Source organism: Rutidosis leptorrhynchoides, chromosome 5, assembly GCF_046630445.1.
Source record: "Rutidosis leptorrhynchoides isolate AG116_Rl617_1_P2 chromosome 5, CSIRO_AGI_Rlap_v1, whole genome shotgun sequence".
Lineage (NCBI taxonomy): Eukaryota > Viridiplantae > Streptophyta > Magnoliopsida > Asterales > Asteraceae > Rutidosis > Rutidosis leptorrhynchoides.
The window spans coordinates 366,213,309-366,357,487 of NC_092337.1; the positions used below are offsets into that span (position 1 = coordinate 366,213,309).

The 144,179-nt window shown below is 34.3% G+C and overlaps 1 protein-coding gene across 1 annotated transcript; it reads right to left on the reverse strand.

The window, feature by feature from the left end:
• Positions 1–39,058: 39,058 nt before the first annotated feature.
• Positions 39,059–41,918, reverse strand: LOC139849717 (uncharacterized). The gene is made up of 5 exons (XM_071839347.1): positions 41,306–41,918; positions 41,089–41,161; positions 40,373–40,978; positions 40,053–40,275; positions 39,059–39,706 (listed from the first exon to the last, which is right to left on the reverse strand). Exons 1-5 carry the CDS (start codon positions 41,916–41,918, stop codon positions 39,059–39,061), a joined length of 2,163 nt encoding a protein of 720 aa, XP_071695448.1.
• Between the last annotated feature and the right edge of the window lie 102,261 nt (positions 41,919–144,179).

The window sequence follows — 144,179 nt, forward strand, 5'->3', positions numbered from 1 at the left end:
TTCATTGATCATAAACATGGGTGAAGCCCTTTGACAAAGAATTTAGGATAAGGTCCGTGGCTAATTCATTAGACACGTTGCAGTTTAGATGGTTTGCTCAATCAATTAGGCTTTTCATCTTAAGGACATAAGATGAAATGGATTTGGATTCGTCCATCCGACATGCATGAAGCGCTCGCACCGTTTCAAAGCACTCGACACGATCTTGTTGAAGGAACATCTCCTTCAACTGTGTGATCATGTCATATGCACCATGATGCTCAAAATCCTTTTGGAGTTCGGGTATCATAGTCCCAAGCATGAGGCAAGAAACTTGCAACGAATCGGTGCAATATTTCTCCCAATAAGCCATGCCTTCCGTATCATCCTCGTCCGGTTGATCGGGAATGGGGTCTTCCAACACATACGCCCTGTCCTCTAGTTTGAGGACAATTCTTAGATTGCGGAACCAATCCATGAAGTTCGTATGGTTGAGTTTTTCCTTTTCGAGGATTGACCTCAACGATAGGTTGTTAAAGTTTATTGGTGCGTTTGGAATGTTGTTGTTATTGGCGGCCATCTACAAAATTTAACAAAGTTGTTTAAGTATTAATTTTAATTTAACAATCAATACCCTTTAAATCTAATTGATATTTATTAAATTATAGAATCCAACGGTAAATCAAATTTCGGTTAGGTGACCTTTATCCCGTTATTTGATTTAGCTAGGTAGTCATTATATGACAATTGCAATCCTTTTGCAACTTCTAAGTTATGGGATCATGCAATCCTTTTGCATGGCATATTTATCCCATCAACGCCTATTTGTTCCTCATGCTTCGGTGACCCTAAGTTCATGATTCCCAAATCAAGTCGTCCTACTTGTGTAAACGTGTAAATTTAACATACGAGTGGTTAGGTGACCTTTATCCCACAAGTGTGCGAAATTCACCTTAATCATATTAGTTTGCTCATAACGGTTAGGTGACCTTTATCCCATTATGAGTTTCCTAATATTTTTAAGTTTCACACAAAAGGATGGCATTTAACTTGTTTGCCTTGTTAATAAGGGATTTTAAGTTTTCATTATTTCTAGTTTATGAAAACTATTATACCATACACCAACATGCATTTAGTGTATGGTTCATTTGAAATTCATTTTCAAGTCTTGTAATTTTAGCCAATTACTTGATATAAACCATTTTATATATATGATCCTTATCATGTTCTTAATAACAGTTTATTAATGTCCTTTAGCCATTTTTAATTTAACTATTTAAATTGACGTTTTGCATGTCGTTAATAACGTTTAATTTAACTAATTAAATTACCATTTCGCTTGTTGTTAACTTGTGTGATTAACTTGTAGCATACAAACATAGAATCTACAATCATACAATAAACAACCATGCATGCAAAACAAATATGTTCACAATCAAGCCAATTTGATGGACATTTGTTTAGTTGAAAACAAATGTCACCGGTGAAGGGGTTATAACACAAAGTAGGAGATTTTAAATCTCCCACTTAATCTTGCATCCAAATGCTTCTTCTTGTGTTCTTCAAGTCTTCATTATCTTCATCATTTTACAAAATATATCCTAATACATTTTGTCTAAAAAAAATAAAATTACAACCTAATCTATTTTACATACCAAATATAAAATAAATTACATAACCAAAATAATATTATTACAAACCAATTGAATAAATATTATTACAAACCAATTGAATAAATATTATTACAAACCAAATGAATAATAAATAATCATCAAACATGCAACCAAACAAACACAAGGTCTAGGCATTGACTGTGAACATTAACATACAACAAAATATGAAAAAATGGAAGCACTCAAAACCCATTTTGGGTCTCCAAATTTTCGGCCAAAAATACATACCCACCCAAACCCGATAATTTTTGTATTCCATTTTCATGTATGTGCTTGGAATGCAAATATAGTGGGTTTTAAAGACAATATATAAGAAGCATATTTCATAGACTTCGGCTCTAGATACCATTGATGGAATTTAACAACCTTATAAACAACATGTTCTTAAGATTTACAAGTTCATAAAACCATTTTTATGATTTAAAGAAAGCGGAAGCATGAATATAAGTTCATGTTTGTTTGTTTAACCATTAAGTTAAATTCCATGTAAATATCAAGTCATGAATATATGCTTACAAATAAGAACAAGTAGAGAAGATTCATACCTCCTCAAGCTTGTTGAGGGTAGTTTACAAAAGTGCAAGATGATGATGAAGATGATGGCAAGAAAACCTCTAATTTGAAGCCTCAAGTGTGTAATACCCACAAGCAATAACCCCAACACCTTTGCCTTTAGTTAGGATTTGATTGACACTAGATGAGAGCTTGTAAAAACAAAAAAAAGAACTCCCTTTTGAGCAAAATGACCCACGGCCAGCAGCTCAGCAGAAAGTAATTTTGTGCAGTTTTTTTTAAGCCTTTTACCTCTATTTTCACTTAAGAGAAATGGTCAAGCATTGGTTCAAGTACATGGCATGCACCTCTCAAGTTGTGTGTATGTTGGAAGTAACAAAATGAGCATGGGTTGTCTCCTAGGAGTCCCAAAAAAACTGCCCACTCACATTATATTTTATAACAAGATTTAATTTTATAAAACATGTAATAATTTTATAAAACTTGTATAAAATAAACATGTATTTGTTACTTGCAATAATTTTATAAACCATTTTATAAAATATAACACAACATAATTGTTTGAACCTTTAAACAATTATATATATAAAGTATCCAAATAATTTATCTCAAGTGATAATATTTTAGAAAATCGAATCTCTAAATTTCAAGTGTCGCGTATTTATTTAACGATCCAACCGTTAAGATTAAATACTTGTAAAGTGTCGGTAAGCTTGTTATTGGGTATGACCCAACTTGGATCATAACATGTTGGCCACATTAATTTAATATGACTCTCGGGCATATGAAATACCTTCAATAACGACGATAATAATAATCATTTTTAATAATAATACAAAAATTCAATTGACTATAACTTCAAATCCGTTCATCGAAACCATTCGATATCTAAATGAAAAGTTCTTAATTTTTCGCTAGCTTTCCAACGACATGCATATCTTATACCTTATCTCAACCGCATACGTAATTAATTCATGATTCAACATATCCTATCTAATGGGAATATCAAAAGTACAAGCATGCATAATCCTATATTCTTGAGCACTAGTCAGGGATACACTATTAATATATAAAAATTAAATTATGAGTACTCACGTATCAATATTGAGATTCAATATTGCAGTAAAAGTATGTAGACGCAACGGAGATGATAAACACTAGTTTGACTTACGAGCATTACTCCCGAACCATACCCATAACCTCCATAGCTATAATCCATAATTTCCTTAGCTCTATCCCGCTCGAAAAACAATTTCGAAATCACTCGGACAGCACTCCGTCGTAATATTTTATGTATACTAATAATATTTTGAAATAATACGGAGTAAATATATATATGTAAATCGATTGAGAGAGTTTAGAGAAAATATTTTCAAGTTTCTATGAAATAATGAAACCTATTGAATTCTATTTATAATAGATTTTTGAATTATTAAAGTGAATTATTAAAGTATGAATTATTAAAGTGAATTATTAAAATATGAATTATTAAAGTGAATTATTAAAGTTAAAGTAAAGTAAAAATAAAGTAAAGGTAAAGTTTAAGTATAGTAAAAGTATAAAACTATGTACGTATAATACGCGTATAAATATATATAATGTTAATTTAAATCGTTATATATACTTAATAAAATAAAATATAAATATCGTTATCTTTATCATACTGATTAAGAAATGAGTTGTCAAAAGTGGTTCTAGATATTTATAAAAGTTATATACGTTTTAATAATAAAGTTCTTTTTAAACTGAAAACGTTTTTGTACGTTTGAAACTAAATCAAATAAATATGATAATTTTTTTTTCCAAACTAAATATATTTAAGAATTATTTTGTTTAAAGGTTAAAATAATGGAAATCGTTATATCATAAAACGTTTTAGAAAAGTAGAATCATATATATTCATAATAGGTTTTAAGTTTTTAAATTACAGTCTGTTGGTGAAGCATGGGATAAAGTCCAAAGGTTAAATAAACGTATGAAATCATCTTAATGAAAAATGTCGAGTTACTTAACTCGTTGATATCCAACATCTAAGTTATATACACTCCACGTTCTTACTTATAAATCACTTTACCATTTTTTGAATGTTGTCAAAAAGAATAGATTTCTTAAATCACAGTAGACCTCATAACATAGACATGTAATCATATCACAATGTATCTGATAAATCAGCCATTTGATATTATCTTCTAATTCCGTTGATAACTATTAGAATATATTTTGAAACAAATACGTTTATATAAAGTATTATACGCCTAATACTTTGTTAATGTTGAAATGTCCCGTTCTTATTGATTAAAAACATTCCATATTAATTGATTTCGTTGCGAGGTTTTGACCTCTATATGAGACGTTTTTCAAAGACTGCATTCATTTTAAAACAAACCATAACCTTTATTTCATCAATAAAGGTTTAAAAAGCTTTACGTAGATTATCAAATAATGATAATCTAAAATATCCTGTTTACACACGACCATTACATAATGGTTTACAATACAAATATGTTACAACAAAATAAGTTTCTTGAATGCCGTTTTTACACAATATCATACAAGCATGGACTCCAAATCTCGTCCTTATTTAAGTATGCGACAGCGGAAGCTCTTAATAATCACCTGAGAATAAACATGCTTAAAACGTCAACAAAAATGTTGGTGAGTTATAGGCTTAACCTATATATATCAAATCATAATAATAGACCACAAGATTTCATATTTCAATACACATCCCATACATAGAGATAAAAATCATTCATATGGTGAACACCTGGTAACCGACATTAACAAGATGCATATATAAGAATATCCCCATCATTCCGGGACACCCTTCGGATATGATATAAATTTCGAAGTACTAAAGCATCCGGTACTTTGGATGGGGTTTGTTAGGCCCAATAGATCTATCTTTAGGATTCGCGTCAATTAGGGTGTCTGTTCCCTAATTCTTAGATTACCAGACTTAATAAAAAGGGGCATATTCGATTTCGATAATTCAACCATAGAATGTAGTTTCACGTACTTGTGTCTATTTTGTAAATCATTTAAAAAACCTGCATGTATTCTCATCCCAAAAATATTAGATTTTAAAAGTGGGACTATAACTCACTTTCACAGATTTTTACTTTGTCGGGAAGTAAGACTTGGCCACTGGTTGATTCACGAACCTATAACAATATATACATATATATCAAAGTATGTTCAAAATATATTTACAACACTTTTAATATATTTTGATGTTTTAAGTTTATTAAGTCAGCTGTCCTCGTTAGTAACCTACAACTAGTTGTCCACAGTTAGATGTACAGAAATAAATCGATAAATATTATCTTGAATCAATCCACGACCCAGTGTATACGTATCTCAGTATTGATTACAACTCAAACTATATATATTTTGGAATCAACCTCAACCCTGTATAGCTAACTCCAACATTCACATATAGAGTGTCTATGGTTGTTCCGAAATATATATAGATGTGTCAACATGATAGGTCGAAACATTGTATACGTGTCTATGGTATCTCAAGATTACATAATATACAATACAAGTTGATTAAGTTATGGTTGGAATAGATTTGTTACCAATTTTCACGTAGCTAAAATGAGAAAAATTATCCAATCTTGTTTTACCCATAACTTCTTCATTTTAAATCCGTTTTGAGTGAATCAAATTGCTGTGGTTTCATATTGAACTCTATTTTATGAATATAAACAGAAAAAGTATAGGTTTATAGTCGGAAAAATAAGTTACAAGTCGTTTTTGTAAAGGTAGTCATTTCAGTCGAAAGAACGACGTCTAGATGACCATTTTAGAAAACATACTTCCACTTTGAGTTTAACCATAAATTTTGGTTATAGTTTCATGTTCATAATAAAAATCATTTTCTCAAATAACAACTTTTAAATCAAAGTTTATCATAGTTTTTAATTAACTAACCCAAAACAGCCCGCGGTGTTACTACGACGGCGAAAATCCGGTTTTACGGTGTTTTTCGTGTTTCCAGGTTTTAAATCATTAAGTTAGTATATCATATAGATATAGAACATGTGTTTAGTTGATTTTAAAAGTCAAGTTAGAAGGATTAACTTTTGTTTGCAAACAAGTTTAGAATTAACTAAACTATGTTCTAGTGATTACAAGTTTAAACCTTCGAATAAGATAGCTTTATATGTATGAATCGAATGATGTTATGAACATCATTACTACCTTAAGTTCCTTGGATAAACCTACTGGAAAAGAGAAAAATGGATCTAGCTTCAACGGATCCTTGGATGGCTCGAAGTTCTTGAAGCAGAATCATGACACGAAAACAAGTTCAAGTAAGATCATCACTTGAAATAAGATTGTTATAGTTATAGAAATTGAACCAAAGTTTGAATATGATTATTACCTTGTATTAGAATGATAACCTACTGTAAGAAACAAATATTTCTTGAGGTTGGATGATCACCTTACAAGATTGGAAGTGAGCTAGCAAACTTGAAAGTATTCTTGATTTTATGTAACTAGAACTTGTAGAATATATGAAGAACACTTAGAACTTGAAGATAGAACTTGAGAGAGATCAATTATATGAAGAAAATTGAAGAATGAAAGTGTTTGTAGGTGTTTTTGGTCGTTGGTGTATGAATTAGATATAAAGGATATGTAATTTTGTTTTCATGTAAATAAGTCATGAATGATTACTCATATTTTTGTAATTTTATGAGATATTTCATGCTAGTTGCCAAATGATGGTTTCCACATGTGTTAGGTGACTCACATGGGCTGCTAATAGCTGATCATTGGAGTGTATATACCAATAGTACATACATCTAAAAGCTGTGTATTGTACGAGTACGAATACGGGTGCATACGAGTAGAATTGTTGATGAAACTGAACGAGGATGTAATTGTAAGCATTTTTGTTAAGTAAAAGTATTTTGATAAGTGTATTGAAGTCTTTAAAAAGTGTATAAATACATATTAAAACACTACATGTATATACATTTTAACTGAGTCGTTAAGTCATCGTTAGTCGTTACATGTAAGTGTTGTTTTGAAACCTCTAGGTTAACGATCTTGTTAAATGTTGTTAACCCAATGTTTATAATATCAAATGAGATTTTAAATTATTATATTATCATGATATTCATGTATGAATATCTCTTAATATGATATATATACATTAAATGTCTTTACAACGATAATCGTTACATATATGTCTCGTTTAAAAATCATTAAGTTAGTAGTCTTGTTTTTACATATGTAGTTCATTGTTAATATACTTAATGATATGTTTACTTATCATAGTATCATGTTAACTATATATATATCCATATATATGTCATCATATAGTTTTTACAAGTTTTAACGTTCGTGAATCACCGGTCAACTTGGGTGGTCAATTGTCTATATGAAACATATTTCAATTAATCAAGTCTTAACAAGTTTGATTGCTTAACATGTTGGAAACATTTAATCATGTAAATATCAATCTCAATTAATATATATAAACATGGAAAAGTTCGGGTCACTACAGTACCTACCCGTTAAATAAATTTCGTCCCGAAATTTTAAGCTGTTGAAGGTGTTGACGAATCTTCTGGAAATAGATGCGGGTATTTCTTCTTCATCTGATCTTCATGCTCCCAGGTGAACTCGGGTCCTCTACGAGCATTCCATCGAACCTTAACAATTGGTATCTTGTTTTGCTTAAGTCTTTTAACCTCACGATCCATTATTTCGACGGGTTCTTCGATTAATTGAAGTTTTTCGTTGATTTGGATTTCATCTAACGGGATAGTGAGATCTTCTTTAGCAAAACATTTCTTCAAATTCGAGACGTGGAAAGTGTTATGTACAGCCGCGAGTTGTTGAGGTAACTCAAATCGGTAAGCTACTTGTCCGACACGATCAATAATCTTGAATGGTCCAATATACCTTGGATTTAATTTCCCTCGTTTACCAAATCGAACAACGCCTTTCCAAGGTGCAACTTTAAGCATGACCATCTCTCCAATTTCAAATTCTATATCTTTTCTTTTAATGTCAGCGTAGCTCTTTTGTCGACTTTGGGCGGTTTTCAACCGTTGTTGAATTTGGATGATCTTCTCCATAGTTTCTTGTATAATCTCCGGACCCGTAATCTGTCTATCCCCCACTTCACTCCAACAAATTGGAGACCTGCACTTTCTACCATAAAGTGCTTCAAACTGTGCCATCTCAATGCTTGAATGGTAGCTGTTGTTGTAGGAAAATTCTGCTAACGGTAGATGTCGATACCAACTGTTTCTGAAATCAATAACACATGCTCGTAGCATGTCTTTAAGCGTTTGTATCGTCCTTTCACTCTGCCCATCAGTTTGTGGATGATAGGCATTACTCATGTCTAGAGGAGTTCCTAATGCTTGCTGTAATGTCTGCCAGAATCTTGAAATAAATCTGCCATCCCTATCAAAGATAATAGAGATTGGTATTCCATGTCTGGAGACGACTTCCTTCAAATACAGTCGTGCTAACTTCTCCATCTTGTCATCTTCTCTTATTGGCAGGAAGTGTGCTGATTTGGTGAGACGATCAACTATTACCCAAATAGTATCAAAACCACTTGCAGTCCTTGGCAATTTAGTGATGAAATCCATGGTAATGTTTTCCCATTTCCATTCCGGGATTTCGGTTGTTGAAGTAGACCTGATGGTTTCTGATGCTCAGCTTTGACCTTAGAACACATCAAACATTCTCCTACGTATTTAGCAATATTGGCTTTCATACCCGACCACCAAAAATGTTTCTTGAGATCCTTGTACATCTTCCCCGTTCCAGGATGTATTGAGTATCTGGTTTTATGAGCTTCTCTAAGTACCATTTCTCTCATATCTCCAAATTTTGGTACCCAAATACTTTCAGCCCTATACCGGGTTCCGTCTTCCCGAATATTAAGATGCTTCTCCGATCCTTTGGGTATTTCATCCTTTAAATTTCCCTCTTTTAAAACTCCTTGTTGCGCCTCCTTTATTTGAGTAGTAAGGTTATTATGAATCATTATATTCATAGATTTTACTCTAATGGGTTCTCTGTCCTTCCTGCTCAAGGCATCGGCTACCACATTTGCCTTCCCCGGGTGGTAACGAATCTCAAAGTCGTAATCATTCAATAATTCAATCCACCTACGCTGCCTCATATTCAGTTGTTTCTGATTAAATATGTGTTGAAGACTTTTGTGGTCGGTATATATAATACTTTTGACCCCATATAAGTAGTGCCTCTAAGTCTTTAATGCAAAAATAACTGCGCCTAACTCCAATTCATGCGTCGTATAATTTTGTTCGTGAATCTTCAATTGTCTAGACGCATAAGCAATCACCTTCGTTCGTTGCATTAATACACAACCGAGACCTTGCTTTGATGCGTCACAATAAATCACAAAATCATCATTCCCTTCAGGCAATGACAATATAGGTGCCGTAGTTAGCTTTTTCTTCAATAACTGAAACGCTTTCTCTTGTTCATCATTCCATTCAAATTTCTTCCCTTTATGCGTTAATGCAGTCAAGGGTTTTTCTATTCTGGAAAAGTCTTGGATGAACCTTCTGTAGTAACCAGCTAGTCCTAAAAACTGGCGTATGTGTTTCGGAGTTTTCGGGGTCTCCCACTTTTCAACAGTTTCTATCTTTGCCGGATCCACCTTAATACCTTCTTTGTTCACTACGTGACCGAGGAATTGAACTTCTTCCAACCAAAATGCACACTTTGAAAACTTAGCGTACAATTCTTCCTTCCTCAATACTTCTAACACCTTTCTCAAATGTTCACCGTCTTCTTGGTCATTCTTTGAGTAAATAAGTATGTCATCAATGAAAACAATGACAAACTTGTCAAGGTATGGTCCACACACTCGGTTCATAAGGTTCATGAACACAGCTGGTGCATTAGTTAAACCAAACGGCATGACCATAAACTCGTAATGACCGTAACGTGTTCTGAAAGCAGTCTTTGGAATATCATCTTCTTTCACCCGCATTTGATGATACCCGGAACGTAAGTCAATCTTTGAATACACAGACGAGCCTTGTAGTTGATCAAATAAGTCGTCGATTCTCGGTAGTGGGTAGCGGTTCTTGATGGTAAGTTTTTTCAACTCTCGGTAGTCGATACACAACCTGAATGTACCATCTTTCTTCTTGACAAACAAAACAGGAGCTCCCCACGGTGATGTGCTTGGTCGAATGAAACCACGCTCTAAAATTTCTTGTAATTGGCTTTGCAGTTCTTTCATCTCGCTGGGTGCGAGTCTGTAAGGAGCACGAGCTATTGGTGCAGCTCCTGGTACAAGATCTATTTGAAATTCAACGGATCGATGTGGGGGTAATGCCGGTAATTCTTTCGGAAATACATCGGGAAATTCTTTTGCAATGGGAACATCATTGATGCTCTTTTCTTCAGTTTGTACTTTCTCGACGTGTGCTAGAACAGCATAGCAACCTTTTCTTATTAGTTTTTGTGCCTTCAAATTACTAATAAGATGTAGCTTCGTGTTGCCCTTTTCTCCGTACACCATTAAGGGTTTTCCTTTTTCTCGTATAATGCGAATTGCATTTTTGTAACAAACGATCTCTGCTTTCACTTCTTTCAACCAGTCCATACCGATTATCACATCAAAACTCCCTAACTCTACTGGTATCAAATCAATCTTAAATGTTTCGCTAACCAGTTTAATTTCTCGATTCTGACATATATTATCTGCTGAAATTAATTTACCATTTGCTAATTCGAGTAAAAATTTACTATCCAAAGGCGTCAATGGACAACTTAATTTAGCACAAAAATCTCTACTCATATAGCTTCTATCTGCACCCGAATCAAATAAAACGTAAGCAGATTTATTGTCAATAAGAAACGTACCTATAACAAGCTCCGGGTCTTCCTGTGCCTCTGCCGCATTAATATTGAAAACTCTTCCGTGGCCTTGTCCATTCGTGTTCTCCTGGTTCGGGCAATTTCTAATAATGTGGCCCGGTTTTCCACATTTATAACAAACTACATTGGCATAACTTGCTCCGACACTACTTGCTCCGCCATTACTCGTTCCGACACCATTTGTTCCTTTCATTCATTTAACCCCTGGTCCGTAGACCTCACACTTCGCCGCGCTATGACCATTTCTTTTACACTTGTTGCAAAATTTGGTGCAGAACCCCGAGTGATACTTTTCACACCTTTGGCATAGCTGCTTCTGATTGTTGTTGTTGCGGTTATTATTGTTGTTGGGATGATTGTTGTAGTTGCTATTGTTGTTGTTGTTGTTGTTGGGCCGTTTGTTGTAGTTGCGATTGATGTTGCGATTGTTGGGATAATTATTGCGATTATTGTTGTAATTGCTGTTGTTGTTGTATTGGTGATTCTTATCACCGTTTTCCTCCCACTTTCTTTTGACTTGCTTCACATTGGCCTCTTCAGCAGTCTGTTCTTTAATTCTTTCTTCAATCTGGTTCACTAGTTTGTGAGCCATTCTACATGCCTGTTGTATGGAGGCGGGCTCGTGTGAACTTATATCTTCTTGGATTCTTTTCGGTAATCCTTTCACAAACGCGTCGATCTTCTCTTCCTCATCTTCGAATGCTCCCGGACACAATAGGCACAATTCTGTGAATCGTCTTTCGTACGTGGTAATATCAAATCCTTGGGTTCGTAACCCTCTAAGTTCTTTCTTGAGCTTATTGACCTTGGTTCTGGGACGGTACTTCTCGTTCATCAAGTGCTTGAATGCTGACCACGGTAGTGCGTACGCATCGTCTTGTCCCACTTGCTCTAGATAGGTATTCCACCATGTTAACGCAGAACCTGTGAAGGTATGCGTAGTGAAATGTCCCGTTCTTGTTGATTAAAAACGTTCCATATTAATTGATTTCGTTGCGAGGTTTTGACCTCTATATGAGACGTTTTTCAAAGACTGCATTCATTTTTAAAACAAACCATAACCTTTATTTCATAGATAAAGGTTTTAAAAAGCTTTACGTAGATTATCAAATAATGATAATCTAAAATATCCTGTTTACACACGACCATTACATAATGGTTTACAATACAATTATGTTACATCGAAATCAGTTTCTTGAATGCAGTTTTTACACAATATCATACAAACATGGACTCCAAATCTTGTCCTTATTTTAGTATGCAACAGCGGAAGCTCTTAGTATTCACCTGAGAATAAACATGCTTTAAACGTCAATAAAAATGTTGGTGAGTTATAGGTTTAACCTATATATATCAAATCGTAACAATAGACCACAAGATTTCATATTTCAATACACATCCCATACATAGAGATAAAAATCATTCATATGGTGAACACCTGGTAACCGACATTAACAAGATGCATATATAAGAATATCCCCATCATTCCGGGACACCCTTCGGATATGATATAAATTTCAAAGTACTAAAGCATCCGGTACTTTGGATGGGGTTTGTTAGGCCCAATAGATCTATCTTTACGATTCGCGTCAATTAGGGTGTCTGTTCCCTAATTCTTAGGTTACCAGACTTAATAAAAAGGGGCATATTCGATTTTGATAATTCAACCATAGAATGTAGTTTCATGTACTTGTGTCTATTTTGTAAATCATTTATAAAACCTGCATGTATTCTCATCCCAAAAATATTAGATTTTAAAAGTGGGACTATAACTCACTTTCACAGATTTTTACTTCATCGGGAAGTAAGACTTGGTCACTGGTTGATTCACGAACCTATAACAATATATACATATATATCAAAGTATGTTCAAAATATATTTACAACACTTTTAATATATTTTGATGTTTTAAGTTTATTAAGTCAGCTGTCCTCGTTAGTAACCTACAACTAGTTGTCCACAGTTAGATGTACAGAAATAAATCGATAAATATTATCTTGAATCAATCCACGACCCAGTGTATACGTATCTCAGTATTGATCACAACTCAAACTATATATATTTTGGAATCAACCTCAACCCTGTATAGCTAACTCCAACATTCACATATAGAGTGTCTATGGTTGTTCCGAAATATATATAGATGTGTCGACATGATAGGTCGAAACATTGTATACGTGTCTATGGTATCTCAAGATTACATAATATACAATACAAGTTGATTAAGTTATGGTTGGAATAGATTTGTTACCAATTTTCACGTAGCTAAAATGAGAAAAATTATCCAATCTTGTTTTACCCATAACTTCTTCATTTTAAATCCGTTTTGAGTGAATCAAATTGCTATGGTTTCATATTGAACTCTATTTTATGAATATAAATAGAAAAAGTATAGGTTTATAGTCGGAAAAATAAGTTACAAGTCGTTTTTGTAAAGGTAGTCATTTCAGTCGAAAGAACGACGTCTAGATGACCATTTTAGAAAACATACTTCCACTTTGAGTTTAACCATAATTTTTGGATATAGTTTCATGTTCATAATAAAAATCATTTTCCCAGAATAAAAACTTTTAAATCAAAGTTTATCAGAGTTTTTAATTAACTAACCCAAAACAGCCCTCGGTGTTACTACGACGGCGTAAATCCGATTTTACGGTGTTTTTCGTGTTTCCAGGTTTTAAATCATTAAGTTAGGATATCATATAGATATAGAACATGTTTTTAGTTGATTTTAAAAGTCAAGTTAGAAGGATTAACTTTTATTTGCGAACAAGTTTAGAATTAACTAAACTATGTTCTAGGGATTACAAGTTTAAACCTTCGAATAAGATAGCTTTATATGTATGAATCGAATGATGTTATGAACATCATTACTACCTCAAGTTCCTTGGATAAACCTACTGGAAATGAGAAAAATAGATCTAGCTTCAAAGGATCCTTGGATGGCTTGAAAGTTCTTGAAGCAGAATCATGACACGAAAATAATTTCAAGTAAGATTTCCACTCGAAATAAGATTGTTATAGTTATAGAAATTGAATTAAAGTTTGAATATGATTATTACCTTGTATTAGAAAGATAACCTACTATAAGTAACAAAGGTTTCTTGATCTTGGATGATTACTTGGAATGGATTTAGAAAACTTGGAAGTAAACTTGCAATCTTGGAAGTATTCTTGATTTTATGAAACTATAACTTTTGGAATTTATGAAGAACACTTAGAACTTGAAGATAGAACTTGAGAGAGATCAATTAGATAAAGAAAATTGAAGAATGAAAGTGTTTGTAGGTGTTTTTGGTCGTTGGTGTATGGATTAGATATAAAGGATATGTAATTTTGTTTTCATGTAAATAAGTCATGAATGATTACTCATATTTTTGTAATTTTATGAGATATTTCATGCTAGTTTCCAAATGATGGTTCCCACATGTGTTAGGTGACTCACATGGGCTGCTAAGAGCTGATCATTGGAGTGTATATACCAATAGTACATACATCAAAAAGCTGTGTATTGTACGAGTACGAATACGGGTGCATACGAGTAGAATTGTTGATGAAACTGAACGAGGATGTAATTGTAAGCATTTTTGTTAGGTAGAAGTATTTTGATAAGTGTATTGAAGTCTTTCAAAAGTGTATAAATACATATTAAAACACTACATGTATATACATTTTAACTGAGTCGTTAAGTCATCGTTAGTCGTTACATGTAAGTGTTGTTTTGAAACCTTTAGGTTAACGATCTTGTTAAATGTTGTTAACCCAATGTTTATAATATCAAATGAGATTTTAAATTATTATATTATCATGATATTATCATGTATGAATATCTCTTAATATGATATATATACATTAAATGTCTTTACAACGATAATCGTTACATATATGTCTCGTTTAAAAATCATTAAGTTAGTAGTCTTGTTTTTACATATGTAGTTCATTGTTAATATACTTAATGATATGTTTACTTATCATAGTATCATGTTAACTATATATATATCCATATATATGTCCTCATATAGTTTTTACAAGTTTTAACGTTCGTGAATCACCGGTCAACTTGGGTGGTCAATTGTCTATATGAAACATATTTCAATTAATCAAGTCTTAACAAGTTTGATTGCTTAACATGTTGGAAACATTTAATCATGTAAATATCAATCTCAATTAATATATATAAACATGGAAAAGTTCGGGTCACTACAGTACCTACCCGTTAAATAAATTTCGTCCCGAAATTTTAAGCTGTTGAAGGTGTTGACGAATCTTCTGGAAATAGATGCGGGTATTTCTTCTTCATCTGATCTTCACGCTCCCAGGAGAACTCGGGTCCTCTACGAGCATTCCATCGAACCTTAACAATTGGTATCTTGTTTTGCTTAAGTCTTTTAACCTCACGATCCATTATTTCGACGGGTTCTTCGATGAATTGAAGTTTATCGTTGATTTGGATTTCATCTAACGGAATAGTGAGATCTTCTTTAGCAAAACATTTCTTCAAATTCGAGACGTGGAAAGTGTTATGTACAGCCGCGAGTTGTTGAGGTAACTCAAGTCGGTAAGCTACTGGTCCGACACGATCAATAATCTTGAATGGTCCAATATACCTTGGATTTAATTTCCCTCATTTACCAAATCGAACAACGCCTTTCCAAGGTGCAACTTTAAGCATGACCATCTCTCCAGTTTCAAATTCTATATCTTTTCTTTTAATGTCAGCGTAGCTCTTTTGTTGACTTTGGGCGGTTTTCAACCGTTGTTGAATTTGGATGATCTTCTCGGTAGTTTCTTGTATAATCCCCGGACCCGTAATCTGTCTATCCCCCACTTCACTCCAACAAATCGGAGACCTGCACTTTCTACCATAAAGTGCTTCAAACGGCGCCATCTCAATGCTTGAATGGTAGCTGTTGTTGTAGGAAAATTCTGCTAACGGTAGATGTCGATCCCAACTGTTTCCGAAATCAATAACACATGCTCGTAGCATGTCTTCAAGCATTTGTATCGTCCTTTCGCTCTGCCCATCAGTTTGTGAATGATAGGCAGTACTCATGTCTAGACGAGTTCCTAATGCTTGCTGTAATGTCTGCCAGAATATTGAAATAAATCTGCCATCCCTATCAGAGATAATAGAGATTGGTATTCCATGTCTGGAGATGACTTCCTTCAAATACAGTCGTGCTAACTTCTCCATCTTGTCATCTTCTCTTATTGGCAGGAAGTGTGTTGACTTGGTGAGACGATCAACTATTACCCAAATAGTATCATAACCACTTGCAGTCCTTGGCAATTTAGTAATGAAATCCATGGTAATGTTTTCCCTTTTCCATTCCGAAATTTCAGGTTGTTGTAGTAGACCTGATGGTTTCTGATGTTCAGCTTTGACCTTAGAACACGTCAAACATTCTCCTACATATTTAGCAATATCGGCTTTCATACCTGGCCACCAAAAATGTTTCTTAAGATCCTTGTACATCTTCCCCGTTCCAGGATGTATTGAGTATCTGGTTTTATGAGCTTTTCTAAGTACCATTTCTCTCATATCTCCAAATTTTGGTACCCAAATTCTTTCAGCCCTATACCGGGTTCCGTCTTCCCGAATATTAAGATGCTTCTCCGATCCTTTGGGTATTTCATCCTTTAAATTTCCCTCTTTTAAAACTCCTTGTTGCGCCTCCTTTATTTGAGTAGTAAGGTTAGTGTGAATCGTTATATTCTTAGATTTTACTCGAATGGCTTCTCTGTCCTTTCTGCTCAAGGCGTCGGCTACCACATTTGCCTTCCCCGGGTGGTAACGAATCTCAAAGTCGTAATCATTCAACAATTCAATCCACCTACGCTGCCTCATATTCAGTTGTTTCTGATTAAATATGTGTTGAAGACTTTTGTGGTCGGTATATATAATACTTTTGACCCCATATAAGTAGTGCCTCCAAGTCTTTAATGCGAAAACAACCGCGCCTAATTCCAAATCATGCGTCATATAATTTTGCTCGTGAATCTTCAATTGTCTAGACGCATACGCAATCACCTTCGTCCGTTGCATTAATACACAACCGAGACCTTGCTTTGATGTGTCACAATAAATCACAAAATCATCATTCCCTTCAGGCAATGACAATATAGGTGCCGTAGTTAGCTTTTTCTTCAATAATTGAAACGCCTTCTCTTGTTCATCCTTCCATTCAAATTTCTTCCCTTTATGCGTTAATGCAGTCAAGGGTTTTGCTATTTTGGAGAAATCTTGGATGAATCTTCTGTAGTAACCAGCCAATCCTAAAAATTGACGTATATGTTTCGGAGTTTTTGGGGTTTCCCACTTTTCAACGGTTTCGATCTTTGCCGGGTCCACCTGGATACCTTCTTTGTTCACTATGTGACCGAGGAATTGAACTTCTTCCAACCAAAATGCACACTTTGAAAACTTAGCGTACAGTTTTTCTTTCCTCAATACTTCTAGCACTTTTCTCAAATGTTCTTCGTGCTCTTGATCATTCTTTGAGTAAATAAGTATGTCATCGATGAAAACAATGACAAACTTGTCAAGGTATGGTCCACACACTCGGTTCATAAGGTCCATGAACACAGCTGGTGCATTAGTTAAACCAAACGGCATGACCATAAACTCGTAATGACCGTAACGTGTTCTGAAAGCAGTCTTTGGAATATCATCTTCTTTCACCCGCATTTGATGATACCCGGAACGTAAGTCAATCTTTGAATAAACAGACGAGCCTTGTAGTTGATCAAAAAAGTCGTCGATTCTCGGTAGTGGGTAGCGGTTCTTGATGGTAAGTTTGTTCAACTCTCGGTAGTCGATACACAACCTGAATGTACCATCTTTCTTCTTGACAAACAAAACAGGAGCTCCCCACGGTGATGTGCTTGGTCGAATGAAACCACGCTCTAAAAGTTCTTGTAATTGGCTTTGCAGTTCTTTCATCTCGCTGGGTGCGAGTCTGTAAGGAGCACGAGCTATTGGTGCAGCTCCTGGTACAAGATCTATTTGAAATTCAACAGATCGATGTGGAGGTAGTCCCGGTAATTCTTTTGGAAATACATCGAAAATTCTTTTGCGACGGGAACATCATTGATGCTCTTTTCTTCGGTTTGTACTTTCTCGACATGTGCTAGAACAGCATAGAAACCTTTTCTTATTAGTTTTTGTGCCTTCAAATTACTAATAAGATGTAGCTTCATGTTGCCCTTTTCTCCGTACACCATTAAGGGTTCTCCTTCTTCTCGTACAATGCGAATTGCATTTTTATAACATACGATCTCTGCTTTCACCTTCTTCAGCCAGTCCATGCCAACTATTACATCAAAACTCCCTAACTCTACTGGTATCAAATCAATCTTAAATATTTCGCTACCCAGTTTAATTTCTCGATTCCGGCATATATTATCTGCTGAAATTAATTTACCGTTTGCTAATTCGAGTAAAAATTTACTATCCAACGGCGTCAATGGATAACTTAATTTAGCACAAAAATCTCTACTCATATAGCTTCTATCCGCACCCGAATCAAATAAAACGTAACCAGATTTATTGTCAATAAGAAACGTACCCGTAACAAGCTCCGGGTCTTCCTGTGCCTCTGCCGCATTAATATTGAAAACTCTTCCGCGGCCTTGTCCATTCGTGTTCTCCTGGTTCGGGCAATTTCTAATAATGTGGCCCGGTTTTCCACATTTATAACAAACTACATTGGCATAACTTGCTCCGACACTACTTGCTCCGCCATTACTCGTTCCGACACCATTTGTTCCTTTCGTTATATTAACCCCTGGTCCGTAGACCTCACACTTCGCCGCGCTATGGCCATTTCTTTTACACTTGTTGCAAAATTTGGTACAGAACCCGAGTGATACTTTTCACACCTTTGGCATAGCTGCTTCTGATTGTTGTTGTTGTTGCGGTTATTATTGTTGTTGGGATGATTGTTGTAGTTGCTGTTGTTGTTGTTGTTGTTGTGGTTGTTGGGCCGTTTGTTGTAGTTGCGATTGATGTTGCGATTGTTGGGATAATTATTGCGATTATTGTTGTAATTACTGTTGTTGTTGTATTGGTGATTCTTATCACCGTTTTCCTCCCACTTTCTTTTGACTTGCTTCACATTGGCCTCTTCAGCAGTCTGTTCTTTAATTCTTTCTTCAATCTGGTTCACTAGTTTGTGAGCCATTCTACATGCCTGTTGTATGGAGGCGGGCTCGTGTGAACTTATATCTTCTTGGATTCTTTCCGGTAATCCTTTCACAAACGCGTCGATCTTCTCTTCCTTATCTTCGAATGCTCCCAGACACAATAGGCACAATTTTGTGAATCGTCTTTCGTACGTGGTAATATCAAATCCTTGGGTTCGTAACCCTCTAAGTTCTGTCTTGAGCTTATTGACCTCGGTTCTGGGACGGTACTTCTCGTTCATCAAGTGCTTGAATGCTGACCACGGTAGTGCATACGCATCGTCTTGTCCCACTTGCTCTAGATAGGTATTCCACCATGTTAACGCAGAACCTGTGAAGGTATGCGTAGCGTACTTCACTTTGTCCTCTTCAGTACACTTACTTATGGCAAACACTTATTCGACCTTCTCGGTCCACCGTTTCAATCCGATCGGTCCTTCGGTTCCATCAAATTCCAAAGGTTTGCAGGCAGTGAATTCTTTGTAGGTGCATCCTACACGATTTCCTGTACTGCTAGATCTAAGGTTATTGTTGGTATGTAGCGCAGCCTATACTGCGGCTATGTTTGAAGCTAGAAAAGTACGGAATTCCTCTTCATTCATATTCACGGTGTGTCGAGTAGTCGGTGCCATTTCCTTCAAAATAGTCAAATGGAACAAGTTAATCATACAGAATATTAAGAGTAGTTAATAGTATTTCGTAGCATAATATGAACTCATTTATAAAAGCTTTTTCTTCATATTAGCGTTTTATAAGTTTAAATTCGGGTAGTACCTACCCGTTAAGTTCATACTTAGTAGCTAATATACAATTCAACTACTACAATTCTATATGAAAAACTGATTATAATAATATTTCGCGTTCAAACTTTTATACAATATTTTACAAACTTACAATATCGCTTATTTTACATAAAGCATGAAATATAGCACACAATAACTTTGATACAAGATAGTTGTGAAGATAATTCTAGCTAGTACACAAGTCGTTCAACAAAGGCAATAAAAACACGTAATTCATACGTCCAGAAACAAGTCATGCATTCTGGTTTTACTAGGATTACTTCCCATCCTTGGTGTTGTGGAACATAACCATTATGGCCGTTGATAGGACAGCGTGTTGTAACGTCGTCAAAGGGACGAGGGTTACGTATTGACCAACAGTCTCGTAATAACCTAAAACCTCATTTCTTACCCCAATTACTGACTCCGTCACTTGTGGGAACATTTTGTTTAATAGTTGTAGCCCGATGTTCTTTTTCTCACTTTGGTGAGAAGCGAACATTACTAACCCGTAAGCATAGCATGCTTCTTTATGTTGCATGTTAGCTGCTTTTTCTAAATCATGAAGTCCTATATTCGGATACATTGAGTCAAAATAATTTCTTAACCCGTTGCGTAAAATAGCATTTGGGTTCCCCGCAATATATGCGTCAAAGTAAACACATCGTAACTTATGGGTTTCCCAATGTGATATCCCCCATCTTTCAAACGAAAGTCTCTTATAAACCAAGACATTCTTGGAACGTTCTTCGAATGTCTTACAAACTGATTTCGCCGTAAATAGTTGTGCCGAAGAATTCTGACCGACTCTAGACAAGATTTCATCAATCATGTCTCCGGGTAGGTCTCTTAAAATATTGGGTTGTCTATCCATTTTGTGTTTTTATACTGTAAAATAGACAATAGTTAGATTCAATAAAAAAAATACTTATTAATACAAGCAATTTTTACATATATCATAAAGCATAAGCACACTATATTACATATATTACACCACACGAATACAACTATCTTATTCCGACTCGCTCGTTTCTTCTTCTCGGTTTTGGTTCGTTTTGCCAAGTTTCTACGGATATATGATGTTCCCCTAATACGAGCTGTCGTTTTCCACAACGGTTTAGAAAAACCTGGTGGTTTAGAGGTTCCCGGGTCATTGTTACAACTTAAGGACTTCGGGGGTTGACGATACATATAAAGTTCATCGGGGTTGGAATTAGATTTCTCTATTTTTATGCCCTTTCCCTTATTATTTTCTTTTGCCTTTTTAAATTCAGTTGGGGTAATTTCTATAACATCATCGGAATTCTCGTCGGAATCCGATTCATCGGAGAATTGGTAATCCTCCCAATATTTTGCTTCCTTGGCGGAAACACCATTGACCATAATTAACCTTGGTCGGTTGGTTGAGGATTTTCTTTTACTTAACTGTTTTATTATTTCCCCCACCGGTTCTATTTCTTCAACCGGTTCCGATTCTTCTTCCGGTTCCGATTCTTCTTCCGGTTCCGAATCTTCTTCCGGTTCCTCTTCGGGAACTTGTGAATTAGTCCACGAATCATTCCAATTTACATTTGACTCTTCATTATTATTAGGTGAGTCAATGGGACTTGTTCTAGAGGTAGACATCTATCACATAATATCAAACGCGTTAAGAGATTAATATATCACATAATATTCACATGTTAAAAATATATAGTTTTCAACAAAATTTGTTAAGCAATCATTTTTCAAGTAAACACGGTCGAAGTCCAGACTCATTAATGCATCCTAACAAACTCGATAAGACACACTAATGCAAAATTTTGGTTCTCTAAGACCAACGCTCGGATACCAACTGAAATGTCCCGTTCTTGTTGATTAAAAACGTTCCATATTAATTGATTTCGTTGCGAGGTTTTGACCTCTATATGAGACATTTTTCAAAGACTGCATTCATTTTTAAAACAAACCATAACCTTTATTTCATAGATAAAAGTTTTAAAAAGCTTTACGTAGATTATCAAATAATGATAATCTAAAATATCCTGTTTACACACGACCATTACATAATGGTTTACAATACAATTATGTTACATCGAAATCAGTTTCTTGAATGCAGTTTTTACACAATATCATAGAAACATGGACTCCAAATCTTGTCCTTATTTTAGTATGCAACAGCGGAAGCTCTTAGTATTCACTTGAGAATAAACATGCTTTAAACGTTAACAAAAATGTTGGTGAGTTATAGGTTTAACCTATATATATCAAATCGTAACAATAGACCACAAGATTTCATATTTCAATATACATCCCATACATAGAGATAAAAATCATTCATATGGTGAACACCTGGTAACCGACATTAACAAGATGCATATATAAGAATATCCCCATCATTCCGGGACACCCTTCGGATATGATATAAATTTCGAAGTACTAAAGCATCCGGTACTTTGGATGGGGTTTGTTAGGCCCAATAGATCTATCTTTAGGATTCGTGTCAATTAGGGTGTCTGTTCCCTAATTCTTAGGTTACCAGACTTAATAAAAAGGGGCATATTCGATTTCGATAATTCCACCATAGAATGTAGTTTCATGTACTTGTGTCTATTTTGTAAATCATTTATAAAACCTGCATGTATTCTCATCCCAAAAATATTAGATTTTAAAAGTGGGACTATAACTCACTTTCACAGATTTTTACTTCGTCGGGAAGTAAGACTTGGTCACTGGTTGATTCACGAACCTATAACAATATATACATATATATCAAAGTATGTTCAAAATATATTTACAACACTTTTAATATATTTTGATGTTTTAAGTTTATTAAGTCAGCTGTCCTCGTTAGTAACCTACAACTAGTTGTACACAGTTAGATGTACAGAAATAAATCGATAAATATTATCTTGAATCAATCCACGACCCAGTGTATACGTATCTCAGTATTGATCACAACTCAAACTATATATATTTTGGAATCAACCTCAACCCTGTATAGCTAACTCCAACATTCACATATAGAGTGTCTATGGTTGTTCCGAAATATATATAGATATGTCGACATGATAGGTTGAAACATTGTATACGTGTCTATGGTATCTCAAGATTACATAATATACAATACAAGTTGATTAAGTTATGGTTGGAATAGATTTGTTACCAATTTTCACATAGCTAAAATGAGAAAAATTATCCAATCTTGTTTTACCCATAACTTCTTCATTTTAAATCCGTTTTGAGTTAATCAAATTGCTATGGTTTCATATTGAACTCTATTTTATGAATCTAAACAGAAAAAGTATAGGTTTATAGTCGGAAAAATAAGTTACAAGTCGTTTTTGTAAAGGTAGTCATTTCAGTCGAAAGAACGACGTCTAGATGACCATTTTAGAAAACATACTTCCACTTTGAGTTTAACCATAATTTTTGGATATAGTTTCATGTTCATAATAAAAATCATTTTCCCAGAATAACAACTTTTAAATCAAAGTTTATCATAGTTTTTAATTAACTAACCCAAAACAGCCCTCGGTGTTACTACGACGGCGTAAATCCGATTTTACGGTGATTTTTGTGTTTCCAGGTTTTAAATCATTAAGTTAGGATATCATATAGATATAGAACATGTGTTTAGTTGATTTTAAAAGTCAAGTTAGAAGGATTAACTTTTATTTGCGAACAAGTTTAGAATTAACTAAACTATGTTCTAGGGATTACAAGTTTAAACCTTCGAATAAGATAGCTTTATATGTATGAATCGAATGATGTGATGAACATCATTACTACCTCAAGTTACTTGGATAAACCTACTGGAAATGAGAAAAATAGATCTAGCTTCAAAGGATCCTTGGATGGCTTGAAAGTTCTTGAAGCAGAATCATGACACGAAAACAATTTCAAGTAAGATTTCCACTCGAAATAAGATTGTTATAGTTATAGAAATTGAATTAAAGTTTGAATATGATTATTACCTTGTATTAGAAAGATAACCTACTGTAAGTAACAAAGGTTTCTTGATCTTGTATGATTACTTGGAATGGATTTAGAAAACTTGGAAGTAAACTTGCAATCTTGGAAGTATTCTTGATTTTATGAAACTATAACTTTTGGAATTTATGAAGAACACTTAGAACTTGAAGATAGAACTTGAGAGAGATAAATTAGATGAAGAAAATTGAAGAATGAAAGTGTTTGTAATTATTTTTGGTCGTTGGTGTATGGATTAGATATAAAGGATATGTAATTTTGTTTTCATGTAAATAAGTCATGAATGATTACTCATATTTTTGTAATTTTATGAGATATTTCATGCTAGTTGCCAAATGATGGTTCCCACATGTGTTAGGTGACTCACATGCGCTGCTAAGAGCTGATCATTGGAGTGTATATACCAATAGTACATACATCTAAAAGTTGTGTATTGTACGAGTACGAATACGGGTGCATACGAGTAGAATTGTTGATGAAACTGAACGAGGATGTAATTGTAAGCATTTTTGTTAAGTAGAAGTATTTTGATAAGTGTATTGAAGTCTTTCAAAAGTGTATAAATACATATTAAAACACTACATGTATATACATTTTAACTGAGTCATTAAGTCATCGTTAGTCGTTACATGTAATTGTTGTTTTGAAACCTTTAGGTTAACGATCTTGTTAAATGTTGTTAACCCAATGTTTATAATATCAAATGAGATTTTAAATTATTATATTATCATGATATTATCATGTATGAATATCTTTTAATATGATATATATACATTAAATGTCTTTACAACGATAATCGTTACATATATGTCTCGTTTAAAAATCATTAAGTTAGTAGTCTTGTTTTTACATATGTAGTTCATTGTTAATATACTTAATGATATGTTTACTTATCATAGTATCATGTTAACTATATATATATCCATATATATGTCATCATATAGTTTTTACAAGTTTTAACGTTCGTGAATCACCGGTCAACTTGGGTGGTCAATTGTCTATATGAAACATATTTTAATTAATCAAGTCTTAACAAGTTTGATTGCTTAACATATTGGAAACATTTAATCATGTAAATATCAATCTCAATTAATATATATAAACATGGAAAAGTTCGGGTCACTACACGTAGCGTACTTCACTTTGTCCTCTTCAGTACACTTACTTATGGCAAACACCGATTCGACCTTCTCGGTCCACAGTTTCAATCCGATCGGTCCTTCAGTTTCATCAAATTCCAAAGGTTTGTAGGCAGTGAATTCTTTGTAGGTGCATCCTACACGATTTCCAGTACTGATAGATCCAAGGTTATTGTTGGTATGTAGCGCAGCCTGTACTGCGGCTATGTTTGAAGCTAGAAAAGTACGGAATTCCTCTTCATTCGTATTCACGGTGTGTCGAGTAGTCGGTGCCATTTCCTTCAAAATAGTCAAATGGAACAAGTTAATCATACAGAATATTAAGAGTAGTTAATAGTATTTCGTAGCATAATATGAACTCATTTATAAAAGCTTTTTCTTCATATTAGCATTTTATAAGTTTAAATTTGGGTAGTACCTACCCGTTAAGTTCATACTTAGTAGCTAATATACAATTCAACTACTACAATTCTATATGAAAAACTGATTATAATAATATTTCGCTTTCAAACTTTTACACAATATTTTACAAACTTACAATACCGCTTATTTTACATATAGCATGAAATATAGCACACAATAAATTTGATACAAGATGGTTGTGAAGATAATTCTAGCTAGTACACAAGTCGTTAAGCAAAGGCAATAAAGACACGTAATTCATACGTCCAGAAACAAGTCATGCATTCTGGTTTTACTAGGATTACTTCCCATCCTTGGTCTTGTGGAACATAACCGTTATGGCCGTTAATAAGATAGCGTGTTGTAACGTCGTCAAAGGGACGAGGGTTACGTAATGTCCAACAGTCCCGTAACAATCTAAAAACCTCATTTCTTACCCCAATTACCGACTCCGTCACTTGTGGGAACGTTTTGTTTAATAGTTGTAGCCCGATGTTCTTGTTCTCACTTTGGTGAGAAGTGAACATTACTAATCCGTAAGCATAACATGCTTCTTTATATTGCATGTTAGCCGCTTTTTCTAAATCACGAAGTCCAATATTTGGATATATTGAGTCAAAATAATTTCTTAACCCATTGCGTAAAATAGCATTTGGGTTCCCCGCAATATATGCGTCAAAGTAAACACATCGTAACTTATGGATTTCCCAATGTGATATCCCCCATCTTTTGAACGAAAGCCTTTTATAAACCAAGGCATTCTTGGAACGTTCTTCGAATGTCTTACAAACTGATCTCGCCTTAAATAGTTGTGCCGAAGAATTCTGACCGACTCTAGACAAGATTTCATCAATCATGTCTCCGGGTAGGTCTCTTAAAATATTGGGTTGTCTATCCATTTTGTGTTTTTATACTGTAAAATAGACAAGAGTTAGATTCATAAAAAAAATACTTATTAATACAAGCAATTTTTACATATATCATAAAGCATAAGCACACTATATTACATATATTACACCACACGAATACAACTATCTGATTCCGACTCACTTGTTTCTTCTTCTTCGGTTTTGGTTCGTTTTGCCAAGTTTCTTGGGATATATGATGTTCCCCTAATACGAGCCGTCGTTTTCCACATTGGTTTAGAAAAACCTGGTGGTTTAGAGGTTCCCGGGTCATTGTTACAACTTAAGGACTTCGGGGGTTGACGATACATATAAAGTTCATCGGGGTTGGAATTAGATTTCTCTATTTTTATGCCCTTTCCCTTATTATTTTCTTTTGCCTTTTTAAATTCAGTTGCGGTAATTTCTATAACATCATCGGAATTCTCGTCGGAATCCGATTCATCGGAGAATTGGTAATCCTCCCAATATTTTGCTTCCTTGGCGGAAACACCATTGACCATAATTAACCTTGGTCGGTTGGTTGAGGATTTTCTTTTACTTAACCGTTTTATTATTTCCCCCACCGGTTCTATTTCTTCATCCGGTTCCGATTCTTCTTTCGGTTCCGATTCTTCTTCCGGTTCCGACTCTTCTTCCGGTTCCTCTTCGGGAACTTGTGAATCAGTCCACGAATCATTTCAATTTACATTTGACTCTTCGTTATTATTAGGTGAGTCAATGGGACTTGTTCTAGAGGTAGACTTCTTCATATATATAATGTTAATTTAAATCGTTATATATACTTAATAAAATAAAATATAAATATCGTTATCTTTATCATACTGGTTAAGAAATGAGTTGTCAAAAGTGGTTCTAGATATTTATAAAAGTTAAATACGTTTTAATAATAAAGCTCTTTTTAAACTGAAAACGTTTTTGTACGTTTGAAACTAAATCAAATAAATATGATAATTTTTTTCCAAAACTAAATATATTTAAGAATTATTTTGTTTAAAGGTTAAAATAATGGAAATCGTTATATCATAAAACATTTTAGAAAAGTAGAATCATATATATTCATAATAGGTTTTAAGTTTTTAAATTACAGTCTGTTGGTGAAGCATGGGATAAAGTCCAAAGGTTAAATAAACGTATGAAATCATCTTAATTAAAAATGTCGAGTTACTTAACTCGTTGATATCCAACATCTAAGTTATATACACTCCACGTTCTTACTTATAAATCACTTTACCATTTTCCGAATGTTGTCAAAAAGAATAGATTTCTTAAATCACAGTGGACCTCATAACATAGACATGTAATCATATCACAATGTATCTGATAAATCAGCCATTTGATATTATCTTCTAATTCCATTGATAACTATTAGAATATATTTTGAAACAAATACGTTTATATAAAGTATTATACGCCTAATACTTTGTTAATGTTGAAATGTCCCGTTCTTATTGATTAAAAACGTTCCATATTAATTGATTTCGTTGCGAGGTTTTGACCTCTATATGAGACGTTTTTCAAAGACTGCATTCATTTTAAAACAAACCATAACCTTTATTTCATCAATAAAGGTATGAAAAGCTTTACGTAGATTATCAAATAATGATAATCTAAAATATCCTGTTTACACACGACCATTACATAATGGTTTACAATACAAATATGTTACAACAAAATAAGTTTCTTGAATGCCGTTTTTACACAATATCATACAAGCATGGACTCCAAATCTCGTCCTTATTTAAGTATGCGACAGCGGAAGCTCTTAATAATCACCTGAGAATAAACATGCTTAAAACGTCAACAAAAATGTTGGTGAGTTATAGGCTTAACCTATATATATCAAATCATAATAATAGACCACAAGATTTCATATTTCAATACACATCCCATACATAGAGATAAAAATCATTCATATGGTGAACACCTGGTAACCGACATTAACAAGATGCATATATAAGAATATCCCCATCATTCCGGGACACCCTTCGGATATGATATAAATTTCGAAGTACTAAAGCATCCGGTACTTTGGATGGGGTTTGTTAGGCCCAATAGATCTATCTTTAGGATTCGCGTCAATTAGGGTGTCTGTTCCCTAATTCTTAGATTACCAGACTTAATAAAAAGGGGCATATTCGATTTCGATAATTCAACCATAGAATGTAGTTTCACGTACTTGTGTCTATTTTGTAAATCATTTATAAAACCTGCATGTATTCTCATCCCAAAAATATTAGATTTTAAAAGTGGGACTATAACTCACTTTCACAGATTTTTACTTCGTCGGGAAGTAAGACTTGGCCACTGGTTGATTCACGAACCTATAACAATATATACATATATATATCAAAGTATGTTCAAAATATATTTACAACACTTTTAATATATTTTGATGTTTTAAGTTTATTAAGTCAGCTGTCCTCGTTAGTAACCTACAACTAGTTGTCCACAGTTAGATGTACAGAAATAAATCGATAAATATTATCTTGAATCAATCCACGACCCAGTGTATACGTATCTTAGTATTGATCACAACTCAAACTATATATATTTTGGAATCAACCTCAACCCTGTATAGCTAACTCCAACATTCACATATAGAGTGTCTATGGTTGTTTCGAAATATATATAGATGTGTCGACATGATAGGTCGAAACATTGTATACGTGTCTATGGTATCTCAAGATTACATAATATACAATACAAGTTGATTAAGTTATGGTTGGAATAGATTTGTTACCAATTTTCACGTAGCTAAAATGAGAAAAATTATTCAATCTTGTTTTACCCATAACTTCTTCATTTTAAATCCGTTTTGATTGAATCAAATTGCTATGGTTTCATATTGAACTCTATATTATGAATATAAACAGAAAAAGTATAGGTTTATAGTCGGAAAAATAAGTTACAAGTTGTTTTTGTAAAGGTAGTCATTTCAGTCGAAAGAACGACGTCTAGATGACCATTTTAGAAAACATACTTCCACTTTGAGTTTAACCATAATTTTTGGATATAGTTTCATGTTCATAATAAAAATCATTTTCTCAGAATAACAACTTTTAAATCAAAGTTTATCATAGTTTTTAATTAACTAACCCAAAACAGCCCGCCGTGTTACTACGACGGCGTAAATCCGGTTTTACGGTATTTTTCGTGTTTCCAGGTTTTAAATCATTAAGTTAGCATATCATATAGATATAGAACATGTGTTTAGTTGATTTTAAAAGTCAAGTTAGAAGGATTAACTTTAGTTTGCGAACAAGTTTAGAATTAACTAAACTATGTTCTAGTGATTACAAGTTTAAACCTTCGAATAAGATAGCTTTATATGTATGAATCGAATGATGTTATGAACATCATTACTACCTTAAGTTCCTTGGATAAACCTACTGGAAAAGAGAAAAATGGATCTAGCTTCAACGGATCCTTGGATGGCTCGAAGTTCTTGAAGCAGAATCATGACACGAAAACAAGTTCAAGTAAGATCATCACTTGAAATAAGATTGTTATAGTTATAGAAATTGAACCAAAGTTTGAATATGATTATTACCTTGTATTAGAATGATAACCTACTATAAGAAACAAAGATTTCTTGAGGTTGGATGATCACCTTACAAGTTTGGAAGTGAGCTAGCAAACTTGAAAGTATTCTTGATTTTATGTAACTAGAACTTGTAGAATATATGAAGAACACTTAGAACTTGAAGATAGAACTTGAGAGAGATCAATTAGATGAAGAAAATTGAAGAATGAAAGTGTTTGTAGGTGTTTTTGGTCGTTGGTGTATGGATTAGATATAAAGGATATGTAATTTTGTTTTCATGTAAATAAGTCATGAATGATTACTCATATTTTTGTAATTTTATGAGATATTTCATGCTAGTTGCCAAATGATGGTTCCCACATGTGTTAGGTGACTCACATGGGCTGCTAAGAGCTGATCATTGGAGTGTATATACCAATAGTACATACATCTAAAAGCTGTGTATTGTACGAGTACGAATATGGGTGCATACGAGTAGAATTGTTGATTAAACTGAACGAGGATGTAATTGTAAGCATTTTTGTTACGTAGAAGTATTTTGATAAGTGTATTGAAGTCTTTCAAAAGTGTATAAATACATATTAAAACACTACATGTATATACATTTTAACTGAGTCGTTAAGTCATCGTTAGTCGTTACATGTAAGTGTTGTTTTGAAACCTTTAGGTTAACGATCTTGTTAAATGTTGTTAACCCAATGTTTATAATATCAAATGACATTTTAAATTATTATATTATCATGATATTATCATGTATGAATATCTCTTAATATGATATATATACATTAAATGTCTTTACAACGATAATCGTTACATATATGTCTCGTTTAAAAATCATTAAGTTAGTAGTCTTGTTTTTACATATGTAGTTCATTGTTAATATACTTAATGATATGTTTACTTATCATAGTATCATGTTAACTATATATATATCCATATATATGTCATCATATAGTTTTTACAAGTTTTAACGTTCGTGAATCACCGGTCAACTTGGGTGGTCAATTGTCTATATGAAACATATTTCAATTAATCAAGTCTTAACAAGTTTGATTGCTTAACATGTTGGAAACATTTAATTATGTAAATATAAATCTCAATTAATATATATAAACATGGAAAAGTTCGGGTCACTACAAATGTTTTCAAGTTATAATATATACACATATACATATATAATCATGTTCGTTCAATTTAATGGTTCGTGAATTGTTGGAACTTGGTCGAGGTTTAAATGAATGTATGGACACAGTTTAAAAATCTTGAGATTCATCTTAACAAACTTTGCTTATCGTGTCAGAATAATATAAAGATAAAGTTTAAATTTGGTTGGAAATTTCCGGGTTGTTACATTTTGGCTTGTATCAAATAACCTTTTTCCAGGCCGGAGTACACCATTGTTTGAAAACATCAGCCACATTAAGTTTTTCAAGAGTTGGCCACCACAAAGTTCGAGGTCCCACAAACCTGACCTTATTTTGTAGTTGTTTCAACGTCACTGCAGGTTTAACTGAAAGTGGTATTGCAGACGCTTCAGTTGTTGATGTAGTCTTCTTTGGTCTCCCTCTTTTCTGTAATTTTAAATGAAAATAAATCAACATAAATAAGTAAACACGTGTATAGATTTAGTACATATATACCAAACATTAGGAAGTATATAAGGTAGTTGTAAACATTACCCTTTTAGGAACTTCAAGGCTTTGATCATATTTTCGACTGGATGGCTCCTTATCAGCATTAAACATAACTTCATTTTTAGAATCAGATGGTGGCATATACTCTCCATCTGGATCAGACCTATCAACCTCCTTCTCTTTACCTTTCCTCGATTTACATCCATTTCCCATATCCCTTAAACATTTGGCAATATATTTCAGTCCCAAAGATTCCACTTTGTCTTTGTTTTCTTTAATCCTTTGTTGTCTCAAAGCTTCATAATTAGTTGGACCACGGGTTTTCCGTTTGTTTGTTGCTGGCATTTGCTTCTTTTCTTTGGGTTTTTCCTGCATTAAAAATATAATTAAGTAAAATAAATTAGTGTCAACGTTTTGCAATACTATTCTGCACATTATCAACCTAACTGATTGTAATTAATGAACTGTGAAAATATACATCTCCGATCATGCTATGCCTATACATAATAATACAATTTTTTTTAATTTTTTTTGTATTTTTTTTAATTTTTTCGTATTTTTTTTTTTTTTTTGTACTCTACTAATATTATTACCATAGTTAGATACAGTACTATTTTACCTGGGGCTCGAGTGGAGCGTCACTGGGTGGTTGTGTCGCAGTTTGAGTTGTATCCTTTTGTGCATTGGTTTGTGGCTTTTCAGTGTTACCAACAAACCGCAAAGGAGCATCCTTCTCCACTATTTCCAGCTTTCTTAAGTAATCTTCCTCAATCAACTTAGTATAGGCTATCACTTTCAACTGCTTCAAATCTTCCTCATTCACCACCCATAAACCAATAGCTAACCAGGTTATAAATGCACCTCCACACATTTTACTACTTTCACTCCTCCACATGTAGTTATATAAGAACTTTTCAAGACAGGTCCTCATAATTGACAAGGTTAGTGCAACTGCCTCGCTGATTAATTGTTTCAGCCACAGCGCGATGCAGAATCCTATAGACGGGGCTAAGGATATGATTGTCTGAAATGTTATTTGTGAACTTCCCAGAACCAAAACATGACCAAAATTCTTCAGATGACTCATCAGCGGGCCAACCAGTTATACCAGACTTAAATGATTCACTTTCCACTTCCTTGGCCGTATATATTTTCATAGCAACACCAAACTCAGAAAACGAAAGATTGAACTTCTTACCACATAAACTGAAAGACATGGCTGACTTTGACGTCACGTCCTCAGTGTTTAAGTTTAACCGGTAAGTGCTAAAGAACTCATAGATGAGTTCTTCATACACATTATGCGATATATAAAACAACCGATCCCAAGCAGGAAAACACCATTTGCTGAATATAGAACCCACATTAACACCGCCCACAGTAAGACGACACAGAGTTGGCCAATACAATCTACGATGGCCCACAAACTTTTTGATCTTCTTAAGCTGTTCCAAAGTCACTGCAGGTGGAACTGAAATTGGTACAGCAGACGTATGGGTTGGTTCTGTAGACTTCTTTGATTTTCCCCTTTGCTGGAATTATAAAAAAAATTTAATGAACATAAATAAGTTAGCATGTGTATAGATTTTGCTCATACCGAACATTATGAAATACATATAATAATTAGTAAAGGTCAATTAGGTAACCTAAAAAGGTATTATATGATGTATGTAGTAATTAGTTACTCAATTGTATGATACAACAACCATCATGCTATTTCTATTTAAAATATTACGAGACATATAAGCATTACCTTTTTAGGGTCATTAGCATCTGCACTATCATCAGAATCGCTCAGAAATAGAACTTGTGGCTCTTCTTGGCTGATCTTTTTTGCATTACAATCTTTTGTGGGTTTGTCGTTGTTCTAAATTCTCACTGATCTGCATTTTTGACTTCGGGTTCTAGTACAACAGCTGCTTGGTTTGTGTGTGTATGTTTTCTTTTTTTTTTCAATTTTTCTTTTTGCCATTGTCTTTAGCCTACCCATTTTCTGTAAACAGAAAATTAAATTAGTTAATTAATCATGAAAAAGTAAGTAAAAAGTTAATCAAATGTTGACAGAAAGTGAAAAGGTATTATGTATTAGTATGTCACAATAAACCCAACTTATAAACAACATACGCATACACATGAAAATTGACATACCATTGTAACTAATGACAATCTTAATACACATAAATTATCAGTAACTATAAAAAGGGTAAAGTTGATGTTAAAATAATGCATGTAATGTTTTGTGAATCAAACCAACCGATTCTACATTACATTAACATCACAACTGACCACTAATTACTCGTAGATGTTTTATTTTATACATAATCAACTCACAAATCAGCCCTAATTAAGTCAGAATTATCCATTTAACGGGTTGTTAGTGCATATTAGTTGTAATATATTGACTGATTATACATAATCAAGTTAACCCTCATAATTAAATCATGAATGTAAATGTGATCACAGCCCGGTTGTTAAATCTTCAAAACTGAGAAAAGGAAGTAGAGAATATGGTTCGGAAAGTTAACACACCTGTCGATTTCTTGAACGGTTTGAGATGTCGATGAATGAGGATGGTAGGTCGGATTTGATGGAGATAGTGTTGACGGAAATTTAGGATAAAAAACAACCCCAATTCTATAATGCCCGTTCAATTAACTTGGAACACATGAAAGTTTAATTTTTTTAAAATTTTAGAATATTATATTTTTATACATATATTTTAACATATATTTTTTTATTCTATTTCTGTTCTATTTTATAATAATTGTATGTGATGATGCTCGGCACCCTAACTACAAACAAAAACAATTTTAGTGTGGTAAAATTACCATCAATCAATTATGACGTTATTGACTACACATCTAATGCTAATTTTATGCAATTACGCTAGTTATTTAACGGAGATCGTATTAAAATGAAAAAACAATGTATTTTGTAAAAGTTATAGATTGTCGACTATTAATTTTATAACGAACACATTTTCCAATAGAAAACGTATTCAATTAAAAGTACAATAAAGAAACCCGAAGTGGCTCGAACCCTATACACTTAACATGTAGAAAAGTTCACATACAGAAATTACAATACTTCAAGGCCATGAATGGATAATGATAACGAACTATCGAAGGCAACACCAAAGCCAGCAATACATAAGTAATAATAGATAAACTGAAGAAAAAAAAACAGAACATAGTTCATAATAACTTACATTATTCATACGCAACACCATAAAACATAGATCATAATATCTTAAACAATCCATAAGCAACACCATAAAACATAGTAAAACCTAGCATAATAATAGTCACAACGCAAACACTAATCAAAAACTGCTTATTTAGACCAAAAAAAAAATAGTACCATTGGAATAATAAACATGTTTGTTTGATAACAAAAGTGCAAATAGCCATAGAAGTTCCCTGAACCGCGCCCTCAGCATGTTATTTATGAGCGGATTGAGTAGCGGTACCATAAGTTCTCTAATCATCAGCAAGCATATGCGGTGGTGGATCAAATGAATATCCTTTTTTTAAACAAATAGTAAACGGCTTTACTAAGCCATTGTAACTCGTTCGTGATGGAAGTGTCACGGGTATCTCCAGAAGCTACAATGGGAGGTGCATGTGGTTCAGTTTGTTTCTCACTTCTGCTTGGTGCTGACTTCTTTTTAGGGCCAACCCTTTTCTATCATTAAAGAAAGTTAATGAATACAAATAAATAAGTAGAACACGTAAATATAAAAGAATAAGTTTAGGTCAATTAGGTAACCATATTAGCATATTTGTGAACAGTACCTTTGTCGGAACTTCAACTATTGTAGGTTCATCATGAGTAGCTGGCTCCTTATCACCATATAACACAGCTTTCGATTCAGACCGAGGAACATATTCGCCATCTGAATCAGACGTGTCAATCTCTTTCTCATTTTCCTTCTTTTTTTTCCACCATGTATCGTATGGTTGAACGACTTAGCAATCTCTGGGAGTCTTAAAGCATTGTACTTCTTCTTATTCTCGCGAATCCTCTCTAATCTTCAAACTTCAGCACCAACAACCACGTCATCAGAATCAGAGTTACCATAAGTATCTGATACATTTTCTTCGCTGATTTTTTCCCTACTCAATCCTTTAGATGGTGTGGTACGATATGTGTGTTTGGGTAAAGTTGATGTGATATCAGGTGATAGAAGGGTATTTATTGCTCGTTCATGCTTATTAGTTAAAGCAGCGTTTTTTGGTGATGGCAAATGCTTTGTTGTATTCTGTGTCTCCAATGTTTTCTTATTTTTTGTTTGTTTGATTTGTGTGGCATCATCAGAATCAGAGTCACTATTGAATATCTCTATAGATTTTTGTTGGCTATTCTTTGTACCATCCAACTTATTAGTACGTTTAGGGGCATTAGCAATTCTACAAGATCTACGATTTTTTAATTCGGGTGATTCTGCAGAACTTGGTGGTTTAGGAAGGGTGGGTGGGGCTCCTTCTGGTGTGTTATGTCGTAATGGGATTACTGGTTTAAAGAAGTCAACGATATGTGATCTGTTTTGTTTTTTGGAATTTGCGGATTTGTTTTTTTGATTTTGTGTTTGAGTAATTGATTGGTTACTTTTTCTTTTTATCATTGTCTTTAATCTTCGCAAATTCTGCTAACACAACAATAGTGTATTGATAATGAAAAGTACAAAGTTATTTAAAACTTTAAAGCTAATTAAAATGTATTATTATTAGTAAATCCTGTGTAAAAAAACCGAACATGTTAACAAAAATACACAAACAACAGATAATTGACATACCATGGGTAGTGTTATTTATTCATGTCAATCTTAATATTATACATAAAGTACTGGAGTTAAAGGAAAAGAATGAATATACATAAAGTAGCAGAAACTATACAAAGGATAATTTTTAAGGCTACGTCAATGATAATACATTAATTTTAGAGATGTATCCAAAACAGATAATGAATAAACCCATTCTTAGTATGACCTCATAAACAGAAATAAATTAAGTACATCCAATGGTTTATGGATTTTACACCAATTGTAAAATCCTAAGTCATCAGATCTCATCAACACACTGAAACAGAAAATTGGCTAAGGATAGTTCGAATAACCCATAAGAAATTGTACTCAGCCATTAAAATGATGCATGCAATGTTTAAAGAATGAAACCTAATGTACCTAATCAGATGACTGATTATACCTAATCAAGTTAGCCTTCATATTTAAAAACCAAATGTAATCACAAACTCATTGTTAAATAATCATACCTGAAAAAAGATGTACAAAGATGGATTTGAAAGCTTACATACCTTTCGGTTTCGTGAAGACGGTCGTACTTAGAGGAGGTTTAGGTTTGATTTGATGGAGATAATTTGGAAGGATATTGAGGAAATTGTAACCGTGATTCTTGGAGTTGAACTGGCGGGATTGTAGGAGTCATTTTTTAATTTTGGATATTATACTCCGTGTAAATACATCTTTTATTGTTAATTATTAATTGTTTGTTTTAATTATTTTATGTAAAATTATCCCGTAACAAAAATAAATGTTTGTTAGCTAATATAAGTAGTATACAAAAAAAAGGTGTAAACCATACTCACATGTAATATCATACTAATCCGTATCTTTTTCCTTTTAATTATTTTAATGAGTAATGATCGATGGTGTTTCCAAGAGATTATGGAGCCAAACAAAACTAAAAAATGGCGGCTTAAAAATGATTGCGCTATATACTTACTTGATAAATATAAAAATATAAACACACAATCTTCTCAACTCTTCATCTACTCTCCATTTGCAAAAACTTAGTCACTTGCCAGGACACATTTGCTTTCTAATTCTTCTTAACTACACCATCGTCAATGGCGAATTAAGGTTAGTGTTTTTTCAAGAATAAACTTTAATTTAGTTTACATTTAACGAAAATCAACATATTCTAAACAAGGATTTTTGTTGTTTATCTTCATTTTTAATTATGTAGTGTATATGTAAGGTTGATCGAGCAAGGGTTAGTCTAGTTTCGTATTATTGTTATTGATAGTATAGGCTTGTGATGCTTTGTAATCGTTGATTAATTTTATTTAAGGGTTATCATCACATATTATAATAAAAAAATTAAAATCAAACTATGGATCTTCACTTTATATTGAGTTAGGTGCTTTATTTACACATAAATCGGTTTAATCTCAAAAAAGTTATGTGTAATCAATAGCTGTGGTTTGCTTCACAGATACATACATGAATTTGTTGTTATTTGTTTGAATATTAAGCAAAATTGGATTGTCACAGATACACACAATGCTAAAGTATTTTGGATTTTCGATTGTATGAATTGTGTGTAATTTTACAATTGTTTGGTTTGTTTATGTTGTTATCATTTGAGTATTCAAGTCTGCTTAACTTTACATATTTTGTAATGCTTTAAAGATTATTATGAAGTTTACTTTAAATAACACATAATAATAAATAGTATTACTATATGCAAGTGCAGGCAATTGTCTTACTGACAGGGCGAAACGTGAAATTGCCAACCACCAGCTAAATGTGTTGGAAAGCCACAACCATTTGAGCACTAATGATATAGCATATGTCGTCGTGACTATACCACGAGGAACTTTTTGGGTGACCTATTTAAGTTTTAAGTTATAATATTGATTACCATTTAATTATATTTATTATTAAGAAATCATTAACAAATTTTTGACTGATATATTTCAATTGTTATTTAGGAGCTGCCTGAGGAGTTGAATCAACTAGAAGAGCTGAGACCCGATTGTAAGTATGATTGCTTCGATCTGGATGGGAGAACCCATAAATTTGGTGTGAAACAAGCAAGAGGTGTAAAAAATAGGAAGCTGGTAGTGTATTTAGGCTGGGTGACTTTTATAGGGTTGAATCGGTATCTTATTGGTGAGAAATGTTTGATTAGGTTCTCTCGTGCGTTAGAAAAGTTTTTTGTTGTCCTTGATGTACATCACCCTATAGGGTATTGATGTAAAACTTGTTTTTTGTTTGAATGGTATAAATGAATCGTTTGTTGTTGTTTAAATCATATAGTTGCAATACTTCTCATTTGACTGCCAATTAAGTACAAATCACTTAAGTTGCACCTGCAGTATTTATTCTGTACAATCATGGCCATTACTATATGATGATAACGAATATCTTGCCTGTACAAAATTACAACACAAAATCTGTTTTAACAAAGTCTGTCAAAATAACAACTAATAGAGAAGTATTTATTCTGGACAATCATGCCCAATACGCATCAATTAAAATAGCATGTATGAGTAAATACATGTAATATTCTACCATATAGAAAATTACAACACAAAATCTGTTTTAACCAACTGACACAAAGTGAAAAACAATATAGACGACAGTCCATTTCATGAAGCCTCATCAGCAACATCTTCATCAAGTGTTTCAATTTGTAAGGTAGTATTTTTCAACAACAGTCCCCTCTAAATCCCTTCTAACCATTTCAATATCCACATCCACATCTTTATCAGGACCCGTAGACGTTGCACTTTGTAAAAGCATTTCGATGTCAACATTTGTTTTCTCATCCATGTCATATGAATCCCTAGGCATTGTCTTGATAACGATCTTCCATCCCTTGTGAACACGATCTTTGACATAAAACACCTGTTGTGCTTGACTTGCTAATATATTGGGCTCTTTATCAGGCTTCACACCTACAAAATTGAGTAGAGTAAATCCATTCTCATCAACTTTTTTCCTTGAACCATTAGAAATCCAATCACAGTGGAACAAAACTATTTTATTCTCAACAGAATACTGCAGCTCAATTATCTCTTTTATAACCCCGTAGTATGTTACATCTCCAGTGACAGGATTGTTATCTCTAGTGCTCGAGAAGCTTTTTGTCAGGGCCTCAAGAATAACACCACTATTCTGGGTTTTTCTTTTCCTCTCAACATCTTTTATGTGAAAACGGTAACCATTTACGATAAATCCTTTATATGTTTTGACAAATTCACATGGGCCATTTGCCAAGTGCCTTAGGTCATCTGTAATGATATTATCCCCTATCTTATCCAGATGTGTAACCTGAAATTGCGCAACATATTTTAAAAGATCTTCTACTTACCAATTGTTAGAGGGTTTGAAAAGATTAGTCCTTACACGTTTGGCGAGCGAAAAGTCTGACTGTGCAAGCGCTCCAGCTGCTGCTTACGCAATTTTTATATTCTGATCACGTAAAATTTGCAGATGTTCTCTGCATTGTATAAATATGATGATGACAGCGTGTAAGGTCAATTGAGAAAATAATATAAATGCGAATTAAACAATATTTAATAACGTTACTCACGTTCTAAAAGAATCTAATTCGCTACAATTGAACAACACATAGGAATGTGCTTTATCCAAGGTCTCAAGGTCTAGCCGTGTTTGCCACTGCAGCACCAATGGGTCTACCAGGCATTGAAAATATAGGTAAGACATCCTCCTTACCACCGTCATCGTAGTTTCTACTTTTCTTAATATGTATCGTCTCGACATCACTGGATAAGTACAGTGAACAAAATGCCAAACACTCCTCAGCTAAATATCCTTTGGCAATTGATCCTTCGGGTTTAGCCTTGTTTCGCACGTATGATTTTAAGGTACCTAAATACCTGGGTGATTAGCAAGTATGTATGATCATGTTAGCAATAAAAATATTTAAAAAAAATATTACATCAATATAGTAATCACCAATTTATAAATGCACACCTTTCTATTGGATACATCCATCGGTAATGGACTGGTCCCCCATGTTTGGCTTCAGTAGCAAGATGAACTGAAAGATGAATCATGATGTCAAAGAATGATGGAGGAAAAATCATTTCTAGCTCGGAAAGTATTTTTCCAATGTCATTTTCCATTTGAACTAAATCATAAGGATTTAGAACCTTTGAGCATAGTTGTCTGTAGTATCGACATAGGTTCATCACAACAGAACGCACTTTCTTAGGTAATACATTTTGTACAGCAACTGGAAGCAGATACTGCATCAAAATATGATTATCGTGGCTTTTAAGTCCCGACAGTTTCGGGGGTTTTTGTTGAACGCACCTTGAGATATTAGCTGAATATCCATCTAGTACTTTCACCCCCATAAGAACCTCACAAAATAGTTCTTTCTTTTTTTTATCCATTGTGAAACATGCAGGCGGCAGATACACTTTTCCATTTGGAAGGGGTGTAGGGTGAAGCTCAGATCTGATTTTCATTTCTTCTAAATCACGACGTGATTTTAAATGATCTTTAGTTTTTCCATCAAGATTCAGTAGCGTTCCAAGGACACTGTCATAAACGTTTTTTCTGTATGCATGACATCTAAATTGTGACGTATTAAGTTATCTTTCCAATATGGTAAATCAAAAAAAATACTTCTTTTCTTCCAGTTATATGGTAGGGTTGGGTTAGTCTTCACAAGTTTTCCAAACTTGAATTCTCGAATACCCTGGAGCTGACCTAGAACTTGTTCCCCTATTAAGCCTCGGGGTTTAATTTCAAATTCTTCCATGTCATCAAAAGATTTTTTTTTACGAAAAGAATGCAAAATTTCCAACCATCGACGATGTGCCATGTATATATGTTTCGAGTAGTGCTTTAATCGTGTTGATTTGGTATGCTTATGACATACGGGACATGCATATTTACCTTTGGTACTCCAACCCGATAAATTCGCATATGCAGGAAAGTCATTTATTGTCCATAACAAACGAGCCCGCATATTAAAGGTGTTCTTTGTTGATGCGTCATAAGTCTCTACTCCAGTTTCCCACAACTCCTTTAACTCCTCAATTAAAGGTTGTAGATAGACATCTATATTATTACCTGGAGCCAATGGGCCAGGTATAAGTAAAGTTAAAAATAAATAAGGTTTTTTCATGCACATCCATGGAGGCAGATTATTATATGGCATCAAAACAACAGGCCATATACTATGTGAAACATTCATGTTTCCAAAAGGGTTAAACCCATCACTCGCTAACCCAAGCCTGACATTCCGAAGTTCCCTAGCAAAATTAGGATAGGTATGATCGATTGTTTTCCAAGTTGGTGAATCTGCCGGATGTCTCATAAAACCATCTTTAGTGTAACTATCTGCATGCCATCTCATGACCGCAGTAGATTCAGGTGTCATATACAACCTTTGCAACCATAGTATGAGCAGAAAATAACGCAAAATCTTTGCTCCTTTCTTCTTTTCTATATCATTCGTGGTTGACTCATCATCTGAATCACTTTCATTTTTTTTATACCATGACATTTTACATACATCACATTCTGTTTTGTCATTTTTATCTTTCCAGTACAACATACAATAGTTAGGATAAGCATCAATTTATTGATAACCAAGTCCAAAGTCACTTATTATCTTCTTTAGTTCATATGTTGACTTTGGTATGGATGCATCCGGGAAGGCCACTCTTAAAAGATCAAGCATCATGTCAAAAGCCTTGTCACTATATTTACCAATACACTTGATATGATATAGCCTAACAATAAAGGAAAGAGCTGAGAACTTTTTACACCCAGGGTATAGTTCTTTCACAACATCTTTCAATCTATTATAAAACCTTTTCTCATGTATGTGTGGTATATTATCAGTTTCCTTTTCGTGGCTGTTATCATCAAATTCAGTTTCTTGGCTGTTATCATCAAATTCATGGAAGTAGTCATTTAGCATTCCTTGCATGTTATCTTCAAATTCAGTTCCTTCGGTATCCAACATAGGATCATATTTTCTTTTAGACACATAAGGTTCAAACTTATAACCTTTATAAAAACCGTCAAGAATCAAATGATTTTTAGCAGCTGCACGACCCACCCACATCTGATTACCACATTTTACACACGGACATAGTATCTCACCATTTTTACCTTTAGTAGAAAACATGTGATCAAGATAATTAACAAGACCTTCTTGGTATGTTTTCGAAGCTCTTGAGCAACTCATCCAACTCGTTGCCATGCTACACCTGAATTAAAAAAATAGTCACAAATTTTTAACAAAATATTCATTGAACACTAGACTAGTTGATCAGATATTCATTAAACAACATTCACAAATATTAATTGATGTATATATGTAATATCACATAATATTGATTAAACATTCATTCATATATTCATACATACAAAAATCTACATGAACATATTCATTAATCATTATTCTATACATAATACAAATAAATATACATATACATGTGTAATCTATTTGACATTAAACGAAATAAGTTAAACAGAGACACAAAGTAACCTTGTAAATTGGATTTCTGGATGGAATAATTCCGTAAGTGATAGCTTCTCTTGGTTTCTTTCCAACTCACGTAGAAACAGAATATAGATCTGTAACGCCCAGTAAAACACAATGAATATCGATAAAAAAAATTAAAAAAATTATATATCGGTTCCAACTCACGTACCAATAAGTCACGTAACTTCTTAAAATAAGTTGGTTTGTTTCCGTTTTATTAGCAGATAATATTTGTGACTATATAATTTGATTATATTATCCTATAATTTCCATTTGTATGTTTGAAAAATATAATTAGTAAAAAATACATACTATTAACTTATCATTCATATTAATCATATATTAATAATTAATATACATATCATATCATCGTATTATAATTATACATATACAGATCAATTTAATTATAACTTTGCTTAGTTATGATTATGAACATTTATATATTCATCAATTATGAATGAACTATACAATTGGTAATTATGAGGTGATCAAATTGAAATCTAAGATTAAAATAGGTATTTTGAGGCGAAATTATCATAAAAGGGTAAAATTGTCATTAAAAGGCAAAATTATCATCAAGTGGTAAATGGGTAACTCCAATATCGAAATTGCATGAGATATCTCATGTATATATTAGCTCATTTGAGGTCAGTTCTTCAGATTTTCCTATAAGCCACCAGAGGTTACCTTCTATGGGCTCCATGATCTGATGAGAACGTCAATGCACAATCATTTTATAATCTAATAATAATCGACATTTACCCTTTCATATATTATTGCACGATCGGGTATACTGCCCGTAAGTGTAATGTGTAGTTTTATAGTTTAAGGTGAAATCATCATTATATGGTGAAATCATAATCAAAGGGTAATTTGGTCATTAGTTACTAAATTTATAATCAAGTATTATATAGTATAATCAAGTATTATGCTGTTCATATTTGTAGTTAATTCCTTTTAGATACGTATATGAACTTCATATTCATCCCGCTAGCTAAACAAGGATCTTTATAACAGGATCTTTTTCTCGATATGATAAATAAGAAGAAACAAAATACAATAGGCAATCCCGGACATCACTCGAAACCAGTAAACTAAACCTAACAACTTTATACGTTAAATTATCATCTAACACTATATTGTTAATTATGAGGTTATTAAATTATCAAGAAATGGTAATTATTTAGTTACTATGAGGTTTTTCAAATTTTCGTCATATAAGGGTAAATTAGGCATTATGAGTTCAAAATATCATCAAACCGGTAAAATTATCATTTAATGGTAAAATTATCCTCACAGGTTAAATTGGTCATTATAGTACTTTAATAATTTTGGTTGAGTGGTGCCTGAAATATGATATGTTTTACATTGTTTAATATGCAATAAAGGATAGCCAGTTGTTATCAATAGACGGTAGTTTGCAATAAAGTTTGATATTTAATTACATACATGTTAAGCAACTCTTAATTATATATACGGTAGTTTAATCAAGTAATCTTAACAACGTTGCCAATTGTATCAAAACACAAATACCCAATATAGCTAGCACAACATTCTGCATCTAGCGTAGATTGAACGGGTTACAACCAAGTATGTTTTCTAACACCAACCAGTCGGAACTCACCGATGTCACCTTTCCATATAACTTCACACACATCACGCGGGTTTAAATTATTATCTCCTACAAATTTGAGCCAACCACCGTACACGTAGCGATTTGGCAGATTCTTGGTTTTATCTTCTTTAACATACCAATGAAATAGGTCACCTTGAGTATTTCTGCAAATGACAGTACAATCGTCATTTACTCCACGAAGACCAACAAATGCAGACGGGAATCCCTACGAAAAATGAAAGTACAATTGGAAAGTAAAATGCATTAAATCTAAAGTTGTGTTAAATATTGTGAGCATATAATATTGAAATTTAATACCATAAGAGAGTGTAAGAAGCGTACCAAGTAACATCCATATGGCACCGAAAAAAAACTGTTATGTCGTCAGACTCGACATCAGGTTCTTGTTTCATTTCTTCATCGGTTTCAGTAATATTATAAACATTTGAGGTTGATTTGTTTACAGCTGTTTGTATCTCCACCACGCATTTTATGTCTGGAGTTATCCACTCACACCCATCATAACCGTACATGACTATATGAAAGTTAATATCATCAATTTTATATAGAATTAAACAATCATCAGTTTCAAGCATAAGATCTTCCATAACTTGTTTCCACCCAGTTGTAAACACCATTTCATTAGATGGGCCTAACTGAACCTCTACCTTTACTATATAGCATCCAAGTGAGTTTATGAAAACGTTGGTTGTTTGGGATTCAGGCAGAGAATAGCAACGGGACCATTGTTCAGGCAAGTGATGTAATCATGTAAAGCAATATCCTTCTATTTTAAACTAATATTATTTTAATAGCAATTAGAATTAAATATGAGGTATGTATATCAAATGAGAATACCAGTTCTGTAAGCTCGGAATCAGTTATGGGTTTGATGAAAGAAGGGTATCACCGGTATGGAGAACGGTTGAACAGCTTAAGATGAAATCCAGTAGGGTTGTTGAGTAGTGATTGATCAAAATAGTTTGTTTGGCACATATCACGTCCATAAACCACCAAATCCCATTTAGAAACCTCAATGGCAGTGAAGCATATTGTATGACCATAGCTTAAATTGAGTTGTTGCATAATCTTAGACCACCCGGTTGTTATGAAACCCCTTTCACCCGTGTTGACAATTTTCAATTTGATTAAATCCGTGTTACTGTAAACAGATATGTTCCTTGAAGACCAAGATTTAGGAAATAGCCTATTGATAAAACCTATTGGCAACATCTGTACAAAATATTTAATGATTATACATTTACCAAAAAGGAGAAATCTGCAATGCATATAATACGTAATTACCTATATATATGTTATTAGTGAATTAAAAAATAATTACCAGTTTTTCAGTGTCTTGGGGATTGATGACGTGAACAAACAAAGGTGGCCCACCATAGTTTCTCATGTTTTTCGCTGATGTGTAATATCACCATATAACAATAAAATTAATATGTCAGTGTTGGGAAGAAAAAAGTGTTATTTGTACTAAGTTCAACCATTAGATCAACATAATAACTAAAGGTATTTACATACAAGAAAATGTAGAAATCTAATAAACATTTCACAATTATACATTTACCTAATAAAAGTATTCCAGTATTGCTGAAAATACAAAGCGACATACTAAAATTACAGTTGTTGAACAACAGAAAACATAATGCTAAACAACTGATGGATAGATACCTTTGTGAAACCCGTATGATATAGATGTGATACAATGTTACTTTAATACTAAAGTTTATGTTTAACCTAAACACATGAACCATTGGTACTAAAAACACGAAAAACCCTAATTTTAGAAAATACCATGCAGATAAATTACATTGTTAAATAGAATATGTATTATAAAAGTATATAAGACAGCATTTTCGTTAAACACTCTGTATCGCAATTTTAAGCAAACAGAACCAAAATAACTGTTTTTTTGCACTTTGATTGCAAAGTATCGATTGCAGTTACTAAGGATGTAGATAACGATTACATAAACCATATAATGCAAGTAAATAATGAAGTTTCGATGTTCTTTCACAGTGGAATGAATAGTTCCAATCGATAAGTGTCTTTATTACATGATTTTTGTTCAAATTTACAGCATAGATATATGATATATGACAAAAATATAAATCCAAGAACAGCATCAAGAATACTCACCAGCGATTAAGAATTAATGAGGTCTGGAATTTCGAAGTATTAGGATCGTCGTCGTCTAGCAGATTAGGGTATAATTTTTGGAAGCCAGTGTTTTAATTAGAAAGATATTGATAATGTTGTAATTTATAATAATCTAATCTTATACTAGTATATAATATATAATATAATATAATATAATATAATATAATGTATGCTTTTAAAGATATATATATATATATATACATATACATTTACATGCATATACATATACATATACATATACATATACGATATAACAACAATTTGTTTGATAAGTACACTAGAAGTTACTAAACTACCCTTAATGACGTGTTACACAATTTCTAGTGTTGAAATATATTTGAGGGTAAAACTGGAAAGTAAAAATTAATTAAAGTTCATATATCAATATTTTTTTTAACGCGATTTTTTTGACATCAGTAGATCATTTATTTCAACGACCCTCATCATTTGCACGTAACACACACGTTCGGGCGAAAACCTGAACCCGATCGGTGTTACCTGGGAACACATCCATTCGGGCAGTGGTCCGGGTAGAGGTTCGTGAACGAATCCGGTAAAACCTCCCTATAGGGTCAATATATACCACCATTATTGGTGTTCAATTGGTTTAAAGAAAAAATCATGTCATCCTTAAGGATCGAACCATGAACTCTCCCTATACCATGACACAAAGAACATGGGGTGAACCATTGGACTATGCCCACAAGTTCAGTTCATGTATCAATTTGATGACTACTTTTCGGTTTGTAATATTTTGATTAACAAGATCAGTGATCCATTAGAGTTTGAGTTGATCGAGTTCCCCATCGATTTTATTGCTATTACAAAAGCATTATACTTGCGGACTGGACACTCCGTTCAAGGTCATCAATCGATAGTGCCTAATGCTTTGTTAGTTAAATACACTAAAAGTAGAAAAGCATATATTATATATACTTGTGGCGTGGTCCAACGATTGGTGGTCGGCCTGCCTCCTTCGGAGGTCAGGAGTTCGACCCCCGTTGGCTACATAGTAACCCATATATTTCATCCCTACCATGAAGTTCCACCCATGGCACCATTCTTCCCACATCGCGTTTGGGGAAAAAGGGGAGGGGGTTTTACCGTCCATGCCCCGTATGGGATTAGTACGTGTTTCCTCCTGGGCACGGAGTTATGGGGGCGCGGGTATAACTGTGTAGGGGTTTTACCGTCCATGCCCCGTATGGGATTAATGGTCGGGATTATTACATGGGCTCAAGCAATTGAAGATATAATTATGCTCGAGATGAAGGTCATCATGGTGACGTAGATGACGAGTCGGATGTTTCAAAGGATTATGGAACGAGTGGTGATATGCTTATATTCGGCTCTATGAATTGGTATCTTGGTTGATACAGGTGTAGGTGATTAAGCGACTTCAGCACGGGTGTGTAGAACGGCCAAGAGTTTTTAAAGTAGAATTCTTCTACATCATCGGATGAAGATATAATCGTTGATGATCATACTAGTAATCATCCTATCTTGTGCTAATGTTCCCGGTTCAGTTTTACCATATCCTGATAATAATGTTCATGTTGGTGCCAACGTACATACCATTGAATTCAAAGACAGTGTGAAGGTACCCAAGCATGCATGTTTATTCTTCGAAACAATACGACCAAGCAATCCACGGTTTCTTCGGGTTATATATTTTGGCTGATCAAGGAATTTTCCCCAACCCACAAATAGTGACAAATCATCAAGTGTTTTGATATATTCTTTTCCTAATCAGAATGCATGGTAAAGGGGTTCACATATTTAGATAAGATTGATGGGATCACGAATCGCCCGGTCAAATTAAAGAAATCGAAAACTCGGATCCAAAACAGATATAGTTGGAGTTTTTGGTGATTTTCGCTGGTATTTTGTATGTGTTTGGTTAGATTGCTTTATTGTTGCTATTTTCCTGTTTTATTGCTATTGTTCGTTTAGATTTGGTCTTCTGTGGATCAAGTGATGTTCATAGTGGCTCGGTTAGAGTTTGCTAGGTTTAATCTTCAATCCGTAGAGGTATAACAAGTTTACTTTTTGGGAGTTGTTCTTGTAATGTTTTATTGTATTTGTTCATAGGTTCCATCATTTATATATGAATGTTCAAAATTTTAATATTATTAGTCGTTAATTTTGCCAACAAACAAAAAAAATTAAATACAACAAACTGAAGACTTATACTTAATAATTTAATATATATGGCAAGAAAAAATAATGTTTATTAAACAATTAAACATTACTATATACTATACGTTTTTTTTAAGTCATAGGACTATACGTTTACTACTCCTATAAATGTGGAATTAACAAACATTCCTATATAATTAACTTATAAAAATGATCCATTCACTTAATCAACCGCTGTTAATTACCCCACGACCTAATAGAAAATTTTGAAACCAAAATTCTTTCCCACCAAACCCAAAATTGACGAATTTTTTGAATATGAAATTCATTCCCACCAAACCTATATTTGATATTATGTTGTGTTTCACCCTCATTTTACTCGGTTTTCAAATTGAGATTAGGAAGAACACTCTAATTTCACTCTACAAGGTACTGTTATATTGTAGTTGATACTTTGATGTTCATATACTCGATTCGTAAACCTCTGATTAATCATTCAATTTAAAACATAGTCTGTGCTGTAACACCCTAGGCAAATCCCACATCGCCCACACACATGAGTGATCATGGGATTATAAGGTAATACTCACGCTTAAATGACACAACGCATTTTGGGACCACAGGCAGAGCAGATGTGTGAGTACGCTACAGTTAAGCGTGCTCAGGCGAGAGCACTACCAGGATGGGTGACCTCCTGGGAAAGTGCTTCTCATGTGTGGTCGCCAAGAAAAAGCCGTGCGCCTACGGGCAAAGCGGACAATATTGTGGTCATGTTAAGCTGGGGTGTTACAGAATGGTATCAGAGCCACTCATGTGCCGTTGGGGGTGGTGGGGCAAACCTCATCGAGGACGATGAGTCCCTTAGGGGGGTGAATGTAACACCCTAGGCAAATCCCACATCGCCCACACACATGAGTGATCATGGGATTATAAGGTAATACTCACGCTTAAATGACACAACGCGTTTTGGGACCACAGGCAGAGCAGATGTGTGAGTACGCTACAGTTAAGCGTGCTCAGGCGAGAGCACTACCAGGATGGGTGACCTCCTGGGAAAGTGCTTCTCGTGTGTGGTCGCCAAGAAAAAGCCGTGCGCCTACGGGCAAAGCGGACAATATTGTGGTCATGTTAAGCTGGGGTGTTACAAGAGGATTGTAACATCCGTGTTACATCCGTCCCACATCGGTTGGAGAGGGGAACGAAGCATGCCTTATAAGGGTGTGGAGACCTTTCCTAGCATGACGCGTTTTGGGACCACAAGCGCAGCAGATCCCATGAGAACTCTGCAGTTAAGCGTGCTCAGGCGAGAGCACTACCGGGATGGGTGACCTCCTGGGAAAGTGCTCGTCGTGTTTGGTCGCCAAGAAAAATCCGTGCGCCTACGGGCAAAGCGGACAATATCATGCTACGGGGAACGTTTTACCTGGGGTGTTACAGATGGTATCAGAGCCAGGCCCCGGACCAAACGTGCACAGCGAGGACGCTGTGTCCCATTATGGGGGAGGATTGTAACATCCGTGTTACATCCGTCCCACATCGGTTGGAGAGGGGAACGAAGCATGCCTTATAAGGGTGTGGAGACCTTTCCTAGCATGAAGCGTTTTGGGACCACAAGCGCAGCAGATCCCATGAGAACTCTGCAGTTAAGCGTGCTCAGGCGAGAGCACTACCGGGATGGGTGACCTCCTGGGAAAGTGCTCGTCGTGTTTGGTCGCCAAGAAAAATCCGTGCGCCTACGGGCAAAGCGGACAATATCATGCTACGGGGAACGTTTTACCTGGGGTGTTACATGTGCTTTGATTGATTATTTGTCTTAAAATTTTAACCATATTTGTAGTTGAAACTGTCATGTTTACAAACTTGAGTCGTAATCCTTTGTTGTTTAATTATTCAAAGTAAATCATAGTTTGTGCTTGGATTGATTAAATGGCTAAAATTAATTTTTATTTTTACCATATTTGTAATTGATACTGTCATGTTCACATACTCGAGTTATAATCCTCTGTTGTTTAATGATTCAACTTAAAACATAGTTTGTGCTTAGATTGATTATTTTACTTAAACTAATTTTTATTTTACGCATATTTGTAGTTGATACTGTCATGTTCACATAACCGAGTCATAATCCACGGTTCCTTAATCATTAAAATTAAAACATAGTTTGTGCTTAGATTGATTATTTGGCTTAAACTAATTTTTATTTTTACCATATTTGTAGTTGATACTGTCATGTTCACATATACTCGAGTCGTAATCCTCTGTTCCTTAATCATTAAAATTAAAACATATTTTATTCGTACTTAATCTATTTTTAGGGCTTGATTACAAAGAAGTACAGTAATGGAACAACCGAAAAAGTCATCTAAAGTGCCTGAGCAAACCTTTACTGCAAAAGAGTATGAACTAGTTAGAAAAAGGACTATTGAGGAAAACAACAGAAAGTTTGAAGCTTTAGGTTTGAAGCGTAACACTGAGGCTTTGACGGTGAAGCTTGGTAAAAAAAAAAGAAAACTAATAATAAATCAATCCTTCCATCTGATGAAGATGCAGAGTATAATCCTGCTGATGACTTTGATGGTGAAGGTGACGAAACTGAAGAACAATCACAAGCTACCAAAGTTAAAAAGCCTAAAAAGGTAAACTTAATGAACTATCATTATATAATTTCATTCTATGTATTTTAACTACATTTCACTTTGTCTACAGAAAACAGCTTCAAGCAAATCTGCATCTGCAACAGCAACCAACCCTACAACTACACTTGTAACCACAGCCGTAACAAAACCTTCAACCAAGCCTCCAACCAAACATGCAGCCACATCTGTAACCAACCGTGTAACGTTCATTAAACCATTGACCTTGAACCGAACGACTAATTTAGCACAGAAACGCAAAACCGCTGATTCACCATCATCCCCTATTAGGAATACAAGATCTAAGTCGAACAGCTTGCCATTGACTGACAAAGATATTGCAGTCACGAGTAAGGGAAAAGAGTCTATTCAAAGTGCTGATCAAAATGAATCGCAACGGGCCAAATTAACAACAAAAGTCATGACCGGTGGGTTAATTTTTAATTTGTTTTTTATAAAAAAAGATAGCCTTTAGTATATTATTTTTGATATTTAATGACTATTATGACTATGACTATTTACTTAACATTTTCATAACTGATTATAATTGCAATTACAGAAACAAACAGGAATGAAGAACAAACTAAAACCGCCAATGACTTATTCAATGGAAATGAACGTGAAGTGCATGAAGAAAATGCAGAAACTGATTATGAAGACGGTTTATTTGCTATATTCACATGAATCTTTCATTTGTTTTCTAATACTTATATTCTTACTTTCATTATGACTGTTCTAATACTTAAATCATTTTTGATATTTAATGACTAGTATGATTATGAATATATACTTATACAATTTCATATTATTTTTATTACAATTACAGGAATAAATAGGAATGAAGAACAAAACGAAACTCGCAATGGCGTCTTCAATGGAGATGAGAATGAAGTGCATGCAAAAAATCAAGAAACTGAATATGCAGACGGTTTATTTTCTATAGTCACATGAATCTTTCATTTGTTTACTAATACTTAAGTATATTCTAACTTTCATTATGACTGTTGTGATACACTAACATATATCTATGACGATAATGAAGATTGCCACTTACAATATGACAGGGAAATGGAATACGGTAAATTTTCTCAACTAAGACGAATCTTTCTTTGAATGTATAATTCTTACATTATAACTTGTTTTATGACATTTGTGATGAAATACCAGAAGATGAAGATGAGCTACAACTTATGGATGAAGATGACACAGTTTACATCACAGGAGGTTATATTTGTCTATCTGGTTGCTTATATGCACTATTTGATTCATTTAATTGATTGGGATTGTTGGCTGTTTATTTATTTTATTACGCAGAAATGAGCGAAAAGATGAGACCAAAAGGAGGCCCAACAAAAATGCTAACAACTTGGGGAAAAGAAGATGGAATTCGAACCACTATTTTGTTTAATAATTTTGGGCAACCAGTTAGTAAAACTACTAGTGAACTCACCCATTTCGTGGGAACCATGGCCAGGAGTAGCGTATATTGCCCAATCTACAGGAGATGGAGTAAACTGAGTTCTGATAAAACGAAACATGATACTAAAAGGGAATCGATGCTTAACGTAGTAAAGGTACATATTCAGAATTCTATATTTGTACTAGAGTGCACTTAATTGATCAAGTTACATGTTATTATTGTAGTCGAAATTCGATGTTCCTGCTATTGTTGAAGAGTGGATCTTGAGATCATTAGGGAGGAAGGTAAAGAATTGGAGGGCAAGATTAAAAAAGCAATACTATGATCCAAATTTATCACTCCAAGAACAGTATAATTCTAGGTGTTTACAAGTCCAAGAAGATCATTGGCAAAAACTTGTAAGGTACTGGAATAGATGCAACAAGGTATGTAATTGTTATCCTGCCACATCTTATATATTACTTATATCAATGTATTTTCGTTTATGAGACATCACTTTCCTGCCTCAGGAAGTTAGTGACAAAAACAAATCGAACCGGGCGCAGAAGAAGCTGGTGCAACTCACTGGAAAAAAGAGTTATGCACGTGTTCGAGAAGAGTTGAAGGTAATTAATTAAAGGGTAAAAAGTTATTTTATGATAATATGTGGATATCATTTATTGTTAAACCAATTTTAATTTAATTGAAACAGGCAAAAAATAATGGTCAAGAACTAAGCTGTTTTGAAATGTTTGAAAAGTGTTTCTCTAATAACGGCAATACAAATTGCTTGGATGCTCAAGATGCCATTGTAAGTAATATTGTTACTAGTGTCAATTTTTTGACTGAATGATTTTGCTCATGTGTAATATTTCTGTTACGCTGATCAAACTGTTTTAACATGTGGATTCTAACTTATGATGTTTATTATGCTTGCTACAGCGTGAAATGAATGAACTTAAAAAGAACATTCCACCTGGTACTAGCGATGAGCCTGGGCCAGATGACATTTTCTCGAAGGTGAAGGGGAACGATAAATATGGAAATGCTGACCTATACGGCTAAGGTGTCCGGGCTACCGATCTATGGGGTGTAACACCGTCTCGTATTGCTTACACACGAGAGAATCAAATGATGAAATCAAGGATCGAGGAATTAGAGGCGGAAAAAGCACAACTGATTCGGGAAAAGAATCGTTTAAACAGTGATTCAACTATTTCCCCAGTTACATCACCAGTAGTTGAACCTCCACCTTTACGGGTATGTTTATGTTATAAAAAACTTTGTCTTCTCAATGTTAACAAATACTCCGTATAGTTTAACTCTTATCTTCTGTAAAATGATATTCAGGTTAAGGTTGAAGTATATCTGAAGAGCATTCACAAGCCATTTGACATAGTAGCAAGAGGATTAGTTTTGAGTTTCGATCCAAAAGAGGTGGTGGGAGGGAAAGAGATTGGTTCAAGATACTGTTCGGTTAATCCTTAGGTGGCAATTCAAAAAGACGAAGAGTTGGTTAGGCCGTATGGACATAAGGACACAATTATTGATGCTTTAGGCACGCCTATTGCATGGCCAAGAAATTTTGTTGAGGTATGACCTTCTCAAAGTTTACTTTTGTAATTATAAGTTATATTAACGCGAAGGTTTAAAACTAACATATGAAATAATTTTTTTTTTTTTGTAGGTAGTACCTCTTGATTAAGAAGATTGCTTCATGATCGATCTACTCGTTCTTAGTATTCATGTGTTTACTTCTTTATTATTATCACCAAATGTTACTAGACTTTTATATTTGATTTTTTGTAACTATGTTTACTTCCAGATGAAACATATCTGAGATTCTGAGTTTGTTATTAAATAAAAAATCAGTTGTTGGATGTCTATTTCATTTATAGAATTTGTTTGTTTTAATTATAATTTTAATATCATGCCCATGATTATTTTATTTTTATCATGACCATTATAGCTGAATTCCGCGATCCTAAAAATCGGTTTCATAATTTTACTTTGAGATTTAAGGACCCTTTTAAAAGGTCCTAATATATGTTTTTAGGACCTTTTTAATGGATCCTAATATATGTTTTAGGACCCATTTATAATGTAAATAATTATATTATAGGACCCTAAAAAGGGTCTCATCATCTTAGTTAGGATATTAGGACCTTCATTAACAGTCCTAACATGTGCTTTTTAGGACCTTTTTTGTGTGTTTTAGGACTCTATCGAAAGGTCGCAATATAGTATTTAGGACCTTATTCGTATGGTCCTAATATATGTTTTTAGGACCTTTTTAATGGATCCTAATATATGTTTTAGGACCCATTTATAATGTAAATAATTATATTATAGGACCCTAAAAAGGGTCTCATCATCTTAGTTAAGATATTAGGACCTTCATTAACAATCCTAACATGTGCTTTTTAGGACCTTTTTATGTGTTTTAGGACTCTATCGAAAGGTCGCAATATAGTATTTAGGACTCTATTCGTGTGGTCCTTAATTATTTTAAAAGACCCTATTTATGGATTTCAAAAAACTTATTTTAGGACCCTATTTGTGTGGTTCTTAATGATATTATAGAACCCTTATTAATGGGTTTCATAAACTTATTAGAACCTTTTTTAAGAATCCTAATATGTTTTTTAGGACCCTTAAATAAAGTCCTTATATGTTTTAAAATATTAGAAGTCCCATTATATGACCCTATAATAAGGTCCTAATATGGTTCTTGGGACCCTTCTTAAGCGTCCTTAATGATATTATAGGACCCTTATTAGTGGGTTTCATAAACTTTTTTCAGCTATTAGGACCCTTTTTAAAGATACTCATATGTTTTTTAGGACCCTTAAATAAAGTACTTATATGTTTTGAAATATTAGATGTCGCATTATACGACCCTAGAATAAGGTCCTAATATGTTCATGGGACCTTTCGTAAGGGTTCTAATACATTTTTTAAAACCGTTTTCTAATAAGGTCCTAAAATGTTGTTAGGACCCTTCTTAGGCTATTAGGACGCCACTGTGGGAGCACCAAGTCGTTAGTGGTCCTATCAGCTCAAAGGTCCTATTAGAGTACATAATAGGACCTTTGTGGTGGTCCTATAAGGCCGTTTTTCTTGTAGTGACGTATACAATACGTCTTGATTAAATTCTAAAATTATATATTGGACTATTGGACTATATTTGCACTACTAACTTGACAACTTAAATCATCACACGTAATTGAAAATATTATATGAATATAATTGTATTATATTTTGATATATATATATATATATATATATATATATATATATATATATATATATATATATATATATATATATATATATATATATATATATATAACTGTTATAGGTTCGTGAATCATATCAAGGCTAAGTCTTAATTTTTCAACGATTTGAAAAATCTTATCAAGTGAGTTATATTCCCATTTTTACTAGCTAATATTTTTGGGATGAGAATACATGTTGTTTTATAAATATTTTACAAAATAGGCACAAGTAATGAAACTACATTCTATGACGCAATTGTTATACCGGATATCCCTGTTTTTGCTTGGTAATCTAAGAATTAGTATACGCTCTAATTGACACGAATCCTAAAGATAGACCTATGGGAACTAACGATCCCCATTCTGAGAGTTTGAATGCTTTAATACTTCGATTTTCTACAGATGTGTTAATCCTATATGTTGGGGATATTCTATATGCATTTTGTTAATGTCGATTACCAGGCAACTCATCATATGAATGATTTTGTACAGATGTGATTGCTGTACTTTATTAAAAGAAATCTTGTGGCCTATTATTACGATTTATTATAGGATAAACCTATGAATCACCAACAATTTTGTTGACGTTTTAAGCATGTCTTATTCTCAGGTGATTATTAAAAAGCTTCCGCTGTTGCATGCTATCAATGGTCAAGATTGGAGTTAGCATGCTTGTGTTATATTATTTAAATTTGCATTTAGAAATCTTTTTGTAACATATTTTTAACCATCGTGTAATGGATGCGTGAAAGCTGTGTACTTTTAAATTATCATTGGTTGATAATCTATATTACGTCATTTAAACCTTTATGAATAAAATAAAGGTTATGGTTTGATTTTAAAACGAATGCAAGCTTTGAAAAACGTCTTATATAGAGGTCAAAACCTCGCAATGAAACCAATTAATATGAAACGTTTATAATCGATATGAACGGGGCATTTTAGTTGGTATTAGAGTGTTGGTCTTAGAGAACCAGAAACTTGCATTAGTGTATCTAACCGATTTTGTTAGGATGCATTAGTGGGTCTGGACTTCGATCGTGTCTGCTTTAAAAACGATTGCTTATCACTTTTGATGGAAACTATATATTCTTAACATGTAAATATTATAAGATATATTACTCTCTTAACGTGCTGGCTGTTATGTGGTAGATGACTACTCCTGATCACATTAGCATCTCTAGCGACTCAGATGTTGAGTCAAAATCCACAGCTATGGTACCAATTGTCAACCTAACTGATGATGCCACTACCGAAGAACAAAATTTTTGGGAAGAGTCTCAATTTCTGGAAGAATCTGAAGAAGAACAGGAAGAAGAAGAAGAAGAAGATCCCGAGGAGGAAGTGTTAGAAATCACGGCGGAACAGTTTTACAAGGGAAAGGAACTTATGGTCCGCCCACTAGAATTTCCCGATCTGAAGTATAATAAAATATTTTTTTCACAAAGTGAACCTGACACTTCTACCCCTAGTCATCCTCCTATTATTAACTCTATTGAGGCACCAGCCCGACCAAGATACAGACGTACCGCTAGAATGAGATCGATGTCAGTATCTGAGACGCGAAAACGCTTTGGTTTCCCAGATTCCACAGATTTCCAAGATTTTTTCTCAAACAATAAGAAGTATCGTCATTTCTAATTTGTCTCAGCAGCTACCATACTTCACGCCTTGTATAATAGTTATTGTGTGCTATATTTCATCTTACCTATGTTTTATGTAAAATAGTGGTATTGTATTATTGTACCAAAAGTTTAAGCGTGAAGTATTAATGTATTAAGTTTTTCATGATAGAATATTATCTTGATAGTAGTAGTTAATTTTTGTACTAGCTATTAAGTATGAACTTTAACGGGTAGGTACTACCCGAATTACAATTATAAAACGTTAATATGAAGAAAAGACTTTTATAATAATAAGTTCATATTATGCTACAAAATACTATTGACTACTCCTAATATTCTGTATGATTAACTTAACTATTTTGACTATTTTTGAAGGAAATCGCACCAACTACCAGACAAACCTTGAACATGAGCGAAGAAGATTTCTGTGCTTTCCTTGCTGCGAACATTGCCGCAGTGCAGGCTGCAATACAAAACAACAACAATCAGTCAGGGTCTAGCAGTGGAAGTAACTCCACAGGAAATCGTGTAGGATGCTCCTACAAGGCTTTCACTGCCTGTAAACCCCTTGAGTTCATTGGAACCAAAGGACCAGTCAGGCTAAAACGGTGGACTAAGAAGGTTGAATCTATTTTTGCAATAAGCAAATGTGAGGAAGAGGATAGGGTGAAAGACGCCACGTATACTTTCACAGGTACTGCGTTAACATGGTGGAACACCTATCTCGAGCAAGTGGGACAAAATACTGCTTACGCGCTACCATGGGCATCATTGAAACACATGATGAATGAGTAGAACAGTCCCAGGAATGAGGTCAATAAACTCAAGACTGAGCTGAGAGAATTACGAACTCAAGGATACGATATCACCACATTCGAGCGACGATTCACAGAGTTGTCTCTATTGTGTCCAGGGTTGTTTGAGGATGATGAAGAACAAATAGACGCATTTGTGAATGGGCTGCCGGAGATAATTCAGGAGAATGTAAGTTCATACGCACCTACCTCAATGCAGAACGCAAGTAGAATGGCTCACAAACTCATGGGCCAGATTGAGGGAAGAATGAAGGGGCAGGCGGCCGAGGAGGCAAAAATGAAAGAAGGCAAATGGAAGTGGGAAGAAAGCAGTGACAAGGGTCACCAATAAAACAACAACAATAACAACAAGAATCGCAACAACAATCATAACAACAATCGTAACATTAAACGCAACAACAATCGTAACCCCAACAACAACTACAACAACCGTCCCATCAACAATAACAACCGCAACAACAATCCCAACTATAACAACAATGACAACAAGAGGCAGAAAACCTAATGCCCAAGGTGTGAGACATACCATCCAGATAGGTTTTGTAAGGAGTTATGCACCAAGTGCAATAGATTGGGTCATGGTGCAGTGAAGTGTGATGTCTATGGACCAATGGCCAATAAAAATAACAGAGCAAATAATGCTATTATTTGTTTTGGATGTGGAAAGCTGGGTCACTTCAAAAGTGATTGCCGGAACTAAGGGAATAATAACGGGCAAGGCCGTGGAAGAGCCTTCAACATCAATGCAGCAGAAGCGCAGGAAGACCCGGAGCTTGTTACGGGTACGTTTCTTATTGACAATAAACATGCTTATGTTTTATTTGATTCGGGTGCAGATAGAAGCTATATGAGTAGAGAATTTTGTACCAAATTAATTTGTCCGTTAATGCCTTTGGATGATAAGTGTATACTTGAATTAGTAAAAGGTAAACTAGTTAAGGTTGATAAAATATGTCGTAACTGAAAAATCAAATTGGCTAGCAAAACGTTTGAAATTAATTTGATACCAGTGGAATTGGGGAGTTTTGATGTAATAATTAGGATGGACTGGATGACCAAGGTGAGAGCGAAGGTCGTTTGTTATAAGAAGGCGATTTGCATTCTGTGCGAAAATGGAATACCCTTAATGGTGTACGGAGAAAAGGGTAATGCGAAGTTAAATCTTATTAGCAGTTTAAAGGCGCAAAAGCTAATAAGAAAGGGTTTCTATGCCATTCTAGCACACGTCGAGAAAGTCAAACCCAAAAAAAATAACACCAATGATGTTCCCGTCGCAAAAGAATTTCCCGATGTATTTCTGAAAAAATTACCGGGACTACCTCCACACTGATCCATCGAATTTAAAATAGATCTTGTACCAGGGGTTGCACCTATAGCCCGTGCTCTATATAGACTTGCACCCACCGAAATGAAGGAATTACAAAGTCAACTACAAGAACTATTGGAGCATGGTTTCATTCGACCAAGCACATCACCGTGGGGAGCTCATGTTCTGTTTATCAAGAATAAGGATGGTACGTTCAAGTTGTGTATCGATTACTGAGAGTTAAACAAACTTACCATTAAGAACTGTTATCCACTACCAAGAATTAACGATTTATTTGATCAACTGCAAGGTTCGTCTGTTTATTCAAAAATCGATTTACGTTCCAGTTATCATCAAATGCGGGTTAAGGAGGATGATATCCCAAAGACTGCTTTTAGAACGCGTTACAGTCATTATGAGTTTATGGTTATGAAGTTTGAATTGACTAACGCACCAGCCGTGTTCATGGACCTCATGAACCGAGTGCGTAGGACATATCTGGACAAGTTTTTCATTGTTTTCATCAATGACATACTTATTTACTCTAAGAATGACCAAGAGCACGAAGAACATTTGAGAATGGTGCTAGAATTGTTGAGGAAGGAAGAACTGTACACTAAGTTTTTCTAAGTGTGCATTTCGGTTGGAGGAAGTGCAATTCCTCGGTCATATAGTGAGCAAAGAAGGCATTCAGGTTGATCCAGCAAAGATTGAAGCTATAGAAAGGTGGGAAACCACGAAAACTCCAACGCACATACGTCAATTTTTAGGATTGGCTGGTTACTATAGGAGGTTCATCCAAGACTTTTCCAGAGTAGCAAAACCCCTGACTGCATTAACGCATAAAGGGAAGAATTTTGACTGGAAGGATGAGCAAGAGAATGCGTTTCAATTGTTGAAGAAAAAGTTAAATACATCACCTATATTGTCATCACCCGAAGGGAATGAAGATTTTGTGATTTATTGTGACGCTTCAAAGCAAGGTCTCGGTTGTGTGTTAATGCAACATACGAAGGTGATTTCTTATGCTTCTAGACAATTGAAGATTCACGTTAAAATTACACGACTCACGATTTGGAATTGGCCGCTGTTGTTTTTGCATTAAAGATGTGGAGACGCTACTTATATGGCGCCAAATGTATCATATATACAGACCATAAAAGTCTCCAACATATATTTGATCAAAAGCAACTGAACATGAGGCAGCGTTGGTGGGTGGAGCTGCTAAATGATTATGAGTGTAAGATTCGTTACCACCCGGAAAAAGCAAATGTAGTGGTCGACACCTTGAGTAGAAAGGAAAGGGAACATATCCGAGTAAAAGCTATGAATATGACTATTCATACTAACCTTACTACTCGAATAAAAGAGGCACAACAGGGGGTTTTGAAAGGAGGAAGTTTTGAAAATGAATACCCAAAGGATTGGATAAACAGCTTAATATTCGAGAAGACGAAACCCGGTATTTGGCTGAAAGAATTTGGGTACCAAAGTTTGGGAATTCAAAGAAAGTGGTACTTGATGAAGCACATAAAACCAGATACTCAATACATCCCGGAGAGGGGAAAATGTATCAAGACCTCAAGAAACACTTTTGGTGGTCAGGTATGAAAGCCGATATTGCTACATATGTAGGGAAATGTTTGACTTGTTCTAAAGTCAAAGTTCAACATCAAAAACCATCGGGTCTACTTCAACAACCTGAAATCCCGGAATGGAAATGAGAAATAATAACCATGGATTTCATTACGAAACTACTAAGGACATCGAGTGGTTACGATACCATTTGGGTGATAGTTGACTGCCTCACTAAATCAGCTCACTTTCTGCCAATGAAGGAGACATACAAAATGGATAGATTGGCACGCTTATATTTAAAAGAAGTCGTTTACAGACATGGTGTACCTATCTCCATTGTAGAGACCCGTCCTAATCCATAAGAACGAATACAATAACATATGATTACACCGCGAGGTATTTGACCTCTATATGATACATTTTACAAACATTGTATTCGTTTTAAAAGACAAACTTTCATTACATCAAAAGTTGACAGGCATGCATACCATTTCGTAATATCCATCTATAAATGATCTAATCTGTCATTTACATAATCATAATCTTTACTGAACTCAATGACTTGAATGCAACGTCTTTTGAAATATGCCATGAATGATTCTAAATAATATCTTTAAAATGAGATAATGCACAGCGGAAGATTTCTTTAATACCTGAGAATAAACATGCTTTAAAGAGTCAACTAAAAGGTTGGTGAGTTCATTAGTTTATCATAATCATTCATTTCCATCATTTTAATAGATCACAAGAATTTCATTTCCATTTCTCATAAATATACGTCCCATGCATAGAGAAAAAAATCATTCATATGGATTGAAAACCTGGTAACCGACATTAACAAGATGCATATAAGAATATCCCCTATCATTTCGGGACATCCATCGGACATGATAAAAATGAATTCGAAGTACTAAAGCATCCGGTACTTTGGATGGGGTTTGTTAGGCCCAATAGATCTATCTTTAGGATTCGCGTCAATTAGGGGTGCACTAATTCTCAAAATTAGTTATTTTCCCTAATTCTTAGGTTACCAAGCAAAAAGGGGCATAATCGGCTTCGATCATTCAACCATATAATGTAGTTTCGATTACTTGTGTCTATTTCGTAAAACATTTAAAAAGCGCATGTATTCTCAGTCCCAAAAATTATATATTGCAAAAGCATTTAAAAAGAGAGTAAATGAAACTCACAATATTGTATATTATAGTAAAAATACATATGACGACATTGAAAAAATGTAGGGTTGGTCTTGGATTCACGAACCTATATCAAGTATGTATATATATATATTAACACACATAATTGAAATCGATCAAATTTATATATTATTTGTTATTTTAATAAATTATATGTTTCATTAATAACTTAATTAACTATTTTTATTCCATATACTCTAGATACATAATTAGTATTTATTATAAAAATATTAATATAGTTATGTTATATGTATTTAATTAGATATATATATATATATATATATATATATATATATATATATATATATATATATATATATATATATATATATATATATATATATATATATATATATATATATATATATAACAATTATTTATTTGATAATATAATATTAATAAAAAGGTGTATTTGATTAATAATAATAATACTAACAATAATAATATTAATTATAGTAATAATAATAATGATAAAAATAATAATAATATCACTAAGTATAATAATAATAATAATAATAATAATAATAATAATAATAATAATAATAATAATAATTATAATAATAATAATTATAATAATAACAATAATAATAACAATAATAATAACAATAATAATAATAATAATAATAATAATAATAATAATAATAATAAGACTACCTTTAAAAGTTTACACAAAAAGAAATGCCCCAAACCAGATTCGGACCCAAGACCTCTTGCTTAACCCGAATCACCTCTAAACTAATCCCTCTGCCTTGTTTTTCTGATATGATTCATCACCCAAGTTTATTTAACCCATTTTCTAATTTCATCTTCTTTCTTCATATTTTAAATCGGCACCTTCATCCTCGTAATGAATTACCATTAACATCTTATCATCATCTCTTAATCACAATCATTAACTTAATACGATTACCATCGTCATTTCTTAATCTAGCGCGTTATCATCAACAATATTGCCACACATGTACACCATCTTCATGGTTCATATCATCATCAATCCCTCACCTAATCCTACGGTTTTATCATTTAGTCTTCCTCATGTCACGTTTTCACCACCTTTATTATATTATATTATATACCTATATCTAAAAGGTAAAGTGGAAATAAATAGTACTATCCCTTTTTCAATTTTCACAAACTTAACCCCCTAACTTTCATTAAAATACAAATCGACCCCCCACTTTATATTCTACAAACTTCACCCTCTAACTTTCATTAAAATACAAATCGAACCCCCACTTTATATGTATATTTTTTCCCCAAATTTCACAAGCTTAACCCCCTAACTTTTATTAAAATACAAATCAAACCCCCACTTTACTAACTTTTTTTTTTACAAATATTCAATTTTCACAAACTTAACCCCTAACTTTTATTAAACTATAAATCGAACCCCCACTTTATACGTAAATTTTTTTCAAATTTCACAAACTTAACCCACTAACTTTTATTAAAATACAAATCGAACCCCCACTTTACTAACTTTTTTTTTAAATAAAACCCGAACGCTAAAAGAAGCAACTTTCACAAAAGGAACAACCCTTCAATGTTATGTCCAAAAAAATTCTTTTTTACAAAATAGATCAAGACTTTTTTTTTAACTCGCATTCAAAACGAAGCCCCCTGCGCGAAGCGAGAGCTCCACAACTAGTTATTACTATATATCATCACCATCATCTCCCTTTATAATCATCATCCTTTATATAATGATCGAACCCGTCTTACCTATCATTGTTATCAAACCCATCAAGAAACACTTCAAAGACTTATAGCATAATTCAATTCCTAGTTTTTGTGACCTGCGGCCCAAATAGAAATATAAGTCAATGGCCGAACAGAATTTATAAGTTGGATCTCAGCCCATCACCTATTACTTGGCCCATGTTAAATTAAGATAGAAGGGAGCTGCGATGCTTCGGTCCAGAGCAAAAACAAATATAAATCTATAAGTGAATGTCCACTGGTAGGCCCTACATTTTGTCCCACATAAAGTTAATGTGCTGTAAAGTAGCACTACCTAAAAAAGATGATTTTTTGGTTCCCTAACTACTTATGATCAATATTAAGTTTTAAAATTATCAAGTGGTGAGGTGGGGATATTTGTTATTTTAATTTAGTCGGCAATCAAGAAGGAAAAGAGAACTCGTGCAAATAAAAAAAAATGAAGTAATAAGAATGGAAAGAAGATATAACATATGGTTTGTATTCACTATTAATTGATATTTTCATTCATCCTCTTAACAGTATCACCTTTTGGGTTACGATTAAAAATGAAAACAGCATTAAGCAGCAACAGATTGGTGAGGAGGTTTCGAATGGAAATAGAAAGGAAGGAAAAAATCGCAACAGTCAAACATCAAAAGTTTCAGGTATTGTGGGTTTTGTTGAGTGGTTGTTTACGGCTGTTGGAGAAACAGAAACCAGACGTAGCAGCAACAGTTATGGGTGTTAAGGTGTCGATTGTGATGAGGAAAGTGGTAGCTCGATGGTGGTGATGATCGTATATCAGACCCGAAGTGAACAACGATAATTGTAGTTTTGTTATACTCGAACCGAAACTGTAAATAGAAAACTAGTACTTGGTGGGTGATGGAATAACCAGAAAACAGAAGCAGGTATATAAGTAATGTGTTCAATTTGCGATGTATGTATGTAATCGTATATATGGGTGGTTTGATGGTAATTTAATATTGTAGTTTGTGTGTGTCAAACAAGAAGATTGGTGATTCTTGGTTACGTATAGGAGAGAGGATGAGAGAGAGGGTGGCGAAATGGTGGTTTAGTAGCGTGGGTGGTCGAGCTAATAAACACGTATAGCAACAAAGTAACGAGTATTTTTGGTGGTGGTGATTGAAGATGGTCTAGGGTGGCAGTGTTTGTGCTCCGGTGTTGGAGGAGATGGTGGCCGAGGGAGATGAAGAAGATAAGTAAGGTTGTGTTGCTTGATTAAGTGTATCTAACTCATACACATATATCTATAGCTGTAATCATATATAATGTAATATTAAATTATCAATCAATGATAAAGTAGTAATAAATATAATAACCTATGAAATTTAAACGGGTGAAAGAAATATCCATCTCAACTATGTTGCCGACACTCTAGCACGGTTATTATTTCGTGCCCCGTTGATAATTAGTGACGAATAAAAGTATTCGGAAAAATCCCAAATTTTTACATTAATTATATTTATTTATTTTGGTCATTATGGTATAAAATTCGATCATTAATTTATTAAATAAAAATTACATCAACTGTCCCTCTCGCTTTTGGGTAAAATATAAAAAGTGTTCAAATTTATTAACTAGATCCTAAATACATTTTTAGTAAGCCTAGAATTTATAGAACTCATTTTCGGATCACCGTTTATTTTAAAATCATATAAGTTTGAATTTAACTTGCTTAACTTCAATCGGAACATCAACGAGTATTACAATTATTTAATATTTATTTTTAATATACTTTATTTATATATACAGATATTATTATAATATCATACCTCATAACAACAAGATTTTATATTTCAAATTATACTTCCAATTATATATATATATATATATATATATATATATATATATATATATATATATATATATATACACACACACACACACACACACACATATCTATTTACAAATAGTTGTTCGTGAATCGTCGGAAGTAGTCACAGGTTAAATGATATATTAAACAGTTCAAAAATTTTGAGACTCAATTTAATAGACTTTGCTTATCATATCGAAACCATATAAAGATTAAGTTTAAATTTGGTCGGAAATTTTTGGGTCGTCACAGTACCTACCCGTTAAAAAAATTTCGTCCCGAAATTTGATTGGGGTCGTCATGGCTAACAATAAGAATGTTTTCCTGACGAATATGAGCTGATAAATAGAGTTTTATTACTGTTGAGTAATATGGATAAGATAATTCGATTACTCGAAGAGTACGAATGAAGCTATCACAAAAGATTGAAATAGGAAAAGTAAAGATTCGTCTTAACTTTTGACAGAGTTAGGGTTGAATTTAGAAAGTAAGGTGCGTCTTAACTTTTGACGTTGTCTTTGTTGAATTCCGGAATTCAAGGGATTTAATGAAAATCTTCAAAATCTAAAAGATTTGATTCTTCGACGAGTAAGGAAATTAAGATCTCTATAATTAAATACGGTGATCTACCTCGATTACCCTGTCTGATATTTTTATTATAAATTAAGCTCTTTTGTTCCATTATCCTCACCATTCCTATACTTTCTTTCTTAATTCATACATCTAAAAGATTGTAAAAATGCTTAATCCTATTCTAATCCTTGATATTTTCCTAATTATCATTTATGTCGTCCTTCTTTTTAATCTTTCACCAGAAAAATCTATTTACTTTTACTATTACATTGGGGTGATACTATTCTTAATTCTACCGTGTCTTTATATTGCAATTCATATTAATATACACAGTTTGTAACCTCCATGTTGTTATTGGGCTTTATATTTTCTCTTATATTTTGGAGCTCTTTGCCTTTTTATTCTGTTCTTGACCTCTAGTAAAGCGTGTAATGGTCTAGAATTTGTAGGTATGAAGTTTTGAATGAACACGACTAACGTTCTAAGAAAGAAATTGAAATAGCACGGTCTTGATTTGTCAAATTACCAGAATATCCGAAAAAGACTGAATCATCAAGAAAATATTTTCTTGATATTTTAGAGGTTAAATAGAATACAAGAGTCGTGTAACATGGCACATAATGACGGTATGGTCTGTGAATTGTCATGTACTATTAGAAACTCAGCATGACTTACTGTAATATAATCACGTTGATCAAGTGTCATTATATTATACTAACTCATGCATCAATTTCCAACACTACTTCAAAAGCATTCTTATTTTAAACTTGAAGGTTTTACAGAATATAGAAACTAAGACAATTTCCTTTTATGATATATCACAGATAGCGCGGAGAGATAATTTATATTGGACGATAATTTTTATGAAGATATCTTCAGAAATATTTAGGATATTAATAATGAAAGATACGATAATATCTTAGAATTTTTGAATCAAATTGTGATGAAGAAATTCATTCACGATGATTTAGAGCGATTAAGGAGCAAGGTAATCGTTAAAGATTTCATCAGAAACAGAATCATCAGGATTCTTTTATGTACAAGTTTAGTCCTTGTTCAGAGTCTCTTTCATGATTTGTTCAATTCATTTTTCAGTATCAAAATCTTTGAGCTTTTCCAACACTCCATTCTTTATCATCAAACTTTGACTGTTAAGGCAGTCTTCAGTTTTCACTGATTCATCAGCTTTTTCAAAACTCAGGAAACTGATTCATAAGCTAAAGCGCTTTTTAGAAATTCAGAATTGAAATTCGTAAATCCAGGAGATAGAAGTTATATATATATATATATATATATATATATATATATATATATATATATATATATATATATATATATATATATATATATATATATATATATATATATATATATATATATATATAAATTGTTGTCGTAGAATCGCTGAGAATTTCGAGATTATCGATTGATGCCTTCCGGTACTTGGTATGGTAATTATCGTTACAAGATACCGATGAGTTCATGATAAGACTTCAATAGATAAATATATTGATTTGTCGTAGAGATTTAAGCCAAGGAGCAACGAGGTTACTGGTACGTCTGCTGGTAATATAGTGGAATATAAAAGGTTCTCCGGTAACAATAATAGAGCACGCATATATATCAAGGTTATAATAAGGTTGTTTCGAACGAAAAGTCGAAGTTGACTTGCTGAAGCTGTGAGAAAATTGGCTAATTTGAAGAAAAAAATTGCAACGTTATTTTCGGTAATAACAATGCCAAAGGAGCTAGCACAGATACGTGTTAACGTTTACTCAGGTTCCGAGTGTTTTTCAGGTGCATAACTATATGCATCAATCTTCTCTTCCGTAGATGAAATGCGGTTGATTCATCTCTAGATTGAGGTGTTTTCAAGAATCATGAAAGGTTTGAACGCAGATTGTAATCGTCAAGATACAAATGAGGTTTAAGATGAAATCAAGTGGCAAACTTGAAGAAATGTTTAGTTTCATATGTTATAATCAATATTTTAATTCATTTTAATTGTCCAATGTTATTAGTCCACAGTCGATAGTCCACAGTTAACAGTCCAATAATTCATATATAGTTTAATATATAATATTCGAATTAATTAATACGTATCGTGACCCGTGTACATGTCTCAGACTCGATCACAACTCAAAGTATATATATTATTGTAGAATTAACCTCAACCCTATATAGCTAACTCGAACATTGCTGCATATAGAGTGTCTATGGTTATTCTAAATAATATATACAGATGCGACGATATGATATGTCAAAACCTTGTATACGTGTCCCGATATTTAAAGTGCATAAAATAAATAACAGAAGTTAAATGACGATAAAAAAAATTGCGAGAATTAAAATTCCGAGAATTAAAATTGCAATAATTAAATTGCGATAAATAAATGTAATAAAGAATTAACAGTTAGCTAGGAACGGTTAGCTAGGACTTTGTTAGAGTGGATTCTTAACAGAATTTCTCATAGTTAATTAACAAATTTTATTTTGTCTAATGTTTTCTTCATTATGCCACTTGTTGGATTCTGATAAGTCAAAATCCAAATATAAAATTGAATGAAAATGGTTATTCTGTGGTGAACGAATACGTATATCGGTGGATGTAAGTAGGATAGTAAATGACTGTTGAATCAGATTCGAAGAATGTACAGTGTAACTTATTAATGTGAAATCTAAATATTCCCCGGGTATTACCTACCCGTTAAAATATTTTCACCATTAACAATTTGTACAAAAGAATTTTTAATTACAATCTTTATGAAAACATATATACATATATATTTTCTTCAGATGTAATCATGGATTTAATGAATTAATATAATATTAAACTCATATGATTTTCGGTTGGAATTAGAATGAATAATCTCTAAAACTTTAGAGATTACATAATCGCCACTGAATGTTTCTCCAATGATGTTATAGATTAACACTTCATCGGTTGTTGTTGTTGGTACTCCTTGGTATCCATGGTGCGTTGATGTTCGAGATACATATTGTGATGTTAAGGCATGTGATGTTGAAACGTGGGTTGTTGGTGATACTGGTGTTGATGTTGGTGGTACTGTTGGTGCCGGTGATGTTGCTGAAACTGGTACGTTTTGCACCATATTTCCTAGACTACAACTCGGGCACGAAGCTCGTTGACTTATTACTCCGGAATGATTGTCGGTAGGAATGAGCGATTGAATAAGGTTTAGAATTTTAGATAGAATATAATCGTGGCGAGATATTCGGGAAATGAGGGTGAAAATAGTGTTTCAGACTGGTTCACCGGTAAGTGCTTCGGGTTATTCGTCAAGAGGGCAATTTGGTTGGTGGAAAAGATCGCCTTCTTCGCGTCTCCATTGACTAAGTCAACTACGAACCCATCTCCAATTCATCCAGAATAAATGATGGCTAATTGGTTGATTCATTCCGGTTACACTGCTTTCGGAGCTCGAGTGGAAATTCATATCGGAATAGCTGTCGGAATAACTATCGGAATAGCTATCGAAATCTGAAGGACTCGAACTGGTTGAGGGGTTCATCTCGTACGATCAAATGAAGTATTTTCGATAAGAAATAAATTATAGGATGTAGATTAGTAACCTGCAATACATAATTTACATATGCATATATAATACTAAAATCCCATAAGTTATGGAGGAATCTACGGAAGCTGTCAGGTAAAGGTAACAATAACAGATACGCTAAGATATGAATTTATCTATACACAGTCTATGCAATAGAGGCAGTAAGACGTGTCTAGACTTTAAGGATGATAAGTAAATAATTTTTGACACTAAATGATAAGCAAAACCTTTGACATGCAGACACGGTCGAAGTCCAGACCCACTAATGCATCTAAACAACTATCAGTTAGACACACTAATGCAAGACCTGGTTCGCTAAGACCACCACTCTGATACCACATGTAGAGACTCGTCCTAATCCATAAGAACGAATACAATAACATATGATTACATCGCGAGGTATTTGACCTCTATATGATACATTTTACAAACATTGTATTCGTTTTAAAAGACAAACTTTCATTACATCGAAAGTTGACAGGCATGCATACCATTTCGTAATATCCATCTATAAATGATCTAATCTGTCATTTACATAATCATAATCTTTACTGAACTCAATGACTTGAATGCAACGTCTTTTGAAATATGCCATGAATGATTCTAAATAATATCTTTAAAATGAGATAATGCACAGCGGAAGATTTCTTTAATACCTGAGAATAAACATGCTTTAAAGAGTCAACTAAAAGGTTGGTGAGTTCATTAGTTTATCATAATCATTCATTTCCATCATTTTAATAGACCACAAGAATTTCATTTCCATTTCTCATAAATATACGTCCCATGCATAGAGAAAAAAATCATTCATATGGATTGAAAACCTGGTAACCGACATTAACAAGATGCATATAAGAATATCCCCTATCATTTCGGGACATCCATCGGACATGATAAAAATGAATTCGAAGTACTAAAGCATCCGGTACTTTGGATGGGGTTTGTTAGGCCCAATAGATCTATCTTTAGGATTCGCGTCAATTAGGGGTGCACTAATTCTCAAAATTAGTTATTTTCCCTAATTCTTAGGTTACCAAGCAAAAAGGGGCATAATCGGCTTCGATCATTCAACCATATAATGTAGTTTCGATTACTTGTGTCTATTTCGTAAAACATTTAAAAAGCGCATGTATTTTAGTCCCAAAAATTATATATTGCAAAAGCATTTGAAAGGGAGTAAATGAAACTCACAATACTGTATTTTATAGTAAAAATACATATGACGACATTGAACAAATGTAGGGTTGGCCTTGAATTCACGAACCTATATCAAATATGTATATATATTAACACACATAATTGAAATCGATCAAATTTATATATTATTTGTTATTTTAATAAATTATATGTTTCATTAATAACTTAATTAACTATTTTTATTCCATATACTCTAGATACATAATTAGTATTTATTATAAAAATATTAATATAGTTATGTTATGTGTATTTAATTATATATATATATATATATATATATATATATATATATATATATATATATATATATATATATATATATATATATATATATATATTTATATAACAATTATTTATTTGATAATATAATATTAATAAAAAGGTGTATTTGATTAATAATAATAATACTAACAATAATAATATTAATTATAGTAATAATAATAATGATAAAAATAATAATAATAATAATATCACTAAGTATAATACTAATACTAATAATAATAATAATAATAATAATAATAATAATAATAATAATAACAATAATATTAGTAATAATAAGACTACCTTTAAAAGTTTTCACAAAAAAAAATGCCCCAAACCAGATTCGGACCCAAGACCTCTTGCTTAACCCGAATCACCTCTTAACTAATCCCTCTGCCTTGTTTTTCTGATATGATTCATCACCCAAGTTTATTTAACCCATTTTCTAATTTCATCTTCTTTCTTCATATTTTAAATCGGCACCTTCATCCTCGTAATGAATCACCATTAACATCTTATCATCATCTCTTAATCACAATCATTAACTTAATACGATTACCATCGTCATTTCTTAATCTAGCGTGTTATCATCAACAATATTGCCACACATGTACACCATATTCATGGTCCGTATCATCATCAATCCATCACCTAATCCTGCGGTTTTATCATTTAGTCATCCTCATGTCATGTTTTCACCACCTTTATTATTAATATATATCGTCACCATCATCTCCCTTTATAATCATCATCCTTTATATAATGATCGAACCCGTCTTACCTATCATCATTATCAAACCCATCAAGAAACACTTCAAAGACTTATAGCATAATTCAATTCCTAGTTTTTGTGACTTGCGGCCCAAATAGAAATACAAGTCCATGGCCCAACAGAATTTATAAGTTGGATCTCGGCCCATCACGTATTACTTGGCCCACGTTAAATTAAGATAGAAGGGAGCTGCGATGCTTCGGTCCAGAGCAAAAAAAAAAATATAAATCTATAAGTGAACGTCCACTGGTAGGCCTTACATTTTGTCCCACATAAAGTTAATGTGCTTTAAAGTAGCACTACCTAAAAAGGATGATTTTTCGGTTCCCTAACTACTTATGATCAATATTAAGTTTTAAAATTATCAAGTGGTGAGGTTGGGATATTTGTTGTTGTAATTTAGTCGGCCATCAAGAAGGAAAAGAGAACTCGTGCAAATAAAAAAAATGAAGTAATAAGAATGGAAAGAACACAGAACATATGGTTTGTATCCACTATTAATTGCTATTTTCATTCATCATCTTAACAGTATCACCTTTTGGGTTACGATTAAAAACGGAAACAGCATTAAGCAGCAGCAGGTTGGTGAGGAGGTTTCGAATGGAAATAGAAAGGAAGGAAGAAAAAAAATGCAACAGTCGAACATCAAAAGTTTCAGGTATTGTGGGTTTTATTGAGTGGTTGTTTACGACTGTTGGAGAAATAGAAACCAGATGTAGCAGCAACAGTTATGGGTGTTGAGGTGTCGGTTGTGATGAGGAAAGTGGTAGCTCGATGGTGGTGGTGATCGTATATCAGACCTGAAGTGATCAACGATAGTTATATTTTAGTTTTACTCAAACCGAAATCGTAAATAGAAAACTAGTACTTGGTGGGTGATGGAATAACCAGAAAATAGAAGCAGGTATATAAGTAATGTGTTCAATTTGCGATGTATGTATATAATCGTATATATGGGTGGTTTGATGGTAATTTAATATTGTAGTTTGTGTGTGTCAAACAAGAAGATTGGCGATTCTTGGTTACGTATAGGAGAGAGGATGAGAGAGTGGGTGGCGATATGGTGGTTTAGTGGCGTGGGTGGTCAAGCTTGTAAACATGTATAGCAACAAAGTAACGAGTATTTTTGGTGGTGGTGATTGAAGATGGTCTAGGGTGGCGGTGTTTGTGCTCCGGTGTTGGAGGAGATGGTAGCTGAGGGAGATGAAGAAGATAAGTAAGGTTATGTTGCTTGATCAAGTGTATCTAACTCATACACATATATCTATAGCTGTAATCATATATAATGTAATAATAAATTATCAATCAATGATAAAGTAGTAATAAATATAATAACCTATGAAATTTAAACGTGTGAAAGAAATATCCATCTCAACTATGTTGCCGACACTCTAGCATGGGTATTATTTCGTGCACGGGGGATAATTAGTGACGAATAAAAGTATTCGAAAAAATCCCAAATTTTTACAGTAATTATATTTATTTATTTTGGTCATTATGGTATAAAATTTGATCATTAATTTATTAAATAAAATTACATCAACTGTCCCTCTCGCTTTTGGGTAAAATATAAAAAGTGTTCAAATTTAATAACTAGATCCTAAATACATTTTTAGTAAGCCTAAAATTTATAGAACTCATTTTCGGATCACCGTTTATTTTAAAATCATATAAGTTTGAATTTAACTTGCTTAACATCAATAACATCAACGAGTACTACAATCATTTAATATTTATTTTTAATATACTTTATTTATATATATAGATATTATTATAATATCATACCTCATAACAACAAGATTTTATATTTCAAATTATCCAATTATTATATATATATATATATATATATATATATATATATATATATATATACATATATATATATATATATATATATATATATATACACACACACATATTTCATGACCCGTCCTAATCCATCTGGACGAATACATTACATTTGGTTACATCGCGAGGTACTTGACCTCTATATGATACATTTTGCAAACATTGCATTCGTTTTTAAAAGACAAACTTTCTTTACATTGAAAGTTGACGGCATGCATACCATTTCATAATATATCTAACTATAATTGACTTAGTAATAATCTTGATGAACTCAATGACTCGAATGTAACGTCTTTTGAAATATGTCATGAATGACTCCAAGTAATATCTCTAAAATGAGTAAATGCACAGCAGAAGATTTCTTTCATACCTGAGAATAAACATGCTTTCAAGTGTCAACCAAAAGGTTGGTGAGTTCATAAGTTTATCGTAAACAATAAAATTCATCATTTAGATAGACCACAAGATTTAAATACAGTACACCTATCTCGTGTACGAAACCATTTTCATAAATCTTAGTAACCGTACACATATCTCGTGTACAAAAATATCATACACATAACCTGTGTATAAAATCATTCTCTCGATACATAACATTTACTTTTCATTCATTGTTTGGCTTGGTAACCGACCTTAACATATAATTCGCATAAATAATATCCCCAAAAATAGAACATCTCTTCTGTATAATATATAAACCTCGAAGTACTAAACACCACGCCCACTAGCCCTTCCTTCTAGTGAACATTCTGGGTGGGGGTGTTAAACCCGGTAGCTACCTTTAGGATTTGCGTGAATTAGGGTCATACCTGATTCTAATTCTTAGGTTACCAAGCAATAATAATCAGGGGAAAATATTCACAACAATTAGTGGCAATTATAACGTCCAACTAATTCAATAATAATCCACAGAACTTCTGTCTGCATAATAATTCATTCGAGGAATATTTTGCTTGTGTCTATCTCGTCAAACATTTATAAAAGCATTTCATGTATTCGCAGTTCAAAATATATTTCAAAATCATTTAATAAAGCAGTTATAAAAACAGCGCATGTATTCTCAGTCCCAAAATGTAAAGAGTAAAAGGGAATCAAATGAACTCACGATACTGTATTTTGTAGTAAAAATACATATGACGATATTGGACAACGGAACAATGCAGGGATGGCCTCAGATTCACGAACCTATATCATTTGTATATGTATATATATATATATATATATATATATATATATATATATATATATATATATATATATATATATATATATATTAAAACATATACTTGAAATCAATCAAATATATATATTATTATTATTATTGATATAATTTTTTTATATCAATAACTTGTATATTTCATTATTTGATTATTTTATATACTTTAGTAAATAAGATATTAATATAGTTTAATTACATGTATTAAATATATTTTTATATAAATATCATCTGATTGTTAGAACAGTATTTATAATAATACTAAGATAATATTAGTAATGGTAAAAAAATAATAATAACATTAATACTTAATATTACTTAGTAAAGGTACTAATGTTAATAATTCTATTAGTGATAATAATGGTGATAATAATAATAATAATAATAATAATAATAATAATAATAATAATAATAATAATAATAATAATAATAATAATAATAATAATAATAATAATAATAACAATAATTATTATAAAAATATTAATTTTACTGTTAATGATAGTTATGATAATGATTTTTAATAATTTTAATGATAACAGTAGTAATAGTAATAACTATAATATCTATAATATTAATTCTTTCACCAATAATAGTAATAATAATATTAACAATAATAATAATACTTATAATAATAATAATACTAATAATAATGTTAATAACAGTAATTTTTAATAAAAAGAAAAGTTTAAGAATTATAATAATAAAAATAATACTTTTGATAATAATTCCTAATACTTAATAACAATAACCATCTTATAACTAATTATAATATTAATAGTAATGCTACTTAATAATAATAATAATGAAAATAAAAATGTAAAATTGTATACCCTTTTTAAAAGCCTTTCTTAAAAAAATTGCTCCATGCGAGACTCGAACCCATGACCTCTCCTTCACACAACTAACACACAAACCACTCGTCCATTTTATTTAAACCCATCCAAATTTTATTAACCCGTTTTTGTTTATCCCTTCTTCATCATTCTTAGTATCTCTCGTAGCAGCCCAGCAGGAACTCGAGTTGGGTTGGCCCAATAGGACAGTCCAACAACATAATTTGGATTACAGTCCATTAAGTGGTAACACAGCCCAAGTCGATGGATTCTAAACGTATGTCGGTATGTGAAGAAAAAAAAATTAATGATAATAATAACAGGTTCATCATCAATCATAATAACATCATTATCATGTAATCATCGTATCGCTGCTTATCATGATCATCATCATCAATAATCGAATTCAAAACAGCATCATCATTCGATCGTCACTCCACCATCATTTACGATCATCATTCTTCATTACTTCATCATCGATCTTTTTCTCGCTTCATCGTCCAGTTTTCACCGTTAATTCATCACCATCTATAATTCATTCTCCCCATCTATTTTTGTTGCAACAGTAAACTAAAACAAGCCGGTTAACACAGCAGGCTATGTGGGTGTTCTATTATGGTTTGAAAAAAAAATGGCATAACGGTGGTTATTAGAAGAGAGAGAAAGAGAGGGAGAGAGAAGAGAGAACAAGAGAGAGAGTGGCGATTTGGTGGTTGTAGTAGTCGGTTTTCATGGTGTTCTAATGGTTTTCGAATAAAAAATAAGACAGAATATAAAAAGTATAAGTTTTGACAGTGATGATTGATAAAGATGATGGTTGTGGTGTTGTTCAACTAGCATGCAACCAAGGTGTTCAGGTGTGGGTTTGTATATGTGTGTGCTTCAGAAACTATACCAGAGAAAGAGTAGTAGCTGGGATCCAATGTGATGGATCGTGGTGGTGTTGGTTAAATGGTGATCGTAGCATGGTAGTGGTGGTGGTGGTCTAAGGTGGCGAGTAGAAGCAATAACCTGAGATGGGTTTCGATTGAGGATAGCATGGATTGTGTTTGTGATTTCACAAAGAAGAAAAAGAAATGTGGGTATACATAAAGAAAAAGAAAGGCAGCTAGCTTGCAAACCCCACACACAAGTCAGAAATAGAAGTAATCGAGTAGTACAAGTTGATGGGTTATGATATGTATTAGTGCATGTATGTGTTAAATAATATAATATATTAATATCATATTATATTGAAGAAATAAAAGAACGTGGGAAATAAATTAGAAACCTCAATTTAAGTTGCTGACAGTTTCACGGGGTAATATATCGTACTACGTTGTTTACTCAGTGGCGAATAAAAGTGTTCAGAAAAATCCCATATTTTTAAATTAAGTTCATTTATTTATTTTGGTCATTATGGTATAAAATGCGATCATTAAATATTAAATAAAAATTACATTAATTATTCACCCCTAATCCCAAGTAAAATATAAAAAGTTTTAAAATTCAACAAATAGTTCCTAAATACATTTTTAATAAGCCTAAAATTTATATTACTCATTTTAGTACCACCGTTTATTTTAAAATTACATAAGTTTAAATTTAACTTGCTTAATATCCATCGAAACATCAAACGATTATTACAATCATTTAATATTTATTTTTAATATACTTTATTTATATATATAGAGATATATTTTAAATAATAGTTATTATAATATCTTATTTTTTTATTTTATTAATTTTTAATAACAACAACATATAATACTTCAAATTATATTTTGAATTATTATTTATATATACATACACACATATCTATTTACAATTAATTGTTCGTGAATCGTCGAGAGCAGTAGAAGGTTAAATGAATATATGAAAACAGTTCAAATATTTTGAGACTCAATCTTACAGATTTTGCTTATCATGTCCGAAATATATAAAGATTAAGTTTAAATTTGGTCGAAAATTTCCGGGTCGTCACAACATATCTATTTACAAATAGTTGTTCGTGAATCGTCGGAAGTAGTCACAGGTTAAATGATATATTAAACAGTTCAAAAATTTTGAGACTCAATTTAATAGACTTTGCTTATCATATCGAAACCATATAAAGATTAAGTTTAAATTTGGTCGGAAATTTTCGGGTCATCACATCCATCATATCTGATCATGACGCCTGATTCATATCACGGTTTTGGCAGTCATTACAAGAAACATTGGGAACTCGATTAGATATGAGTATCACTTATCACTCACAGAAAGATGGTCAAAGTGAAAGAACAATACAAACATTACAATAGATGTTACGGCCATGCGTAATTGACTTTTGGAACCGGTTAGGATCGACACTTACCTTTGGCAGAGTTGTCATACAACAACACCTATCATGCGAGCATCAACGCGGCGCCATTTGAAGCACTTTATGGCAGAAAGCATAGATCTCCTATTTATTGGAGCGAAGTTGGAGATAGACAGCTTACTGGACTAGAGATTATTCACGAAACCACCGAAAAGATTATTCAAATACAGCAGCGATTGAAAACAGCCAGGAGTCGCCAAAAGAGTTATGCTGACGTAAGAAGAAAACCGCAAGAATTTTAAGAGGGAGACAAAGTGATGTTGAAAGTATCACCTTGGAAAGGCATCGTACGATTCGGGAAGCGAGGAAAGCTAAGTCCTAGGTACGTAGGACCCTTTGAAATCACCGAAAGATTTGGAATAGCTGCTTATCTATTAAAGCTACCACAAGAACTTAATGGTGTTCACGACACATTTCACGTGTCAAATTTGAAGAAATGTTTAACTGAAGAGGATGTCATAATTTCTCTTGACGAAATACGGATCAATGATAAACTCCAGTGTCTAATGTGTACCGACCCGGATTTTTTTGTAGATATATATGAGATTAATATTTACATAAATAAATGTTTCCAACATGTTAAGCAATCAAACTTGTTTAAGACTTGAATATTTGAAACGGGTTTTATATAAACGTTTGACCACCAAGTTCGTCCGACGATTCACGAATGTCATAACTAGTAATAATGATATAATGGTGTATGTATATATATATATATATATATATATATATATATATATGTGTGTGTGTGTGTGTGTGTGTGTGTGTGTGTGTGTGTGTGTATCTAACTATGTATCTAACTTAATATAATGATATTTAAGTATCTCATTAAGTATATAAAAAATGGGTTAATTACATAAATTGAGACTACTAACGTAAGAGTTTCGAAATATTATATATATATATATATATATATATATATATATATATATATATATATATATATATATATATATATATATATATATCGTATTAAGATGTATTAATACACTTTTGAAAGACTTAAATACATATATCAAAATACTTATACTCGATAAAGATAGTTATACTCGTATTCGCATTTGATTTTCTCAAGAATTCTACTCGTATTCATACGATATTTTTACCCGTATTATACACAGCTTCTAGGTGTATTTATAATTGGTAAATACACATCAAAATCACCACTTGATCAGCCATATTTAACTAAGAAACATGTGGGAACCAACCATTTAACTTCTACCTTGATATTTATACAAGAAAACAAACTAAATATATCTATATATATATACATGTTTTTTTCTCTATATATATATATATATATATATATATATATATATATATATACACACACATCCATTCCATTTCATTTTTACAACTAAAATCACTCTCTAAAAAGACCTACTTACAAGATCAAACAACCTCTTTCATAACCTTCGTCATCTTTATCAAAAACTACTTCAAGAATCAAGCTTAAATCACCATAAAAAGAATCATTCAAGAACACTTCATGAATCCTTTCTCATTTGCAAGATTACTTCCAAGCTTTCTAATCTATTCCAAGAAATCATCTAAGATCAAGAACATCCATTTAATCTTAGAAATCTTTCATTCTTAATCAAGGTAATAATTATATTCAAGCTTTGGTTCGATTTCTATAAACATAACTATCTTAAATCAAGTAGTAATATTACTTGAACATTGTTTCATTCCATGATTCTACTTCAAAGTTTCAAAGCTTTCAAGAACATCATCAAGCTCAAAATCAATTTCTTATTTTTACATAAACCTTATTCATTTGATTTGAGGTAGTAACCTTGTTCATAATCTTGTTCGATTCATATTCATATAGCTATCTTATTAGGAGTATATAACTTGTAATCACTAAAACATAGTTTAGTTAATTCTAAACTTGTTTGTAAACAAATTTAATCCTTCTAACTTGAATCTTAAAACACTTAAACACATGTAATATATCTATATGATATGCTAACATAAGGATATATAACTCGTAAATACGAAGAACACCTTATAACTGAACTTACACCATCGTAGAGAAATCAGGGGCTGTTTTGGGTTGGATATTTAAAACTTATCTTAAACTTTGAATTGAAAGTTTGTATTTTGCAAAAATGTTATTTCATATTAACATGATAATATATCCAAAACTTATGATTAAACTCAAAGTAGAAATATGTTTTTCAAAATGGTCATCAAGATGTCATTTTTGCGATGGATATGACCACCTTCTTTTAAATTGATATGTAACCTATAACTCCAACTATAAATCAATACTTTTTAAATTTAGTTTTGGAAAATTTAGTTCAATACAAAACCATAGCAATTTGATTCACTCAAAACTGATTTGTAACGAAGAAATTATGGGTAAAACAATATTGGTTAGGAAAGCTAGTTTTAGCTACATGAAATTTTGTTAAAAAACTATACTAACCATATCCTAGCTAACTTTTCCTATATCCTACATGTATTTATACATGTCATGACTATTTCCATGTGATATACTAGTCTTGGTTAATTCCTAGACAATATAATATAATCTTGATTAGTTAAGACAACAGTTATGCAATACGTTCGGATAAATCGTAAGACACCATGTACACAATACGTCTGAGTTAATTCTAAGACAATACGCGTACAATGGGTCGTGATTAAGTCTTGAACAATACGTATACAATACATCTTGATTAAATTCTAAGATTATATATTGGACTATTGGACTATATTTGGACTACTAACATTGGACTACTAACTTGACAACTTAAATCATCACACGTAATTGAAAATATTATATGAATATAATTGTATTATATTTATATTTATATATATATATATATATATGTATACATATATACATATGTATACATATATACATATATATACATATATACATATATATATATATACATATATACATATATATATACATATATACATATATATATACATATATACATATATATATACATATATACATATATACATATATATATACATATATATATATATATATATATATATATATATATATATATATATATATATATATATATATATATATATATATATATAATTGTTATAGGTTTGTGAATCATATCAAGGCCAAGTCTTAATTTTTCAACGATTTGAAAAATCTTATCAAGTCAGTTATAGTCCCATTTTTACTATCTAATATTTTTGGGATGAGAATACATGCAGTTTTATAAATGTTTTACATAATAGGCACAAGTAATGAAACTACATTCTATGACGAAATTGTTATACCGGATATCCCTGTTTTTGCTTGGGAACCTAAGAATTAGTATACGCTCTAATTGACGCGAATCCTAAAGGTAGATCTATAGGAACTAACGATCCCCATTCTGAGACTTTGAATGCTTTAGTAGTTCGATTTTGTACAGATGTGTTAATCCTATATGTTGGGGATATTCTATATGTATTTAGTTAATGTCGGTTACCAGGCAACTCATCATATGAATGATTTTGTACAGATGTGATTCCTGTACTTTATTAAAAGAAATCTTGTGGCCTATTATTACGATCTATTATAGGATAAACCTATGACTCACCAACAATTTTGTTGACATTTTAAGCATGTCTTATTCTTAGGTGATTATTAAAAAACTTTCGTTGTTGCATGATATCAATGGTCAAGATTGGAGTTAGCATGCTTGTGTTATATAATTTAAACTTGCATTCAGAAATCTTTTTGTAACATATTATTAACCATCATGTAATGGACGCCTGAAAACTCTGTACTTTTAGATTATCTTTGGTTGATAATCTATGTTATGTCATTTAAACCTTTATGAATAAAATAAAGGTTATGGTTTGATTTTAAAACGAATGCAAGCTTTGAAAAACGTCTCATATAGAGGCCAAAACCTTGCAATGAAACCAATTAATATGAAACGTTTATAATCGATATGAACGAGGCATTTCATAATGTTCCTACTAGTGAGGCTTCCGGCTCTAGTTCCGGCATCCTCGTGCTGAAAAGAGGTCGAAACCTCGACGTGTTACTAAATCACGGTTTAAAAAGGCCACAGAGCACAACAATGAGCTTCAGGTTAGCCCGAACAACAACATGCTGGCAAACCTAAACAAATTTAAGTATCTGGCATATTACCATGGAATCATATCTTCAAGGCGGTTTCTTATGACGTGCCTTCTTATGTTTCTCACTAGCGTGAGTTCTGGAAGAATGCTGAATTATCAAAGACAATGGATGGTGATCGTCGTGTTGTCATTCTTAATAGTACTGTTCAGGAAAGGCCCGTTGTTGTTATTGAAGGGCATATCAGAAGGCTATGGAATTTTGGTGACTCTGCTGAGATGAAAACTATTTTGAACATGGGATTGGTCAAAGGCTGTTTCCAGAGGTGCAAGTATACTAGGGATTTGACCAAGTCTAAAGTACTTAAATCCAGTTTCTGTCTGACCTTCCGCTACCTAGATCATGTTATCGTTTACTGTATTAGCTCAAGGAGAGAAGGACACGATGAGATGAACTCCGTGATGCAATCCATGATAGTTGCTTTGATTTTTCCAAATTTACTGTTTAATTTTCTGGAGTGATATTCGATTACATGATAGAGAACAGCAAGTTCAAGTTTGATCCGTATCTGCTGTATCTGAGGTTCCTTCAGCTTATCATTGATTCACATCATAATGAGCTTGTAAAGGTGGACTCAGATCGTATTAAGTTGAATTTTATGACCGATGAGGTTTTCAGAAGGATGATGTTCTATAAGGGGAAGTCTGCTCCTCCGAATCGTCCGTTGTTTGGTCATCTCAAGAAGGTTGATTATGTGGCTCGGAATTCGAGAATGTAGAGAAATGATGACAGTGATTCGGGAAAGGAGGATATTTTTCCAGTGTTAACTGATTTGGAAAACGAAGAAGCGGTTCGGAAGGTTGGTTCTTAGTTAGCCCAGACCGGGGAGAATTTGGATAACTACAGTTTGGAGGATGAGGTGGATACTTCGGAAGGTGGTGATATTCTTTTATCTCTGAAACAGAAAGAGGTTCCAGAGAATGAACCGTTAAGGAGGCCGAAGAGGAAGAGGATGAATGTTAAAAGGGCGAATGTATCTTCGACAGGTGCTGCTATGGCTGGTAATACTCAAACCGCAACACCTAGACCTGAGGTTCCACCTACTCAATCTTCTCAGGCACCTCTTGTGCCACCAACTCAAACAACTCAACAAGTTCCACCACCACCAGTTGTTTCTACACAGGCTGGTAGCTCAATGGCTCTTGCTACTACTGATCATGCTTTTATGAGCCTTCAGGCTACTGTGCTCGGCCTGGTGAATAAAGTTGATGACATAAAGTCTAAAAACAAGGAGAAGAAAAAGGTAGTTCTTGATCTAGAAGCTAAGGTGGGTTCATTGACCACTGAACTGGAGAAATCATAGAAAGAGGCTGCTGATCTTCAAAAGCTTACTGAGAAATAGGCAAAGAGGATTAGACGTTTAGATCGTAGAGATAGTAGGTTTAAGGGGAAGTTAGAAGCCGATTCCCAAGATGGGACTATTCGTTTGAAAGTGGAGCACATTGATGATGATCTGTTATCAACCGAAAGCGAATTCTCTTCGGAGTCATCATCTGATGGGACTGAGAACATAAGCCAAATCCAGGAGGTACATTTCCCTAAGCCTCTGTCTGTTGATATTCATGAATTACCATATTTTCTGCACAATCAAGGTACAGTGATTAGCTCGCTGAACTATGATGTGGAGGAGGGGGAAATTATACATACAATGACTGATGAGGAGATTGCTAAGATGTTTGGTATAGAGGTATAGCAGTTGATTGCTGCTAAGAAAATGCCAAATACTACTGGTAAATGTGATAACAGGCATGCGGGTGATGACAGTGCTGAAGAAGTTATCATTGAAGATGCTTCTGATGATGAAGAAACTGTTCATAGTGTTGATGAAGAAGACTTACCAGAGTTTGTGGATCTATTCAGACAACACAATGAAGAGGTTTTGAATTGTAAGGTTGATGAGAAGCGAACAGCTGAGGAGGGTTATTCTTCCGATGTTAATAAAGACGGGGAGAATATTGAGACGGTGAGTAAATAAAAGAATCATGAATGGAGGGAGTATCAGAAGTCCTATACGAAGGCATGGTTTAAGAAGATACCGTTGGAACCAAAGTACAAGTTATTTTATGACTGAACGGGAAAGGTTACCGGTGGTAAGATTCTTAGTTGGGCGTACTTGAAAGATCTGAATTGTTTCGCTGTTAGAAGGGAGAACGGAGTTGATTATTTCAAACATATTGTTGATATGAAATCGCTCCCTTACTTTGAAATGATGGAAATAGCTAGACTGCCACTGCTCTATCATAAGACTGATGGATTGGGACAGTAGATGCAGTTCAAGATCAGGAAAGATTTTAAGTATGGTTGGTCGGTGTTAGATCCTCAGTTTCCGAAAACTTCGTAATTTATTGATCAAGAAACAGGAAACATGGTTAGAGTTGTTAAGTACAAGCGTGCGAAGACTATGAGGTATGCACCGGTTCGCAAAATGCCACAGAACTTTGGTAAGCCATTTATGTAACACCGTACTTTTTTTTTAAATCACAGCGGAAGTTTTTAAAGCATATAATACTCATATGTTAAAAGCATCTCATTAATATACATTACAGTTCAATCGGTGTTACTTTTCAAAACAGTTGAGCATAGTTATCTCAAACATCAGAGTTCTTCATTGTGTCAAACATAACCAGAATACGATTATCTTCTCTGACCTCTAGCATACAAAACAATATAACCTGTAGGGGAGAAAATGTGGGGGATTAGCATAACGCTAAGTGAATGAGATATCCCAATAGATACTAATAAAAAGTACCAAGCCAAGCTTTTAGGGAGCATGCATCTGGTCACGGGCATGTGGACATAGTGTTACATAGCTATTGCATAATATAACATTACACATCCATATCATACAGAACAAGGTAGTGATTCAATTAACAGAGTAGCAATGGCATCAACAAGCTATTCAGTAAAGGCACCAAAGGCATTACACTAACATAACCTTACATAGCTATACATAGCTACTCACTAATGATATCAATAGCTCTACACAGCTATTCACTCTCATAGCACTAACGTCTATACATAGTTCTAGAGGCTATAAACCCCAAGAGGATCGTTGACCCTGTCAGGTCTACAACTACTAGCTGATCAAGTTAGAGCCGTACCGATAGCTCCAGTTATTGTCCCACAATATACCTCCCCTGACGTTTACATATGTCAATTGCAATATATTGCCCGTACAATAACTCCCGAGCCCAACCCTTCTATACACGGTTGACCTCTTCCGTCCCTTCTATACACGGACGGTACTAAGCCTTCTATACACGGCCAGTTCCCGAATGTGCACATAACCCACCTACAATCTCACTGTAGGTAACATCGCTAATAACCATAAGGTATTCTAATCAGGCATTCTACTATTTCAATCTAAGCGGAAACCTGATAACAGTAGTATAACCTACTACTTATCATTACAACAATAATTAACATGCATACATAGATTATCATAATCTATATTAAGCAAACAGCTGGTAGTAACTACACTTGTTACCAAATACCAATATCCATAAGGATAATCCCACTCACCGATCACCAGCAAGAACTTAGTGGTCTAACGTTACTGAGTCTTCTCTGTTCCTTTATCACCTGAGAATGATACAATCCGAGTCAGTAATCATATCTTGATAACAACCCGACAACAAGAAAACAACACCAATACCAACACTTAATCACTTTACAAGTGGTCTGCCAACCGTACGAGTAACACCAGCACACGCACATTTTAGAACACTCAACCGTGCGGTTGACAACTCACTCGTACGTTTGGTCTATGACCAAACATCCTACAATGAATCACCTGATCCGTACGGTTCATCACACTAGTGACTAGTGACTCGTACGAGTCATGTCTCAACTGTACGTATCATCACAATCAAAACAAAAGTTCCTCATCACCACTCACTCGCACGGTTCATCACACGGTTGACTACCTCAACCGTACGAGTGAATACTCACTCGTGCGAGTGATGAAGAACAGTAGCAACAACTATTTAGACGATTTTCAACCCAAAATGTATAATCAAACGTTAATACATACTCTAAACCAATACATAAAATCACGCATTCACTATATGATAAGTCTACATCATAAATTCAATCAATAACGACACTCAATGTGTGCAAAATAAGACATTCACTCTAAAACCCCTTATTCTAACCAAAATAAAACATAATCATTAGCAAGTATACCTCAAGATGATTCTAACAATAGTTTATTTGTCAAAAACGGAGTTACGGTTTAAAAGTTACGCCTTTTTCAATTTTACCAAAAGCTGACCACTGCTCAACCGCGTGGCTGAGACCTCAAATGTACAATTGAGCCCTCAACCACGTAGTTGAGCCCTCAAAAGTGTGCTCAACTGCGTGGTTGAGCTGTCAAACAAGTGGGAGCTGTAGAACAACTCCAACTCACTTTTTTCGCGTTTTTGACCCCAAAACTCGATTTTTGCTTGTTTTGGTCAATCTAATGCATCAAGAATACCACATAACACATATATAAACTATTTCTAATATCAATTAAGCATAACAAACACATATCAACAAGATTCAAGCATCAAAAACTCATTTCTACAAAACCCACTTAAAACCCAATTTAATTCATCAAATTAAGAGATTGTTACCTTGTTTTGATCCTTGTAAACACTAGAATCAGATTAATGAAATCACAAACTTTGATCTCCACCTTTTGATTTTATGAATTAGAAGGAGTAAGAGGTGTTTAGGGTTTATATTTGCCAAAAATGGTAATTAAAAGGAACGTACGGTGTATATATCTAATTAGGGGTTTCTTCACTATGAGGAAATCCAATCCCCATGTCACACGGGTATTTTACCAGTTATCTGAAATACAATGTACCTCATTAGGAGGTCCTAACGAGGTCCAATTCACATAACAAAACCTGTTCTGTGACCCTTGTCACAAAATGCACTTTAACCCATACACCAATAATTATAAACACACAATTATTAAAATCACTAATATTAATAAATTAATATTAACTTAGGATAAAAAGGTCATTTACTACTACACCCAGTTTGAGGGTGTTACAAATCTACCCCCTTAAGAAGATTCCATCCTCAAAATCTGATCAATGGTCAATCACTATCACAAAAGTCACAGGTTCATCACAACCTCTAATTTCTAATTCATATTCAAGTCCAAACGGTCATACTCAAATATTCTAACTTACTTAATCGGTCATCATTATTAGTGAACCTTGAATCGACAGATTACACATACTCACTTACCAAGGTCAATACTAAAATCCAACCACTTTGTCATTCTAAACTTATCATCATTCCCGTCAAAATTCAAAGGATAGTCAATTTTTACAACCAATCATCGTCCAAAACAATGACATGCACTCCAAACGTCGTTCTACTAACTACTAGTGCCCATAAATTGCCACGGTAAACTCATAAGTTAAGGTCGAAATTCTATCAGTATACCACTTGTACCATCAAATTCGCCAAATTTTCATCAGGTTTAACTCCTTACACTGTTAAATTCCCTCAAATTTCCAAGCAAGGGCAATTGAATTTCATTTATTTCACTAAAATTTGTATTTATGTTCACAAAATACATCTTTAATTTACCAAAGGTTAGTCATTTCATGCTCAAATAATTCATTGTTCAACAGTCAATCCACTGTCCATGCATAATTCGAGTCTTCTGTATTTCCTTCAGCTTCTCAGAATTTCTGTATGATTTACCACAATATACTTTCGTTGGCTAGATGATAGTATATTCTTCTAAATCATACGGTCGTTCTGAGTCACTCGATAAGGAAAATCCTATATGGTTCACACATTGTTCATAGTACTCAATTTCATGTTAAGCATTGGTAATAGGAAAATTTACTTGATCACTAGTCAATCAGTCTCATTAGTCATGTAATCATCACAAATTCTTCACACATGGATTTCTAACTAAATCCAATCTAGTCATCATTTACAAAATATCACACGACCATCCAAGCATAGGAATTTATCAACTCATGCCATGCTATCTTAATGATACACTAGTCTCAATTCAAAACAACGTCCAACACTTAGCTCTGTCTTCCAGTAATAATACACACTCGGTATCAATCACCACTCAGGTCAAGGGTTTCCCTATCGTTTAAAAGACCACCCAGGAAACACTACCCATAATTTCTTTCTAAAGGTTGCCACAAATCACGCAAGTCTAAGGAAAGAAAAACAATTCCTTAAGGCTTCACTAATGTCTCACGCATTTTAATCTAAGCATGTATTGTAAGCAATACAGTAGGGCCAGCATCCTACATCATGTATAAATCACATACACCTGGGGACTATATAACAGGGTTTAAGTCCTTTATCTATATACAATGAGAGTACTACCATATTCCAATCCTTACGGGCCACTACGCATGCCCCGTCTGTCCGAGGTAAAAGTACAAATCACATAAGCCCTACACAGTCTTATTAGGTCATACATAACGTTATAGCAAGAGTTGTATAATATTTACATGACAAACAAATCACAAGAATCATGGAAAGCATAACTAGTGCATCATATCTAACCAGTCTTAGAGAACATAACAATCACCTAAGGTATGGAAACCAATTAAAAGTGAATAAAATCCCAATAATGTCAATGGTATCTCCAAACATAACTTATGTAACAGGAGTCATCAAACCACCGACTACTTTCACTTTAGAGCAAGAAGCAATTACTTCACATGCACATAATCATGTAGCAGAGCAAACACATCACAAAAGGCTGGGGAAAAAATCTATAAATATCACACAAACATGTCATAGGGATTAAGTTCCTTAAATCACCAAAAGTACTTCCAGTCACAATCATTGTGGTTAGAACCAGTAAACCTTTGATTACTTCGGCCCTTAAGGAGGAAGTAATTGTATCATAAATAATCTCAGTGAATCCCCACTGACTACAAGCACAGTCAAGTAGTTGTTCACAATAAAACATTACACTTATATATATAACAATCAATCAAGAACATACCTTTTAGATTCAAGAGGATTTCTTCCTCTTCTGCCCCATCACCGAAACTGATGATCCTCCCGTCGAACCCCCGGTTGATCCTGACCTTGCCCCAGACCTTGATTCAGAATATGACTTTCTCACAGATGGACACTGATCAGATCGATGACCTTCATTCTGACAATTTCAACATACATTATCCTTAAATGAACAAGACAGGACATCATGTCCTATTAAACCACATCGGTAACATCGACGCGTTCTTTCAGAACAATCTCCATCGTGACTTGCTCTACAATTAACACACCACGTTTTAAATTTTGACTTAGATACACTCTGAGTCTGTTTCCTTTTCATCTTGTTCCAAAAAGATTTCTTTGATTTTGAACTAGGTTGACTTATTGTTTGACTTTCCTGCTGAAGACTTACATTCTCTTTTCTACGGTTAATTGCAGCTTTAATATCACCCTCAACCATTTTTGCCATAACAAAAGCTTGAGATAAAGTGCTGGCAGTTCTTGCCAAAGTTCGATATTCTGGAAATAACATTTCCACAAAATGATCAATTTTAGATCGTTCATCCGGAACCCATTGATGCGCAAACCTTAGTTTGTCTGTATATTGATCAATCGCATCGTCCACAGACATTTGCTCGGTCATCTTCAATTCCATAAACTCTCTCCTTAACTTTCCTATCTCGTATAGAGTACAATACTGTTCGCACACTTTTTCATAAAATTGTTCCCAGGTGATTTGACCAAATTGTTCCTTTGTTATATGGGTAATGACAGAATCCCACTATACCATAGCTTTATTCTTTAATAATTGACAAGCAAAAGTAACTCTGAGTTCTGGTTCACATTGACATACTTCAAATGCCCGGTCTACTTCTCTCAACCAATTTAATGTATCATTCAGGTTAGCACTGCCCGTATACGTAGGAGGATTACAATTTAAGAACTGTTTATAGGTACACTTCTTCTGGGTTTCAATTGAGGATTTTTGAAAGATCTGATATGGATACAATGTCTGCGCTGGATTTGTATAATTAAACTGAAATGGAATTTGTGATTGTGGTTGCGATTGTTGTGGTAATGCACCTCTAATAGGCACAGACGCACTTTGCGATGTTGTAAAACCTGGAGGTGTACATGGAATAGTTGTGAATGGAGCAATCGTAGTATTAGTGGCTTGCGACTTTTGTTGTTCCAGTTCCCGAATTCTATCTCTCATTTCTTTCAACTCACTTTGTAACTGAAAATTATACTTTTGTAAATCATTTGCTGCACTAAACTCCTCCAAGGACGCTCTTGTTAGTCTGGGGTCAAGGGGGTATCGACGTCCCGAGTTTGATCAGCCATACATGTCTAATCACAACATCTCACAAAAGCTTAGTGGATAATCGGTTAGTACCTATCAACTAACACGTATTTCACACATATTCACTTTCCCTTTCCCCAATAGTATGTTTGACACAATTCCAAACTAGATTTGGGAACATGACATTCATCACAATATACATGCGGCCAAACATATGCTCTGATACTAAGTTGTAACACCGTACTTTTTTTTTAAATCACAGCGGAAGTTTTTAAAGCATATAATACTCATATGTTAAAAGCATCTCATTAATATTCATTACAGTTCAATCGGTGTTACTTTTCAAAACAGTTAAGCATAGTTATCTCAAACATCAGATTTCTTCATTGTGTCAAACATAACCAGAATACGATTATCTTCTCCCAACTCTAGCATACAATACAATATAACCTGCAGGGGAGAAAATGTGTGGGATTAGCATAACGCTAAGTGAATGAGATATCCCAATAGATACTAATACAAAGTACCAAGCCTAGCTTTTAGGGAGAATGCATCTGGTCACGGGCATGTGGACATAGCGTTACATAGCTATTGCATAATATAACATTACACATCCATATCATACATAGCTAGGCAGTGATTCAATTAACAGAGTAGCAATAGCATCAACAAGCTATTCAGTAAAGGCAGTAAAGTCATTACACCAACATAACCTTACATAGCTATACATAGCTACTCACTAATGATATCAATAGCTCTACACAGCTATTCACTCTCATATCACTAACGACTATACATAGCTCTAAAGGCTATAAACCCCAAGAGGATCGTTGACCCTGCCAGGTCTACAACTACTAGCTGATCAAGCTAGAGTCGTACCGATAGCTCCAGTTATTGTCCCACAGTATACCTCTCCTGACGTTTACATATGTCAATTGTAATATACTGCCCGTACAATAACTCCCGAGCCCAACCCTTCTATACACGGTTGACCTCTTCCGTCCCTTCTATACACGGACGGTACTGACCCTTCTATACACGGCCAGTTCCCAAATGTGCACATAACCCACCTACAATCTCATCGTAGGTAACATCACTAATAACCATAAGGTATTCTAATCAGGCATTATACTATTTCAATCTAAGTAAAAACCTGATAACAGTAGTATAACCTACTACGTATCATTACAACAATAATTAACATGTATACATAGATTATCATAATCTATATTAAGCAAACAGCGGGTAGTAACTACACTTGTTACCAAATACCAATATCCATAAGGATAGTCCCACTCATCGATCACCAGTAAGAACTCAGTGGTCTAATGGTATTGAGTCTTCTCCATTCCTTTATCACCTGAGAATGATACAATCCGAGTCAGTAATCATATCTAGATAACAACCTGACAACAAGAAAACAACACCAATACCAACACTTAATCACTTTACAAGTGTTCTACCAATCGTACGAGTAACACCAACACATGCACATTTAAGAACACTCAACCGTGCGGTTGACAACTCACTCGTACGTTTGGTCTACGACCAAACATCCTACAATGAATCACCTGATCCATACGGTTCATCACACTAGTGACTAATGACTCATACGAGTCACATCTCAACTGTACGTATCATCACAATCAAAATAAAAGTTCCTCATCACCACTCACTCACACGGTTCATCACACGATTGACTACCTCAACCGTACGAGTGAATACTCACTTGTGCGAGTGATGAAGAACAGTAGCAACAACTATTTAGAAGAGTTTAAACAAAATTGCACAATCAAACATTAATACATACTCTAAACCAATACATACAATCATGCATTCACTATATGATAAGTCTACATCATAAATTCAATCAATAACAACACTCAATGTGTGCAAAATAAGACATACACTCTAAAACCCCTTATTCTGACTAAAATAAAGTTTGATCCAGCTTATTAAAACCTTATCATTAGTAAGTATACCTCAATACGATTCTAACAATAGTTTATTTTTCGAAAACGAAGTTACGGTTTGAAAGTTACGCCCTTTTCAATTTTTCCAAAAGCTGACCACTGCTCAACCGCGTGGCTGAGACCGCAAACGTACGGTTGAGCCCTCAACCACGTGGTTGAGCCCGCAAAATTGTGCTCAACCACGTGGTTGAGCTGTCAAACGTGTGGGAGCTGTTCTCAGCTCGCTGTTTTCGCGTTTTTTGACCCCAAAACTCGATTTTTGCTTGTTTTGGTCAATCTAATGCATCAAGAATACCGCATAACACATATATAAACTATTTCTAACATCAATTAAGTATAACAAACATATATCAACAAGATTCAAGCATCAAAAACTCATTTCTATAAAACCCACTTAAAATCCAATTTAATTCATCATATTAAGAGATTGTTACCTTGTTTTGATCCTTGTAAACACTAGAATCAGATTAATGAAATCACAAACTTTGATCTCCACCTTTTGATTTTATGAATTAGAAGGAGTAAGAGGTGTTTAGGGTTTAAATTTACCAAAAATGGTAATTAAAAGGAACGTACGATGTATATATCTAATTAGGGGTTTCTTCACTATGAGGAAATCCAATCCCCATGTCACACGGGTATTTTACCAGTTATCTGAAATACAATGTACCTCATTAGGAGGTCCTAACTGAAATGTCCCGTTCTTATTGATTAAAAACGTTCCATATTAATTGATTTCGTTGTGAGGTTTTGACCTCTATATGAGACGTTTTTCAAAGACTGCATTCATTTTTAAAACAAACCATAACCTTTATTTCATAAATAAAGGTTTAAAAAGCTTTACGTAGAATATCAAATAATGATAATCTAAAATATCCTGTTTACACACGATCATTACATAATGGTTTACAATACAAATATGTTACATCGAAATCAGTTTCTTGAATGCAATTTTTACACAATATCATACAAACATGGACTCCAAATCTTGTCCTTATTTTAGTATGCAACAGCGGAAGCTCTTAGTATTCACCTGAGGATAAACATGCTTTAAACGTCAACAAAAAATGTTGGTGAGTTATAGGTTTAACCTATATATATCAAATCGTAACAATAGACCACAAGATTTCATATTTCAATACACATCACATACATAGAGATAAAAATCATTCATATGGTGAACACCTGGTAACTGACATTAACAAGATGCATATATAAGAATATCCCCATCATTCCGGGACACCCTTCGGATATGATATATATTTCGAAGTACTAAAGCATCTGGTACTTTGGATGGGGTTTGTTAGGCCCAATAGATCTATCTTTAGGATTCGCGTCAATTAGGGTGTCTGTTCCCTAATTCTTAGATTACCAGACTTAATAAAAAGGGGCATATTCGATTTTGATAATTCAACCATAGAATGTAGTTTCACGTACTTGTGTCTATTTTGTAAATCATTTATAAAACCTGCATGTATTCTCATCCCAAAAATATTAGATTTTAAAAGTGGGACTATAACTCACTTTCACAGATTTTTACTTCGTCGGGAAGTAAGACTTGGCCACTGGTTGATTCACGAACCTATAACAATATATACATATATATCAAAGTATGTTCAAAATATATTTACAACACTTTTAATATATTTTGATATTTTAAATTTATTAAGTCAGCTGTCCTCGTTAGTAACCTACAACTAGTTGTCCACAGTTAGATGTACAGAAATAAATCGATAAATATTATCTTGAATCAATCCACGACCCAGTGTATATGTATCTCAGTATTGATCACAACTCAAACTATATATATTTTGGAATCAACCTCAACCCTGTATAGCTAACTCCAACATTCACATATAGAGTGTCTATGGTTGTTCCGAAATATATATAGATGTGTCGACATGATAGTTCAAAACATTGTATACGTGTCTATGGTATCTCAATATTACATAATATACAATACAAGTTGATTAAGTTATGGTTGGAATAGATTTGTTACCAATTTTCACGTAGCTAAAATGAGAAAAATTATCCAATCTTGTTTTACCCATAACTTCTTCATTTTAAATCCGTTTTGAGTGAATCAAATTGCTATGGTTTCATATTGAACTCTATTTTATGAATCTAAACAGAAAAAGTATAGGTTTATAGTCGGAAAAATAAGTTACAAGTCGTTTTTGTAAAGGTAGTCATTTCAGTCGAAAGAACGACGTCTATATGACCATTTTAGAAAACATACTTCCACTTTGAGTTTAACCATAATTTTTGGATATAGTTTCATGTTCATAATAAAAATCATTTTCCCAGAATAACAACTTTTAAATCAAAGTTTATCATAGTTTTTAATTAACTAACCCAAAACAGCCCGCGGTGTTACTACGACGGCATAAATCTGGTTTTACGGTGTTTTTCGTGTTTCCAGGTTTTAAATCATTAAGTTAGCATATCATATAGATATAGAACATGTGTTTAGTTGATTTTAAAAGTCAAGTTAGAAGGATTAACTTTTATTTGCGAACAAGTTTAGAATTAACTAAACTATGTTCTAGTGAACACAAGTTTAAACCTTCGAATAAGATAGCTTTATATGTATGAATCGAATGATGTTATGAACATCATTACTACCTCAAGTTCCTTGGATAAACCTACTGGAAATGAGAAAAATAGATCTAGCTTCAAAGGATCCTTGGATGGCTTGAAAGTTCTTGAAGCAGAATCATGACACGAAAACAATTTCAAGTAAGATTTCCACTCGAAATAAGATTGTTATAGTTATAGAAATTGAATTAAAGTTTGAATATGATTATTACCTTGTATTAGAAATATAACCTACTGTAAGTAACAAAGGTTTCTTGATCTTGGATGATTACTTGGAATGGATTTAGAAAACTTGGAAGTAAACTTGCAATCTTGGAAGTATTCTTGATTTTATGAAACTAGAACTTTTGGGATTTATGAAGAACACTTAGAAATTGAAGATAGAACTTGAGAGAGATCAATTAGATGAAGAAAATTGAAGAATGAAAGTGTTTGTAGGTGTTTTTGGTCGTTGGTGTATGGATTAGATATAAAGGATATGTAATTTTATTTTCATGTAAATAAGTCATGAATGATTACTCATATTTTTGTAATTTTATGAGATATTTCATGCTAGTTACCAAAGGATGGTTCCCACATGTGTTAGGTGACTCACATGGGCTACTAAGAGCTAATCATTGGAGTGTATATACCAATAGTACATACATCTAAAATCTGTGTATTATACGAGTACGAATACGGGTGCATACGAGTAGAATTATTGATGAAACTGAACGAGGATGTAATTGTAAGCATTTTTGTTAAGTAGAAGTATTTTGATAAGTGTATTGAAGTCTTTCAAAAGTGTATGAATACATATTAAAACACTACATGTATATACATTTTAACCGAGTCGTTAAGTCATCGTTAGTCGTTACATGTAAATGTTGTTTTGAAACCTTTAGGTTAACGATCTTGTTGAATGTTGTTAACCCATTATTTATTATAACAAATGAGATGTTAAATTGTTATATTATCATGATATTATGATATATAATATATCTTAGTATGATATATATACAGTTAAATGTCGTTACAACGATAATCGTTACATATATGTCTCGTTTCGAAATCATTAAGTTAGTAGTCTTATTTTTACATATGTATTTCATTGTTAATACACTTAATAATATATTTACTTATCATTTAACATAATTAAACAAGTGTATCAATATCTTAATATGATTCATATCTACATAGTAAGACGTTGTTATAACGATAATCGTTATATATATCGTTTTCGAGTTTCTTAAATTAATAGTCTCATTTTTATGTATATAAATCATTGTTAAAATACCTAATGAGATACATACTTATAATAAAATCATGTTAACTATATATATAACCATATATATGTCATCGTATAGTTTTTACAAGTTTTAATGTTCGTGAATCACCGGTCAACTTGGGTGGTCAATTGTCTATATGAAACCTATTTCAATTAATCAAGTCTTAACAAGTTTTATTGCTTAACATGTTGGAAACACTTAATCATGTAAATAACAATTTCATTTAATATATATATAAACATGGAAAAGTTCGGGTCACTACAGTACCTACCCGTTAAATAAATTTCGTCCCGAAATTTTAAGCAGTTAGAGGTGTTGACGTATCTTCTGGAAATAAATGCGGGTATTTCTTCTTCATCTGATCTTCACGATCCCAGGTGAACTCGGGTCCTCTACGAGCATTCCATCAAACCTTAACAATCGGTATCTTGTTTTGTTTAAGTCTCTTAACCTCACGATCCATTATTTCGACGGGTTCTTCAATGAATTGAAGTTTTTCATTGATTTGGATTTCGTCCAACGGAATAGTGAGATCTTCTTTAGCAAAACATTTCTTCAAATTTGAGATGTGGAAAGTGTTATGTACAGCCGCGAGTTGTTTAGGTAGCTCCAGTTGGTAAGCTACTGGTCCGACACGATCTATAATCTTGAATGGTCTAATGTACCTTGGATTTAGTTTCCCCGTTTACCAAATCGAACAACACCTTTCCAAGGTGAAACCTTAAGCATGACCATTTCTCCAATTTCAAACTCTATATCTTTTCTTTTACAGTCCGCGTAGCTCTTTTGTCGACTCTGAGCGGTTTTCAATCTTTGTTGAATTTGGATGATTTTCTCGGTAGTTTCTTGTATTATCTCCGGACCCGTAATCTGTCTATCCCCCACTTCACTCCAACAAATCAGAGACCTGCACTTTCTACCATAAAGTGATTCAAACGGTGCCATCGCAATGCTTGAATGGTAGCTGTTGTTGTAGGAAAATTCTGCTAACGGTAGATATCGATCCCAACTGTTTCCGAAATTAATAACACATGCTCGTAGCATGTCTTCAAGCGTTTGTATCGTCCTTTCGCTCTGTCCATCAGTTTGTGGATGATAGGCAGTACTCATGTCTAGACGAGTTCCTAATGCTTGCTGTAATGTCTGCCAGAATCTTGAAATAAATATGCCATCCCTATCAGAGATAATAGAGATTAATATTCCATGTCTGGAGACGACTTCCTTCAAATACAGTCGTGCTAACTTCTCCATCTTGTCATCTTCTCTTATTGGCAGGAAGTGTGCTGATTTGGTGAGACGATCAACTATTACCCAAATAGTATCAAAACCACTTGCAGTCCTTGGCAATTTAGTGATGAAATCCATGGTAATGTTTTCCCATTTCCATTCCGGGATTTCGGGTTGTTGAAGTAGACCTGATGGTTTCTGATGCTCAGCTTTGACCTTAGAACACGTCAAACATTCTCCTACGTATTTAGCAACATCAGCTTTCATACTCGGCCACCAAAAATGTTTCTTGAGATCCTTGTACATCTTCCCCGTTCCAGGATGTATTGAGTATCTGGTTTTATGAGCTTCTCTAAGTACTATTTCTCTCATATCTCCAAATTTTGGTACCCAAATCCTTTCAGCCCTATACCGGGTTCCGTCTTCCCGAATATTAAGATGCTTCTCCGATCCTTTGGGTATTTCATCCTTTAAATTTCCCTCTTTTAAAACTCCTTGTTGCACCTCCTTTATTTGAGTAGTAAGGTTAGTGTGAATCATTATATTCATAGATTTTACTCGAATGGGTTCTCTGTCCTTTCTGCTCAAGGCGTCGGCTACCACATTTGCCTTCCCCGGGTGGTAACGAATCTCAAAGTCATAATCATTCAACAATTCAATCCACCTACGCTGCCTCATATTCAGTTGTTTCTGATTAAATATGTGTTGAAGACTTTTGTGGTCGGTATATATAATACTTTTGACCCCATATAAGTAGTGCCTCCAAGTCTTTAATGCAAAAACAACCGCGCCTAATTTCAAATCATGCGTCGTATAATTTTGTTCGTGAATCTTCAATTGTCTAGACGCATAAGCAATCACCTTCGTTCGTTGCATTAATACACAACCGAGACCTTGCTTTGATGCGTCACAATAAATCACAAAATCATCATTCCCTTCAGGCAATGACAATATAGGTGCCGTAGTTAGCTTTTTCTTCAATAACTGAAACGCTTTCTCTTGTTCATCATTCCATTCAAATTTCTTCCCTTTATGCGTTAATGCAGTCAAGGGTTTTGCTATTCTAGAAAAGTCTTGGATGAACCTTCTGTAGTAACCAGCTAGTCCTAAAAACTGGCGTATGTGTTTCGGAGTTTTTGGGGTTTCCCACTTTTCAACAGTTTCTATCTTTGCCGGATCCACCTTAATACCTTCTTTGTTCACTATGTGACCGAGGAATTGAACTTCTTCCAACCAAAATGCACACTTTGAAAACTTAGCGTACAATTCTTCCTTCCTCAATACTTCTAACACCTTTCTCAAATGTTCACCGTGTTCTTGGTCATTCTTTGAGTAAATAAGTATGTCATCAATGAAAATAATGAAAAACTTGTCAAGGTATGGTCCACACACTCGGTTTATAAGGTCCATGAACACAGCTGGTGCATTAGTTAAACCAAACGGCATGACCATAAACTCGTAATGACCGTAACGTGTTCTGAAAGTAGTCTTTGGAATATCATCTTCTTTCACCCGCATTTGATGATACCCGGAACGTAAGTAAATCTTTGAATAAACAGACGAGCCTTGTAGTTGATCAAATAAGTCGTCGATTCTCGGTAGTGGGTAGCGGTTCTTGATGGTAAGTTTGTTCAACTCTCGGTAGTCGATACACAACCTGAATGTACCATCTTTCTTCTTGACAAACAAAACAGGAGCTCCCCATGGTGATGTGCTTGGTCGAATGAAACCACGTTCTAATAGTTCTTGCAGTTGGTTTTGCAGTTCTTTCATCTCGCTGGGTGCGAGTCTATAAGGAGCACGAGCTATTGGTGCAGCTCCTGGTACAAGATCTATTTGAAATTCAACAGATCGATGTGGAGGTAGTCCCGGTAATTCTTTGGGAAATACATCGGAAAATTCTTTTGCGACGGAAACATCATTGATGCTCTTTTCTTCAGTTTGTAATTTCTCGACGTGTGCTAGAATAGCATAGCAACCTTTTCTTATTAGTTTTTGTGCCTTCAAATTACTAATAAGATGTAGCTTCATGTTGCCCTTTTCTCCGTACACCATTAAGGGTTTTCCTTTTTCTCGTATAATGCGAATTGCATTTTTGTAACAAACGATCTCTGCTTTCACTTCTTTCAACCAGTCCATACCGATTATCACATCAAAACTCCCTAACTCTACTGGTATCAAATCAATCTTAAATGTTTCGCTAACCAGTTTAATTTCTCGATTCCGACATATATTATCTGCTGAAATTAATTTACCATTTGCTAATTCGAGTAAAAATTTACTATCCAAAGGCGTCAATGGACAACTTAATTTAGCACAAAAATCTCTACTCATATAGCTTCTATCCGCACCCGAATAAAATTAAACGTAAGCAGATTTATTGTCAATAAGAAACGTACCCGTAACAAGCTCCGGGTCTTCCTGTGCCTCTGCCGCATTAATATTGAAAACTCTTCCGTGGCCTTGTCCATTCGTGTTCTCCTGGTTCGGGCAATTTCTAATAATGTGGCCCAGTTTTCCACATTTATAACAAACTACATTGGCATAACTTGCTCCGACACTACTTGCTCTGCCATTACTCGTTCCGACACCATTTGTTCCTTTCGTTCTATTAACCCCTGGTCCGTAGACCTCACACTTCGCCACGCTATGACCATTTCTTTTACACTTGTTGCAAAATTTGGTGCAGAACCCCGAGTGATACTTTTCACACCTTTGGCATAGCTGCTTCTGATTGTTGTTGTTGTTGCGGTTATTATTGTTGTTGGGATGATTGTTGTAGTTGCTGTTGTTGTTGTTGTTGTTGTTGTTGTTGGGCCGTTTGTTGTAGTTGCGATTGATGTTGCGATTGTGGGGATAATTGTTGCGATTATTGTTGTAATTGCTGTTGTTGTTGTATTGGTGATTCTTATCACCGTTTTCCTCCCACTTTCTTTTGACTTGCTTCACATTGGCATCTTCAGCAGTCTGTTCTTTAATTCTTTCTTCAATCTGGTTCACTAGTTTGTGAGCCATTCTACATGCCTGTTGTATGGAGGCGGGCTCGTGTGAACTTATATCTTCTTGGATTCTTTCCGGTAATCCTTTCACAAACGCGTCGATCTTCTCTTCCTCATCTTCGAATGCTCCCGGACACAATAGGCACAATTCTGTGAATCGTCTTTCGTACGTGGTAATATCAAATCCTTGGGTTCGTAACCCTCTAAGTTCTGTCTTGAGCTTATTGACCTCGGTTCTGGGATGGTACTTCTCGTTCATCAAGTGCTTGAATGCTGACCACGGTAGTGCGTACGCATCATCTTGTCCCACTTGCTCTAGATAGGTATTCCACCATGTTAACGCAGAACCTGTGAAGGTATGCGTAGCGTACTTCACTTTGTCATCTTCAGTACACTTACTTATGGCAAACACCGATTCGACCTTCTCGGTCCACCGTTTCAATCCGATCGGTCCTTCGGTTCCATCAAATTTTAAAGGTTTGCAGGCAGTGAATTCTTTGTAGGTGCATCCTACACGATTTCCTGTACTGCTAGATCCAAGGTTATTATTGGTATGTAGCGCAGCCTGTACTGCGGCTATGTTTGAAGCTAGAAACGTACCGAATTCATCTTCATTCATATTCACGGTGTGTCGAGTAGTCGGTGCCATTTCCTTCAAAATAGTCAAATGGAACAAGTTAATCATACAGAATATTAAGAGTAGTTAATAGTATTTCGTAGCATAATATGAACTCATTTATAAAAGCTTTTTCTTCATATTAGCGTTTTATAAGTTTAAATTCGGGTAGTACCTACCCGTTAAGTTCATACTTAGTAGCTAATATACAATTCAACTACTACAATTCTATATGAAAAACTGATTTTAATAATATTTCGCGTTCAAACTTTTACACAATATTTTACAAACTTACAATACCGCTTATTTTACATATAGCATGAAATATAGCACACAATAAATTTGATACAAGATGGTTGTGAAGATAATTCTAGCAAGTACACAAGCCGTTCAGCAAAGGCAATAAAGACACGTAATTCATACGTCCAGAAACAAGTCATGCATTCTGGTTTTACTAGGATTACTTCCCATCCTTGGTCTTGTGGAACATAACCGTTATGGCCGTTGATAAGACAGCGTGTTGTAACGTCGTCAAAGGGACGAGGGTTACGTAATGTCCAACAACAATCTACAAACCTCATTTCTTACCCCAATTACCGACTCCGTCACTTGTGGGAACGTTTTGTTTAATAGTTGTAGCCCGATGTTCTTGTTCTCACTTTGGTGAGAAGCGAACATTACTAATCCGTAAGCATAACATGCTTCTTTATGTTGCATGTTAGCCGCTTTTTCTAAATCACGAAGTCCAATATTCGGATATATTGAGTCAAAATAATTTCTTAACCCATTGCGTAAAATAGCATTTGGGTTCCCCGCAATATATGCGTCAAAGTAAACACATCGTAACTTATGGATTTCCCAATGTGATATCCCCCATCTTTCGAACGAAAGCCTTTTATAAACCAAGGCATTCTTGGAACGTTCTTTGAATGTCTTACAAACTGATCTCGCCTTAAATAGTTGTGCCGAAGAATTCTGACCGACTCTAGACAAGATTTCATCAATCATGTCTCCGGGTAGGTCTCTTAAAATATTGGGTTGTCTATCCATTTTGTGTTTTTATACTGTAAAATAGACAAGAGTTAGATTCATAAAAAAAAATACTTATTAATACAAGCAATTTTTACATATATCATAAAGCATAAGCACACTATATTACATATATTACACCACACGAATACAACTATCTTATTCCGACTCGCTTGTTTCTTCTTCTTCGGTTTTGGTTCGTTTTGCCAAGTTTCTAGGGATATATGATGTTCCCCTAATATGAGCTGTCATTTTCCACATTGGTTTAGAAAAACCTGGTGGTTTAGAGGTTCCCGGGTCATTGTTACAACTTAAGGACTTCGGGGGTTGACGATACATATAAAGTTCATCGGGGTTGGAATTAGATTTCTCTATTTTTATGCCCTTTCCCTTATTATTTTCTTTTGCCTTTTTAAATTCAGTTGGGGTAATTTCTATAACATCATCGGAATTCTCATCGGAATCCGATTCATCGGAGAATTGGTAATCCTCCCAATATTTTGCTTCCTTGGCGGAAACACCATTGACCATAATTAACCTTGGTCGGTTGGTTGAGGATTTTCTTTTACTTAACCGTTTTATTATTTCCCCCACCGGTTCTATTTCCTCCTCCGGTTCCTACTCTTCCGGTTCTGATTCTTCTTCCGGTTCCGACTCTTCTTCCGGTTCCTCTTCGGGAACTTGTGAATCAGTCCACGAATCATTCCAATTTACATTTGACTATTCATTATTATTAGGTGAGTCAATGGGACTTGTTCTAGAGGTAGATATCTATCACATAATATCAAACGCGTTAAGAGATTAATATATCACATAATATTCACATGTTAAAAATATATAGTTTACAACAAAATTTGTTAAGCAATCATTTTTCAAGTAAACAGGGTCGAAGTCCAGACTCAATAATGCATCCTAACAAACTCGATAAGACACACTAATGCAAAATTCTGATTCTCTAAGACCAACGCTCGGATACCAACTGAAATGTCCCGTTCTTATTGATTAAAAACGTTCCATATTAATTGATTTCGTTGCGAGGTTTTGACCTCTATATGAGACGTTTTTCAAAGACTGCATTCATTTTTAAAACAAACCATAACCTTTATTTCATAAATAAAGGTTTAAAAAGCTTTACGTAGATTATCAAATAATGATAATCTAAAATATCCTGTTTACACACGACCATTACATAATGGTTTACAATACAAATATGTTACATCGAAATCAGTTTCTTGAATGCAGTTTTTACACAATATCATACAAACATGGACTCCAAATCTTGTCCTTATTTTAGTATGCAACAGCGGAAGCTCTTAGTATTCACCTGAGAATAAACATGCTTTAAACGTCAACAAAAAATGTTGGTGAGTTATAGGTTTAACCTATATATATCAAATCGTAACAATAGACCACAAGATTTCATATTTCAATACACATCCCATACATAGAGATAAAAATCATTCATATGGTGAACACCTGGTAACTGACATTAACAAGATGCATATATAAGAATATCCCCATCATTCCGGGACACCCTTCGGATATGATATAAATTTCGAAGTACTAAAGCATCCGGTACTTTGGATGGGGTTTGTTAGGCCCAATAGATCTATCTTTAGGATTCGTGTCAATTAGGGTGTCTGTTCCCTAATTCTTAGATTACCAGACTTAATAAAAAGGGGCATATTCAATTTCGATAATTCAACCATAGAATGTAGTTTCACGTACTTGTGTCTATTTTGTAAATCATTTATAAAACCTGCATGTATTCTCATCCCAAAAATATTAGATTTTAAAAGTGGGACTATAACTCACTTTCACAGATTTTTACTTCATCGGGAAGTAAGACTTAGCCACTGGTTGATTCACGAACCTATAACAATATATACATATATATCAAAGTATGTTCAAAATATATTTACAACACTTTTAATATATTTTGATGTTTTAAGTTTATTAAGTCAGCTGTCCTCGTTAGTAACCTACAACTAGTTGTCCACAGTTAGATGTACAGAAATAAATCGATAAATATTATCTTGAATCAATCCACGACCCAGTGTATACGTATCTCAGTATTGATCACAACTCAAACTATATATATTTTGGAATCAACCTCAACCCTGTATAGCTAACTCCAACATTCACATATAGAGTGTCTATGGTTGTTCCGAAATATATATAGATGTGTCGACATGATAGGTCAAAACATTGTATACGTGTCTATGGTATCTCAAGATTACATAATATACAATACAAGTTGATTAAGTTACGGTTGGAATAGATTTGTTACCAATTTTCACGTAGCTAAAATGAGAAAAATTATCCAATCTTGTTTTACCCATAACTTCTTCATTTTAAATCCGTTTTGAGTGAATCAAATTGCTATGGTTTCATATTGAACTTTATTTTATGAATCTAAACAGAAAAAGTATAGGTTTATAGTCGGAAAGAACGACGTCTATATGACCATTTTAGAAAACATACTTCCACTTTGAGTTTAACCATAATTTTTGGATATAGTTTCATGTTCATAATAAAAATAATTTTCCCAGAATAACAACTTTTAAATCAAAGTTTATCATAGTTTTTAATTAACTAACCCAAAACAGCCCGCGGTGTTACTACGACGGCGTAAATCCGGTTTTACGGTGTTTTTCATGTTTCCAGGTTTTAAATCATTAAGTTAGCATATAATATAGATATAGAACATGTGTTTAGTTGATTTTAAAAGTCAAGTTAGAAGGATTAACTTTTATTTGCGAACAAGTTTAGAATTAACTAAACTATGTTCTAGTGATTACAAGTTTAAACCTTCGAATAAGATAGCTTTATATGTATGAATCGAATGATGTTATGAACATCATTACTACCTCAAGTTCCTTGGATAAACCTACTGGAAATGAGAAACATAGATCTAGCTTCAAAGGATCCTTGGATGGCTTGAAAGTTCTTGAAGCAGAATCATGACACGAAAACAATTTCAAGTAAGATTTCCACTCGAAATAAGATTGTTATAGTTATAGAAATTGAATTAAAGTTTGAATATGATTATTACCTTGTATTAGAAAGATAACCTACTGTAAGTAACAAAGGTTTCTTGATCTTGGATGATTACTTGGAATGGATTTAGAAAACTTGGAAGTAAACTTGCAATCTTGGAAGTATTCTTGATTTTATGAAACTAGAACTTGAGATAGAACTTGATTTTATGAAGAACACTTAGAACTTGAAGATAGAACTTGAGAGAGATCAATTAGATGAAGAAAATTGAAGAATGAAAGTGTTTGTATGTGTTTTTGGTCGTTGGTGTATGGATTAGATATAAAGGATATGTAATTTTGTTTTCATGTAAATAAGTCATGAATGATTACTCATATTTTTGTAATTTTATGAGATATTTCATGCTAGTTGCCAAATGATGGTTCCCACATGTGTTAGGTGACTCACATGGGCTACTAAGAGCTGATCATTGGAGTGTATATACCAATAGTACATACATCTAAAAGCTGTGTATTGTACGAGTACGAATACGGGTGCATACGAGTAGAATTGTTGATGAAACTGAACGAGGATGTAATTGTTAGCATTTTTGTTAAGTAGAAGTATTTTGATAAGTGTATTGAAGTCTTTCAAAAGTGTATGAATACATATTAAAACACTACATGTATATACATTTTAACTGAGTCGTTAAGTCATCGTTAGTCGTTACATGTAAATGTTGTTTTGAAACCTTTAGGTTAACGATCTTGTTGAATGTTGTTAACCCATTGTTTATTATAACAAATGAGATGTTAAATTGTTATATTATCATGATATTATTATATATAATATATCTTAGTATGATATATATACAGTTAAATGTCGTTACAACGATAATCGTTACATATATGTCTCGTTTCGAAATCATTAAGTTAGTAGTCTTATTTTTACATATGTATTTCATTGTTAATACACTTAATAATATATTTACTTATCATTTAACATAATTAACCAAGTGTATCAATATCTTAATATGATTCATATGTACATAGTAAGACGTTGTTATAACGATAATCGTTATATATATCGTTTTCGAGTTTCTTAAATTAATAGTCTCATTTTTATGTATATAACTCATTGTTAAAATACCTAATGAGATACATACTTATAATAAAATCATGTTAACTATATATATAACCATATATATGTCATCGTATAGTTTTTACAAGTTTTAACGTTCGTGAATCACCGGTCAACTTGGGTGGTCAATTGTCTATATGAAACCTATTTCAATTAATCAAGTCTTAACAAGTTTGATTGCTTAACATGTTGGAAACACTTAATCATGTAAATAACAATTTCATTTAATATATATATAAACATGGAAAAGTTCGGGTCACTACACTAACGAGGTCCAATTCACATAACAAAATCTGTTCTGTGACACTTGTCACAAAACGCACTTTATCTCATACACCAATAATTATAAACACACAATTATTAAAATCACTAATATTAATAAATTAATATTAACTTAGGATAAAAAGGTCATTTACTACTAGACCCAGTTTGAGGGTGTTACAGTTTAGGTGGTGGTATTATGATGGGCGAACTGAGGAAGCCGTTATTTTATTGGAATCTAGTGATTCTCTGGACTAGATTAGGATTATTGATCCTATGTGGAACAGAAATCTGTGCAAGGAAGATATCAAAGTGTTGAGAAGACATCCTATCTTCCATGAGTTGCAACACATGGAACAAGCCATTCAATTCTACAGGGCTTTTCGCACGTGTTATGCATTTGATATTCATTCTTAAAGTCTATCTTGTGATCATAAACTTTTGAACGTTGGATTTGAACGTTTATTTTCTTTTTATTTCGATTTGGTTGTAATAACGTAGTGTGAACGTATTAACTTTTTGTTATGTGAATTGTTTGATTGCGTGTTTGTTTGTCTAAATAAGGTGAAAGTCGATTTTATTGTTTAAATTTAATGAACTGGATCCTAGGAGGAGTTTGTTGGTGCATTATAGTTCCCGAGTTCATTGCGACCAAGTTAATGAGTTTTATGTTTAACTTTCATTACTAGAATGCAACCGCACGGGTGCAGGTATGCATCCGTACGGGTATAGTGGGCAACCACACGGTTGAACACGCTGTAAGTATATAGAGGCCAATTCGGGATCATTGTTAGGGTTACGTATCCTAAACATTCCTAAGAGTCAATACAGAATCCCTGGTCTTCCAGCATTCGTTTGGGTTGATCTAATTCATCCTAAAGTCGTATTACTTGCTTAGATCAAAGGTTAATTGTTAGTTTTGATAGTAAAATCCTATATCGAGTTCTTCCGCACTCGATATAGAAGATTAAATCGTTTAATCCCGTTTACACGATTCTACATTAGCTTTTTGAGGTTTATGCTTAACTTCGAGATGGTATGTATTCTTGTTTGTTTTCTTTCATTTTTTGATGTAGTTTCCTTGTTTAATATATTCTTTCTTTTTTGCCAAAAAAAAATGATAACAGTAACCATGAGTTTTCAATTCTCTTTCATTTCGATCTTGTAACGAGTAGTAGAAGCTCTATTAATTATCACACAAAAAAACAAACACTTAATTTTATTATTTTTTATCTTTTTATAATATATAAATAATAAGGATACATTATCACCAACCCCACTTTGAACCTTGCCTTTCACAACAAATAACAATAATAATAAACAAATAATAATAATAATAATAATAATAATAATAATAATAATAATAATTTTCAATAAGCTGTGAAAAGTTGAATGATACAAGCATAGATCAAGTTGGACTTACAAAGTCTCCTGTCCACTTGGTTCTCTGAATAGAAACAAACATAAACCTGGTATACATGTTAAACTTCATCCTTATACCAAAACATACATGGCCACGGTCTGCCGCCGCCATCAAAAATTGGTCTGCCGCCGCCACCGAGTACCGGTCTGCCGCCACCCTTCTTACTCTTTTTCTCTTCGCGTTCCCCGTTAGCGAATTCATTTAGCTGCATTTAGCTACTTCACTTGACGGAATTCATGGTTCTTTCTGGCCGGAGGTCCTTAGGAAGCAGCATCTCTGCCCTCTAGTATAGGGAGGGACGACTACTTCTACCCGCGGACCGATAGCTACCTTTGGGTGGAGGAATGACTTCCCTTTTACTCTAGGGTAGAGGAAAGACTGTCTACATCTAACCTCCCCCATCTATTTTATTTCTAGTTCTTCTATTTTATTTTATTAGTCCATTGCCTCATCTACTTTCTGTACGTGAAAACAAGAGATACAAATCTCTTCTTTTATTTGTCCGATCGTCAAACAATTTTTTGGATCCATTTGTTCTAAACTTGTGTTCTTCCACGTAAACACATCAATCTTTTTCTTCTAATCTTTACTCTCTGTTTTTTTTCTCCATTGCTTCCGCCACACACCAACAATTTCTTCTATTTCTTTTTTCTAATTCAGTTATTCAATTGATCATTCATCTACAATTCTTGTTCATTGTTTTCTTTAGAAAATATATTTCTTTCCTTTGAATCCTCAAATTGACAAATTCTTTCCATATCTCATATTTTTTCTAAATTATCAAATTCTTTCCATATTTCTAGTTCTTTTTTAAAAAAAAAAAGAAAAAAGAAAAAAAAAAAAAAACGTAATCGTTTGTGAGCCGTGCTTGTTTTGTTTCTTTTCTCATGTTTCTTTTTAAATTTTGTTTACCCTCTCAAGTCAACATCTCTCGTTTCCTCTCAATATTCTACACATTCTTTCCTTTTCTTTGCATTGATTTGCAATCTTCTATTTTTAGCATCTACATCAATTTCTTTTTTTTCTTTTTTTTCCCCATCAACTAATTCCGCCCATTATTTATCTTCTTCTCTTGCTTTTCTAACCATATTACTCCGAATTTTTTCCTAATTTTTTCCTAATTTATTTATCTATTCTTCCTATCTACCAAAAAAAAAAATATAATTAAAAAAAAAAATTCTTCTCTATTCTACTTTTTACCATGCTCAGTATGTCCACCACCAGTGTCGTTAGGATTACCTTGGAAGAAGCACCATCTGACGTGCTCGGTTTACACACCACTTGTAAAGTTTGGACAGCCTTTGAAGAAGCATTATTAAGAGCCCGAATTGTTCATTGTTCAAGTCTTTCTACACCAAGCTCTGAGTTGATTTCACACCTCTTCGCTTGAGGGGGGTATTGGAGTAATAATATATTACTTATGGACCAAGTTAAATGTATAGGTCAAGGTATGCTTAGGAAACAATGAGAAAATATTGTATAGATTTAGTTTCCATATATTGTATTCTAACTTATTGTACAAGTCTTGTATGTATTATAAATATCAATGAAATCATCCTGACAATGTGTGGAGAATTATTTTCTAATAAAAAAACACTTGAAATTGACACCGACCGACACCAAGTGCTCTTAGTTTTATGTATACCTGCATATACAAAGAGTAACGTATTCCTACACAATCATACGTCAAATTCAAAAGCATTAAAGTGAAGGTGACTTTTTTTCTTGCAATAATTGATTCATACTATTACTATGTCATTAATTCATTCATGCTAGACACAGTCAGGACACATTTTGGCTGGTATCTTCACATCCACTTAAATAATGTGTCTACCTCCTCCTTCTCATTAAACTAGAAATCACTCCTTGGTAATATTTTCATCATAGATATAGATACAGATATGAAGATCCGTATTTTAATTTTGTTGATGTTTCTCAAAGGGGCTTTGTGTTTGGTTGCCGACTACGAAGGGTGTGCCCCAAAACAGTGTGGTGATGGTATTAAAGTAACTTATCCATTTTATATTAATGCTTTACATCACCCGGATTGCGGGTACCCTGGTTTCGAGCTCGATTGCAACAACAATGGGTCCTTAGTTTTTCCAATATCTGGAACAAACTATGTTGGTGATTTTAGTGTCATCCAACGTACATTTTAGTTAGTTGCGATTTACTTGAATGCAGGTGTCAGCTAGCTATACTTACCAACGGGTTCGGAGAGTGTGGAGTACAAGCCCGTAAGAGTTGGCTACTAACTGTCGCGTAAAATGCGGGGGTCAAGGGGGCTGCGCCCCCTTGCGGGGTCCAAGGGGCAGCGCCCCTGGCGGGGTCCAAGGGGCAGCGCCCCTGGCTGGGGTCCCGCTCACCTGTGAGCGGGTAGGGGTCGAGGGGGCAGCGCCCCTCGCGGGGCTCGGGGCAGCACCCCGAAACCTCAACAGAAATTGCACTATTCGTTAACTAGAAAAGTTGCGTTCGAATAAGTGTCAGCGAACAGATATGCCTTTTGGTATAACCGATTTTTCCGCCAAAACTGAAGGGTTACACCCTTTCGGTTTAACTGTTTTCCTATAAACAGTTTATGAACGTCTTTGTTCATTCATTCTGCATTCATAAAAACCAACAGAAACACACACATATTCTCTAACGATTTGATCAGTGATTTCGTTGCCCAAAACACTGATTGCGTTCTTGTTTGATCCCTGTAAAGATTTCGTGCAACCGTGGCAATCGTAGGGTCGAAATACTTTATAGAGATAGTGATTACACGATTCAAGAACGAATCCGGCAGTCAATTCATACCCGATTTCTAACAAATCTATAAAGTATTAGTCTGTAATCATGTCTGGAGAAACGGTGAAAGAGATGACAAGGCAGTTTGCAAAACTGGAGAAATTTGAAGGAGTTAATTTTCGAAGATGGCAACAGAAGATGCGATTTCTGTTAACAACGTTGAAGGTCGTTCATGTTCTATCCACCCCCATGCCAGAACTTCCTGAGGATGCAACTTTGGATCAAATCAGGAGAAGAAACAAGTGGGATAACGATGATTTCATATGTCGTGGCCACATTCTAAATGGTATGTCTGATGCTCTTTTTGATGTTTACCAATCTGTAGAAACTGCTAAGGAACTATGGGATTCGCTTGAATCCAAATACATGGCCGAAGATGCTTCGAGTAAGAAGTTTCTTGTGAGTAATTTCAATAATTACAAAATGGTGGATTCAAGGCCTGTTATGGAACAGTTCCACGAAATTCTTCGAATTTTGGGACAGTTTACACAACACAATCTTAAAATGGATGAATCCATTTCAGTGTCTTCAATTATAGACAAACTGCCACCATCATGGCAGACTTTCAAACACATGCTAAAACATAAGAAAGAAGAATTGTCTTTGACTGAATTGGGAGGCACCCTACGTATTGAGGAATCAATACGTGATCAAGAGGGTGGTAAGACTAAAGAAAAGAACGTTGCATCATCCTCTGTTAACATGATTGAGGATGGTAAACGTGGGAACAAAAACAACAAAAAGTTCAATGGAAAGAAACGTAAGTTTCAAGGGAACAACGATGGTTCCAACAAGTAGGATAAGAAATCTTTATCTTGTTAGATTTGTGGCAAACCTGGTCACTTTAAGAAAGAATGTCGTGTTGGAAAGAACAAGGATGGAGCAAGCGGTTCAGGTTCAGGAAACGGGTCTAAGGACCAAGTTCCTAACCAAGGTCAGAATTTTGATTGTATTATAAATTCTGTTCAGAATTATGTATCACATATTTCTGAAGCATTTTATGTGCAGGATGATAACATAGCGTGGTGGATTGATTCCGGGGCCACATGTCATGCATGTAAAGATCGCTGTTGGTTTAAGACATTTCAACCTGATGATGATGTGCTTCACATGGGGAACGAATCAGTCACTCCTGTCCTTGGTCGTGGAGATGTTGTTTTACAATTTAGTTCTGATAAGACAATTACTTTAAATAATGTTGTGTATGTACCTGGGTTGAGAAAGAATCTGATTTCCAATCCTATATTAAATAAGTGTGGTTATAAACAAGTATTTGAATCCGACAAGTATATCTTGTCGAAGGGTGGCATGTTTATTGGATTTGGATACTATAATAATGGTATGTTTATGTTGAATCTTAAGAATGTTCCTGTTGTTGATAATTCTGCTTGCATGATTAGTTCTAGTTCAAATGAGTCAAGTTTATGGCATGCGCGTCTAGGACATGTACATTATAAAAGAATGTATGAAATGTCTAAAGTTGATTTGATTCCTACCTTTGAAAAATGTTCTGAAAAATGTAATACCTGTATGTTGAATAAAATCACGAGACAACCTTTTAAGACCATAAACAGGACGTCTTTGAATTTAGAACTAATTCATAGTGACCTTTGTGATTTTCATGCTACACCTTCCTTAGGAAATAAGAAGTATGTAATCACATTTATAGATGATGCGTCTAGGTTCTGCTATGTTTATCTTTTGCATTCTAAAGATGAGGCCTTAGACAAATTTAAAATCTATAAGACTGAAGTGGAATTACAACAAAATGGTTTAATTAAAACGTTGCGCACCGATAGAGGTGGTGAGTATTATGATCCAATGTATTTCCAATCTGTAGGGATTATTCATCAAACTACAGCTCCATATACACCACAACAAAATGGTGTAGCGGAGAGGAAATATAGGTCTCTCAAGGAAATGGTTAATTCCATGATGACGTACTCTGGTTTGAGTGACGGATTTTGGGGAGAAGCCATGTTAACGGCTTGTCACATTTTGAATAGAGTTCCTAATAAAAGAGGAACTATGACTCCTTACGAACTTTGGTACAAGAAACAACCAAACTTGCATTATTTGCGAGTTTGGGGTTGTCGGGCAATCGTAAGATTAACCGAACCCAAAAGGAAAACTTTGGGTGAAAGAGGTGTTGATTGCATCTTTATTGGATATGCTGAACATTCCAAAGCCTATAGGTTTTATGTGATAGAACCTAATGATTTTATTTCGATTAACACCGTTATAGAATCAAGAGATGCAATATTTGATGAATCCCATTTTACATCAATACCTAGACCAAGGGACGTGATTTCTCATTCAAATGAGACTACACAAGGAGTTAACCTGGAAGAAATTCCAAGTGAGTCACTAGAACCTCGTAGGGGCTCTAGAACTAGGACACCCAAGTCGTATGGTTCTGACTTTCAACTTTACCTAGTTGAAGGATCGAGAGATTGTGTTAAGTCACAATATTCTTACTATTACAGTATAGATGATGATCCTAGAACCTTTGATGAGGCCATGAAATCTCGTGACGTTGCCTTTTGGAAAGAAGCAATTGACGACGAGATGAGTTCTATTTTGGAGAATAACACTTGGGTATTAACAGATTTACCACCAGGATGCAAACCTTTGGGAAACAAGTGGATCTTCAAGAAGAAGATGAAAGTCGATGGCACAATTGATAAGTTTAAAGCTAGATTGGTTATCCAAGGCTTTAAACAAAAGGAGGGTATTGATTATTTCGATACATATGCTCCTGTTGCTCTTATCACTACTATTAGATTGTTAATAGCACTTGCTGCTACGTATGATCTAGTGATCCATCAAATGGATGTCAAAACAGCATTCTTGAATGGTGATTTGGAAGAGGAAGTGTATATGAGACAACCAGAAGGGTTTGTTATGCCAGGTCAAGAGCATAAGGTGTGCAAGTTGGTTAAATCATTGTACGGGCTGAAACAAGCTCCCAAGCAGTGGCATCAGAAGTTTGATGATGTGGTGTTGTCTAATGGTTTTGTACTAAATCAATCTGACAAGTGTATATATAGCAAATTCGATCAATCCGGAAAAGGTGTGATCATTTGCTTATACGTGGATGACATGTTGATCTTTGGTACTGACCAGGATCAAGTTGATAGAACAAAGAAGTTTTTATCTTCGAAGTTCTCCATGAAGGACATGGGAGTGGCGGATGTAATCCTAGGCATAAGGATTAAAAGGGATGATAGAGGTATCACGATCACACAATCTCATTACATTGAGAAGATTCTGAAACGGTTTAAGTGTGATCAATGTTCTCCCTTGAATACTCCCGTTGATACAACTGTGAAGCTTATGCCCCATTCGGGTAAAGCTGTATCACAGCTTGAATACTCTCGAGCAATTGGATGCTTGATGTATGTTATGACAAGCACACGCCCTGATATTGCTTTCATAGTGGGAAAACTTAGTAGGTTTACTAGTAATCCAAATGCTACTCACTGGCGTGCTGTGGTTAGAGTATTCAAGTATTTGAAGGGTACTATGGATTATGGTATCACTTATACTGGGTTCCCTTCAGTTTTAGAAGGATATTCGGATGCAAGTTGGATAACCAACGTCGAAGATCATTCATCTACGACTGGTTGGATATTCCTACTTGGAGGAGGTGCTATTTCATGGGCTTCTAAGAAGCAAACATGCATTACAAATTCAACCATGGAGTCTGAATTTGTAGCTTTAGCTGCAGCTGGTAAGGAAGCTGATTGGTTAAGGAATCTAATTCATGAAATTCCTTTGTGGCCGAAGCCAATATCTCCTATTTCCATCCGTTGTGACAGTGAAGCTACTTTGGCTAAGGCTTATAGCCAAATGTACAATGGAAAGTCTAGACACTTAGGTGTTAGACACAGTATGGTTCGCGAGCTGATTTCACATGGAGTGATATCCGTAAGTTTCGTTAGATCACAACAAAATTTAGCGGATCACTTGACTAAAGCATTAGCCCGAGACTTAGTGCACAAGTCGGCTATTGGAGTGGGATTGAAGTCCACATAAATCTTCCAAAGTGAGACGCCCAATTCCCTTCTAGTACAACGCTAGAAGCTGAATTCAATGAGGTAAGCTTACTTTCTGAAGATTGAAACACATAAAATTCTGATCCCAAAGTATGTGTTTAGACCTGCAAGTTGAAAGGACCCGTCCTAATCCACCTGGACGAAGTCATCAACATTTGGTCCCATTGCGATGATCGGCTCCAAGTAATGTCCTTATATTGAGCAAATGCACAGTGGAAGACTTAATTCGTACCTGAGAATAAACATGCTTTCAAAGTGTCAACCAAAAGGTTGGTGAGTTCATAGGTTTATCATAACAATCATTTCAATATGTTAATAGACCACAAGATTTCATAATCATAAGCATAATACACTCGCAAGTATATGTAAAGCATTCTAAGTGGTTGAGCACTTGGTAACCATACTTAACATTTAATCAACGTCGCATATTCCCTTTATTATGAAATCTCACTACACCGTACCAAGTGTAGTCACCAAAACGAAGTACTGTGCAACCGTTGAATACTGGTCGTCTAGTCCGGTTGGGGTTGTCAGGCCCGATAGATCTATCAACAGGATTCGCGTTTACAATACCCATGTAAATAGTAGTTACCAAGCTACAGGGAAATATGCCAGTGGTACAACTCAACGTAGAATATATTTTTAAGTACTTGTGTCTATTTTGTAAACATTTATAAAAGCAGCGCATGTATTCTCAGCCCAAAAATATATATTGCAAAAGCAATTAAAAAGGGATCAAATGAAACTCACTTTTGCCTTGAAGGTATTTAATTTGACTTGGTCTCCGATAGATATCACGAACCTAATCATATATAATATATCAACATATTTTCCTTTTAAGTAATCGTTACATATATATATACTTTTAATACTTTTAATGTTTTCTTAGTCCGTAGTTAGCAGTCCGATTTTAGTGGTCCACAATTAGTTGCTTAAATAAAATAAATAAAGACCCCATCATATTCGTATTGATCAGAATTAATCTCGACCCATGGTACCATGTTGTCAAATGACGTGTTGCGTACATAAAGTACCGTGTTGTCAAATGACGTGTTGCGTACAATCATGAGGTCTTATGATTAATCTTCTCTTGTTGTTTACGGGTGGTCTTGAAATATATAAAATCAAATCATAAGTAATTATATATAAAATATCATATTAATTAGAAAAGATATGATTAATTTATTTTTTTCTCCAAATATTTTCGTAGCTAAACTAGCTTCGGATACCCAATCTTGTTTTAGTCGTAGTTTCTTCATTACAACTCCGTTTTTGTTGGTTCAACTTGCCACTTCCTTGGATCGAGTCAAATTTTAAGAATATGAACTGAAAATACCTTAGTTTGTATTCAAAATCATAGGTTATAGATCAAACTTTGGTGAAACTTATGAAAATGATCATTTTCCATCATAAAAACAACATTTAATGATCATTTTTCTAAAAATACTTACACTTTGAGTTAAACCATGAAATTTTTATGTGTTAACATATTCATAAGAAATATCATTTTTCCAGAACATGAACTTTCAATTCAAAGTTCAAGATGGTTTTTAATTATCCAACCCAAAACAGCCCCCGGTTGCACACCGACGACGTAGATTCAGTTTTTAAGATGTTCTTTGTAAAATCAAGTTATATCTTGTTAGGTTAGCATATCATTATGATATATTTCAGGTCTTGAAGTGTTTTAAAAGTCAAGTTAGAAGGATCTATTTAGTTTGCGAACAAGTTTGAAATCATTTAAACTATGTTCTTGTTGTTAAAATTTTATACCACAAAATAAGATAGCTATATGAATATGAATTGAATAAGATTATGAACAAGGTTACTACCTCAAGTTACTTGGACAAAGTTACTACAAAAGATAAGAAATAATCTTGGAATCAAAGAGTGGTGGAGTTTGATCAAAAGGTTGGAAGTAAACTTCTTCAAATGGGTGGTTATTTTGATATGTTCTTGAAAGAGTTTTCTTATGGTGTTTAAGGCTTGTAATTGAAGCTAAATGATGGAAAAATGCTTGGAGATGATCAAGTATGAATTTAGGAGTATTTTGAGAGAGAAATGAGGGTGTAGGTATGAGAAAATGGAGTGAAGAAATGGTGTTCATTTATAAAAATATTTTTAGTTTATAAAGAAAGAAAATGATTCCTAATTTTGTTTTCTTACTAATAATTCATACTACTTGACAAATTCTAGTTACCTCATATCTAGGGCAGTAATAATGTTGATTAGGATGTTGATTTGATGTGTATATACCAATAGTAAATACGTATAGAAGCTAGGTATGATACGGGTACATATACCCTAGATATACGTATAGAAATCTTGAGGAAACGGAACGAGAATTCAAATATAGCTATATTTTGTGAATATACTTATATTGTTTTATGTATTTAAGTCCTTAAAAAGTGATTAAATACATTATATATACGATACATGTATAAGCATTATAGATTATAAGTATATATATCAAAGAATGTTACGTATAGTTATCGTTTTGAAAACTTAAGTTAGTAATTTCAAAATATACTTATAACTCATTGTCATTAGTATACAATGAGATGTTAAACCATCCTTAGATCATGTTAAATATATATAAATACATATATATACACAAACGTATAATTATCGTATGTTATATAGTTCGTGATATCATCGGTCATATTGGACGGTCAAACGTTGTGTAAAACTCTTTTCAAAAACACAAGTCTCAACAATTTGGATTGCTTACCATGTTGGTATGGTTTAATTTATGTAAATATTAATATCATAAGTATAATTTGGTCAGAAAATTCCGGGTCATTACAGTACCTACCCGTTAAAGAAATTTCGTCCCCGAAATTTGATAGAGGTTGTTATGGATAACAATAAGAAGGTTTTTATGACAAATATAAGGTGATAATGGAGTTTTATCGTCATTGAGTAATGTAGATAAAACTATTCGATTATGCGAAGAATATAAATGAGACTATCGTAAAAGAGTGAGATGAGTAAAATATATTCGTCTTAACCGATGACGTAGTTATGGTTGATTTCCGGGATTTAAGGGATTTAAAGAGAATCTTACGTAATAAGATTTGGTTCTTTGGTGATTAAGGAAATCAGGATCTTCTTTGATTATATGCAATAATCTGTTTCGATTGCTCTGTCAGAGATTTCACTATAAATTCACCCCTTCGTTTCCTTATTTTCCACGACTCACACCTTCTATTCTTTCTCCCTTGATTCTTACTTTAAAGCATTCATCAATATGCTCTATTCAGTCCTGATTCTTGATATACTCCTAACTTTTATATCTGTCATTCTTCTTTTTCATCTACCACCAGAAGAATCTATTTACTTCTACTATACTCTTGTGTTTATAGTGTTTCTAATTCTCCCGTGTCTCTATATTGCTATCTGCATCGATATACACGGTTTGTAATTTTGGGGTTATTATCAAAGTTTATATTCTTCATTATTTTTCGGAGCTTCATGCTTTCGTTTTCTCTTCCCGACTTCGAGTCAAGCGAGTAATGGTCCGGAATTCGTAGATATGAAATTCAGAATGAACATAGCTAATGCTCTAAGAAGAAAATGGTAATAGAACAATTTTGATTTGTTAAATTACCAGAATACCCTGGAGAAGACCGAGTCATCCAGAAAAATATTCTCTTGATATGTTTAGAGATTAGATAGAATGTAAGAGTTGTGTAAATGGCACATGATGACGGTACTGTGAATCATCATGCTTCATTAGAAACTCAGCATGACTTACTGTAATATAATGACGTTGATCAAGTGTCATTATATTATACTAATCCATGCTTCAGTTCCCAACACTACTTCAAAACATTCATATTTTAAACTCGAAGGTTTCAGAATTTAGAAACTAACACAGTTTCTTTTATGTTGCAGATATTACGGAGAGATAAATGATCTCAGATAAGAATAGTTGTGAAAATATCGCCAGAAATATGGAGGATATTTATAATAGAACATACGAGGATATCTTAGAATTTCTAATATCAATGGATGATGAAGAAGATTTGTCTGTGAAGGTTTAGAATGAGAAATAAGATGTTTGCTAACGATTTCAGCAGGCACAGAATCATTTGGATTCTTTGAAGGCAAACTTATTCTTTGTGATTTGTCCACGGCTTTCTTCATAGTTTCGCATAATCCGCTTTTCGGTACTAAATTTTCTATCGAGCGTTCCTAACACTCCTTTCTTTATCATCAAACTTTTGGCCATTAAGATCATCTACAACATGCTGCTTCATCAGCATTTTCAAAGTTAACTGATCTGGGTCATCGGTTATCAAACCGAGGTAGTTTCAGGAAAATTGTGTTTTTAGAATGATTAATCGCTGATGGTAATATTGTGGAATATAAAAGGTTCTCTAGTAACAATAAAGAGTACGCATATATATCGCGGTTATAATAAAGTTGTTTCGGATGAAAGGTCGGAGTTAACTTGCTGGAGCTGTGACAAAATTAGCTACTTTGGAAAGGGATTGCAAAACGATCTTCGGTAATAACAATGTCAAAGGAACTAGAACAGATACGTGTCAAACGTTTACTCAGTTTTCGAGGGTTTTTCAGGTGCATAACTATATGCATCAATCTTTTCTTCCGTAGATGAAGTGCGGTTGGTTTATCCTCTCGATTGAGGTGTTTTTAAGAATCATGATAGATTTGAACGCTGATTGTAATCTTCGAGATACAATGAGGTTTAAGATGAAATCAAGTGGCAATCTTGAAGAAATGTTTAGTTTCATATGTTATAATCAATATTGTAATTCATTTTAATTGTCCAATGTCATTAGTCCACAGTCGATAGTCCACAGTAACAGTCCAATAATTCATATATAGTTTAATATATAATATACGAATTAATTAATACGTGTCGTGACCCGTATACGTCTCAGACTCGATCACAACTCAAACTATATATATTATTGTAGAATCAACCTCAACCCTGTATAGAGAACTCGATCATTACTGCATATAGAGTGTCTATGGTGATTCCAAATAATATATATAGATGCGTCGATATGATATGTCAAAACATTGTATACGTGTCCCGATATTTAAAGTGCGTAAAATAATTACAGAAATTAAATGACGATAAATAAAAGTGCGATAATTAAATTGCGATAAATAAACTGCGATAAATAAAATGTAATCAGTTAGCTAGGAACAGTTAGCTGGAACAGTTAGCGTGGATTCGTAACAAAATTTTTCATAGTTAATTTGTTTGTTTCTAACAGATTTTATTTTGTCATATGTTTTCTTCATATGCCACTTGTTGGATTCTGGAAAGTCAAAATCCAAATATGAAATTGAATGAAAATGGTTATTCTGCGGTGAACGGATACGTATATCGGTGGTTGTAAGTAGGATAGTAAATGACTGTTGAATCAGCTTCGACGAATGTACAATGTAACTTATTAAGATGAAATCTAATTATTCCTCGGGTATTACCTACCCGTTAAAAAAAAATTTCACCATTAATATTTTGTACAAAAGAACTTTTAATTACAATCTTTATGAAAACATATATACATATATATTTTCTTCAGATGAAATCATGAATTTAATGAGTTAATATGATATTAATCTCATTTGCTTTTCGGTTTGAGCTAGAATAAGAAATCTCTAAAACTTTTTGACACCACATATTCTTCGCAGAATATCAATGAAGTTATGGATCAATACTTCATCGTTCATTATTGTTGGTACTCCTTGGTATCTATGGTGCGTATGATGTTGATGTTTGTGGGACAAATTATGATGTAGAGACGTGTGATGCGGATGTTGTTTGTTAGTGGTGATGATGGTATTGTTGATGTTATTGATGGTGGTGCTAATTATGCTATTGGTGCTGCTGCTGGTGTTTGCAACCTTCGCACCATGTTCTCCAAAGCCGTCACACGAGCGCGAAGTTCGTTAACTTCTGCTAGTACACCGGTATGATTGGCGGTTGGAGCGAGCGAATGAACAAGATTTGTAATATGGGATAGTATATAATCGTGACGAGATACTCTAGAAATGAGAGAGAAAATGGTGTTTCGAATAGGTTCGCCGGTAAGTGCTTCAGGTTCATCGCCAAGAGGGCAATTTGGTGGATGGAATGGATCACCTTCTTCTTGTCTCCAGTGATTTAGTATATTACGAACCCATCCCCAATTCATCCAGAATAGATGATGGGAAATTGGTTGATCCATTCCGGTGACGCTGCTTTCGGAGCCCGAATGGAAATCCATATCGGCATAACTGTCGGAATCTGAAGAATTCGAACTAGATGCGGAATCCATCTTGTATAATGGGGAAAATGAATTTTTGTTATGGAATAGATTATAGGAGTTAGGTTTGGTACTCTTCAATACATAATTTACATATGTATATATAATACCAAAATCCCGTAAATTATGGAGAATCTTTGAAAAGATATCAGTCAAAGTTCGCAATAACAGATATGCTAAGATAAGAATTTGTCTATACACTATCAATGTAGTAAATGCAGTAAAACGTGTCTAGACTTATGAATGATAAGCAGGTAATTTCCTAAGGATGATAAGCAGATGATTTCCGACTAGAAATGATAAGCAAAACTTTTGACATGTAGACACGGTCGAAGTCCAGACTCATTAATGCATCCTAACAACTACTAGTTAGACACACTAATGCAAGACCTGGTTCGCTACGACTACCGCTCTGATACCAACTGAAAGGACCCGTCCTAATCCACCTGGACGAAGTCATCAACATTTGGTCCCATTGCGATGATCGGCTCCAAGTAATGTCCTTATATTGAGCAAATGCACAGTGGAAGACTTAATTCGTACCTGAGAATAAACATGCTTTCAAAGTGTCAACCAAAAGGTTGGTGAGTTCATAGGTTTATCATAACAATCATTTCAATATGTTAATAGACCACAAGATTTCATAATCATAAGCATAATATACTCGCAAGTGTATGTAAAGCATTCTAAGTGGTTGAGCACTTGGTAACCATACTTAACATTTAATCAACGTCGCATATTCCCTTTATTATGAAATCTCACTACACCGTACCAAGTGTAGTCACCAAAACGAAGTACTGTGCAACCGTTGAATACTGGTCGTCCAGTCCGGTTGGGGTTGTCAGGCCCGATAGATCTATCAACAGGATTCGTGTTTACAATACCCATGTAAATAGTAGTTACCAAGCTACAGGGAAATATGCCAGTGGTACAACTCAACGTAGAATATATTTTTAAGTACTTGTGTCTATTTTGTAAACATTTATAAAAGCAGCGCATGTATTCTCAGCCCAAAAATATATATTGCAAAAGCAATTAAAAAGGGATCAAATGAAACTCACTTTTGCCTTGAAGGTATTTAATTTGACTTGGTCTCCGATAGATATCACGAACCTAACCATATATAATATATCAACATATTTTCCTTTTAAGTAATCGTTACATATATATATACTTTTAATACTTTTAATATTTTCTTAGTCCGTAGTTAGCAGTCCGATGTTAGTGGTCCACAATTAGTTGCTTAAATAAAATAAATAAAGACCCCATCATATTCGTATTTATCAGAATTAATCTCGACCCATGGTACCATGTTGTCAAATGACGTGTTGCGTACATAAAGTACCGTGTTGTCAAATGATGTGTTGCGTACAATCATGAGGTCTTATGATTAATCTTCTCGTGTTGTTTACGGGTGGTCCTGAAATATATAAAATCAAATCATAAGTAATTATATATAAAATATCATATTAATTAGAAAAGATATGATTAATTTATTTTTTTCTCCAAATATTTTCGTAGCTAAACTAGCTTCGGATACCCAATCTTGTTTTAGTCGTAGTTTCTTCATTACAACTCCGTTTTTGTTGGTTCAACTTTCCACTTCCTTGGACCGAGTCAAATTTTAAGAATATGAACTGAAAATACCTTAGTTTGTATTCAAAATCATAGGTTATAGATCAAACTTTGGTGAAACTTATGAAAGTGATCATTTTCCATCATAAAAACAACATTTAATGATCATTTTTCTAAAAATACTTACACTTTGAGTTAAACCATGAAATTTTTATGTGTTAACATATTCATAAGAAATATCATTTTTCCAGAACATGAACTTTCAATTCAAAGTTCAAGATGGTTTTTAATTATCCAACCCAAAACAGCCCCCGGTTGCACACCGACGACGTAGATTCAGTTTTTAAGATGTTCTTTGTAAAACCAAGTTATATCTTGTTAGGTTAGCATATCATTATGATATATTGCAGGTCTTGAAGTGTTTTAAAAGTCAAGTTAGAAGGATCTATTTAGTTTGCGAACAAGTTTGAAATCATTCAAACTATGTTCTTGTTGTTAAAATTTTATACCACAAAATAAGATAGCTATATGAATATGAATTGAATAAGATTATGAACAAGGTTACTACCTCAAGTTACTTGGACAAAGTTACTACAAAAGATAAGAAATAATCTTGGAATCAAAGAGTGGTGGAGTTTGATCAAAAGGTTGGAAGTAAACTTCTTCAAATGGGTGGTTATTTTGATATGTTCTTGAAAGAGTTTTCTTATGGTGTTTAAGGCTTGTAATTGAAGCTAAATGATGGGAAAAATGCTTGGAGATGATCAAGTATGAATTTAGGAGTATTTTGAGAGAGAAATGAGGGTGTAGGTATGAGAAAATGGAGTGAAGAAATGGTGTTCATTTATAAAAATATTTTTAGTTTATAAAGAAAGAAAATGATTCCTAATTTTGTTTTCTTACTAATAAATCATACTACTTGACAAATTCTAGTTACCTCATATCTAGGGCAGTAATAATGTTGATTAGGATGTTGATTTGATGTGTATATACCAATAGTAAATACGTATAGAAGCTGGGTATGATACGGGTACATATACCCTAGATATACGTATAGAAATCTTGAGGAAACGGAACGAGAATTCAAATATAGCTATATTTTGTGAATATACTTATATTGTTTTATGTATTTAAGTCCTTAAAAAGTGATTAAATACATTATATATACGATACATGTATAAGCATTATAGATTATAAGTATATATATCAAAGAATGTTACGTATAGTTATCGTTTTGAAAACTTAAGTTAGTAATTTCAAAATATACTTATAACTCATTGTCATTAGTATACAATGAGATGTTAAACCATCCTTAGATCATGTTAAATATATATAAATACATATATATACACAAACATATAATTATCGTATGTTATATAGTTCGTGATATCATCGGTCATATTGGACGGTCAAACGTTGTGTAAAACTCTTTTCAAAAACACAAGTCTCAACAATTTGGATTGCTTACCATGTTGGTATGGTTTAATTTATGTAAATATTAATCTCATAAGTATAATTTGGTCGAAAAATTCCGGGTCATTACACAAGTTGAGTTAGGTTGAAGTTATTCTTCTTAATAGTTCTTTTGAAAAATTGCATATGCAGGTGCAAGATGTAAAAGGACTACCTATGTGAGCATGAAGTTTTGCCGCTTCAATGGAGCCTTGGACTTAGCCGCCAATATGTTCACTGAAGGATTGGGACACATGGCTTATAATAGTGTCAAGATTGTTTTAGGGATATGTAAGAAACTGATGTGTATAATATTTTATAGTTTTCATACGAGTGGAAGGGTTCAATTTCTGAAACACCCTGATACTCGAATTCTCGTAAATATTATACTAAGTGGAAATTCAATTTCTGAAACATTTTCATTTATGCATTAGTTTGTTCTGTTTGTTTAGTTATTTTAGTAAATCAAGGATTACACTAAAATGGGGGGGATTTGTTGGTGATTTTAGGGTCATCCAACGTAAATTTTAGTTAGTTGCGATTTACTTGAATGCAGGTGTTAGCTAGCTATACTTACCAACGGGTTCGGAGAGTGTGGAGTACACGCCCGTAAGAGTTGGCTACTAACTGTCGCGTAAAATGCGGGGGTCAAGGGGGCTGCGCCCCCTTGCGGAGTCCAAGGGGCAGCGCCCCTGGCGGGGTCCAAGGGGCAGCGCCCCTGGCTGGGGTCCCGCTCTGTAGTCATGTTGTTGTGACACTAGTGATTATCTATAATGATTTAATGGTCGAAAATCTGGATGCTGGAAATTATAGGAATATTGTAACAAAGGGATTAGCCGTTTAGTGGAATGCACCGGGACCTTCCACTTGTACGCAAAGTGGTGGGAGGATTGTATGTTATAGTTGGTGCCATGATTTTTTCTGTTTCTGCCCCGATGGCACAAGATACTACTCGGGTATTTGCCCAGCTAGTAAGGCTTCTTCCTTTTCTTTTTAAATGCTATATTAAAATATTTAATAAGTATACATAGATAGATTGGTGAGACATTAAGGCCCATTCGAAGTTCAAACAATACTTTTCTTCACAATAGTAATTTTTAAGTTTTTAAAGTTTTGAAACAGGAACTTTTCAATTTTGTTATACTGATTCTAAAAAACACCCATACTTTTAATATATTAATGAAAATATATTTATTAAATTGATTCGGCTTTGAATTTTATATTTTGGCTAACCCAATTCGAATATTTTTAAAATCGCATGAAAACTGTATATTGAATTTGGCTTTAATTTTATGATTTTTTCTAACGAAAGCCCTTAGAGTTGTCGTTAACGTGCATAAAATAATTGTCGTCAATGACAGCCTTAAGGGCTATCGTCAGTAAATTCCTTAATTTTAATCAAGTCTAACTATTTTAAACACTTTCAAATTAAATAGCTAGCATAACCCATCTTGGGCAATGGGCAGCTTCATCTTAGCTTTAGATGAGAACATGTTACGTGGTTAATAGATGGTATTAAAATGATCAAGGGTTTGGAATTAGACTATTTAAACAATTAAACCTATACAGCTAGCATAACGTTTGCTTTGCATTCTCCTATTTTTATGATATTGATATTAGTATACGACTCATCATCTAGTGGTTGACAATGTATTTAACCGTTCATGGCAAAAGTTTATGTGTTCGATATACTTTTATCACAAAAAGTCTCAACTTCAAACCTAACTATAATTCAATCATTCAAAGAAAGAATTGACCACCCCCAGAAACACGGTAGTCCTTTTACCCATTAAAAATATTACTAGTGAAATGACTTGTGAAATTACGGGATTGTTTAAACGAAACAGTTTAATGATATGTTTTAGGTATTAAATGAATGTAAATGTTAAAGTCATTTAGTTTATTGACACGTGGAATTACAGATTTCGACTAAGAAACTTGTCTTTGTTAACTTGATCAGAATAAATGAACTAAATTAATTCTCCCACCACCCTCTTCCAATTTTTATTACAATTATCATTTTCCTTGTCATAAATTGTACTTATTTAACATTAAAATAGGGACTCAAGATACATAGTTCAACCTCGCGAAAATCATGATTATTTTTTAAATTCTTCTATCATATTACATACCTTTATTTTAATTAGTCACAATATGATTTGATGTATGTTATCGATATTCAGATTCTTGTTGTTTAACAAACATATTTTTTTTTTTTTTTTTTTTTTTTTTTTTTTTTTTTTTTTTTTTTTTGAAAGGCAATGTTAGTGGTTAGAGTTAATTCACGAAAATCCCCCCCCCCCCCGAGACTCGAACCCTTGATCTCCTCGAACACCATGTTAACATGGTGACCAATGAGGCAAAGCCCCATTGGCAACACAATAGAAAAATAATTCTTTGAAAAAATCATTAACAATGACATGAAGGGTTGTACCCGCTTTTTAGAAATAAAAGGTTATTGGATAATATGATAGAGATTGAGAAAAAAAAGTTGTAAAGGTTTATACATTGAGAAAAAGAGTTGTGATAATATATGGTGGAGATGCTTCAAGATATATATCTATAAAGAGTAATATCGTATTAAATATTAAATGATATTTTTATTAATTAGTTTTGCTTTCCAAGTAGGCATTCATATATTATCGACATTTATTTGTTTTTATTTTGTATCTTTTTTAATTAGAAGTAATATTAATATAAAATAATGACATCATTATTATGAGAATTAAAGGGTGATTAGTGAAATTATAACATTATCATTTTAGAGTTTTATATGAATATATACATGTGATGTCCTCGTTCTCTCTTTTTATGGTAAAATTATTTAAGTAATTGAGTAATTAATTTTTTTTTAAATGAATGAACCTATCGAAAACGCCAGATTGCTTTTATCATTGGTAAACAAAGGAGCTTTTATAATATACATTACAGTTTTGATCGTAATTATAAGAAGATAATTGGCTTGTCGGCCTATTCTCATTCATGACAATCAATTATATACACATCCTTGTAACAAACTTGGAGTGAAATATGAAAAATATACACAATATTAGCATACACAATTTCGTCAGCTAATATGTGATATACATTCGGACTCATTATAACAAATATAAATATATGCATATTATAGATGTATGACTAATAGGGTCTCGCAGTCGAAATGAGAGATACATGGATATTGAGACTGGATTCGAAAGTCATCAAAAAGTATCCTTGGTAGTCCTTTTGTAAAGATGTCGGCTATCTGGTAACGTGAGGGAACATGAAGTACATGTACCTGTCCTCGTGTCACTTTTTCCGGAACAAAATGTATGTCAAGTTCTATGGGCTTTGTATGCTGATGCACAATGGGGTTGCTGCTCAAGAAAATGGTGCTTACATTATCACAATAGACTATAGTCGCATTGGTGATTGGATGATGTAGTCAAGAAGGAAGTTGCGAAACCAACACGATTCTGAGACCACATTGGATACTCCCTATATCCGGCTTCTGTACTCAAACGAGAGATAGTACGTTGTCGTTTCGATGACCAAGATATCAAGTTATCACCAAGGTACACACAATAGCCAGAAATCGACCGTCTCTATACCCTGCCGAGTCGGTATCGATGTAGGAAACAAGGATATGTATAGGCATTTTAGTGAGGTGTAGCTCGAAGGTAAAAGTGCCCTGAATGTACCTGAGTATGTGTTTTAGGGCTGTCATGTGTACTTTATATGGAGCGTGCATCTGAAGAAAATTTTGTTGGACCGAATGTGGTATGTCTGGGTGAATGAAGGTTTAGTATTAGAGTGCGCCAACTAGACTTTGGAAGAATGACATATCAGAATATAATGCACCAATTTGGATGTGAGTTTGAGCTTGGTGTTCACCGGGGTGTCTGATAACTTACATGATTGCATACCAGCTTGCTCTAAATTCCCCTAGCATATTTGTGTTGTTTTTGTCACCAAAATAGCCAGAAAATGACTTTTCCCACCAATATCATTCATTGCGAATTTAGTTTCCAAGAGTACAATTATCGAGCGCTTTAATAAGTATGATGAGGTGACCAAAAGAATTTCATCCACGTATGGCAAGATATACGCAGTTTTACGCCCATTTTTATAGAAGAATAAGGAGTGATCGCAACGGCTTTGTATGACACCTAGTTTAGAGACATAGGTGGTGAAGCGTTTAAACCAAGCTCGAAGAGCAATTTATTTAGACGACAAACATAATTGGATGAAAAGGGTCCTGGAAACCCATGGGTCTGCATATATATACTAATTCATCCAATGTACCAGAAGAAAGGCGTTTTTGACGTCTAGTTGTTTAATGGACCATGAGTGAGATAACACGAGTGTCAAAATATCACAATGGTAACCGGTTTAACAACTGGGCTAAATTTCTCAATACAATCAATCCTCCCCTGTTTAGACCTTCCATTCACCAATCTAAAGAAATTTGTATCACTCAAAAGAACCGTCAGCACACAATTTATGTCTAAATATCCTCATAGATCGAATTATATGCATACTAGGTTTATGAGGTACAAGATCACATGTCTTATTATTAATAAGAGCGTTGAATTCTTCGATCATGGACAACTTCCAACGGGGGTCTTTGTAACACCGTACCTTTTAAGCATATTATATTTATTTATTTATTTTACTCACAGCAGAAGACTTAAACACATGATATAAATATACATTACGTCATTATATGATTAAAAACAGCAGTGTTACGTTAATATTACAAACCAATTATAATTTAAAGTTTATTACCAAAACATCAGAGTATGCACTGTCAAACATCTTCATCTTCCTGCAGTACCCACCAAAAGCTACTAATATACACATGCAGGGCAAAACACCATGGGGGGATTAGCATAACGCTAAGTGAATGGAAATATGCCAATAGAATATCACTATAAGCTCTAAGCACAGCTTAAAGTCACTAGTCACAAGCTACTGGGGAACTAGCACATAAAAGATCACAAGAGGACCAGCGGCCTGGCTGGGCCTTTAACTACTAGCTGATCGGGCTAGAGTTCACCGATAGTCCTTAGTACTGAAACATTGGTATAGTCTTTCAGACCAAATCAGTAACACAAGGACCCAACACAATTCCTATCGTACAAAACACCCCGCTAGGAATGGTTGACCTCTTTCGTCGCACAAAACACCTCGACGAGATCACTGGGTGTACACGTAATCACATAATATTACAGTTACTAGTCATAGACTAAAGGCACAGTCTAATCACACATAATAGAGGTTACTGAATATATATCACCTATCACAAGACATAACACTGTCTTATCAATATATAACAATATTCGAAAGGATAGTCTCACTCACCTGAAAGCACAAGTACTCGGTGGTCTTATTTTTCTGAGCTTTCACCTTTCTGTTTGTCACCTGAGGTTCATTATATATACACAAGTCAGTCATAGTGTTATATCAGTAAATATACAAATGGGCAGCATAACAACTATATGTATAAACACTTAGTAAAATTTCACAGCCAAACACCATCGGTCGATCGTCATACCACTCGACCGACCGTCACAACACCATCGGTCTAGGGTCACACTCCATCGGTCGATCGTCTAAATAATATTCGTTGGTCCAAAGACTTGCACTATTGGTCGATGGTCTAGTCCGTCGGCCGACCGTCTACCACCCACGGTCGATGGTCAACGACCATCGCCGACTGTAGTTCATCAGCGGCAGCAGCTAAGTTACGGGTTTCATACCCAATCTCACCAACTTGTTCCTAGAATCGTTTTTTACTATAAAAACGAGCATTCAACATTCATTACTTAGTTTAGACCATAAACCCACTAATTCGACACTCAAAACAACATCAAATCTAAGATTTTGATCCCAAAATACACTTTTTTTCTAAACCATACAAAAACCCATATTGCCACTCATTTAGATCAAGAAATCACTATTTGTTTACCTTAAAATGATCCGTAGAACATAAGAAACAAGATGGTATGACTGATTTAAATTTAAGATCAACTTTGTGAATTAGGGTTAAGGATTGAGAAGAAGGAACAAGCAGTGCAAGTTTGGGAAAACTCTCACAAATGAGGAAACGGATACATTAAGAGGGTTATAATCCACTCCCCACAATACACGGGTATTTTTCAGTTATCTGAAACACAATGTACTACATTTGGAAACCCAAATAAGGTCCAAATCACATAATCCACCTATGTCGGTGACCCTTGTCACAAAGCGAATCTAACCCTACAGTTAAATAATCAATAACACATAATTATTTAATTCACTTAAATAAACACAAGGGCCAAATTAGTAATTTACCATTAGGCCCGAGACGAGGATGTTACAGTCTTAGAGTCCTTGGAGTTTTTTTTTTTTTAGGAATTTGAGAGGGACTCGTAGTGGAAATCATATTAAATGGGGTTTCAGGTTTGTATATATTAGACATACTACAAGTATGAATGCTACGAGGAGGTGCAGGAGATTCAGTTGTGAAATAATTAGAAGATTGTAGTGGAGCAGATGGTTTGCTTGAATCAGAAGGTTGTATTGGATTTCATGGATTACCGAAAGTATGGGTCACAAGAGCATTTTGAAAAGAGCTGTCATTAATTGGGCCCTTATTAGCTTGATGTGTATTATATGCGTGTGGAAGACTAGATGATGATGGTAGGGCTGTATATAATTGAGTAAGGGTAGAAGGGTTATATGGTTGGGCCGCATGTAATTGGGTTAGGGAGTTAATTGGGCTAGTGTTTGTTATAGATTAGGCCTGAAATGGAGATGTTGGTCATGTAGGTGAAAATGTAATAAAAGATAAGGGTCGTTAAGTAAAGATGAGGGAATATTTTCATCTAAAAAAGAATAAAATTCAGACCAAGATTTAGAAGATGCGAACGGGAACTTAGTTTCATCAAAAAGAGCATGATGGCGATGATGATCTTCTTTGAAGCTAGATCATAACATTTATATCCGCGATGTAAACTCAGGTAACCCGAGAATAAAAAAGATGTGGAAAGAGGTTGGAGCTTGTTAATGGTTTTGGATGGATGAAGTGGGTAGCAAAGACAACCAAAAATTCGTAAATGATCATATTTTGGGATACGGTTAAAGAGTATGTATGTTGGTGTTTGGTAATGAAGTAATTTGGTTGGACGAATGTGAGGGAGATAGGTTGCCATTGAAAGAGCATGATTCCAGTTTTACGGAGGAGTGTGCTAAGAGGGTACAAATAATGTTATGTATAGCACGAATCTTACGTTAAACTTTCTCATATTGAGTCGAAGTGTGAGAACACGAAAAATGAAATGCCATGCCATTTGTGGTGCAAAAATTGTGGAAAGACGAGTTATTATACTCGGTTCCATTATCACATTGGAGAGTTTTTATTTGTTTAGGAATTGAGTTTTTATGTAGGTATTGAGGGACAAGAATGTGGTGAATACTTGAGATTTATGACTTAGGCGAAATGTCCACAAATAATTTGAAAAATCTGTAGACGTTTATTCACGGATCTTAGGTCGCTTGCCAATTATCCTAGAGGCGGAATTCACTAGAATAAGGTAAAACCGAGATATGGGTCGTATCGGGATCGAATAGATCAAACCTAGGACTAGAACTAGATTAGATCGACGCCTAAACGATATATTTCGGTGGTATATGGTGTTAGGGTTCTCTGGAGACGAAAACTAGTCGACTAGGGTAAAATGGGGTGATCAACCTCAACCAAGAAGTCTCAACTCGAATATATACTGCAAGTCAGACACACTCGATCGAGTGTGTCTCTCAGTCGGTCGACTGAGTAACACAGTCGGTAGAGTGTGTACACACACTCGGTCGACTGTGTGTGCAGTTTAACATATTGATTATTTAACACATTAAGTACACACAATCACAAATGTAATCAATAGTCACAAGTAAACATTATTACATAACCGAATGTGCTAAACGTAAAGATAAACTACGGCTGGGGATTCATGCACCAACAAACTCCCCCTAAGACCTAGTCGGAGAGCATAAAGATTCAGTTATCAATCAGTAAACGGATCTATCACCCAGTTCTTCAGATAGCAAAGTTTCACAACTCTGCAGTACTGTTCAGCCTGCACACGATTTTCTGGACAATTCAGCATCCGGTTGTAGTATAAGGTGAACATATCTTCCTCATAGCAGTTCCTCAACCAAACTGGATCCAAAACCCTTATACTATCATTTTCATCTCCTCCATCTTTGTTTAACACAATAACCGGTTCCTCCGAGCGTTCATCATAATACCACCAACGAAAACGAGAGCTGAAGTGTTGCGGCATTTTCCTCAATGGAACCTTTCGCATATACTTCACAGGTTGATATTTAACAATCTTCCTTCTGATTCCCGTTTTCTTGTTCGTTCTGTAAGAAATCTTCGGAAACTGAGGACGAAAAACTAAGAAATTAGGTGACTTAAATGATCTTCTTATCTTACGAACCAAAAGATAAGGAATACCAACATAATCCTGATATAACATCTTGAGCCTTGCAATCTGCATAAATTCAAAATATGGTAACGATTTGAATTCGTATGCATACTTGATATAATCCACTTCGTATTCTTTCTTGATCGCATATATATCAAATTATTTAATATAAGCCCAGGCTATTATCTTTCCTTTAGCACGCAAACTCTCGCAGTGCTCTATAAACTTCAAAAATTGAGGCTCCACCTCAGGTTTCATCACATATTTACGAATTCTCATTGAAATCTTCCAATCCTCTTCCAAAACTTCAACCTTTTCTTTGTTGATTTTAACCGGCAAGAAGCCTTCCGGCAACGCACTCTCTTGCTCTTTCTGTTCTTTTTCCTTGCACTTTCTGTTCAAAAGTTCATCATTCATTTGAAAGTACTCAGCAAAAGTTGGATAATCATCCTCACAGCGTTCATAACGAGGATAAGGCTCAGTTGGCTCATCCTCAATAACAACTTCATCAAAACTATTATCACTCTCATCAAAAACATCAGTATCACTCATATCATCATCAAAATTATGAGCCTCTGAAGTCGAAGCTTCAGTTGAAGCTTTTGATGCAGCGTCAGCAGATTCCTCAGCGTGTCGCTCTAGACGCTCCATCAATTCCTGCTCAGTTTCGGTGAGATCCGGAGGGATCTCCCCTTCTTGTAGATCAGTGTAAAAGTAGAGTGATTAAGTCGATCCTGCATATCAAAAATTCAGAAACTGTTATAACTTAAAGTGGAGTTACATACAGCTGGTTATCCTCTGTATAGCCTTTAGCAAGCTCGAGAGCCCTGTCCTCCTCTTCTTCTTCACCAACAGTACCAAAAGGATCTGGTTCTCCATCCTCCTCTTCTATCACAATCTTCTTCTCCCATTCGTTCAATCTCTCAGTCAATGCTTGATTCTGAGTCTGAAGAGTCAAGATTTCTCCAGCCTGACTTCCCACATTTTGCTCAAGTTCATCAATTTTCAACTGTTGTTGATCAACTAACTTCCTCAACGCAGACATTTCTGTTTCCGTCTTCTTCTTGTCTTCATCAGCAACCTTTTGGAATTTAGCAAAATCAGCAGTCAACTGAATCAATCGCTGATTAACTATTCCTGTTAGATCACCTGAAACAACTTCAGAACGCTGAGAAGTCTGAACTTGTTGAATAGATGGAGTTGGTTGTTGTTGAGTGGATGGAACTTGAGTAGAACCACCAGCATCACCAGTAGCTGGAATCGTCGGAACAACCTTTGGTTGTGACTTTGTTTTGGAAGATGAGCTTCCGTCGTTGACCAATATTTTCAAACGCTTCTGTCTCCCTCTAGTTGACACCTTAGGAGCTTCAGCTAAGTTCCTTTTAACCAAATTAACTTGACTGTCATCAAGAGCAGTCACTTCATCTTCATCAACCAATCGAGGACCAGTTTGTTTCGGCGGTGGCTGATTCACCTCTTCTTCTCCTTCGATGGTAATATCAGTCTCGTCTCCAGAATTACTATTCTCATGTCGACAGTGTAAACCTTCCGGACACACTTAATTCTCATTAGCCAGATGGCCAATCAACCCCTTCTCCGGAACCTCAACTCTGTTCTGAAGAAACCTATTGAAGGACTGATCATTCAAATGATTCTGTTTCAGCTCATCCTGAGGAATTTTCACTAACCCTTGAACCTGCTTCTCAAGCATAATCTAAAGAAACCTTGGAAACACCAAATGTACCTTCTTCTTCACATTCAGAACCATCCCATCAAATATAACTTGAGAGAAGTTAAAATCAGCATTCAAAACCAATGCGACAAACATAGAACTATACTTCGCGGTCATCTCATCGAAACCACCTTGCATCGGGCTTAAGCATCTCAGAAGAACGTACGTAAAGTATCTGTACTGCCTTGGAAGCTTAGTACATTTCACAGCTTTGGTTATATCACCAGCATAACCACATCTCTTCAAACATCTCCTTAGCTTCAGAATTGGTAAAGAAGTCGGCATATCATCATTATCTGGGAACCCCAAATCTTCCCTGACAGTCTGAGCAGAGATCCGAACGATGGTATTGTTGACTGAGCTTAGAATAACTTGCTTGTTGTTCTCAATAACAATGCTAGCAACTTCTCAAAACTTTCTCTGATGTGAGTAATATGGAGTGCACTCAGCGGTGATAGCCTTGAAAATTCTAGATCACTTCAGAAATTCTATAATCGGACCAACACCTCCTCTTTGAGTTTCAGACCCTGTTTCATCAACACAAGCAAGCACATTTGTATCTTCACGTCCAATTAGACCTGGTAACTCTGAAGATAACGGGATCTGTGGTTCATTCTCTTCATCTGACATCTGCTGATGTTCTTGAGACATACTGAATAACTGAAAAACACTCAAAATAATGTAACTAATAAGCATTTACCTCCATGTATCATGGGGTATCAAATTAATCATATGTATCAGTAAATAAATAATCATGACAAATATATCAACTGATAAACACACAACAACATTGTTCAGAGATCACTGTTTATTACATACCATTGATTCAAGGCTAACAGACTAGCCTTATCAAATTACACATTAAACATAACTAAACATAAACACACGAAATCACAAGCATTAGAATTATCCTTCAATAACATCCTCTGAGACAGACTTTAATATGTAATTAGTGTCCTCAAACAGATCAAGCTCATCGAACAAATGATTCAAGAGAACAGCACAGGGAAATGGTTTTTCCTCATTATCCAAGGTGTCCTTCATGATGTTAATGACAATCTGACTCAAATTCACCTTGATACATTCTGTAAGACAGTATAACAGAACAGCCTCAGTACCAGATAGCAAATCGTCATTTGGATCCCTAAACACCACGTTTCTTTTAATAATCCTCGTGTTAGGTACCAAGTCATCTCTAACATCACTATCTCTGATCTCGATTCTATTGGAACCAATTACATACCCTGGCTTAGTAATGTGAGAAGCCACCCCACCAGCGTCAAATTTGCTAGAAATCTTTTTAAGATCTTTACTAGGATAATAAATCTTGGCTCCCCAGTAAAGCAATAGTAAGTGATCAGCAAACTCATCTATGGTCCACTTATAGGCGTTACCTAAGAAGTTAGCATGAACATGCTTCTTCTTACCTTCCTCTAAGGCCACACTAGAATAGAACTCCTGAATAAGCTTGGGACAGTAATGGTCCCCTATCTGAAGGAATGTTAAGCAATCTAAACCTTTTCACTGATCTTGAGTGGTCTGTGTTGCAACAACTTTGGACTCTACTTGAATAGGCCTGTGTTTGGCCAAAGCTTTCCTACGTTCAAGATCATATCTCCAAGTTCCACTTAACATACTACTTGGACCCGACATTCTTAGAGCAAGACTATACAAAACATTCAGTATAATATGTCATGAATTCAACAAAACAACCAAAAACAGCAAAAATCAAAAATTAGGGTTTCAGTACACTCGGTCGAGTGTGTATACACACACACGGTTGTGTGTGTTGTTAAACGGTCGAGTGTGTGAACTCACTCAGTCGAGTGTGTCACACACTCGGTCGAGCGTGTTCTTCAGATCTGAGAATACCCACTTTTGCAAATCGATCAAATTTGTTGTTTTTGGTTCAAGTCCTGGTCACATAACCTTCTATAGAGACTGATTAACAAATACATAATATCAATTTTAACAACACAAGACCTAAAAGCATTCGATTTAAGTTTTTCACTTCGAACATAAAATCATCGATTAAGAACAAATGGAAACGAGTTAGATGACTTCGTTATGGGCGCTGTAATCACGATCAAAAGTTGTAACTAAAACGCAGACTCAAAACCTAACATTGTAAGATGTTAAAGTAATTAATTTAATGTGATCATCAAAGTCTATGGTGAAATTTGGTAAATGTTGAACATTTACCAATATACATTTACCAACTTTCACCCTAGACTTTGATGATCACATTAAATTAATTACTTTAACATCTTACAATGTTAGGTTTTGAGTCTGCGTTTTAGTTACAACTTTTGATCGTGATTACAGCGCCCATAACGAAGTAATCTAACTCGTTTCCATTTGTTCTTAATCGATGATTTTATGTTCGAAGTGCAAAACTTAAATCGAATGCTTTTAGGTCTTGAGTTGTTAAAATTGATATTGTGTACTTGTTAATTGGTCTCTATAGAAGGTTATGTGACCAGGACTTGAACCAAAAACAACAAATTTGATCGATTTGCAAAAGTGGGTATTCTTAGATCTGAAGAACACGCTCGACCGAGTGTGTGACACATTCGATCGAGTGAGTTCACACACTCGACCGTTTAACAACACACATGACCGTGTGTGTATACACACTCGACCGAGTGTACTGAAACGCTAATTTTTTATTTTTGCTGTTTTTGGTTGTTTTGTTGAATTCATGACATATTATACTGAATGTTTTGTATAGTCTTGCTCTAAGAATGTCAGGTCCAAGTAGTATGTTAAGTGAAACTTGGAGATATGATCTTGAACGTAGGAAAGCTTTGGCCAAACACAGGCCTATTCAAGTAGAGTCCAAAGTTGTTGCAACACAGACCACTCAAGATCAGTGGAAAGGTTTAGATTGCTTAACATTCCTTTAGATAGGGGACCATTACTGTCCCAAGCTTATTTAGGAATTCTATTCTAGTGTGGCCTTAGAGGAAGGTAAGAAGAAGCATGTTCATTCTAACTTCTTAGGTAACGCCTATAAGTGAACCATAGATGAGTTTGCTGATCACTTACTATTGCCTTACTGGGGAGCCAAGATTTATTACCCTAGTAAAGATCTTAAAAAGATTTCTAGCAAATTTGACGCTGGTGGGGTGGCTTCTCACATTACTAAGCCAGGGTATGTAATTGGTTCCAATAGAATCGAGATCAGAGATAGTGATGTTAGGGATGACTTGGTACCTAACATGAGGATTATTAAAAGAAACGTGGTGTTTAGGGATCCAAATGACAATTTGCTATCTGGTACTGAGGCTGTTCTGTTATACTGTCTTACGGAACGTATCAAGGTGAATTTGAGTCAGATTGTCATTAACATCATGAAGGACACCTTGGATAATGAGGAAAAACCATTTCCCTATGCTGTTCTCTTGAATCATTTGTTCGATGAGCTTGATCTGTTTGAGGACACTAATTACATATTAAAGTCTGTCCCAGAGGATGTTATTGAAGGATAATTCTAATGCTTGTGATGTAGCGACCCGACCAAATCATGTTTGACGGCGCCGTCTACTTAGGTCCCGTTACGTGGTCATAAGTCTTTAAAACAACGTTTGACCAAAAGTATGTAGCATTTATTTCAAAAGTAAAGATGTTTCAAGGTTTACAAAGTAGTTCGACAACTAGATACATAACAAAGTTTAAAGTACAATTGAAACATATGCGACACAATTTAAAAGTAGCCAAAAGACGCTCCACGTATGCATGTATACTCGATATCCAAGCAAAGCATCAAAAGTAATGAGCGGAAGCATGTATCACAAAACGTTCAAGGACCTGAGAAAAACATAGAATCTGTCAACAAAAACGTTGGTGAAATCATAGGTTTAAGTAAGTAAGTACAAATGAACCACAAGATTTGTAACATTGATATAATAGTAATACATTCCAAAAGTTTGTTTCACGAGCACCCAATTATCAATGCTTAACTTTCCTTCCATAGAACCCCATCACAATAGTGTTAGAACATACACTGTTTCACGAAAATATATTTCATTCGTAAACGGTAGCGAACCGTTTGAATGAGGGTTTGTCAAACCCATATGGATCCATACAACATAAGTTCTCGCTTACACCCAGCAAGTGTAACTAATGATAATCGAATTGAGGATTTTGTTCTAAACTCGTATGTAGAATGTTTGTTTTCCTGTACTTGTGTTCACTTAGTAAAAGAAATGTTTATGTTTTCTCATCCCAAATGTAAGTTCAAAAAAGAGTAAAAGTGGGACTATGATCTCACCTTGAGTGCACGTATGAAAAGTACTTCACAAAGTAACGTGTGCGAAGGATAGTGCTAGTCTTGACCTAAACAAATAGGTCGTATCAATAACGGTAAACACGATAGGTCAAAGATGTTCAATTAGTCCTACGGCTCGTTACGACTCGATTATGTAGCATGTGAAATCAAATTGTCAAGTTTCATGCAAGATACAAGTATATAAACAAGTTAGGAAGGTTGCATAATCATTTGGTTAAGTTTGACAAAAAGTCAAACTTTGGTCGGTCAAAGTCAATGAAAAAGTCAACACGTTCGGGTCGGGTCCCGAACTATTTTTCTGAGGTTTTTAATCATGTATGAGCATGTTAGAACAAGTTACGTGTGAATCGGAGGTGCGTAGCATAGCAAACATTATTCGAAAATTGACAAAATTGGACAGACCACTTTGGTGCGCCGCGCGGCTATATGGCGCGCCGCGCCATTACCTGTGCAGAGAATTCTGGCAGTTTTTATATTTTATGCACGAACCTAACTTCAATCAATCACCATTTATGACCCGCAAACAACCAAAGCATGTATCTTATATCATCGGAAAGGTATTTTGACAAGGAAAACAACTAAACACATTTCAACAATCACATTTACTTTTACAACAACAAAAATCACATTCAAGGCTCCTCATTAAATGCATTCAAGTTCATAAATGAAATTTTGATGATTCGGCAACCAATTTACATGAATGATATGCCGTTTCGAAGGTGATCAAGCATACAATACAACCTAACACTTACAAATAACATTTCATGTCATTCAAAGCATTAAATGTTCACATTAAATTCTATCAAACCCTAACCAACAACATCAAAATCACTAATCATGTTTATGAAGTTTTCTAAAACAACCTACACATCAAATTGAAGCTAGCGATACTAGGAACACATTTAATACATGCATTTATCACTTGTAACAACATTCAAACAACCAAATCACCAAATCAAACACACCAAAGTTCATATTCAAACTAGTTACTTCAAATAATGAAATCGAACATATAAATCATATATTCATGTTAGACTTGAGCCATAGACACTAATTAACAAATTTATAAGTTAAAAACATCAAGAACACAAAATCTAGTGATTTTAGAAAGTTACCCAAACTTGATGAAATCGGTATGGAATCGAAGAGGAAGATGAGAGGATTCCGAATATGCAATTTGTTTAGATGGATGCTTGCTCGATTTGATTTGGATGATGAATCCTTGAAGTGGTGTTTGAGAGATTTGGTGAAAGTGTTAGAGAAAAAGGAAAAAGAAAAAGAAATAAATGAATGGATGAGAGTGAAGGGTTGACTAGTTGACCTAGTCACCTCTTTGCTCTCTTGGCAACAATGGTCCCTCTAGTTCGGTTGCGGGTGCGTGAATTACCTAAACGAGATATTTTAAAACGTGTATTAACGAGGGATGTCATAATCATATAACGGACTTTAAATAGTTAAACGGAAAAGTAAACGGAAAAAGGCGGGATGTTACATTACCTACTCCTTAAAAGAAATTTCGTCCCGAAATTTAAGTAGGCGTAGTAGTTGTTGTTTCTTCCTCGACATTTTGTGTTTCCGGAATCGGGAATAAGTGAGGGTATTTCTTTTGCATTTGATCTTGCCTTTCCCAAGTAAACTCGGGTCCTCTTTTGGCATTCCAACGAACCTTGACAATTGGGATTCGGCTTTGTTTTAATGTATTGACGGAGGTGTCCACAATTTCAACAGGTTCCTCCACAAAATGAAGTTTGTCATCAATAGTAAGTTCTTCGAGAGGGATGATGATATCGGGTTCGGCAAGACACTTTTTCAAGTTAGATACATGGAAGGTAGGATGAACGGAGTTCAATTGAGGCGGAAGATCTAAACGATAAGCAACGGTTCCAATACGCTCCAAGATTTCGAAAGGACCAATATACCGCGGATTTAGCTTCCCGCGTTTCCCAAAACGAATTACACCTTTCCAAGGTGCGACTTTTAACATTACTCAGTCACTGACTTGAAATTCAAGGTCGTTGCGTCGTTTGTCGGTATAACTCTTTTGACGACTCTGGGCCGTCCGAAGCCTATCTCGGATTTGTACGATCTTCTCGGTGGTTTCGTGAATGAGTTCGGGTCCGGTGATTTGCACGTCGCCTACCTCGGCCCAACAAAGAGGTGAACGACATTTTCGGCCATATAGCGCTTCAAAAGGTGCGGCTTTAATACTCGCGTGATAACTATTGTTGTAAGAGAACTTGGCGAGAGGTAAGTGCTTGTCCCAAGCTTTTCCAAAATCAACCACGCAAGCTCGTAACATGTCATCTAAGGTTTGAATTGTACATTCGCTTTGTCCATCGGTTTGAGGATGATATGCGGTGCTCATGTCTAAACGCGTTCCCAACGCTTCTTGCAATGTACGCCAAAATCTAGAAACGAAACGGCCATCTCGGTCGGAGATAATCGATAAAGGTACACCGTGTCGGGCTACGATCTCCTTAATGTAAAGTTGTGCAAGTTTCTCCATTTTGTCCATTTCTTTCATGGCAAGGAAGTATGCGGATTTGGTGAGATGGTCAACAATAACCCAAATGGTATCATAACCGCCCGTCGTTTTTGGTAGCTTGGTGATAAAATCCATCGTTATCCTTTCCCACTTCCATTGCGGGATCTCGGGTTGTTGAAGTAGTCCGGACGGTCTTTGGTGTTCGGCTTTGACTTTGAAACATGTCAAACACTTGGAAACATAAGTAGCTACGTCCCTTTTGATGTTCGGCCACCAATATAGTTGTTTAAGGTCGTGGTACATCTTATTGGCACCGGGGTGAATCGAGTATCGTGACTTATGAGCTTCATCTAAAATAAGGCTTCGTAGGTCCCCATAACTAGGCACCCAAATCCTTCCGGCGTAATATCTGAGTCCGGTCTCCCTAATTTCGAATCGAGAGACGAGAATGTTCAAGAGCTCGTGTGAAAGGTTTTCATCCTTGAGAGCCTCATCTTGGGCTACCCGAATTTGGCTATTAAGGTTTGTATGGATGGTGATGTTTAAGGCTCGGACACGAAGAGGCACCGCTCTTTCTTTTCGACTTAAGGCATCGGCTACTACGTTTGCCTTCCCGGGATGGTAACGAAGCTCGCAATCGTAATCGTTCAAAGTTTCAATCCACCGTCGTTGTCTCATGTTTAGTTGCTTTTGATCGAAGATGTGTTGAAGGCTTTTGTGATCGGTGAAGATAGTACTCTTGGTTCCATAAAGATAGTGCCTCCACATTTTAAGTGCAAAGACAACGGCTCCGAGTTCGAGATCATGAGTCGTGTAATTTCGTTCATGAATTTTTAGTTGTCGAGAGGCATAAGCAATGACTTTCTTCCGTTGCATCAATACACACCCAAAACCATGTTTCGAGGCTTCGCAATATACAACAAAATCATCATTGCCTTCGGGAAGTGACAAGATAGGAGCGGTGGTTAGCTTTGTCTTCAAGATTTGAAATGCGGATTCTTGTTCGGTCGCCCAAATGAATTTCTTTCCCTTGTGAGTTAATGCGGTTAGAGGACGTGCAACCAAAGAGAAGTTTTCGATGAATCTACGATAGTACCCGGCGAGACCCAAGAATTGACGAATGTGAGTAGGAGTAGTAGGAGTCTCCCATTTACTAATGGCTTCGATTTTCGTGGGATCGACTTTAATACCTTGATCACTTACAACATGACCAAGAAATTGAACTTCCTTCAACCAAAATTCACACTTGGAGAATTTGGCATAAAGTCGTTCTTGTCTCAAGAGTTCAAGCACAAGTCAGAGACGTTGTTCGGGCTCTTCTTCATTTAGAATAGATCAATATGTCATCGATGAACACAATAACGAATTTATCGAGATACGGTTTGCACATGCGGTTCATAAGATCTATGAACACCGCCGGTGCGTTAGTGAGACCAAATGGCATGACAAGGAATTCATAACTACCATAACGAGTCCGAAAAGCGGTTTTGGAGACATCTTCCCCCTTAACCCTCAATTGATGATAACCCGAGTGGAGATCGATTTTTGAATATACACAAGACCCTTGTAATTGATCAAAGAGGTCATCGATGCGAGGGAGAGGATATCGATTCTTAACCGTCAATTTGTTTAGTTCACGATAGTCAATGCACATTCGTAGGGATCCGTCTTTCTTTTTAACAAACAAAATCGGAGCGCCCCAAGGTGAATGGCTAGGTTGGATAAAACCACGATCAAGTAGTTCTTGGATTTGACTTTGCAATTCTTGCATTTCAGATGGAGCGAGTCTATATGGTGCACGTGCTACGGGTGCGGCTCCCGGAATAAGATCGATTTGGAATTCAACCGGTCGATGAGGTGGAAGACCCGGTAATTCATCGGGAAATACATCGGAATAGTCACTAACAATTGGCACATCATCGATGTGCTTCTCATCGGACTCGACTTTCTTAACGTGAGCAAGGATCGTAAAACAACCCTTACGGAGTAGTTCTCTAACTTTAATACACGAAACGAGGTTGAGTCCGGTGCAACTCTTATCGCCATAGACGATCAAAGGTTCACCATTCTCGATAGGGATTCGGATTGCGTTAAGATCACAAAGGATGTGAGATTTCGTTTTGGCTAGCCAATTCATACCGGTTATTACATCGAAACTCCCTAGTTCCATGGGTATCAAGTCAATTTCAAACTCATTACCCAAAATGTTTAACGTACACCCCCGGTAATATGTGTCGGCACTCAATAGTTTTCCATTGGCCACTTCAATGGTATAAGTGGTATCTAGTGGACGTGGTGGAGTATTAAAAGAATGA

What these genes read in the sequence shown, in the direction of transcription:
- LOC139849717 (XM_071839347.1), bottom strand. Translation starts at nt 41,918, where the DNA reads ATGTCATGGTATAAAAAAAATGAAAGTGATTCAGATGATGAGTCAACC. An exon ending in ATCGGGTTGGAGTACCAAAG is followed by an intron (nt 41,162 to 41,305) that starts GTAAATATGCAT and finishes ATGACATGGAAG; the next exon opens with AATTTGAAATTAAACCCCGA. An exon ending in GACCCATTGGTGCTGCAGTG is followed by an intron (nt 39,707 to 40,052) that starts GCAAACACGGCT and finishes GCGCAATTTCAG; the next exon opens with GTTACACATCTGGATAAGAT.